This window comes from Homalodisca vitripennis, chromosome X (assembly GCF_021130785.1).
Source record: "Homalodisca vitripennis isolate AUS2020 chromosome X, UT_GWSS_2.1, whole genome shotgun sequence".
Taxonomy (NCBI): domain Eukaryota; kingdom Metazoa; phylum Arthropoda; class Insecta; order Hemiptera; family Cicadellidae; genus Homalodisca; species Homalodisca vitripennis.
This window is the reverse complement of record NC_060215.1, coordinates 29,732,727-29,876,905: the sequence shown is the minus strand read 5'-3', so window position 1 is coordinate 29,876,905 and position 144,179 is coordinate 29,732,727. Positions and strand designations below refer to the sequence as shown.

The following is a 144,179-nucleotide window of genomic DNA, read 5'->3' as shown; positions in this document are numbered from 1 at the left end:
TTCTTTGGACCTTTAATTGAGTGGGCTTTAATGAGCAGTGCTTGAAAAATGTTAAAACAGCATATTGGGCCTTTTTTCATAGATGTTTACCCTATGGGAAACAGCAAACCTATTGTATGTCTGGTGTTGTGTGTATGGGTGTTATTTACATTTTCCATTGTGTGAAATGTTATGTAAACAGATACTTCAAAAATGTAAAGGCTTCGCACTGTTGAAATTCCTATATTTGAAAAAAGATCTTTGAAATGTGTCTGAGGAGGCAATTAAAAGACACATCTGAGTACTTTCTTCTGATAGACAAACATATGGTTTCATTTTGATTCAGTTGCACCTCGTGATGCTAAAGAGTAGGAGATGTGCGACTCGAGCAAGCAGTGGTAGATCGATTTCATTAGGATCAAGGTTTTAGCCCTCTGAGGCTGTTTAAGACAAAAATTCTCTTACCTAGTCTTGACTCAATCTTACACAACTGCTCACTCAGTCTAAACACTCGTTCAACCTCACCCTCAGAAAGTCGATACTGTGAGTGACATCAAGCAGAGTTTCACTGATGTAAAGGGTTGGAGTTTTTGAAAATGTTCAAAGGCGCTTTTGATTGATTTGAATATAGACAATTTTTTTTCAGGATTTCATTTCAAGAAATTGATTGTGGAAAATTGAACCGTGTCATTTATTTATGTAAATGCATTAGCTTTAAGGGTATCAAAATCCTTATGGCTGGTGGTGATTGTGGTGTTATCAGCAAACATAAAGAAGTCGTTCTCCGGGATAACCTTAGCAATATCATTTATGTAATTGATAAAAAGTAGAGGCCCCAAAAGTTATCCTTGCGGGCACCATTTGTTATTTGCCTTTCATTTAATTTAATTAATTCTATTTTGAATTTTTAAACATGTTTGATCTCAGTCACACTTCATACAACGACTGAGAACAGAGTCACACATTTTTAGCAATAAAGGTTTATTGTTATTAACAAGTTCAAATGCATTTCTAATTAGGTTTCCGAGTTCGTCAAGATTTTGTGGTTTTGAAGCATACACAGTCTCCGTTATAATACCTCACAGTGAAAAATCAAATGGGGTCAGGTCTGGTAAGTGCACAGGCCAATCGGTTGTACCACAGGGACCAATCCATTCATTAAATGTGTTATTTAAATAATCTCAAACTTGGATACCAAAATGTGCTGGGGCACCATCTTGTTGCCAGATGAGCAAATGAATATTGAAAACAGGATTGTTTCTGAAGTATGGACCTACTACTTCTTGCAGCAACTGAAAGTAACTTTCTGAGTTAACTTCAAGAAAAAAATAAGGACCAATCAGTGTAGTACTTGAAATACCTCCCCATACCATAACACCAGGCACATTGAGTTCTGCTTGAATTACGTGATGAGGATTTACATCTGACCAGTACACGCAGTTATGCCGATTAACGTGTCCAATTAGTTTGAAACATGCCTCATCACACCACAAAATTGATCGTAAGAAATTTGGATCAACCTCTGAGCAGATAATTATTGTCCCACAGAATTCCAATCGCCTAACGGAATCATGACTGTGAAGCGCTTGTAGTAAAGACGGAAATTGTGGCATAAATTTTAATTGCTTTAACATTCTTTGCAAGCTTCTTGATATTTCTAGTTCAGCAGATGCCTTACGAGTCGATTTACCGGGACTGGCTAGAAAAGCTTGAGTAACTGTCTGCAGGTTTTCTTTGTTGCAAATTGATCGTGGACAACCACACTTCAGGGCATTCTAAACGCTTCCTGTGTTTTCAAATTTCTTATTTCACTTCTGCATATACTGTAGAGTGGGTATCACGACACCTGGATATTTACCACTAAATTCTTCAATTATAGCAGTATTTTTATTATGCTTCCACTACAACTGAAAGATGTAAACTCGTTGGGTTGTAAATATTTTTAAAACAAACACAAACAAATAAAAGATGCAAAGAGCTTCACTGTACACTAGCCACTGGAACAGACATCAATGAACTTACTCCGTGTTGCTGCCAACTTAACGTTGTTACCAACATATTGAAACAAAATATCCCAATTTATGGGAAACTGACATATGCGCCACCCTGTAGATTGTACTAATACTGTTCTGTTCACTTTCATCTGCTATTTACATGAATTTTCTAAAAACTGTTTTTTGAGCGAATTGAAGCAGGTTTAAAAAGCATCAATTCCAAAAAGAAAACATCAGCTTTTTTATAGTTTTTAAGAAAGCTTTCAACCTAGTTGATTTTTAAATTCTGATTGCAAATATGGAAAAATCAGGAATTACAGTCATTGCGTTTGTTCAGAAGTTATCTGAGTGAACGAGAACAAATTTTAAAATTCAAAGATTCTCGGGGTGATCCTAAAGTTATTGATAAAGGAGTCCCACAAAGATTGGTCTCCTATCAGCAGTTCTTTTTTAATTTTTAAAACGATTATTAAAAAAGAAATGTAGAGACAAGATAACAGCTTTCCTTGATGCTGTTGCTTTTAGTTATTCCGAAACCAATAAAGAAACAATCTATCATGATATGATTATTTTCAGACAGTGGTGCCATAATAAGATAATGGTGGTCAATGTCTCAAAAATAAAGTTTATACATTTTGTTTTTCACACTTTCAATTTCAATAATGCCAATTAAAATTTTTCATGAATATACTTGTAAACATTATATAGCTTATATATGTCAAAACATTACAAAAAAAGCAATAAACTTCTAATATTTATGAGTCTATATTGAAGAAAGCTTCACATAGAGAACATACAGATTTTGTTTACTGATCTTTCTACTATTTTAGAAACCTTTGTGATATTGATTTTTTGAGGTCATTATACAATGCATTATTACATTCACAAATTCAATACGGAATAAATTATTGGGGAGGAGTATTTTATTAGAATAATCGTATTTAATAAAAAGGAGACCATATCTTTCTTTATTTAGAAAACTAAAAATTCTGCCATTAAAATAACTTTTGTATTGAAAACTTTGATTAGATTTTCTACTAGTTTAAATTAAAGATGAGCATAGATTTTCACATAAAAACGGATCTAGAAACCTAAGTTCATTTAGAAGACCAAAAATCAGTAAAACAGTCTTTTGTTTTCTTCGGGCCAAAATCATTGTAAATAGTGAAGGGAAAGTCATGGACACATGCCACAGGAACTGCAAGCGATATCAATCTTAACTATCTGGCCAGATATGAATGTTTAGTGTTTTGCTTCTGCACTACTTGATAAGATGAGAATGTTTAGTGTTTTGCTTCTGCACTACTTGATAAGATTGCAAGAATTTCCAACAATCCTTTGTACACATAACTGTACACAATTGTGGAAATGAATATTCTTCATTCTTATCTTTATCGCTGTTCTTTATTGTCACTGTAATTAAAGATCTCATGTACGGTGTAGCAGTCTTGCAGACACTTTGAGCATCTTCTTCATGGTCAGAGGGTTTCAGTTCAAGTGGTAGGTTGCTAAGCATCTTTACTTTTATGTATAATGGTAGTCTTTTGAACATGGTGGTTATGTGGACTGGGAGTTAATATTTTCCTGTGTAACTGATTTTTTGTTCATGCGTGTCAGTTTGTTTTTAGGATCCCTAGTCACACTGTATAGGATGGTTTCCAAGATGAAGATTGAAGAAACTATTAGTGTGTCTGAGTTATAATGTGTCGATGCAGTTCTGTCTAGGCCTAAACCTGCCATAATTCTGTTAGCCTTTTTTGTATTCTCCAAACAAGGCACAGGTTGCCTTCTGGAGAGCCACCCCAGGCAAAAACACCATAGCAAATGTGACTTTTAGTGCTTGTTGTGTTACGCCCGGGGTACTTGTGAAGTTAATTCATTTTAAGGCTTTTTTGTGTGTCTTTTTCACATTCAGTCGTGCTTTCCTTTTAATTTTTTTCTTACGCCCGTTATTCTTTTCAGCTCGAGGTAACCTTGTAAATTTTCAGACTAACTTTTTATTAATTATTTCCACTCAAAGACTGTTTATTTTCACTTGAAGAATTCACCACTGTCTGAAATATATTAAAAACTTACTCAATTTAAAAAATACTATTATATATATTTTAAACTGTAATTGATAACTTACTAAACAATGTTCCTTGTTAAAATTAGGATCTGAAGTGTAACAAATAATAATTTGTTGGGCAAAACCGTTTCAATCAATGAAGTGAATAAAATGAAGCAATGCCTATGAAGCACTAGCCACGAGTTTAAGAATATTCTCAATTTGGTGTGAATAAACAAGTGCTTGACTCGTGAAGCAATTGCTCAATGAATGGAGAAGATTCTGGAAAATTCTTGAGCAATTGCTTTACATACGTATTGCTTGCTTCTCAATTTTGAAGCAATTGCTTCAATCCGACACCGATGGAACACCGATTCGGGACTTGTTGCAACCTGTCTTTCTCTCTCCCTCCCCCTCCCTTCTACTCCTCCACTTCAATTTTAGTCCAGCTCGTCTACTGTTCAGAGTTGCTTAATTTGTCACAGTTTCTGATTTGTTATCGTTTGTTTTTTAACATCTATATGATGTCTTCAAGTGAGGATGAAGTGGAAGAAGACCCTGTAGACAAGAAATTTGATAGGTCTCTTTTTGTAAGAATTTTGAAAGATTATTTTCTTCATTTTCGGGCAAGAACTCATGGGCTAAGAAGTCCACACTTTCAATCTCAAACCGGAGCAACTCCTTACAACGGGTAATTTCTCTTCGTTCACCATAAAATTTGCGAGCTCGCACGTGCATGAACTCGGCCATGTTGACAGTACCGCCTAAGTCGAGAAATGAAGCGTGCCCTATGGCTTACTTCATTTTTATCGAGCAATTGCTCCAAAATAATGACGCACCACCGTTTTATTCACTTCATTTTATGTGCAATCACTTCACTCCAGGAAAACTCGAGCAATTGCTCGGCTAAGAATTTGTTAGCTGTTTTATTCACTTTAAATGAAGCAATTGCTCAAATATACCCAAGTAGAAGCAATTACTTCACTTTATTCACATCACCGAATATTTAATTTTAGAATTTTAATGCAGGATAAGTACATTTTTGGAAATAGAATTAAAAGACAGGTGTAATTTTAGCTTACATTATGTATTTTTCTGCAAATCAGTTACTATATTGTGAAGATAATAAACTAAGTGTAAATATGTCCATAACAAAGCCAAAGTAAGTGATTTAAACAAGATACCAGTGATTGCTCTACTATTACACTAATCTTTTTATCCGGCATAATAAAACACAACAATAATGTAAGATATGCGGTCGTCATTGTACACTATATGGGTCGGGATAAATAATAAGATGTTACATTTTAGAGTACCATTGCTCTAAGACCGCTCATAAAGGAACGGACGGGACACAGAGGTTTACATGACAGTGTCTGGTGATGGACTCCTGGCTAGCTAGCTTGGACAGTTGGTTGTAGGGTAGTGGCGTGATGTGACGTCACAGGAGAGCAGCCTATGAGCATTCTTTATTCGTATCAGACTACATCGTATGATACATCGCCTGACAATACATACTGCCAACATAACTGGTGCAGACATTAAATATTGCTATGGGTACATTACCAACTTAGTATTTATCACACTAAATACACTACAATCCTCCCCCTTAAAAGACATAAGTCCCCTACAATTTTAGAAATTTATTAATTACAATTTTTAAAAAAATTCTCCAATTTTAAATCAATTACAATGAATAAGAAAATTGACATTATACTCTTTTATATTTGTAAGTATAGATTATAGAGAACAAAATACAAACTCAATATAATATTTAACACAAATCAAAACACTTCAATCAAAACCAATGAATCAGAATATAGCAATTAATAACACATTGAATGAACACAATTAACAAATCGATAATAATAATACCTAAACAATATTAATTATGTACAAGTCACAATCGGGTTGTATTTACAAGTTCATTTTGACTACAGGTTTACGGTCCCTTAGTGGGTATCGTCTAACAGGTGTCATTTGTTTGGGTGAAACGCTGGAACTGTTATTGTTTACATTTGTACGTGGGCTGGGGCTTTGCCCCTGAGCGTTTCTGTTATTGTTATGGTTTTGCGGAGAGGGGGGCAAGGTCGGTGCTAAAACTACTGGCAACCTTGCACTTCGCTCTGTCCCGTGACTGTATATCGACCGTTTCCTGCGTGTGCTCTGTTGCCACGCTTGCGTCTGGGGCTCTAGGCATTGTTGTCGAATCAGACATTTCCGGACTACACTGTAACCCTATCAACTGGTCGATATGTCGTTTCCACCTCATGCCCGTATTTAGTTCAACTAAATACGTGACTGGTCCTAATCGTGAAACTACCACACCTGGTATCCACTTATTTCTACCTCTGTAATCTCTGGCTATGATTGGTTGTCCAATAGCTAATTGTCTAGTTTTACTACCCCTATAATACAATTGTTGTTTTTCTTGATTATCTGACATTATTGATTTAACATTTGGACGAATTAAATCTAACCTAGATTTTAGCGATCTGCCCAACATTAATAGAGCTGGCGATAGATTGGTAGTAGAATGCACTGTATTTCTATAAGTGAACAGAAAATTACTCAAAGCTAATTCTAAATCCTTGGAATTATGAAGAGCTGTTTTCAGTTTATTTTTAATAGTTCTGACTGACCGTTCTGCCAAACCATTGGTTTCTGGGTGGTATGGCGGTGAAAATGTGTGTTTGATACCATTTGACATCACAAATTCTTTAAACTCCTGACTAGTAAAATGTGGTCCGTTGTCGGACACTATGTGGTCTACAATACCATACCTACTAAATAATTCCCTTAATTTCACAATCGTGTGAACAGCTGCCGTTGAAGCAACGGGCAACACCTCTGGCCACTTAGAGTACGCATCTTTGACCACTAAAAATAGCTCGGACTGAAAAGGTCCAAAAAAATCAATATGAATTCGAGACCAAACACGTTCCGGAACATTCCAATGATGCAGGAAAGCCTTGGGCGGTTTTGCTCGTTCCTCCAAACAGGCTGCACAGCTGTTAGCTAATTGTTCTATGTCCCGGTCGATATTAGGCCACCATACATATGCACGGGCTAATGCCTTCATGCGAACAATACCTATAATATAATATAATACACATAATTCACATATTATGTGAACTATGCAATTCGTTCAGAATGTTTATTCTGAACCTTTTAGGTATTAACACCCTGTAACCCCACATTAGGATTCCTTGCTCCAAGGTTAATTCCGACTGTCTAATTTCAAATGTTTTTAGATCTGGTTCAGTTACAATAGGCCAACCTAATTCTACATAGGATATTACCTTTTTGATTTCACTATCTACCATTGATTCCTTTTTTATGTCTACATAGCTTAATGGTATGTCATTTTCAGCTAAACACTGCAAATAGGTACCTATGACATTAATATTAAGGTCATCATCCGAGATTTCATCTTTAACCTCACTATTTACAGGTAATCTAGATAAACCATCGGCATTGCCATGATTTTGGGACTTAACATACACAATCTCATATTGGAAACCACTTAAAAACAAAGCGTATCACTGCAACCTACTGGCTGCGAAAGCCGGTAACCCTTTCTTTGGTCCAAAAATAGCCACTAAAGGCTTATGATCAGTCTTTAACAAAAACTGTGTACCTTATAAATACTGACTAAATTTCTTAACATCAAATACAATGCTTAATGCTTCCTTATCTATTTGCGAATAGTTTTTCTCAGCGCTATTTAACACTCTACTTGCGAATGATATAGGTCTTTCTGTACCGTCGTGTTGAATCTGACTCAAAACTGACGCAATGCCATATGGACTAGCATCACTGGCTACCACTTGACTAGTGGTGATGCAGGATCATAATGCGCTAACACTTCAGTAGAGATTGACTAGTGGTGATGCAGGATCATAATGCGCTAACACTTCAGTAGAGATTAACTTTTGCTTAATCTCTTGTAATGCCTTCTTACATGTTAAATCTATATATATAAAAATGAAACTGTTCGTGTGTAACAGCATCACTCACAAACGGCTGGACGGATTCGCCTAATTTTTTTTTTAATTTGTTCGTCTTGATCTGTAGAAGGTTATAGGATACTTTTTATCCCTTTCCCGATTCAGGATTCCGCCCCACTGGTTACAGAAATACCCGTAAGAAATGCATTGCAGCAAACATATGTTATTAAGTGAAAGAGTCTTTTCAAATTTTTAATCAGCTGTTCTTTGTAAACATATATAATGCGACAAAAAATTGTTGTTATTTTTGACAGTAACTAAGTAAACATAAATATTTTTGACGTTTCTATGTAAACAAACATTTTTTGACATTTACAACGTGTCACAAATGTCAAATTTTTGATAAACGTGATTTGATATCTTTTTTACAATTTCCAAGAACAGTGATATTTTCCATCAGTAAAAGGTTTAAAAAAATAGGCAAGTATTTTTGTTTTCTCATGTAAATATTCTTTGAAGAATGTTTTTCTCAACATTTTTTTTTACAGAATTCCTTTGAGCAGTTTTTTGACGAATTTTATTGGAAAATAACATAATGCCGCCAAGAAAAAAAAGTGCTTTATGCCGTCACATCAATTACTCTTGAAAGTAGGATCACCGATAATGATGTTGAGAAACTTACGACCACCAAAATTGTGCAACGGCACTCGACTAACCGTCAAAAATTTACATCCAAATATCATTGAAGCAACGATTTTGTCGGGAACATCTGCCGGGGAAGATGTCTTCATCCCTCGCATCCCCTTAATTCCATCCGACTTGCCATTTGAATTTAAGAGACTTCAGTTCCCCGTTCGACTTGCGTTCGCAATGACGATTAATAAGGCACAAGGACAATCACTTAACGTCGCAGGAATCCATCTGGAACCCTCATGTTTCTCGCACGGTCAATTATACGTCGCTTGCTCAAGAGTCGGAAACCCGAAGAACCTTTATATTTATGCTCCAAATAATACAACTAATAACGTTGTTTACCAAAACGCATTAAAATAAACAAAAAACTTTTATAATAGATTTTATGATATGCTACGATGTATTAGTAGAGCAATAAATTAATTGGAAAAACGTATAATAAAATTAGTATTTCTTTTCGATGCTTGATTGATGTAGCCCTCTCTACTGCCACGCGAGCGGAGCCGCGGGTTTAGGCTAGTTAAATACAAAATCGGTATCCTTTCTCAACAACTGATACATTGGAGTCAAAATAGTGGATATTCTAGGAATGAAACGTGAATAATAATTAACAAGACCAAGGAAGGCTTTAAGCTGTGTCACATTTTGAGGTTCAGGTGCCTTGACAATCGCTTCAACCTTACTAGGTGCGGTATGCAACCCTTGTTTGCTGATAAAAAAACCTAAATATTCTAAACTGTCACAGAAAAATTTACATTTGTTCTTGCTCACTGTGAACCCATTGTCTTCAAGTCTTTGACACAATAGTCTAAGTCTATGCATGTGTTCCTCATTTTTTTTACCCGTTACTACAATGTCATCTAAAAACACAGTTACCCCCGGGATACCTTGTAATGTTTGTTCTATTATTCTCTGGAAGATTCCCGGTGCTGAACTGATACCAAAACATAGGCGATTGTAAGCATACAATCCTTTGTGTGTGCTAATTGTACAATACATTGATTTTGACTAGCTGCATCTACTGTAGTTTAAGCTGCTGATAAGCTGAAGATAAATCTATTTTAGAGAATTTTGCTCCATTTTGTAGGCTGGCAAATATTTCTTCAATTTTTGGTAACGGGTGTTGGTCTACCTCCAAGAAAGGATTTACAGTTATTTTATAATCCCCACAAATTCTTATTTTCCCATTAGCCTTAATAATTGGTACAAATGGAAGTCCCCCATTCACTGGTATCTACTGGTGAAATAACATTCTCTTGTTCTAGTCTAGTCAGCTCGGCTTCTACTTTTTCTTTAAGTGTAAAAGGTAACGTTCTAGGTTTAAAGTATTTTGGTACTACATTTTCTTTTAACTTTAATTTAACTGGTGCACCCTTGTAACATCCCAACTTATCCGTAAATACATTTGGAAACTCATTGTACAGTAGTTCTACTTGTTTGTTGACAACAGACGGATTGACAGATGTTTGTTTATTTACCCCTACAGGTGTGTTGTGGCTTCCACTGACAGGCGCGCATGCGTCTGCCGCCTGCAGTTGGCACAACCCCCACCATGCTCGTGCGATCAGCTGACTGTACATTGTTTACATTACTGGGCACTCTCACTGTCAAATCTAATGCTTGCATCCAATCACGCCCTAACAAGGGATAGCTACGATGTATAAAGCTAATTGTTTCTCTTTACCTTTATGTTGTACATTGACCATAACTTTACCTAAAGGCCTGATCTTTTCATATGTATATGAACTTAATACTAAGCTAGTTGGATGCATGTTTACATTTCCTAACTTAGTCTTACAATCTTTTTCTGACATAACTGAAACACAAGCTCCACTATCGACTTCAAATACAATTTCCTTACTTTCCACTAATAATTTTACCGTTATTGGCTCAATTTTATTAATCTTAGTTTCTATTTCTTTAACCGCAACTAGATTGGAAATGTCATACACATCGTCATTGTCTTTATGTTTCCAGTGATTATCTGAACCTGACTCTGCTGATTCTTTACTTTCCTCTACATAGTGCTGCCTACCTTTATAAACATGTTGCTTTTTATTGCTGTAAAACTGTTTCCCTTTAGCTGAAGGCTCATTACACATATTTGTAAAAACATTTGGTTTGTTGTCATTGGGTTTGTTAACATAATTTTTCGATCTACAAACTCTTTCAAGGTGTCCCTTCTTTTTACAATGATTACACGTGTACTCAAGAAACCGACATTGCGATGCTGTGTGTGATCGCTTGCCGCAACAATAGCAGGTGATGTCTCCCAGCGCCTTCCCACCATCCGATGTCTGTCTCGCCCCGCTGCTTGCCACCTGTGTCCTTTTCGGTATTGACCCGCTGCTCTGCATCTGGTGAATACGTCCTCCTGTAGTTGTCATCTGGGCCGCCCCCTTTTCAGCAAATTCCATTGCAGTAGCTAGTTGCACGGCTTTTTCATAAGTGAGGTTTTCCTCCCCGAGAAGTCTTTTCTGTATCTGTTGGTCTCGCAGACCCGCGACTAATCTGTCCCTTAAGTAGTCTGGCAATTTATCACCAAATTCACAATACTTAGATAACTGTTTTAAATGCACAATATAATCGCTAACCGTTTCATGATCCAATTGATTCTGCCTACTAAATTTAAATCTTTCCGTGATAAAAGAAGGCTTGGGATGCAGATGATTAGCTATAGTGTCCACAATTTCCTTGTACGGCTTGTCAGATGGTTTGTCTGGTGTAATTAAGTCTTTCAGTAACGTTTAGGTCCTTACACCCATAACTCTCAACAACGTGCTTAGTTTCTTTGAATTGTCGATATCATTACAATCAATAAAAAGCTCAAATCTCTGTATATAAGACTGCCACGATTCTTCCGCACTATCAAAAGGACCCATAGACCCGATAGTTGCCATTTTGTCTTGTACACTTCGTAATAACTGTTTAAAGTGTCTCCGGTAAAAATAATCGTCTAACGGCATTAATTGTAACGATAAAAATCAACTTGTGCGCTACTTACGCCAAGAATAGTTTATATCAATCGGCGTACCTTACTACTCACGATGTTGCAATGTCCGGAATGTCCTTGCACATTCGCGGTTATTTGCACGTGTTCATTACGCTTGTTGCCCTTTCGCACTATATCACTGTAATTCACTGTTCAATTTCCCGAATGTCTTTGCACATTCGTTATTATTTGCACGTGTTCGTTACTCTTGTTGCCCTTTCGCACTATATCACTGTAATTCACTGTTCAATTTCCCGAATGTCTTTGCACATTCGTTATTATTTGCATGTGTTCATTACGCTTGTTGCCCTTTCGCACTATATCACTGTAATTCACTGTTCAATTTCCCAAATGTCTTTGCACATTCGTTATTATTTGCACGTGTTCGTTACGCTTGTTGCCCTTTCGCACTATATCACTGTAATTCACTGTTCAATTTCCCGAATGTCCTTGCACATTCGTTATTATTTGCACATGTTCATTACGCTTGTTGCCCTTTCGCACTATATCACTGTAATTCACTGTTTCAATGTCCTTGCACATTCGTTGTTATTTGCACGTGTTCATTACGCTTGTTGCCCTTTCGCACTATATCACTGTAATTCACTGTTCAATTTCCCGAATGTCCTTGCACATTCGTTGTTATTTGCACGTGTTCATTACGCTTGTTGCCCTTTCGCACTATATCACTGTAATTCACTGTTTCAATGTCCTTGCACATTCGTTGTTATTTGCACGTGTTCATTACGCTTGTTGCCCTTTCGCACTATATCACTGTAATTCACTGTTTCAATGTCCTTGCACATTCGTTGTTATTTGCACGTGTTCTTTACGCTTGTTGCCCTTTCGCACTATATCACTGTAATTCACTGTTTCAATGTCCTTGCACATTCGTTGTTATTTGCACGTGTTCTTTACGCTTGTTGCCCTTTCGCACTATATCACTGTAATTCACTGTTCAATTTCCCGAATGTCTTTGCACATTCGTTATTATTTGCACGTGTTCATTACGCTTGTTGCCCTTTCGCACTATATCACTATGTTCCACTGTTGCAATTAACTTGCAATAACGCACTACGCTGTCCATTAGTTGACCGTAGAGTCACACACCCGATGCACGTGGAAATTTAGCGGTTGAACGAAAATTTAATGATTTAGAAATATGGATTAATCAAATATTGTTGCCGATTGTTTTCCTCGTCGCCACTGTAAGGTATGCGGGTCGTCACTGTACACTATATGGGTCGGGATAAATAATAAGACGTTACATTTTAGAGTACCATTGCTCTAAGACCGCTCATAAAGGAACGGACAGGACACGGAGGTTTACATGACGGTGTCTGGTGGTGGACTCCTGGCTAGCTAGCTTGGACAGTTGGTTGTAGGGTAGTGGCGTGACGTGACGTCACAGGAGAGCAGCCTATGAGCATTCTTTATTCGTATCAGACTACATCGTATGATACATCGCCTGACAATACATACTGCCAACATAACTGGTGCAGACATTAAATATTGCTATGGGTACATTACCAACTTAGTATTTATCACACTAAATACACTACAGATAACACAAACGTATGCTCTGACTAAACGGTGTGGTTAACAGAAGCTAGCTGCATACTAAAGAGAAAGGTTCACACTAAATAGCAGTTGATTAATGGCGGTTGACACACGCCTCCTGGATCCTCAGCATCGTCAGTCTCATTATTTAATAGCCACACCTTGTGTAGCTTCATCAGATAACTTCATGCACTCTAAGATAACTTGCTGGTTAGCAGTCACATTCATCATAATTTCACAAAACTGCAAGTCGTACTCGTCTTCGTAGAATTCTTCAACCAAAGTTACCTTGTATGGTGACTTGAATCCAGCATTAAACCAAACATTACAGACAGATTCCTGAGACATCCCAAGAATTTCTCCAGCAGCTCTAAGTATTGTATGAGCATTTTCAGTAAAACTTTGTAGGACTTGTAACAAAGTTTTCTCAATTTTAACGGTTTTCAGTCTTGTTATCTGTTCTGTGTATATCCTCTACCCTTCTAAGAGCTAAGAACTCCCTTAATGTTAAACTTTATATTTGGAATATTTCTATTTGGAAAATTATTTTTAAATAAGTGCCATACTTCCTCATATAAACGTTGTTAAACTCCCATTTTTTTTTTTTTTTTCTTAGGACAAAAAGCTTATAAATTGCACTAATTCCCATACTGAACCTTAGTGCTTCTTCCGGAGTGACAAGATATTCAGGATGGGTAAGGTTTGGGGTAAGGACCGCTTCCTATCGAAATCCATGAGTAAGAATTAGGGCACTAATCTCAGTCATGTCCCCCCGGAAGAAGGAGAGGTCAGCTCTGAACCAGCCTCTCCAGTCAACGTTGAGACTAGCAAGAACCTCTGATACTTGCAGTCATCTCCCGCAGTAGACTAGACCTATTGAATTACCATTGAACTCCAGAATCTCGACATTTGCGATTAGTGATGTGCCGCTCCTGGACATCCATAACGTTGCCCAGATTTAAGTGACACATCGGTTTTTGCTGTGCCCAGTGGTAGGTTCAACTGGAAGGTATAAAGTCCTGCTTTATGGAAAGTGATCCCTGCTGGGTGATCTCCCCACCCACACATTATTAGGATTGTTAAGTTCATCCTCAGAAAGCGACATCACTGTGACTTACAGATATAAACTAAAATGTAAAATTAATTTTGTTTTAAATCTGTTGCAATCTAGTGACTAACAATACAAGACTAGTTGAGATAACAGACTGTTATCTATCGTTAGTGTTAAAGTCCACTAGCTGAGAAATCTTGGGAATTCACTACTACTACTACTGTAAAATTGAATTGTTTACTTGCGGTCATTGTCCTGCTGTGTTTTATTTCCATCTTTTAGTAGTTTACTTAAAACAAAATTGTAATGATCTTTCCACATTTCTTCGGTTAACAATTTAACAATACAAAATGAGACATTATAACACTGTAAAAAGCATAAGCAATGAACAATGTTAATTACGGGATTATAGTATTTGTTCTAATTAAGAAGTCAACATTTTCAATTTTAATCTGATGTGATTTTGGTGTGCGTCAACTTTTTGACAACAGATCTGTGGCATTAATGCGACCATGACTTGGCCACCGGAATCTTCAAAATTAATTAAAATATATTATGTTCTACTAATAAACACCTTTAATTTGATGTTTTTGAAAAATTTGTTCAGTCGCCATTTTATATATGGGGTAAAAAATGTATGGCTTCTGAATCAGAAAAAGATACACTTAAAAAAAATATATGCAACCCGTTTACAGATTGATATTGTATAATAATTATGTTGTATAATAATACATAAAAGGTCACTGACCAAATGATATAATTCGCCATATATTACTGATACGTGTCGTATGATGACACGAAGCACAGACCTGTTAAATCGTAGTTGTATTTATATGTAAGTGTATTAATATGTAATACACTTACAAGTTAATATGTAATACCTTTGGTTTCGAAAGGCCTTGTCCAACAAATAAATTCTATTGGAAATAACATTTACTACTAGTTTATTAATATAGTTATAACTTCTTGTAAATAAATAGTCTAACTAAAGGTTTTACAGAATTTTACTGAGGTATTCATAGGATAATCAGATATTTTACACCACACCTTGGTTGTCATGAATTTTAATTCTAACAGACTACATAAATAGAAATCATAATTGAAGGTTAGTTAGTGATATAAGTGTTTAGATTACGCTCATTACAGTTTAACTATCAGTCAATTACTTGATGAACAGGACAATGTTTGTGTAGGGTCTGCCAGAACTACTTTGGACTTTTCTATATATCCATGGTGTGCTGTACTAATATTAACCGTGCATTTTCATTTTATAACATTTATTTATTGTATATTTTCAGAGTTCCATAAAAGTTCAAAAGGCAGTGTGCAACATGGCATCTCCTGTTGATTATCAATGGTGAGTAAAAACATTGTATTTATTATGTTATTAGTTTAAATTATTTTTTATAATGACCACACACAGCACTGAGCACACAGCGGTGTGTGTGGTTTCACAAATTTGTGGTGGCAGTGTGTTTGGTTTGTAGGAATGAGTTTTTATTGAAGAGCAATGTTTTGATGGCTTTTTTGTATGAACTGTTATCAAACACTCTCGTTATTGATTAAATGTATATAACAAGCTATAAGTGTCTTTATTGCATCTTATTAAAATTACTTAGTGAATAGAAACCATACTGAATGGTTTAAATATTGCATAATTTCTATACACTTATGCATATTTGTTTAGTGCAATATTTTATCATGCTTTCCCAGATGTGATGTTCAGTACCACTAAAACAGTATTTTTATCTTTAAGTAAAATTTGTATAAAAATTAGCAGGATTATAATGTAAAACTGCGATATTAAGTGCCATTGGAAACAGAGTCACCAGAATTTGAGATGTGCAACTCTTTTATTAACTGAAGAAAGTTAAAAATAACATAGTATATTAAATGTACAGTACTGGAAAAGGTACAGTAAATCATACCAAAGCACTGTGACATGGGAAAGTCATGTAAGACATTCAAGTTTTGTATAAAGTTAACATAAACATTAATTTTAAATATGAACTAACTACAGTTAGTAAACAACTAAAAGACACTAAGGCATAAGTACCAACAGTACTTAGGCAGGTGGAACAATAGATGGCATCATGAAGGGAGTGGAAACATAAGTTCATTGTCCTCCTTGAATGAACTTCTTTAGGCAATTGATTTGTCTTTATATTCTGTTCAACGTATTAAGTTTTCTTGTTGGTTCTTTTCTATATTTTTTTGTAGAAATCCAATTCCTGATTTCAACTGATGGTTGAATCTGATAATTTTGTACTTGAAATTCAATTTGGTTTCATATCAAAGATTTAGGTTCCCAGTGAATGATATTGTCTTAATTGCTTCATGTGATTATTGTCAAACACAATATTAGACTCTACCTCTAACTTGCTCTTAGTAGTTGTGTTTTTGTACTTGTGGTTTAGGTACGGGCTTGCACCCAGACACAGTATAATCATTTTTGTATTATTATTATTATTATTCTTTATTGAACATATTCTTAGAGAACAGTACAATCGTCAGATTTTATTTTGTTACAGCAGGTTAGAAAGTTCTGTTTAAAAATTCATTTATTGTGTAAAATGGATGGTCTTGAAGCCAGAGTTTTAGTTTGTGTCCAAACTGCAGCCGGTCTCTCCTCTTCAGTTCTAGTGGGCGGGCGTTCCACAGCTTCGCTCCGACATATGTTGGCTTCTTCTCCGTGGACGCTAGGCGGTGAGCTGGAAGATGGTAGTTTGCAGCGTGCCGAGTGTTGTAGTCATGTTGCTGTGCTCCAGTCATCACTTCATCGGGTGATTTCAGGTGTACGTAGGTCACAGCTTCCAGGATGTATAGGTTAACCACAGTGAGAATCTTCAGTTCTTGAAAGGCTTGCCTGCATGATTCTCTTGTGCGTAGGCTTGCAAGGATCCGAATCGCTCTCTTTTGGTGTATTAGGACCCGTTGCAGGTTGCCTAGTGTGGTACCTCCCCAGACTGCTATACCGTATCGAAGATGTGATTCGTAGAGAGCATAGTATGCAGTTTTAGCTGTTCCTAGGTCGCTGATATGTTTCATCCTGCGGATCACGTACAGTCCTGCGCTAAGCCTTTTACAGAGGTTGTCAATGTGGTGTGTCCACGTCAGAGAGTCATCTATTGTCACTCCGAGATACTTTGAAGTGCTGATTTCCTCCAGTTCAGGCAGTCCTCCTACAGTATCTTTGTGTCTTCCAAAGAATAGCTGTTTTGTTTTTGTCTCGTTTACAACAAGGTCATTGCCATGGCAATATTGCACTGCCATATTAACAGCCGTGTAAGCAGCTGCCTCTAGCTCGTCTTGATTCGTTTTCCCGAGCAGAAGCACAGTATCATCAGCATACATCAGTGTACTGCTATGTACTCATTTGTAAGGAAATCCATGTCCCCTTAACGCACACTCTTAGTGAGAAACTTGTGTTGGAATGTTTCATATGTAGTTGGGTTAACATAAGCAGTAATATACTCGTAGTGCGTTAAATTAATTTTGTTTCTTTATGTAGCATGTATATTTTCACTAAGTCTTTTGTTCTGAATTGAAGTGAAATTAGTGCTGTTTGTGTAATCCGTCCAAACAGATATTTGAAAAATAAGAGACTACTTTTCCACTCTGCCACCTTCACTTAAATTTCAGCCTAATTAAAAATAAAAATGAGTCTTAATTTTTGAGAACTCAGAAGCCTAACAGTCCACGGTTGAGTACCAAGGCACAGGAAGTTCATTAGATTTTGCAATTTACATTTATGTACAAATTGGTGATTCTCAAGCCTCAACGTATAATTTAAAACATGAATATGTAATAATAAGTTTTAAACTTAATGTTTGTAGATTATCATTTAAAAACAATAAAACTAATAAGTTGCAACAAGCAATAATTTAAGATGATAGTTCAGTGGTCAGATATATGTGTACTTAAACTACTATCCTAGCGACAATATAGTAAAGTGAAATAACGTGTACAAATTATGCAAATAAAAAACAATAGATTAATCAGTATATTGTAGTTTAGTTTGGTTGAGTAAATCCTACGTGGACGGCTAAAAAATCTGCAAAATACATCAAGCTGTTTATACAGGTTTTTATGACACATTTTTATATATAACTTAGTGTGTAATAAGAGTACTTTGTACCAAATAGTTTATCTTGAGGGTTTTATGGCAATTATTTAGAGCCAAAGGCATGCTAATATTTAAAGCTGCAGTGTTGCCAATGCATAAAACAAATTTCCTTTAAACGATAATAATTAATTTCATGTTTTGGGAGTTTTTATTTATATTTGTATAAATTACCTTCATAAATACGGATTGAATAAGTTTTCATAAAACTTAATTGCCATCATTTTGCAGATATATCCGCAAACAGTCAGCTACCAAAGCACTTAATATAGATGCAGTTAGCAAAGGTTTTGAAGGATTAAAACTAGTTTTAATCTAGCTATATTAGAGATAAGATTAAAGAGCAGGGTATATAGGACTTTTACCCAACACAAAAGCCTAAGTTAAGCACTCAAAGTTCCACTAGTAGGATCTGCCTACCCCTGTACCTTTAATGAAATATAAGTGATTCTGCTCAATGCTGACGTCGAATTCATCAGCTGTCTTAGAGGTTCCAAATAGGGTTCTTCTCCTAACCTCAAGCTTCAAGTAATGACTTGTATAATGAATGAAATAATGAATAATGTACTTAGCAGCCGCCTCTAGTTGATTACATAGTCTATAACTAGGGTAAGGGAAATTGCCTTTAGAAGGCCATTGTTGAGCTTCATCAGGCAGTTCATGAACTGGATATTGGTGCCTCAAAGGAGCTTCTTGCTAAATTATTGCCCAAAGAAACTCTGCCACCAAAGTGCTTATCTCTGAACCATTTCCCCCAATAACTTGATTTCCATGGCAGTTGACTTGCTTATACAACAAGCCGGTTCAAGTCCAAGAAAGTGCTTCTTTGAGCCATTTCTCGCTAAATCGTCAGCGAGTTCATTGCCCCTAAAGCCAGCATGTCCAGGAACCCAGCTGAGATGTACTGAATTACGACTAGCTAGAACGGGTAAAGCCTTTAAGTATTCTCATACCAGCCTTTTAAGAAGTGAAATTTGTTGAGTGAAGGCCATATGTTATAAATTAATTAATTACAAACTCTGCAATCATGAGAAAGTTTAAATGACAATTTGTAATAAGTATTTTTCATTAAGAAAACAATAGATTGTGCAATTTTCTTTGCTATAAGCAAGATTTTAAGGGATCAAACTGAACACAGATAAATAATTTAAACAATAATAGACATCAGTAAAACAAATAGAACAATAGTATGTATATAATATTGATAGTTTTGGTAAAAACAGTCACAAGAAAACCATACAACAGTAGATGTATATAGATAGGTCTATTTTATCTTAAAAACCAATAATTTCATTTAGAGTTTAGAATTGGAGACAAGATTTAAGAACAAAACAAAAATAATTGTTAAGACATCTTCGATGTGATATATTTTGATGTTTTAAAAAAAATCAAGATGGGCTTGTCAATTTAAACCTGTTTTAAGTTTGTTAACTAAATTGAATTGATTATTTTTGAAGTTTGTTATTTGCTGCTATTTCTCATAATTTAATTGTACTTTATATTCAGTTGGTTACCAGTACTGTGAATGTGGTATACTATTGATGTTTTCCGACTTCCTTGTCAAATGCTTAGTTATAATTTGTTTACTCTATCTTGTTTGCGGAGGCAGCCAAGTAGTCACTACATGTCTCTTGCAGCAGTGAATAGTTAACCTAACACCTGATTAAGCCTTCAATTGTCAAAAATAAAACTTTTTGGGACTGTTCTTTTTGTAAAAATAAGCAAAGGATTATCAATAATATTGGGAAAATAACTACAAGATAGTATGCAAGGATTAGGATGTCATTTTGGATTATGTATATATTGTCACTAGCCTACGCACAGGCTGTGTGCTCATGTAGACTAATTTCTGACTATTTTTTTATTTAATTTAGAAACAAGGTTAATATAGTCAAAATTGATATTACTAAAATTTAAATTTATACATTTTTATAGAATATTAAGAAACCATTTTTTCATTTTTTGGAAGTACGATTTTTTCATTTCATAAAGTGATGACATCCTGTACTATTGCATAAAATATGTAATTTTTACCCTGTTACCTGTAATCCATAACTCAAAAATGATTTAAGGAACATTTTATATGTATTTTCTTTTTAAAGTTCATATTCAAATTTCATTGATCAAATCCTAACTTCATACTAGAAAAAATATATTTTTAACTGTAATATAAACTGGTGGCTGTAACATTATTATTGAGGGTATAATCAAATTTTCATCCAGATAATTGATCCATCTCTCTTATGGTTTGTGTTAGATTTCATAAAATTTGACTTTTTTGTTCGTACATCCATATTTAAACATAAAAACTTTAAAAATTGCTAATAATAACTTTGATGGACATTACAGTGGAGTCCCGCTAATCCGAACACGTGTAATCCGAACGTCGGTTAATCCGAACGTCGGTTAATCCGAACGTCGGTTAATCCGAACGTCGGTTAATCCGAACGTCGGTTAATCCGAACGTCGGTTAATCCGAACGTCGGTTAATCCGAACAGGTCCAGGAGGAATTATTTATAACGATAATGAACAGTTATAGGAACTAATTACTTAAAAATTGAAAATGGGTGCATCATTTCGTACATAAACAAAGAAAACTTTAATTAAATAGACATACAGTATTTTATTAAGACAAATTGTGTACGGTACAGTACATAAATAATGAAGTTAAATACAGTACCAAATTGAAACTTATAGGTTAAGTATGAGTTAAATTACTGTATTAAGAAGTGAAATCAAACAAAAATTGGACGTACAGTACTGATATTATTATTGAGTACAATATTAATTGTTAAAAGACATAAATTCAGTTATTGTCTTCTGTCGCATTGAAGAGAGTCTATTGGATGACGCGTAGTTTCGTGCAACTATTGAACGCGTGGACCCGTACAATATCCAGTACGCTCACATTGCTTAACAATAGAACTCTCACACTAAATACGGTAAATGTGCTTAGTATTCGCAAACACGTTTATTTGTCAAGAAATACAATGCAACAGTCAGAAAACATGTTTTAATAAACAATGTTGATAATTCTATAAAAAAATAGACCCATCTCAAGTTTAAAACCGTATTTTTTCTGTAATTCTGGCTAATCCGAACAATCACATAATCCGAATAGGGCTCGGTCCCAATTAGGTCGGATTAACGGGACTCTACTGTACAGACAAATTCATATAATTCTTGTTGGAGACAAATACTTAAAAAAACAGATAGCATGGTTAGCTAAAGCAATAAATAAAAAAGCTTCCATTTCTTTATAATAATTGTTTTGAAATAAATATATTTCTTTTTGTTCTTGTAATTTTTTAATTTGATAGCCTATTCTCCTCTTCACTTTGTGCAGCACCTGACTTAGACAACATTAACAATTATTAAAACCACCTCACCTGAGAAAAATTATGCTTCTCTCTAAACAAAATGCCGAAAATAATGTTAAATTGTTAGGGACCAAGGTTAAACTCTTAGTTAGGGTTTTCCAGTTTTGATTATGCTTGAAAAATGGATTGGAAAACTAAAATAAGAACGCATTTAAATTTTCAGAGTTTTTAATCCGTAGGGGTTGTTGCTATTTTGTAAAAGTACATTTCTGATAAAATTCAAATCGTATTAATATTTGTAAAATAAGTGAAATTTTATTTCCAGGGCATATTCCATCATGGACTCGTCAAGAGTATCCACATTTCTCATCTCCATTCTCCTCATAGTCTACGGAAGTTTCAGGTAAGAGATTTTCTGTAAAGCTTCATTATTTAGGTATTTGTTTAAGTGAAAGAAAATGTATCTGTATTAAATTGTTTATTGTATATGAAACACCTGAAAATGCTATTTCCTAAAGGAGTTTCCATGCAGACTGGGATTTAAATAAACGATAAACGTTAGATGAAAACTTACCTTCAGTCTAAGTTGATATTAAGCCATTGATTTACTTCTGTGGTTTATTGGATCATCATATAAAATTTAGTGTCATTGCAATATCACATTCTATGTTCTCTTATATAGCTGCTGTTTTAAAAAAGCTATTCAATTCCACCTTATTCTCATTTTAATTCAAAAAATTTCAAGCCAGCTATGAAAGTGTGATAATTTCTAAGCATTGCAGTTTACATTGAGTTAGGTTGCCTTAAGTCTATTTTGTTCTGTTAATTTCACAAGTATTACGAATGACTGGTTGTAATATAAACATATCCGTACACGTTTTCTCTGCACAATTCCACGTTTATAAAGATTGGGTCAGTCTTTTGTGATCTGGGTTTGTAGCAGTAAGATAACTTCATCAATTGGATTGCTTGCGTGTAAGCTTATTTATTATGTGAATTGTTCTAATCAGTAATGTATCAAAAGTAAAAGGATGAAGTTAATTATTTAATAAACCAGGACTTATGATTAATTAGAAGGAGTGCTAAATTTTTAATAGTAAAGGATTGGGCCTAGCGTGACCTGATAAACTGACATTGTGAGCCATTTTGCCATTGCTAATTTTTTGGTAGAATTATGGTTGCTGTGGTTTCAAAATGATCTTATCTTAATTATATGAGAACTGTCCATGAGCATATCCAATAATTTTTGACGTAAGAGGGTCCAATGGAACAGTTCATGGTATTATCCTATTGGTGTAAGTCAGAGTGATTAATTTTGTTGTGCCTCGCTGTGAATGTTATTTTTAGAGCCGTTACTCAAAGTATTGGCCTTTAGATTGAGTCTTGGTCAATTTTTTGACTTGAAGCTATGATCTTTTAATTGCCGAGTTGAGCTATGATCATGGGGTATCAGCACAGGTTAGGTATTTTTGGTCATTTATCTTCTGTGAACTGTGAAAATCAAGAATACCGAGGTATGTACAATTCCTACATTCACCTTGGAGTGCATTCATGCCCCAGATGTCTAGTATTTGGGGAATGGCAATACTTCATGTTCGGATGTAACCATCATAGTTTTCTGTTTGAACCCTGCATATTTCCTGCATTTATAGGTGATCATTAAAAGTCTGTGATTGAGGTACGGTAATGTAGCCTATTTGAGTTAAATGCACAACTGGTGTAACTTCTCCACTACTATCGTAAAATGACTTACTTAACCCTTCCCATGTGACAAATGGGTAATCCATCATGGTAGAACTGTGCCGAACGTGTTATGGATATAGTTCCGTTTATAAAATGTCTGAACGCAGGAAAAAATTCTTTTACACACTTCTATTGCCTTATATTCACGTCAACAGCTTCGTTTTTGCTGCTTGAGCGGAGGGGAAAACAATAGCTGGTGTGCTGTGAGTATGCTGAAGCTGCAGCCCTCTTCTACGCTGCAGAGGAATAGCCTCAATCATGCAGTGATTGCTCAGAACTGATGTTATACAAAGCATTAGCATATGATAGCATAACTTTAACTGTACGAAAAATACTTTTTATTTTTTTTAATAATCTAGCATTGTCTGTTTCTATAGTTTGTAGGATTTTATTTAGCATGCAAAGAGTAATAGCTTCTTTAACTTCTTTCACTTGACTCCGAGAATTTGTATGGTTTCAACTCGTTTCTCTACTGCTTACAAAGTAAAAAATGATTTTATAGAGTGTCCGTAGATGCTTAATTATCCTCTTGTACTGCTAGAGTTGACTCCACATGTCATCTTGCTGAATGGTAAGCTGTCTGTCCTGCAGAACTCGCTTATTCTTAATCTGGTTTGTAATATTCTCCTTCTACATCTTACTTGTTGTTTAATACATTCGAGTCTACGCTCGAGCCAGACTCGAGCGCCATTGTTTAAACCCCCGGCTGGCGCTCGAGCGTGACTCGAGCACAGCTTTGCCGATTGATATACGGAGTTGCTCGAGTGATATTCGAGTGCCGTCTGCTGCATTAGAAAGCCAGCTTTGATGGTTAGTTCAGAAAAATTCCGCTAGGCGCTACTACGTCATACCCGCTTGAGGCTTTTGTTTATCCACTGACGTGGCCTGGCGCGTCGTCAGTCTGTCTACGACAACAATAATTTTTTTAGCATTTGAAATTTTTTTGGCAATTAAAATTATTTGTAAATATGTATATAGTAAATGCCTTTAAAAATTACTTGTTTTATTTATTCAAAAGTTAGTTTTCAAGTAACACAAGACATGCGGGAGTTTTTATTTTTCTTCAAAAAAGATAAGTTTTGAAATTTGTTTAAAAATTAATTAGATTTTATAGGAATACAGTTTTGCATATCAATTTAAAGAGGAAAGATAGAACTTTCAAGAAAATATAATATCATATACATAATATTTAACAGTTTTCTAAAAATAAAAATCGGAAAAAACCAATTAATTTATGCAGACCAGGCTATAAAAACAGCAAATAGCAAGCCAGACTCCAATGTGTTAATAACTTCTTAACCAATTTATCAACATCTCTACTAATTTACATAAAACAATGAAATGATAATAATAATTTAAATTAATTACTGGTTACTGCTAAAAAAATTAATTTGTTATTAATGAAAAGTGAAGGAGTAGTATTTAGTGAAAGCTTTTGAAGACTTGCCTGTAAATGTTGTGGTAAAAAAATATTAAATGCCGAACCAGTTTTAAATGTGAATAGTTGGCTATTTCACTATTAATTGTTGGCTACAGAATATAAAATGTATTGGTGATCTCTTTTCAAGTTGCTTTACTTATAGTGAAGGTTTTTTTACTTAGTATTGACATTTTTCATAGATCTCTGAACATGGAGCAAGAAGCAAGAGAGAGAGAAAAAGAAAGAGAGAAAGAGAGAGCTAAAGGCCTGTTATCAGGCATAGCTACGTCTGCAAGTACAGGTTGTGATAATAGTAAGTTACTGTTAGATAACTAACTAGAATAAAAGTTAGTATATAAAATTTCCTTACTGTTATATTATTCTCTAATTAGCATTCACACACTTAATTGGTTATAGATTGTGGTAGCCTACACGTAACATTTGACTTTTTGAATAATTTCAACTCCTACATTGTTCTTCGTAACTGTTTTCAGATGTTCAAACACTAGACACAATGCAAGCTTTATGCCTACCGCTCGGAGCTTCCATATCCCTTCTGGTGATGTTTTTCTTCTTCGACTCAATGCAGATGCTGTTTGCAATATGTACAGCAAGTAAGTGACCTAACACTAATTGATACCAATTTTAATAGAATTATTTTCAATTTTCAGTTCTTTGAATGAGCGATTATTTCCTTAACCCTTTTGCGCTCGAAAGGCAAGCAACATTGGCCACACCAAGGTTACAGACAGCTCGCGTTAGTTTTGCCGTAGTTTATCCTCGCAACTCGTATGGCCAGTACAGATGGCCGCGCTACTTTTATTCATTAACAGCTCGGCAGCCATATTTGTTGTCTGCCTCCACAGATCGAAATTAATTTTCAATTTACACCGCGCTATTTGCATAGTGATTTAAAATGTTTAAAGAAGAAACTAAAAATAATTTTAAAAATAACTTTAAAATATAAAATGTATACAAAGATCAACATGAATTTGGGAAATTAAACTCTTATACATATATTGTTGAAAAAGATATGTAAATAAATGTTAAAAAGTAGGCCTTTACAGTTATTTTATACTCAGACATAAACTATTTTACATTTTTCTCAGTCTTTACATTTTTTACGGAATAAAACTTTTAAAAATACATACTTATGTGTAGTTAAGAATAGTTAGCACACAATTGTCTTCTAGTACAATTTTCTAAGTTTCTATCACTTTAGTGTGTAGGCTCACTATGCTTCATTCGTTAATGTTTAGAGAACAATAATAAGCTAATTTAAAATTTACGGCTTTACTTATGAGCTGAGATAATATTACGGCAAAAATTAATCCGTTCTTCCTACAAAATGGCAGCGGCCAGTAGAGCTGACCATATGAGCTCCTAGGACAAATTATAAATACTGCCTTATAGCATAGGGCCTAATTTACATAGGGTTAAATGATAGAAACTGCTAAAAATATTCTGGAGAATATTCAAAACTGACAGTAACGTAATATAGCAGAAAGCAGACCTTTGGTGAAACAGGTTACTTTGTGTATTTTTGGTGTTCTGATTAGAAAACTGCATCATTTAACTATACAACACTCACCCTAACGATTGAAATAATTTCTTTGTTCAAAGTTGGTTTTTGACATTGGAAGAATTGTGAAGTTAACAGAATTTTGCAATATAACATGAACTCATTTTGTTTCAGTTATTGCGACAGTTGCATTGGCATTCCTACTGTTGCCGATGTGCCAGTATATCATTCGTCCGTGTTCAGATGGTAACAAGTGAGTATCTTGTTTGAACTTTATGATGTTTTTACTCTCTCTAAATAAAAAATTTATTGTAAGGGTTATAGCTGCATTGTTTAAATTTATTTTCCTTCTTATTTCATCAAATCAGATTGGTACATTTAAATTTGCTTCATTTTTATATAACATGTTTGCAAAATTAACTAACCACTGTTGGCAGTAAAACGATTGCCATCATGTACAGGATACTTGTCAAGATTAAAAATCAATGTTTTGCTGCAAACAAGATGAATAAAATGTAAATAGAGTAAGACTGCCTTAATATTGTAAAGATAAAAAAATATAGTCTGTAAACATAACGCTTTGTAACTTTTGATAGTCTACCATGTTCTTATTAAACATTGTTTTACCAGTGTGTGCTGCATTCAGATGAAGGGGTACTCTTTAATCTCAATACACATTCTCTCCTTTGTAAAATAAAAACTAAAATTACTGTATTGGGCATTTTTTCAGACCACCCACCCGTCTCAATGTCTTAACGACCAAACAGCTAACTGCAGAGCTTTAGTTTCAACGGATTCACCACAAAATCGGCCCTAAAGAATTTGTTTAAAATAATTTATATAAACTCTGTAAAAATACAGAGTGTCCCAAAAACAGAGGGTCCAATGTTTGAACCTCAAATCCTTGAAATGCAATTACGTCATGTACATTTACACAATTATAAAGGTCTTTATTTTCATCCTAAACAATTTTGCCTAGAAAAAAATTATGTTATCTCCATTTGTTTCAAAATGACGGTCTAAGTATAAAACAAAACAGTTTTTTTAATTCCTACTACTGTAATATGAACCCGCATCAAAATGAATATTTTTAAAACATTTCATAACAAAATATGGTATCATTTCAAGCTTTCAAATAATACCATGCATGGCTGTATTTTTCAAAAATTTTTTTCCACTTTAAAATGTTCTGTTTTGAAAATATAGAGTTTTAAATAACTATAACCATAACTCAAAATTTTAAATAGTAAAGGTGGGGGCTTCCCCCTCCCAAGTTAAAAGCCATACAAAACTGTATAAGTTTCACATTAAAAGTATTTTTTTCTAACCATGACTATTCTGTGTGAAATAAACTGTATTTATTGGTATCAAGTAGAAGTTTACAATGTCTCTTTACAAGTAGTTAGGCATTTAAGAGGTCAAAAATAAAAAAAATCTTTATTCACTACATTAATTAATCATCATCATCATCATCTGACGTTTCCGTTATCACGGGTCGTCGTACACAGCCTCCTCCACTTTTGTCTGTCATTCCAGGTCTCCTCTTCCTCCACCTGCATTTTCTGTAGTCTCCTTCTCTCTATGTCTTTCCACACTTGGTCCTCCCATCTTCCTCTCGGTCTTCCTCTTGGTCTTCTTCCTCTTTCCTCCTTCTCCAGTGCTATTCTAGGCATTCTATTATCTCCCATCCTCTTCACATGCCCCATCCACTGTATTCTTCTTCTTTCCATTGTCTCTTGCAGTGAAACTACCTTCAATCTTTCTCTGGTTATTTCGTTCCTTATTCTATCTCTTCTTGTAGTCTTCTCTATCCCTCTTAAAAATCTCATTTCTGCAGCTTGCAATCTGCTTAAATCATTTTTAGTCCACGTCCACGTCTCTGCTCCATATAATAAAATTGGTTGGAAATAAGAGTTATACATCAATACTTTTGATTCTTTCCCAATGTTCCAACTCCACACAATCTTCTTCACCATATTGAAAAACTTTCCACTCTACCATATTCTGTTTCCTATCTCTTCTCTTATTGTGCCCCTATCTGTTATGATACATTAATTAATATCACATAATATTAAGTGGTCTGAAATATTCTGTATAAGCATTTGTTAACTGATGTGAATTTGTTTGATGTGCAGAATATCATTTGGCATCTGCGGACGTTTCACCGGTGCGGAGCTCTTCTCCTTCTCCTTGGCACTGTTCATCGTTTGTATCTGGGTCCTCACAGGCCACTGGCTACTCATGGATGGTGAGTGAGATCTTGTCATAGTGTTGTCTGTTTGCCCGTTGGAGTATTTCAAATCGCTTAGAGCACCTATCATTCGATCATTACCTACGAAATTGAGAACCATCCCTTTTCTAAGTTAACTTGAACATTTTGGAAATTATAAAAATTTTCTTTTATAAATTTGAAAGTGATATATTTATCACCGTATTATTTATCTTAAAAGTCGTTATAGAATTGATTTGAAAGTAAAACTTTGGTTCTGTTCAGAGTTTATGAAGCACAGAAAATAAATTATGAAAAATAATTTTGTGTGTATTAAACATTAAACATGAAGCCCAAGGCTTCTTTGACTTTAAGGATTTGAATCTAGTGTGAACAATAACACAACACTTGTATTGTAACTATGAAGTATGATATGTAATGTAGAGCTTACTAAATTAAACTATAAACAATGTAGATTACACAGGTTTATATTGTTATTCTGATTTTACAACGTAAAGTAATTTATTTACAAATAAAATAAATTGTATGGAACAGTATTCATTTATTATACTTCCAAGAGCAACACAAAAATATTTACATCAACAGATAAATACTTGAAATATCATAATACTACAGTACTACTACAGTCATAATACTTAAAACAAGTAATTACAATGGCTGGCTTAACAATACTTTCTACATCTAACATTATTTCTTGTCACATAATCGTTCCCAATGAAACAAAATCAATAACATTGAGTTCTAAATTATATCACATTGATTTTATGATTTGTATACTATAGCAAATGTCAACCAAGAACCTTTTACGTTAAGAAAATCAGCTATCACTTCTCCTGTAAAACCAGATGATAGCAACTTAAGAATTCTCCTCAAAACGTTCTTTAAGCTTGAATAATCTTTAAGGCCAAAAACAGATTCTAAAACACCATTTTGGCACTACACTTTTAAACAGCTTAGTTGCTTAATCTTTAGAACAGACACACTTGTTTGTATCTCATCATCTTTGTTAGGTGTAATGACTACCACTCTCGAAACCTGCATGAAATCAAGGTTTTGTAATTCATTAGACTACAATGACTACAAAAAATGTTATGAAAATTTAGTTAATATCATGTTTTACAGCTATGGGGATGGGGCTGTGCGTTGCCTTCATCGCGTTTGTGCGTCTGCCAAGCCTGAAAGTTTCGACTTTGCTGCTCACGGGACTCCTCATCTACGATGTCTTCTGGGTGTTTTTCTCATCGTACATCTTCAATACGAACGTTATGGTCAAGGTACGTTCATTATTTATTCCCGTGTACGTTCTGAAGTAATTAGTGCAACGTAAGATAGATAATTTGGTGTATTTTGATACATTTAGAATTGAAACAAAAATTGTATAAAAAATGTCAAATATGAAAAACCTTTTTGTGGCCATCATTTTTATTTATAAGAATAAAACCACTCCAATTTGTTTAAAATCAGTTGCCATATCCCAGTAAAAATAAAAACTGTCTTAACGTTAGACTTTGGTATGTTTCTTAACCCTCCAACTGGCTTTAAGCGATTATCGACGCATTAACTACAGTTTTAAAATGGCACTAAGCTATTTTCGACGCATTAACTATGTCTTAATATGATCTGTCACAGCAAGTCTATTTTTACTTTGTTTGAAGTAAAACATACGTAAATCTAAAGATAAAGATCCAAGGTTTCATATTATATCATAAAACATTCTATAGTTACGTTAAATTTTTCATTATAAAATTCTAAACTTGGATGTTCACATTTCCGATTGCTATTTGTTTGCATAATTTCCGAACACGCTAAAATTACTGTATGTTTGTAGAAATTTTCCTATCGTTAGTTTACGTTCTACACGATCGTAAGTGTCGTCATTGAAAACAGTGTATTCTTGGCTTTCAGAAACATCTTTTCAATAGCCAGTAGGAAAATAAATGTTTATAAAATAAGCGTTTGAAAAGCTCGTGTTTTGTAAAATCCGAAAATGCCTAATGCGTCGAAAATAGCTTCATTAAATTTTGTTATTTTTGTTACTTTATCGTTGTCTGGAAATATTAAATCATATCAAAACAAAAAAGAAGTATTGCTCTAAGCAACATTATCTTCAACGAAGACTATGAACTAGTATTTTATTTTTGTTCTGTTGCGCAATCACCGACTCAGCCAGTAGAGAAGAACAACGCATCACTTGGTTACCATGTTGATTTCTTTGTTGTTATTACGCCATTGCCGGTATTAGTGTATTGTTTGCTATTTATTTGGATATTTTGGACTTTTCCTTATTTACTGTGTATAAATAAAAGTTTATTTAGTGTTTTTTTTTTTTAATTAGGGAAGTGAAAAATGTAGAGGTTAGGTTAAGTTTTAGTGAATAGGTTGGATTTTGGTGAAACTGGAAATAATTCTATATTCACGTAGGTTCAGTGTTTTATTATTTTGTAGACAATAAATTTTGATTTAAATTTTTGCAAAGGTATTTTATTATAAAAGGATATTCATGTATTTTAGACAATAAAGTTTTTTTACTTTTTCTGAAGGTATTAGCTTTTTATTTCTATGACCATCGCTTGTTTTATTTTTTTAACAAAAAAATAATAGAGATAAAAATACATTATTGTACATTTTTGTAAACGTCAATAAACGTACTATCTTTATAAATAATTTTTGGATGAAAAGAGAATTGTTAGCTAAAAAAGTTAGGCATTTATTTCAAAATTTTGACTTTTGTAAAAAGTAAAAAAAAGTTTGTTGCTATATAACAATATCTTATACAATGTAAACTTCTATAAATATCATATTTTTCTCTTCTACATATATTTATCTCTTAGAAACAAATATATGTTCATCCAATAGATTCCAAATGTCACAATGGTATACATAATAGTACTATACAAACTTTTTTCAGATTTTGTAGTTTTTATAGATATATTATTCAAAAGTATCAATAAACTTCTTTTACCTACATTTTTTCTTGTAATTTGTAATTGAGGTATATAAGCAAACTTTTGTATATTTTAGAATTATTCTACAAAATTTCATATTACCTGAGAGGGTGCTATACATTTTGAGAAAAATTTATTCTTTACTAATATTTTTACTTTAATCTGTAAAAAAATAAAAATACATTAAATGATTCAATTTTTAATATTTTTTTTGGGAAACTACATTTATTTCTAAAGATATTGATGTTTTTAAAATGTTTTTATCTTAAAAAATAGATGAGCAGTGATTAAAATACAAAACCCTTACAAAATCACTAAAAAGTGCCTGCCATTTTGGGAAAAACTATGGCCAGTTCCAGGGTTAACCCATTGCGGATCGTATTGTTTTGGCGCGCGGGCACCAGCGGACACGAATTAATTTACGGTCAGCGGCCGAACGAACAGCAATGGTGCGCCACATCTTATCGCTCGCTATTGTATACTAGAAAATTCAGCTGTGAAGGTATTCGTTCAGATGGAACATGGGCCTGCTGAGGTATCCGTGATGTACGAACAATAACACGCGAGCAAGGTTCCAGGGTGGCAGGGATGATGTCTGAATCATAGTCTAAATAAAGCGGCTCGGGCGAAGCGATTACAACATCCAGTCATTGTCTAGACTAAACCCGCTGACATGTACTTCTGCGTTGTTTAGTTCTGTGTCACTAACCTCAAAAGTATTATAATAACAACTGAGGAAAACACCCAATCAGAAGCGCTAAAAAGCAGAGAGTAAACTCATATGAATGATTTTTCAACTTCGACATACGACTGCGATCTGTAGGATATTTATAAAAAATTTTGAAAACTCTAAACGTAGACCGTTGTTAAACATTCTTAGTTCACAAGTGAAGACGATCGCCCGATCTATCAGACATTAACAGAACTATTTGGAGGGAAATTTAAAAGCAGACCGCTTTTGCGACCTGAGCTTGTCATCGTGCCGTTAGGCCCGGCCGCTGCGTGACGAGCTGGGCTCGTCAGTGATCCGCAATGGGTTAAGTGAAATCAACACAACCATCTTCTTCAATCTTAGTTGTATGAAAATAAATAAAACTGTACTTGAATAAGTCCGCTAAGCTGTTTTGGTGTATATTATGAAATAATTTTATACTGTATTTTTTTTTTTCAAAACGTATTGACATGAGGCAACTCAGAATTTTGGAATACCGGCCCCCAAAAATAGTTGGTAGACCTTTCCATTGTTCTTTGTCTTTCTATATTCTTACTCCAGTTTTTTGCCACACACATTTACCTCTTTACATCACATTATTTTGACTCTTCCATTAATTTTCTACCTTATGGTAACTGTATACACAAACAAATTAATAAATGAATGATGATGAATGAATAATGTAAAATGATGATGATGATGTTGAAGGTGGCGACGAGACCAGCAGAGAACCCTGTTGGCCTAGTAGCTCGGAAGCTACACATCGGTGGGGTGGTTAAAGAAGCACCCAAACTCTCATTGCCGGGCAAACTGGTATTCCCGAGTTTGCACAACACAGGCCACTTCTCCATGCTGGGCCTAGGGGATATTGTAAGTTTCAACTTATCACACCTTAACTACATTTTGTATGTAACTGTTTCAACGATTCTCTTATGTTAGTTGAAAAGAAGGGATTTTGTTATTACTTTGTCGTTATAAGGTTGAGGTGGTAGGTAGATAATGAAAGGTTTACCAGTTTGGTCTGGACGCTGAACCTATGTCCTGAGTGCTTCGTGTTATGACTTCGCTTAGTAGCTGCTATCGCTGTAGGTATTGGTTTAAAAATTAACTATAACATCTTAAAAGCTGGTTCAGTTTTAGCTGTTTCCTTTTTAAACCATATGAGACATGTTTAGTAAGTAAGCATCGTTTTAATATATTAAAAAATCAAGTAAACTTTTTGTAACAGTTTTATTTTGATATGAAAGCCTACACTTTTATCTAATTCTCTACATAATTGTCATCAATATTAAGGCACTAATCATATCTGAAAGCAACCTTTTGTTACATAGAAGAGCTTTGGCTAGTGGCCCTTTTGCTGTAATAGAGCCTTGAAAAGTGAGTTTTCAACATTTTAATTCAGTTTCTTTAAACAGTAAAATATAGAAAGCTTGAAATAATGTTTTTACACTAAAACATCCATAAGTAAATAATTCATATAAAAACTTAAAATGTATATTTTTAATATTATATTATATACATAATATAAAGAAAAACAATGGCGTGTGTATACAGATTGAGACAACACAAAAAATAATCATATTAATTAAATAAGGGAAATACACAGGTTTTTTTGAATTTTTGTTAGTATGGAAGGCTAGGAAGCAGTCTGAAACACACAGTCAATTACATTTTCCCTTCACAGGTAAAGCCTTTTTTGATGATGCCTGAAAAGAACTTAAGAATTACTATGATATAAACGCTATAATGATTAATTAAGTTAGCATAAGTTAGAATTTTATCCAGTATAATAAAACAAAATGTTTGTGTGCAGGTGATGCCAGGATTGTTGCTGTGTTTCGTACTCCGTTACGATGCATATAAGAAATCTCAGTTGTTACACCTGGGGGAAACTGGTGTTCCTCCTCCAAAGCACTTAAATAAACTGAGGTCAGTTTTTGTAGTAGCTTATTTGACATGACTTAATTCTATAAGTGTACTTTTATGTGATTAGTGCTGCAGCCGTGATTTTAAATTTACTATATGAATTAATTATACAAGGGTCACTCTGAAAGTTTTGAGATACGGTATAAGAAGAGATTTTGTGCTAAATTTACCAAACATTATGCTTGATCAACGTCACCTATAGGGTCAACGCACTTTTGATGTCAGATTTTCCATTAATTGAAAGCACTCAACTACTCAATTTTTGGAATGAAGTCAAAAGATTTATGAATCTCATCATCAATTTTGGCTCCCGAAGGAAAGCAATGACTATGCAAAATGTTTCTTCAGATTGGAGAATAACCAGAAGTTGCTCATAGCAAAATTAAGTTAATAAGAGAAGTGGTCCATCACTTTGATTCCTTGTATGCTAAAAACATCAAACTTTTTTCCGCAGTGTGGTGAGAAGAGGCATTGTTGTGATGCAAAATTAAACCCTTAATGTTAAAGTCCTCAAGAACTTCTTGCAAGCGTTGTTCAGTGTACCAACTTGCTGTGACAGTCCTTTGTCCCTCCAGCTTAATAGTCTTCACTAGTTCTGTACTCCTGAAGAAAACAGCGTACATTACTTTCTTCTCTGATCATTGTTTCTTGACCATTGTGGAAAGTTGCTCATCTTCAAACACTCATACTCGACATTCTCTTTAAGGTGGAACGTCTTAAAATGGTATTTACGTCTCATCACCAGTAACAATTTTGAAAATAGTCTGATGACCACCATTATTAAGCAATTAGAGATTCTCACATGTTCATCTCATTGCTGACAAATTTTTTCTGACTTAAAAAGTCATGCAATATTATTCACACTGCTGTGGATGTCATCCCTGGGGAAGCTTCAATCGTTATATAAGAGCAGTGTCAGTGCTCTTGGATCATAGGTTACTCCTGATCAGCGTTTTCCATAAGCCAACAAGCTAAATGTGGCCTACCTGAATGTTTGTCATCTTGAAGCGAATTATGGTTCCTTTGAAGTTCTGAAAACAGTAACACAGGATGGTGCTTCAGAACCAAAGGTAATTGCTTCAGAAATTTCAACGTGCACTTTTAGAGCAAACCGACTTTAAAATCACAGCCCGAAAATGCTCTCTTGAAAACTCCATGGCTTCACAAAATTGATCTTTCTGAACGACATAAGTACACTGATATACCCAAGTTGTTGATAGGGGCTCGGACAATGAGATAAGACTGATACGATTAGTGTATATGCACTATCTACCGGTATCTCAGAACCTTCAGAGTGACTCTTATGTGTTTGTTTGTTAATTCATATTTGTTTAAGTACAGGCATAAATAAACTCAATAAATGTGAAGTATAAGAATCACATTCGTAACAAATACATTTTCTTTCAGTGTTTAAATTTTTTGAAGAAAACCCAATTTATGTTAACTTGTTAATTATGATAATAATGTTTGTTAAAATGATAAACAGTTACTTCCACTGTTCGCTGATCGGCTACTTCTTGGGATTACTGACAGCGACTGTTTCATCCGAAGTGTTCAAGGCCGCACAGCCAGCTCTGCTGTACTTGGTTCCATTCACCCTTCTACCTCTGCTCACCATGGCTTATCTCAAGGTGAGCAAACTGTAGGCCTATTGCCATCATAGTCTGGCTTATCTCAAGGTGAGTAAACTGTAGGCCTATTGCCATCATAGTCTGGCTTATCTCAAGGTGAGCAAACTGTAGGCCTATTGCCATCATAGTCTGGCTTATCTCAAGGTGAGCAAACTGTAGGCCTATTGCCAACATAGTCTGGCTTATCTCAAGGTGAGCAAACTGTAGGCCTATTGCCATCATAGTCTGGCTTATCTCAAGGTGAGCAAACTGTAGGCCTTATTGCCAACTTCCAACCATGGGCAAAATTTAAACTTAGTAAGTGCCACGCCCCTGGAAAAACCATGATGAACTCGGTAAGTACAGAGTGTCTCTCATTATTTTAATTTCTATCATCAAAATGTGCAGTGTGTCTTTCTAACAAACATTCGCTGATTGAAAAGTGGCCATTACTTGAACCTAGATATACTATGTTTATCGGAACATTGGCTTTCCTCTGAGGAACTCAATGAATATTCTAACATTGGTAACCTTTCATTAGCCTATGGTTACTGCCGCTCCTCAAGGATACACGGTGGAGTAGCCATATATTCTAGGTTCTCACCCACCACTCAATATAAAGGTAATTGAAAAAATAAATAGCCTATCCACTGAACTGGATTGCGAACTAGCCTGCATTGAACTTGTAGATCTAACTTAGTTTTAATTAATGTGTACAGAAGTCCAAATGGACCACTATGACAATTTTATGGATATAATGGAAAAAGTGTTAAGCCATATTAATCAAAAAAGTGGAAACGCAATTGTGTGCGGAGACTTCAACCTTCACTTTTCGCCTCAAGGCCAGGACAAGAATGCCGGAAAACTTTGTTAACCTTTGCTCCATGTATGGACTTAAAATCACAATAACTGACCCACTCGACATAACACTTGTTTAGGACAATGTTTTCACTTCCTTTGGGGATCAGTTAAATGTTAGCTTAAGAAACTTCCATGTTAGTGATCACTTAGGTCAACTTTTTGTTGTTAAAAAATGTAGAGTTAGTTTCAAATTTTAATAGCAAAACCCTTGTCTAGTCTATAAAAATGTGCCAAATATTAATGATAAAACCATCAATCCTTTTAAGTATCTGTTAGGTAAGGAAAGCTATGGTCTGATGTTTTTATTGACGAAAGTATTAATGAGAATTTTAACAACTTTGTAAATAGTTTTAAATATTATTATGACATAAGTTTTACTAAACATATTAGAATAAACCCTGGAAACACTAAGAAACCCAATAGGCCTACAGGAGGTACACATTGGTACACTGCTGGACTTGGAGAAATAAAGAATAGGCTGAGACTTTCTCTACTCACTAGCTAAAAATGGGACTGCGTGTGAAACAGCAAAATTGCAATCTCTTTAGAACTAGTTATAATAGGCTTAAAGCATGTTATAGGAACAAAATAAGAGAAGCCAAAAAAGGAGGCAAATATGTTAAAAATAAAGTGTTCAGAAAACCAAACTAAATCATTGTGGAATATTGTAAATAAGTCTAAGAAGGGTTCAAGTGGAACTCATAGGTTTGATAATAATGTTTTTACTCCAGATGAATTTAATAATTATTTTGTAAATGTTTCAAAAGAAATCAAACAGACCCTGACCTAGTCAAAATACAACTCATTGTGCTTTAGATTTTTTAGTTCGTAGAGATGTTCCTGAGACTGTAAACTTGTTTTAGTTTTAATGATGTCTCTGAAAATGATGTATTAAATGTAGTTAAACAGTTGTCCAATAAGTCAAGCAAAGATCATTTTGGTTTCTCAAACAGACTGGTAAAGATACCATCTGCTGTTACATCACTCCTCTTACTGCTCTAATTTAATAAGTGTCTGTCTCAAGGTGAATTCCTAACATTTTAAAGGTTACTAAGGTGATTCCTGTTTTTTAAAAAGGGTAAAAAAGATCAACTTAACAACTTTAGACCTATTGCAATTGTTCCTGCCTTATCTAAGGTAATAGAAATTATAATCAGCAAAACAGCTTATGCATTACATGGAGTTTAACAAGTTAATCTGTAGTTCACAATTTGGTTTTAGAAAAGGTCTTTCTACAGCCAATGCCTTAATAAAATTGGTGGAACAAATTCTAGGCTGCTTTGAAGAAAAGCTTGCTGCGGTCACCTTTTGTGACCTCAGCAAGGCCTTTGACTGTGTGTCTCACGATCTTTTAGTAAATAAACTTCAGCACTATAAAATTGAAGGCTCTGCCTTAAAAATTTTCCAAAGTTACCTGAAAAATCGCAAAACAATATGTAGTAAGCAACAACAAGGAATCAAGCAGCCTAGATGTAAATTGTGGTGTCCCGCAAGGGGTCAGTGCTTGGCCCCATACTTTTCATTATTATGATCAATGATTTGAGTGAATGTGTACCTGCGGATGTCGTCCTCTATGCTGATGACACTACAATCATAAATAAACAACCTAGTAGCAGTCTAGCATTGGCACATGCTAAATCAAATCAAACTCTCATTCAAAATTGGTTGACTGCTAATGAATTGGTATTAAATACAAATAAAACAGTGAACAACCTTTTTTGGCCTTAAAGAAAAAACCAGAACAACACACAGAAAAATCCAACTTTTTTGGGCTTAACCCTTGATCCAACATTATGTTGGCATCAACACATAATTGGTCTCAAAATTAAACTTAGCAGAAGCATTTATGCCTTAAAACGCTTATGTGGTGAATTGGACCAGAACGGGATCCGCACTGCCTATTTTGGTATTTTCCAATCACATATTACCTATGGTCTTGTTGTATGGGGTGGAGCCTCCCATGCCGAAGAGGTATTTATACTACAGAAAAAGGCTATCCGTATCATTGCTGGAGCTGGTAGGCTTGATCACTGTAGGGATATTTTTGTACAGCTCAGGATTCTCACTCTACCTTGTCTGTGTATAATGCAATGCTTGTTGTATCTTAGAAAAAATGAAGACAGAATTATGCTCAGAAATGAAATCCACTCGTACAATACAAGAAATAGCCATTTAATAAATTTACCTCCACATAGACTTAGCAAAAGTGAAAAAAACCCTCTGCACATTGCATCAAAATTCATGAATAAATTGCCTATGGAAATGAAAAAATTAAAAGACTGTTCTTTTAAATCCAAAATTATATAATTTCTTGTTAAATAATGCAATTTTATTCAATTAAGTGAGTTTTTATTGAGTCAATGGACTGACAATGACTTCTTTAACTAGTGAAGTACAATTATAAATTATACTGACCTGCCTATGTATTTGTGTGAAATATCTTGTGGCCAATAAATTATTCTATTCTATTCTATTCATAGTCTGGCTTATCTCAAGGTGAGCAAACTGTAGGCCTATTGCCATCATAGTCTGGCTTATCTTAAGGTGAGCAAACTGTAGGCCTATTGCCATCATAGTCTTCACTAGGAGAACTATGCTTTCGGCAAGAGTTTAATACATTTAGAATATGAAGTTGAAGTGAGCATAAAAAATTATGTATTGTCTGTAAGCACATGCACGCAATCAACAAAGTTAGATCCCAGATACATTTACAAGAGTGTACCTGTCAGAACAGCTGATGCTTTTCATCTGACGAAATGTTTTTTTTTTCTCCCTGCTTGTGCAAGCTTATCTTTAAAATGGTCTTCGCTTTTGTGTGACCGATTTTATTGAAAAAAGTACCATTGGAAATGTAATTACAATTTAAAAATAGTTGGTATCTTGTAAATGTTAGATAACAATACTGTTTTTTTACTCTCAACAGGTGCCATTTTGTTAATATTAAAGCAAATAACACAATTTGTTTTATTTCCTTATATTATGTGCAAAATTTGGTATCTATAGCTTTACTAGTTCTATAGACGAATTTTTTATAAAAAATACAAAATGGCAGCTAGTGGCTAAACGACACATTTTTCAATTTATGTTTATGAGCCATTTTTTTAAATGATGGATACTGTCAGCCACAGAAGTTTGTGACACCCTGTATACCCTCTGCTAAAAACGATAAGACCACAATTTCAAACGATTATCAAAATCATTAACCAGAAATGACAATTTTTGTGAAAAATGTTATTTGTCCTGATTACAAAATTAGACAAACATCAATAGTTTACATAGAAAATGTTCTAATCAAAGTTACTCTCAACATGGTAAAACTAAATGATGTGGAATTAATTACTCAGAAACATGTGAAAAACGTCAATAAATAGGTATTTAGTTTGAAAGGTCTTTTTTCATATTTTGTTTTGATTTACAATACATTAAATACAATTGAACATTGTCAGTATGGTATCCAAGTACGGTTGCTGTCTTCGTTTCTTGTGTATTGGGCAGTTTTTATGTTTATAGGTTTTTAATAATAAAATGTTTGTAATGAAAGTTATTTTTCCATCTGAAAAAATTAAGGCAACACTTGTTTGTTTTTGAATACATACTGTTTGCTGAAACAAGTGGACCACAAAAATGGTGTATAAATTTAATTGAGTGTTTGTATATTCTTCTTTTGTTGTAGGGTGATCTGAGACGTATGTGGAGCGAACCTTTCATAATTCATCCTCCATCTAAACACTTAGAAGTCTGACTAAAGTATTGGCCAGTTTTTTCAATGTAAGTCAATTATAATGTTGTTATAACTTTGATTTTGCTCTATAGAAATTATTTTTAGTTTGACATTATTTAGGTGCATAGTTAGTAACCGGTTATTTGTGTAGAAATATAATACGCCTGCAACTAACCTGTTGTTTGTGGTGCAAACAAGTAAAGTTTGAAATTTGGTTAAATTTATAATAACAGTATATTATCAATGAATAGCAAGATGTAAAGAGGCTGAAAATGTTGATTCAGGTTATTTCCAGTTCCTGTATTTTGTGGGCTGACATCGATATAACAATTAATTATTTACGTGTCTGATAATTTTGTTTAGAGGTTCAAACTACAAAATTTTGACTGTACCATAATAACCTTAGTCATTACAAAACCATCATGATTTAAGAAATTTGTACAATCCAATCATGTATACAATCCAAAAGTGAAATTAAACGTTTTACTGCCAAGGCATGTACACATTGCAATCTTTGCAGATTCTAAACGCCAGTGTGAAATATCACATATCTTTGTGCATGCTCTTCTTGCAAGTTTATGTTTCTGTGAAATTTCAGATTAACTATATTAGCCCTTTGAGTGCCACGGCGTCGCTAATTTTGACGGTACGAAAAGTGCATAAAGTGCCAGCGTCGCCAATTTTGACGTTTCGTATTTCGACAATATTTTATACAGTACAAGATTATTTTGGCTAAATAACCAGACAGCTGTATTCAATAGGTTCCAAACCATCAATAAATGCGAGTTTTATGTTGTTTCTCTACTATTTTATCTGTGAAACTTACATTGTTTGGATACTTATCAAGAAGCCACTATTTTTGGACGAGTTTTCCTTATCAGGGACAAAATAAATTACAGTAATTAAAACAACTTACTTTATTTAACCTATTTTTGAATTTACAAGTGATTACGATAATCATTGAAATCACAAAATGTAAGAATAACGCTTCATTATTTGAAAATGTCAGGTCATTCGTGTGTTTATTTGGAGATAGGAAGTGTAACTCATCGAGTATTTTTCGATTCATTATGGAAGAAGGAACGTATAATGAAGTTTATTTTGATCTCTGATAAGGAAAACTCGTCCAAAAATAGTGGGCTGTGATAATACCGAAGTACCTGTGCGATGATTCTGTCTTCCAGTCACGCGTACCGTGTTGCGTAACGACCTTTCTTGTTATTTATGTGCCGATAACCAAGCATTTGAGCAAATACAAAATAAAATAGTAACTTATACAGTATTTTACTGTATTTATTTACTAAAAGTAATGTAGTGATTTGAGTTGTGTCCAAGCGAAAAACTTGAATTTTCAGTGTAAATATTATTAGGGTTATTATTTAGTAAATGTAAACTTTTATGTAAATATGTTAGCAAGTATTTGTTTCTACATTTACTAATCATATTTATTTGTGTTATATTGATGTTTTATTAGATTTATTGGGGAAACTACATCATTACTAAGTAATTTCTAAACTCTGGACAAATGAAGTACAGTTTATAAAATGTCGGTACCAGGCAGCATTTTGTTAATTATATGTATGCCATCTTTTCTAAATTATAGCATAAGATATTACACATGGGTTTCATTTAGAATTATATGGCCTTTATCATGGTATAAAGAAAACATTTTTTTTAATACCGTATACACTCAAATTAGGTTGAAACTTAACTTTCTATACAAAAGTAAAAATGTTTTGTTATAAATACTGAAATTTTTATATTTTTATAAATCAAATTTTATTTGTAACAATATGTATCATATTCTGCATTTAATAAGAAAAATAACAACAGCAAAATTATGGAAATCTGTTTGGCAGTTATTTTACAACAGCTTTTTCCCCAAAAGCTTACAAATATGCGAAAAACAGCGTGGCACTTTATGCATATGCCTTCGGAAAATACCCGTGGCACTCAAAGGGTTAATTATCTGGTATATTGAAACCATAAATGCAGGGTGGTGCATATGTCAGTTTCCCCATAAATTGGGATTTTTTTAACAGCAAAATCTTGACGAACTCAGAAACCTAATTAAAAATGTATTTGAACTTGTTAATAACGATAAACCTTTATTGCTAAAAATTTGTGATTCTGTTCTCAGTCGTTGTATGAAGTGTATACAAAATCAAGGTGGACATTTCAAACAACTGCTATAACATTGTATGGTAATATGTAAGTAATTTCATATATTGTATTTGTTTTCTTCTTGTCTAAAAATGTGTTTATTCAATTAACCTATAACGCCTTTAAATTTCTCTTCTGGGGAAACTGACATATGAACCACCCTGTACTAATGGTACTATACCGACGGTATTTGGTTGGGTGATGTTAATACCTTACTTCACACAGAGTGGCTTTTATAATTCAGTAAAATATGTCTGAGAAGTTTCAACTTTGTAACTCGGCCTGTCATTATCTTAGATTTTAACATTTTGGTGGTAAATATTTGTGCTTGTTCTTTATTGAGTGACTATGTAAATTTTGTTTAGAAGTGTTTGATTTCTAAAACGATCCGAGAGTAACGGAATGTTTCTGTTGCAGGCTGACGTGAATCACTCATGACACTAGTCGAAGCACATATGGCTGCTCATTGTACTGCCACTTCAATACTCCACTTTGTTTTGTATACTCTTTTTATAATTATATATAATGGTTATAATATCGGCTGTGGCTCTTTAATGCATTTAAACTGTTATAAGTTGCTTAGTCTCTGAAACGGACAACAGACAAATGAACTCTAACGGGCACTCCCGGTTTTGTTGTACCTCTAACTGCTTTTTTTGGGAGTGCCAAAAAGCAAAACCACCATCAAGGATTTTTCTGTAAAACAGATCGTAACTACATCAAGTTTTTTTAATTATTTCTGCTGCTGTGCACTAAATTGCATGTTTTCCCTAGCGCAGGTTTTTGTGTGTATAAAATTTTTTATTAAATGTGTTTAAACTAGTGTAACAAAATACATCTGAATAATAGGCATATGTGTGATTGTGTGTGCTAGCCACAGATCTGCCAGGTCATGTATCCCACCCCCACCGTAATACGGTGGAGTCACTGGTATGAGGACAAACGTGGTGCGATCAAAGATTTAATCGAGGACAAATTGTTACTCGTTGCAAACGAGACTGCAAACTTTGTGTAAGTTATTAAGTGTTTGAGTGATTTTATACTTATTGTTATTATTTTGAGACCACAATGTATTATATACCGAGTTGTATTAAGTTAGACTCTGAATATTTGAAAAACGTGTATCGGAGTTTGCAGCCAAAGTGCGGACATTAACAAATGAACAAAACATGTTATACAAAAAATTCAGAGAAAAGAATTCATGACTATGTAAATGGAATTGTGAACAATTACATGTAAGTGGTTATATGATAATTTGTACAGAGTTGGTATTAAAAGGGATATGCACATGGGTATACAAGTAACTTAATCTTTTCAGTGCCTGTGTCCTATTTTACAGGCATTAGTAGTATAATGTTGAAAGAGAAGTCAAAGCACATTTTTCTAGATATTTAAAAGTTTCTGTCAAAAATAAAAATTAGAGTTAACTATCGCATAATTTTGATAAACATTCAGGAAATGAATATTAAATACTTAACTCATATTTACATTGATTAAATATATCAGGCATCACCTCATAAACAAAATAAACTACAAGATACATGGTTATGATTGGAGTCGTCATCAGCTGATTGTTCTTTTCTTCATCAGCAGATTTTTGTAACTAATACGTTTTTATTCTTTTACATTATTGTTTTTACTTAAATTCCAGATCATACATGTGCATATTGCTTTAGGAAATAACTAATAACTTTAGTGAAAAAATTAAATTTGATATCATCCACAAAACGTAATGTAAAAAGTTAATTTCAGTACTATGCACAAAAAACCAAATATATTTGTAAATAAAAGAGTTATATACTGAATAAAGATTTGTATGGGTTAAATTTAAACCAAGATTTATCATAATTTAATTTGTTCATATTATAATATATAGAGATCATGTTCAATTTTATTAACATTTAAGTTTGTAAAATATTTAAGAAAGTTTTTATATTTTTTCCGAACCGTCACGACATTCTTGGAGTGTGGGTTGCTCTTCATGCACGCACACAACAAATAATGTCTGGCATTGAAAGGGTTAAAAGGCACATTCAACTTTTATTTGGGCTGTCAAAGTATTTAAGAAACAATGTTGATTTTAAGTCGGAGTAATATCAATACAAAGATACTAAGGTATAGAATGGTGTCAGGAAGGAAACTACAAGAACACAATTCTAGGTTTCAAATCTTCTTTATAATGTTCTTAAAAAATCTTTTTTCTTATTTGTCGTACTAAACTTCTCTGTGATGATAATTGTCTGTGAAAAGGCATGAACCCAGAAACTATATTATCTTTGACTAGCATAAATATTAAGACGTCACAATTATTTGCGCGCCACCTGTTCAGGCAAAAGGTGGCACATTATACCGGTGCACTGGGCATAAAGTTAAGAGATTTCTACCTTTGTTGCAAATTGCATATGCTTTGTTGACTGATAAATATTGAAGTAGATTGTCACCCCAGATTATCTTTCAGGTACTTAGGATATTTTACTTTCCATTAAAAAGCGCAGTGTTTTGTTACACAATGCGATATTCTTAAGCACATGTCTAGATTTTCCCACTGAAATTGCGAGACAGAGTTATGTTTTTATATTGAATGTACAAGTGTAAAAAAACTACATTGTAATATTTTTAAAGTAAATTTTCCAATTGTTATGTGATTACTTATTCAGACTTATATCGCCACAAAGTATGGCCAAAGTTGTATGGTGGGTTCTCCTCACTAAAAAATGTTCTTCCATATTCTTCTACCATAAAACTACCTTAAGGTCTCTTCCAAGCTTTGCCAGGCTGTTCTTCACTCATTATAAAGGATAAAGGACCTGTCCCATCATTCTGTGTGGTATTATCGTCTTAACTTCCACTTTAACACAACACAGCCATCTTAGTCTTTTTTGTCTATTAAGTGGTTCTTTTCACACATTTATTCGTTTTTTATTATCTCTTGTTTTTCTTTGTGACTAGCCTGTGTATTTTTCTAAAGTATTGTTTTCCAGTTTTATTATTTTTTTTAAAGATTTTGCTGTTAAATTCTATATTTTATAGTCATAAAGCTTTACTGATTGTGATTAGATTTTTTTATATTATTAAATCTAGTTTTTGTTTTTTATATTTTTTTAATGCAGTAAGTTCTGTCTTCAGCTGTAATTCTGTTCTATATCTATGTATATTCTCCATTGTTGGTCAATATCAGAATCAGAATCATTTTATTGTCGTCCAACAATTACAAAATTGTATTGACAAAGTCAAATATGATATTAAAAATATCACTAAGTAGGCCTACAGAGCCTAAAATAAATACAATCTATATCTATGTTAAAAGTTTAAAATTGTTTAAAATTTTAAAATTGTAAGTCACTAAAATTAGCATAAAAAATCTCATCTACAGAATAAAATGTTTTTCTCTTGAGCCACTCTGCAACAACATTCTTAAACCTACCAACAGAAATTGATCTAGCACTTAATGGTAACTTATTGAATAGCCTAGCTCCGGTTATTGCATAGTTTCTGTTGAGTTTTACTTAACCTAGCATATTGCACATCAATTGTATTTTTAATTCTAGTGTTGTGTTCATGGTTAAAGCTTCTAAGATTGAAAGAGTCGAGATTTTCCTTAACAAAAACTAAACTGTGTAATATATATATATATATACATGGAAGCGTATGTATACCCAGTTCTTCAAAAAATGGCCTACAGGACTCATTGTCGCTAATTCCTACTATGCAGCGTATGGCTTTCTTTTGCCACTTAAACACAGTCTTGGCTCCACTAGAGTTGCCCCACAGTAAAACCCCATACAGAAGGTGTACATTAAAGAAAGCGTAATATGCGCTAATGACAAGATTAAGACTTGTATACAATTTTAGTTTTTTTAGTAGAAATATTACTCTTGCCAATCTAATACATAAATGGTTTGTATGGATTCCCCAGCTAAGCTTTGAGTCCAAATTGATACCAAGTAGTTTTACAGACTTCAATATCGTACATCAGAATTAAAAAGGGTTATTTATAAATATAGATTGGGTCTTAGAATGGGATTTTTAAATTGATTATCAATGTGTTAAAAATTGTTGCGGCTCAGAGAAAGATGCACCTTGCTGCGGATAATTATTGGGCCAAGAGTTAGTATACTACGTAATTGGTTATTCCAGTTCATTTGGGGGTACCAAAAAAATGGATTTCAGAAACCAATACATTACTAAATTATTAGTGTGTGTGTGTATATAACACCAAGACCTCAAGATACTGTATGACATTAGATTGAAAATTGTAAAATATTTGGATCAAAATAATAAAATAAACGTAGATAACACATTTTGAAGTCAGAATTAAAATTTGTTGAATAGGTCTAGTTACCAATAAAAGAACAATCTCAATCAAATACAGAGTCAAGACCAAAAATGTACATCGAAAATCGAAATTAGAGTTAATTTAATCGGCCCATTACTCCGTAATATCCTCAAATATCCAGATATTAAAGGTTATAAAATTGTAACACTTTGTTATTTGTGATAATTTTATAAGATTTACAATTCAATAATTTATTACAATATTTCTCTTTTGAGAGAGCTTTGAAATTCAAGTAAAAGATATCATTAAAAAATAATATATATGTGCGTGTGTTGTTTATGTAAATACATGTCCGACAGCATGATGACTCGTAAAAATAGTTGTATGAAGCATGAAATTCAGCATAAATGTTCTTATGTTGATTATTATGTTTAAGTTAAAATCCAGCAACACTGGTAAATTTGTTAAGGTGGCGGCAATTAAAAGTTATGCCATTTCCTAGTACAAATGTCCCTCTATAACCTTTTTTTGTAAGTCGCATTATTGTTATGAGATATAATACTGGAACATCAGCTCTTTACCAATGTTAAAGTAAGGACCCAGCTTATATTGAAATTTATGATTATTTGAATATTGAGCCAGATTTTTAATATAGATTCTTATCAGAAATAACTTTTGTGGGCATTGCTTGAAATAAAATTTTACATGTTGGTTTAACATTTATATTTTTTGGAAATATCCATTTTGGGGTACTCGTAACTCCAAAACAGTAGGTCTTGTATATAAGTATGTCTGTATGTATATGCATTCATTCGGCTAGAAACCAAAAAACCACAGATTAGACTGATATTTGGCATGTACTTAGTAAATACCCAAAGAGATTTTGTTCTGTACATTTACATGGTAAAAATTAGAGTATGTGTGGGGTAGAGACGCTGTCGTGACAATTTGCTGTAAGTGACTGGTTATAAAATTAAATTATTAATCAATCGGTGGCAGTCTTATATGAGTTGTTCATAGTTCTGTGATTTTTATTTAAACATAATACTCTGTTATTGTTAATTATGTGTATTGAAATGACAAGTAAAAATGTTTCTATGTACCGTTGATAAGAACTGGTCATTTTACGTTACTGTGTTTGTTTATATTATTGACGTTTGTGTAGAATTTGTTTAAGCTTTATAAAAATCCTAATAACATTTATATTCGTTAGTTACAGGGCTTTTTTATTTTTATATTAAATTATTATGACATCAGTTTCAATATACAATGTTTGTTAATGCTGTTTTCCCTGAATATGTGTTTTTTCTTATATTCTTGTATCACCTGATTATGTTTTATCACATGTTATCTCAACCTGCAACACTGTAAATCCTTTACTGTATTACACAGATAAACAACATTTAGGAATATTGTAAAATTTGTCATTTGACACTTAGAAAAATAAATGATGATACTGTTTTCCACGGGTTTACTTGTTTTCTGACAATAAAAGTTCCTGTTGTAGTTGATTTATGATTAAGTTTTTGATATATGTAATCCCCCTGGGCTTTGGTTCAATATTTGATTAGTTGTTCTTTCCACCGATTTACTGTGTACTTCATCTTACAGTTAATTGCAGAAAACTTAACTAATTAAGAAGTAATTGAGACTTGGTGAAATATAGCTTTTAATATTCTGACATTTGACTGTTAGTTTACAAGTACTACACACATACCTTCAAATATACACAGCACCTTTTTATTTTTATGTAAATAATACTCAAAAGTGTAACATTAACAATTTATGCTAACAGGCATTGATGCTACATTTTCATGTTGATCGTATGACTTTATTAAACGATCAAATACATGAAAGATATTTATTTTTCAATGTTATCAATCAGTTGATTTTATTAAATTTTATATTAACCCTTTGAGCGCCGCAGACATCTCTCAAACTCATATGGATAAAGTGCCAGACTATATTCTGAAAATTTGAAAATGTTTGGGAAAAAAGCTATGGTATAACTATTTAACAGTTTTTAATCATTATTTTTTTAAATTTCTTTAATAAAGTGAAAAATAAAACATACCCTATTGTTGTTCAAACTAAAATGTATACAAAATTAAACAATCCATTTAAAGAAGGATGCTTTATTTTTAATTTTTTTTTATATAAAAAACTATTTTGATGTTTATAACTTTTCATGATACCTAAATACGAAATACATCTTTTTTAAATTTTATTGAGATTTTGTACAATACAATACATGCCTTTTTAAAGTGAACAAACAAAAATATGTCACATACGTTTATTATATACATATTTATTTTTAGATTTTTATTGCTATAATATGTATTTTATTGTATTTATTTTTTATTTATCAGTCTGTACTGTCAACATTGTTGATCAGCGGCACTCAAAGGCTTAAGTATTGGATATTAAAAAAGAATATGATAATTACTCACATTTTTAGAATGTAAAGATTGATACTATTAAATTTGAATTTAAAGTTAATAAAAATCTAAATATTTATGGAAACTAATTATTCAAGAACTTAAAAAAATCAGTGTTACCAAAAAGATTACAATTCATACTTGCTAGTACTCTGACACTTACAGAATTACAGCAGGCTGTGTATGATTTCAAGATGAGTTTAAATTACAAGAATAAAATTTGCCTGGTCAAAGATTTTTAAATTGCCCAGGCATATCTAAGATTCAAGTTTTGTGTTTCGTTCTGGACATAGTTGTCTTGTTGTAGAATACAACTGTGAGAATTTTGTTGAATCAGCGGTTGTTATTTTTTCAGTTCATGAATTACACTTTTTCTACAGCATGTCTTCTCTATATACCAAATATATTCTTGGCAATTCTTATTTAACTATTAATACAATGTCCATTAAGAGACATTCATAGTTCATTTCGTCTCGCTTGATCATTCGGAAACCTCACACTCTCCATGATGTAAATTCCAGAAACGCCATATGAATAGTAGAATTTGAATAAAACGGCTGTTCAAAAATCAAATGTAATACTGTATTACAGTAAGTATTGTATATAAACAGATTTTTTTTATTTTTACTATGGGCTACAAACATCAGAGTGTTGCAATTTACTTAGAGCATCTCTGTCCCCCCTCCCCCCCCCCCCACACAAGTATTGTGAAGTCTCAAAATGATGAGTGAAAGAGTGAGTAAGCAAAAGAAAATCAAATGTGGATATGTATTTGTTCAACATCATACAAAGCCATACAACTACATCATATCAACTTGTGCAGATATGATTCTTTAAATGGGTGTATCTTCAAATTCATTGAACAATGTTAAATAATATATTTTTAATTTATTGATTATTATTCATTTGTATAATATCTTCATTTTTGTTGTGAATATTAAAATTATTGATTTAATATGATATATTATCTTAGTATATTATATGTGATTGGAATATGGTATATTATCTAGTTGACTTAGCTAACACAGCCTCATTTCAATAAATAAATTCGTCGATGAATTGAATTTTTCAAATTCAACCTGGATTCGTATTTTTTATCATATTATTTTAGATCTATTTTGAAGGACCAATGGAAAAGAACTTTGAACTTTCATGTGCGTGAAAAGCGCCCCAAATCCTTAGATATCACAATTTGTTGGGAGAAAAAAATGTATTTGAAGAACAAATAAGTTTATTTGTATTCTATTGTTTTTAAATGTTCTGTAAAATATTCTTGCTCTGTACATATTATAAAAACTATGCTTATGTTATAATTTGAGTATACCTGCATATATTTCCAAAAAATTCTTCATTTATTAACCTCGTATTATCGGAAATTTTGGTTATCCAAAACATGTTCAACCCCTATTATTTTTTATAATCAAGGTTTTACTGTACTTTTAATGATGTAATTTAAACTTTTAATCAGTACTGAAATTGAACAATGAAAACATTTACAGCTATAATTATCATTAGAAAACTTTTTATTTCATGTAGACTTGGAACCTTAATTCACCATGACCTCCATATACATATCGGAATTTGCCAATAACAACCCTCGAACATTGGTATTTAAAATTAGCGATATTGAATTCAAGTAAGGTTTGATATGTCAAGGGGTGACTGTTTTATTTAAGTAAACAAATTGGCTTTTGGGAGTTATTTTGAGTCTAGTAGAAAACACTGCAGTACTAGACTGGTTTAAAATGGGGAGACTCGCCTCTTTTAAAAATACGATTTTGGATTTATTAAGAAATTGGGATAGAAAAAGGTTATGAGGGAAAAGTGGGCTTAAGAACAAATCCAGTGGATAGTAAAATCAATTTATAGTTGTATCATAAGCTATTCGATGTCTTAATTGAATGATAAATATTCTTGATATAAAAGCTGCAATTTAAAAATGTCTTCTTAAGTATGAGAACTAACACATTTCTGGGTACATTTGTTCGGACACACGATCTGATCCTACCTGAAATTCTATCAGTAGTTTAATAATCGTATCAACAGAAACAGGAAGATGTATGTCTTGGATGGAGAAGCTATATTAAACTTTCATACCAATAAGGAATTACCGAAAAGTGTGGTTTTACAGCAAACTCTCAGCTGATTTATGTCACTTATAAGAGTATGCCAAGTTAGATCAAGTAACAATATTTTTAAGTCTGTAGTAATAATTTCGAAGATAGCGTGTTGAAGAAGATATGTACTCTGAAAGAATAATACTTAGTTATAAATTAGATGTTATACTGTTTTCATATTGAAAATATTTCTTTAGTCCTAATTGTAATTGATTCTATTGTTCACATGTGAATAATATTAGCAAAATTGTTTAATCACAGTTTTTATCATATATATTTGATCAATTTAGTGGCATTTATGTAATTTTTTGTTTATACTTATACAGCTTTATAATATAATCTGAGAGGAGAGAAAAATCTGTCATGTGATTATAAAAAAGAAATAAATTGTGTTGTAGCTTTGTATAGTTATTTCAGAAGTTCATCAATGTCTGAACCTTCTATTTGGATTATGTTTTACAGAAACTGTTACACGTCATTTGTTTCTTCCACTGTTTAAACTATAGACCTGTTATATTTTAACTTAAGGCTTGTTTTATTAAGATGTTAAAATTTTTAATTTGTTCTATAAATATAGTGTAAGTGGGTTTATAGCTTTTTATGTCTTAAAATGTGTTACAACAGCCCTGGTTATTTATCCAACTGAAGTTATGTCGGTACATTGAGATTGGACGTTTCTAAAGAAATCCAATGTTAATTGTTCGACCTAGTGAAAATAAGAATGAATTTCTGATCAACACATAGATCTGGCTTTAGTGTATGATTTTTTTTCTTTTTAGTTAAAGTGATTTTTATAAAGATGTATTTTAATGACACCTATAAACAATCTGTATATTGCTTGTGTTGAACGTTTTTTGGTGTTATCAGTATATTTTTTAAATAAAACTTGTTACTGATGAAGTAAATATGGCCAATTTTATTTCTAAGTGTACCAAACCACTTAAGCTTTAGAGTTTTAGCGTTGGATAACGATACTTTTAGGCAGGGGTTCGCACAATAGAAATCAAACAAATTTGTAGTTTAATCTGGATTAGTGATTCATTTTTCAAGCAGCGCATTGTTTCTTCAATGCATAAAAATTAATTTCAAAGCATCTTAAATGTAATTTTTGTAACACTAAAAAAATTGTTGTATGAATCTTAAAATATTTTATCATATAAGTTTTTAAAGTTGGGTTGTAATTAAATTATATTAAACACTTAATTCTTAATCAGTATTGACATGTCTTAAACATTAATTTCAGTTAATAATTAAAGTAAAGAGAGAAAAAACAGAACGCAAACAAAACCTGCTGACTGACCTGATGAAAACACTATTTTCATTTACTGTAGAGAAGGAGAAGGTTTTTAAAAGCCAGCTACACAAAATTGTATAGTGACTGCAAAATTGTATATTGAATTATATAGACTGATATTGCTTCAAAATATAGTGTGAATGTTTCCACATTGCACAGAATCAGAGATATGAAAAATGCAAGATTCCATGTAATATTGACTGAGAGATATCGAGAGTACAAGTGTATATCTTTGGCTTCGCACAGGCCTCAAAACACAATGCTTTTCATGCTCTATCGTACATAAATCACAAACTGCCAGCTGGTTGGACTTGTGGGGTTTCAAACAATTGATGCTTTCACACTATATGGCTGATTTCAGTATTTAGGGACAAAACATGCCACGTGCGCTTGCAACGACCCAAGACTCTGCATTTTGGTGTCTGTTGCCAGTTTTCGCGTCTCAACTCAGCTTGAATACAGTTGTCTTTTGTTTCAGTTCTGATGTTACGGGAGTCTAACTCCCGTAATCTTCCGTAATGTTAGCTTTATGCCATTTATCTCTCTAATCAAGCTAGGACTCTGAATTTTTTTCTGTTCATTCTTTGGACTTTTATTTGTATTTAGATACACACACACACACACAAGAATCAAAAGTTTTTTAAACCACTATGTCTATGACTAGCTTATATTTAAAAAGATATGTAGTCACTACTGTAGGATATTCCTGAGCTGAAGAAGTGGCATCAAAATATTTAAAACAAAAAGTTTTAGAAATCGCGAAAAGAAACAAAAGTAACTGTTTAGTAGTGTCCAGGACAATATTCAGAGTTGTCTGGACCCTCCTGTTTATAAAATAGATCCTCAAGCTTCCTTTTTCCAAAGTCCTGGCCTGTCTGATTTTATTTTCGAGACCATTAGCTGTTTTTTCAACTTTTTGCAGTTTAATTCGCTCCAGATTTTTGATTGAATTCGCCTTAAGTTTTCGTAAACTCAAACCTAAATGCTCCATAAATTTACTGTACTTATATAACCATCATTAAATGCAAAAACTGCAGTAAAAATACCATAATTCATAGTAGGTAATGTCACAAAGGCCTTTTTTAGGATCACAGACCATATAACATAATTCATCAACTCGTTTTACCCTTGTGACGCTTTTCCAAAAGCTGTTTGTCATGTCCTGAATAGCCTTAATTTCAGTCACGATCTCTTTTGATATGTTGAAATGATTTTTGGTCATACTAGGTTTGGTCTAATAAGGATTGGTTATATTTGCAACGGTTGCAATTGTCCAGAAAAAGAAAAAACTATTATATATTAACTTGTTTGTTAAACAGCTTGAGTGAACCCAAAATTTAATTGAATTAAAACAACTTGTGGATAGGAGAGAGGAAGGTATACATATGCAAAGCGGGTAAATATGGTGACAAAAGGAATGCCTGGGTCACAAGTTTTTTTCCATTTTTTACACACAATTCAGGAATTTTTCCTCCTCCCAATTGAACTGTTACAGGGTCAACACACTGTCTTTAGGCTCAAGATAGTTTAAATTTATAAGATGGAGTACAAACATTATTCACAACAATTAGAGTAGGGATGGATAAAATAACGTGAAACAGTTGTTTTGGAATGGTTACACTCAGAGGAAGGTTTCGGGTCGCAACCGTTGCCTGATATTGACAGTTGTAGTTGCAGTCTTGATGTTACTGCCGAAGTATAGAACTGCCATTATTGTGGTGCACATTGCACATCTGTTTAAACTGAAACTAAGCTCAAGACCGTTGTCAACAATCGTTACCTACACTAAAAACAAATCGCTGAGGTTGTTCAAGACTGATTCAATATTTTACCCAATATAGACCTGTAAGGATTACTTATTCTGAGAGTGTTACGTAAAACATCCCATATAATTACTACTCATTATCATTTTAGTTTCTTTCTACAAATATTCTTTCTTATATTAAGTAGCTTCATATATAACAAGAAGTACTTTAATAATAAATATTGTTAACAGTAATGGTTATTATTTAAACCACTTCAGCCTAAAAAAAAACAAAAATATTTTATATAGTAGGTTAAAATATTAGTGAAACTTTTTTAGTTCTATGAAAGATATATTACATTTATACACAACTACAATATAGTATTGACACATCCTGAAATACGGAAGTGAGCCTCATCGCTATAGTATTGACACATCCTGACATATGGAAGTGAGCCTCGTCGCTATAGAAATCAAGTGTGCCTTGAGGTATGTCAAGAAGCGCCTCACATGAGTTTCTCGAGCAACAAAATTAAATAGATAAATTTTTGGTACAACAGATAGTTTGTAAGGATGAAACCAGTTCTTAATGAATGATTTGGCTCACAGAATGAGTAGTTAATCCTAGAGCTGTTTAAGGGCAGAGCACTACGGAGATCTCAAAACAGATAGCCTTACCATGTAAATGTTTGATATTGCTGTCCGTGGAAGTCCTGGTCTTCTCTTCTTGACATTACCAGTTTCCCTAAAATTTTTTAACCATGAAACGATAGACTGACAGCCAGGAATATGACTACAGCAATATTAAAGCAGGTACGGAATGGACGTTTGTTGCGATGACTGAGCATCTGTTTGAAAAGTAGACTTCAACAGCGAACACGCGCTCCACCTCTGTCTGCTCCATGAAATAGGCTACACTGAGTGGATCTAAAACTTTGACTCTCCCTCTCCAATACTCCTACCCCCAACCTTTTCGGACAAGCAGTCGCTTCACTGCGCCCAATTCAAATAAGCAAGTTCCTCTCCCCCACCCTGTATGTTTAAAACGGACGCCAGCCGTGTGCACACTTAATTTTAGTAAAAACTACACCATAATGTGTAACAATAAAAGCAAGTGAAATTTAATAACTTGCTTTTATTGTTGCACATTATGGTGTAGTTTTTTAAGAAGTACAAGATTTGAAAATAGTAAATCAGCACTCATTATCAACAAAACTCAATAATTCATGAATAGCGTCAACAAGCATTTAGAGCGATGAAGATCATGTCAACTATCAAGTCAGCTGTTCAACGTTCATTGCCATTACTTGCTGTCTCTTTCGCTTGATCAGTGGCTAAATTGTAGGGTTGGACAGAGTCACGGCTGGAGGGGGGCCGTAAAAATATAGAAGATTGAGACATTGCGTGACAACCGTTTACGTATAGTTTTCTGTCTCCGCACGAGTCGAGGATCAAAAAGTATACCTGAATTTGAATTACGGGAGTAATATTGAAAGTTAGCTTGTTTATTTGTGCGTTTAGAATATGAAGTAAATTATACATTTCAACCAAACTGCAATTTTGAAAATTCATAACTCGGAAACTTGAGATCCGATCAAGACCAAATTTTTTTACAATGTAAGAACAGGCGTTAGTTACATGCAGTTACATAGAGTTTCAAATGTCATACACTTGTCTTCAAAGTCATAGCGAAAAAATTCTTGCTGGTAATTGTAAAATATCAACATGTTGATGTTTTTAGCAAATTTACAATAAAAGAGTAATTTTTAAAATAGTTTAGATTTAATTCTTTATGTTTCTGGAAATGTTTAACCTTTTTGTTTACTTAGGGCAAGAAGTTAGGGAAAGCTCTCATTGCACTTAGTCCAAAAAGGACCTTTACGCTTGCTTCCGAAATGATAGAATATTCAGGATGGGTACAGTTCCGAATAGGGGTCGCCTGCTGTCGTAAACCATGAGGATGGATAGCGGGGCGTGGTGTCTCAGTCATGTTACCTTGATATAAGGGGAGACCAGCTCTGCAACTGCCTTTCCAGTCAATACAGGCAGGGGTATCACATCCGTATGTTCCTTTAACACTAGGGCTTGGTGGACATTGTTGGAACTAATTGTTGGAAGCAAGTTTCCCGAGTCAATTTGCTCCTACAATTTTGTCGGACACCTACTTCTCCATACATCAGAATGGGCCACCAGACATGGAGGGTTGGTATTGAGACCATGTAAGCCACTAAAATATTATGTTTCACGAAACAAAAGGTCCGCCCATTCTCATAAAACGGCAAATTAACATAACCGTATATATAGTCCAGTGCATCGTATTGGTATATTTGGACAAACTTTTGGTAATGGTAGAGGTAAAGTTATTCTCATAAAAACGGCAAATTAACATAACTGTATATATAGTCCTGTGCATCGTATTGGTATATTTGGACAAACTTTTGGTAATGGTAGAGGTAAAGTTATTCTCATAAAACGGCAAATTAACATAACTGTATATATAGTCCTGTGCATCGTATTGGTATATTTGGACAAACTTTTGGTAATGGTAGAGGTAAAGTTATTCTCATAAAACGGCAAATTAACATAACTGTATATATAGTCCTGTGCATCGTATTGGTATATTTGGACAAACTTTTGGTAATGGTAGAGGTAAAGTTATTCTCATAAAACGGCAAATTAACATAACTGTATATATAGTCCTGTGCATCGTATTGGTATATTTGGACAAACTTTTGGTAATGGTAGAGGTAAAGTTATTCTCATAAAACGGCAAATTAACATAACTGTATATATAGTCCTGTGCATCGTATTGGTATATTTGGACAAACTTTTGGTAATGGTAGAGGTAAAGTTATTCTCATAAAACGGCAAATTAACATAACTGTATATATAGTCCTGTGCATCGTATTGGTATATTTGGACAAACTTTTGGTAATGGTAGAGGTAAAAGTTATTCTCATAAAACGGCAAATTAACATAACTGTATATATAGTCCTGTGCATCGTATTGGTATATTTGGACAAACTTTTGGTAATGGTAGAGGTAAAGTTATTCTCATAAAACGGCAAATTAACATAACTGTATATATAGTCCTGTGCATCGTATTGGTATATTTGGACAAACTTTTGGTAATGGTAGAGGTAAAGTTATTCTCATAAAACGGCAAATTAACATAACTGTATATATAGTCCTGTGCATCGTATTGGTATATTTGGACAAACTTTTGGTAATGGTAGAGGTAAAGTTATTCTCATAAAACGGCAAATTAACATAACTGTATATATAGTCCTGTGCATCGTATTGGTATATTTGGACAAACTTTTGGTAATGGTAGAGGTAAAGTTATTCTCATAAAACGGCAAATTAACATAACTGTATATATAGTCCTGTGCATCGTATTGGTATATTTGGACAAACTTTTGGTAATGGTAGAGGTAAAGTTATTCTCATAAAACGGCAAATTAACATAACTGTATATATAGTCCTGTGCATCGTATTGGTATATTTGGACAAACTTTTGGTAATGATAGAGGTAAAGCTAGCGATCTATGACAACACTAGAAAAGACCGTGTTAACCAGGGTGAAACATACCCAAAAGTTGGACAAACTGTGGTAATGATAGAGGTAAAGCTAGTGATCTATGACAACACTAGAAAAGACCATGTTAACCAGGGTGAAACATACCCAAAAGTTGGACAAACTGTGGTAATGATAGAGGTAAAGCTAGTGATCTATGACAACACTAGAAAAGACCATGTTAACCAGGGTGAAACATACCCAAAAGTTGGACAAACTGTGGTAATGATAGAGGTAAAGCTAGTGATCTATGACAACACTAGAAAAGACCATGTTAACCAGGGTGAAACATACCCAAAAGTTGGACAAACTGTGGTAATGGTAGAGGTAAAGCTAGTGATCTATGACAACACTAGAAAAGACCATGTTAACCAGGGTGAAACATACCCAAAAGTTGGACAAACTGTGGTAATGGTAGAGGTAAAGCTAGTGATCTGTGACAACACTAGAAAAGACCATGTTAACCAGGGTGAAACATACCCAAAAGTTGGACAAACTGTGGTAATGGTAGAGGTAAAGCTAGTGATCTATGACAACACTAGAAAAGACCATGTTAACCAGGGTGAAACATACCCAAAAGTTGGACAAACTGTGGTAATGGTAGAGGTAAAGCTAGTGATCTGTGACAACACTAGAAAAGACCATGTTAACCAGGGTGAAACATACCCAAAAGTTGGACAAACTGTGGTAATGGTAGAGGTAAAGCTAGTGATCTATGACAACACTAGAAAAGACCATGTTAACCAGGGTGAAACATACCCAAAAGTTGGTCAAACTGTGGTAATGGTAGAGGTAAAGCTAGTGATCTGTGACAACACTAGAAAAGACCATGTTAACCAGGGTGAAACATACCCAAAAGTTGGACAAACTGTGGTAATGATAGAGGTAAAGCTAGTGATCTATGACAACACTAGAAAAGACCATGTTAACCAGGGTGAAACATACCCAAAAGTTGGTCAAACTGTGGTAATGGTAGAGGTAAAGCTAGTGATCTATGACAACACTAGAAAAGACCATGTTAACCAGGGTGAAACATACCCAAAAGTTGGACAAACTGTGGTAATGGTAGAGGTAAAGCTAGTGATCTATGACAACACTAGAAAAGACCATGTTAACCAGGGTGAAACATACCCAAAAGTTGGTCAAACTGTGGTAATGGTAGAGGTAAAGCTAGTGATCTATGACAACACTAGAAAAGACCATGTTAACCAGGGTGAAACATACCCAAAAGTTGGACAAACTGTGGTAATGGTAGAGGTAAAGTTAGTGATCTGTGACAACACTAGAAAAGACCATGTTAACCAGGGTGAAACATACCCAAAAGTTGGACAAACTGTGGTAATGGTAGAGGTAAAGCTAGTGATCTGTGACAACACTAGAAAAGACCATGTTAACCAGGGTGAAACATACCCAAAAGTTGGACAAACTGTGGTAATGGTAGAGGTAAAGCTAGTGATCTATGACAACACTAGAAAAGACCATGTTAACCAGGGTGAAACATACCCAAAAGTTGGTCAAACTGTGGTAAGCGCTCTGCAACATTTAACTCTTCTTCATTTACTCTGAAGGTTCAACTGGCAACTAGTATTTTTTAATCTCTCTATTCAAAATGTGTCTTTGTCACAAAGTATTACACAATGGAAGAGCAAATGTCAAAATGACTCGTGATACTTGCTTCCAACGGTTTGATCCATTAACCCTTTGCACTCGAAGGCAGTATTTATAATTTGTCCTTGGAGCTCATAAGGCCAGCTCTACTGGCCGCCGCCATTTTGTCGGAAGCGTGAATTAATTTTTACCATAGTGTTATCACAGCTTGTATGTCTAACTAACCAAGATATAATACGTCCATAGCTGGTAAGGCCAGCACCACTGGCCACGAAACAGCAGTTATTATCTAATATTCTCTTTGTTTTATAATGAATGGTGAGTGCTGAAACATATCGAACAGCTATTTTTAAAGTAATGGTTAGGTAAAGCAGTATATTTTAAATTAGCCTACAATTATTTTCTAAACATTGACTGTGCAAGTAAGACGAATGACAAGTAGTGGGCCTATACACTGAAGTGATAGAAACCTAGAACATTTTACTAAAAGACGTGTGCTAACTATTCATGACTACACATAGGTGTGTATTTTTAAAAGTTTTATTCCATGTAAAGACTGAGAAACATTAAAAATAGTTCATGTCTGAGTATAATATAACTGAAAATGCCTATTTCATAATATTTTATTTACATATCTTTTTAACAATATATGTATAAGAGGTAAATTTCCCAATTTAATGTTTATCTTTTTATTAGAAAGCTTCATTAAAAATAAATTTTAAATTAGTTTTCATTTCTTCTTTTAACATTTTAAATTACTATGCAAATAATACGGAGGATATTGAAAAATAATTCTGATCAGTTGAGGCAAATAATGAGATCTGGCCGAGCTGCCAATGAAAGTAGTGTGGCCATCTGTACTGGCCATACGAGTTGCGAGGACAAACAACGGCCAAACTAACGCGAGCTGTCTGCAACCTTGGTGTGGTGAGTGCTGCTGGCCTTAAGAGCGCAAAGGGTTAATGTGCTTTCAGCCTAAGGGAGATCCATCTTCTTCTTACTCTTATAGTGCCATGCTAAGAGTTTTGTTTGGCTATGCCACTAATCTCAAATAAATGAAATCGATTTAAAGGGGTCAAAATTAGAGCAAAAACATTTGGCTGACAGTTATCTAGAAGATTTAAACAAGGATGAACTGGTCAAAGAAATAGGTTTTCCCACTGTTTAACCTCAACCAACTTTTACAATTATTATTAATGTGCAACACTTAGACGAAGGTTACCCAAACATAACTCCAAATTTCCTTAACCTCCCAACTTTATCGCTTCAGTTGAGAGCAAGCTAAAATTAATTAAAAATGATTAAGAAGCACTATGAAATAGATTAAAAAATTTAAGTACTACATAAGTTGAACATCAAAAAGCATATAAAAATCTCATTTGACTCAAAATACCATATCAATTAAACATCAAAGAGCATAAAAATTTCATTTGATATAATTAATATATTTGCAGCCAAAAATCTAGAAAAGTTAAAAAATAATATTCATTCTTTTTTATCATGTGGCAATTTATTATACAGTTTCCATGCAGAGTTTAGAGTGCTTTTTTTTATAAAAAAATCAGTCCGTTTTGTTTATAAACACAGCTTTTGGACTGCCGTAACTTGAAAGTCAAATGTTAGTGCTGTTTATTTATAGTTTGCATGCTTTAATACAGGTTTAAGACCCAATTACATTAAAGCAGTTAACAATTGTACACAATATAGTTCATTCATGGGTTTGCAAGGTCCATTTTCAGTACTTAAAATAATCACTGGATATCAAATAAGTATAAATGACAGCAACAGCACAATAATCATTAGAGAAACATAACAAAAATTTGTACTGTTGGTTGTTCCATTGTGAAAATAGTAAGTAATAATATTAATGTCCGAATATTTTTTTAATCATGGCTATATTAATATTTTGTAATTATTAAAATGTATGTAATTTAACGGCAGATATAAAAAAGTTACATATATAAAACGATTTGGTTTGTCATCATCTTTCTAATAAACAAGTTATAAACCAGTTTTATCATTGGTACAAAATACTGCGACTACAATAATAAATTACTTCTGGATTATTTACAAGCTAATTTAGAAGCTGTATAAAAGTAAATTTTTAAACTGACTGAGTTGATTGGGAAAGGGCGGCACTTTTAGGATTTGCCCCCTTTGGAAAAGTATGTAGCTGCGGCTCTGGGCTTGTGTACAGCTGTCTCATTGACACAACCGTAGCAACACAAGTAGTGTGGAGACAGGTTGTGCACAACTGCTTGGACAAAGACAACCTGACAACAGTCTATTTAACAATACTTATGGATGCTATGATTCCGTGTTGGGATTGTACATTATACATAACTGTTTAGCTGTATTAACCCTTTGACAGCTGTAAATGAGTGTACTCGCAAGCAGATCACTTGTCATCATCAGTGTTGAGTATTCTTGCACCGTGCTATCGGTGCTCTAGCAAAATCACATCTTGCCGCGCAAATCAGCTGTCTGATCTGTGTTCTAATTAGCTGGTAGGAGAGTTGGCGGGAAAAAAACATGACGTGAATCCAGCTACATGTGTGAGAGTTGCAACATCGCTTTATGTATTGTTCCATGTTTTTCAGAATACCGAGAACTAAAACACTTCTAGGATTGTCCTTTAGTAAAACAAATTGTGGAATAAACTGTCTTATTTATATCCTGATCAAAATAGGCCAATACCATTTCCAAAAGTTTTTCAGAAGTGAAATCTAAATACACTAGAAAACAAGTAACATCAACACAATTTTTATATACAACTTATATGGTTATCACAGGTGTAGGAAACGATAGCGGCGCTGCGCCGTCTAAGCAAGTTCGGCTAAGAAAAGCTCAACACTACTGGCCCAGCCGGCTGCACAATCTACATCAGTCAAGAGTTAAACTTTTGCTAGATACGTTGTTGTCAACTATGTAAGTCTTACAGATTTTGCATAAAAATAGAGATATTTGTTCAGCTGTATTTATTGTTTTTTATTTCTTTATTTTTATCAACTGCTTATAAACTCTTATCACTTTTTATCGAGAAACAAATTTGAATTGCATAAGAACGCATAAAATTTGAGTATGTACAAGAGTTTGAATTTAAACTAATGCAAATAAGTTACAGTAACAGATAGTTTCAAGTTTATTGCAAAAAAAGCTTATGATTAGATGAATCACAATGTTCTCTAACGTTTTGATTATGTGCATTTAGTTTCAAATCGTAGTGCTGTTCACAACGGAGAGCAGGCAGTGTTGAAAACATACAACTAAGCATGGGCTAAGCCATTCTTAAATTCTTTGAAGTTTGTTTTTGACGATGGAGGGATTGTGAAGGAAACAGGATTTTCCCGGACATTTGTCATCGTTTAGTGATACAAAAAAAATCAGTAACCGTAGCGTTACTGATTTTTTTGTATCACTGAACGATGACAAATATCTGGAAAAATTCTGTTTCATTCTTAAATCATTTAATACACCAAATAATGACCAACTAGCACCATAATTTTTGTTGCCACTAGTTTGGCCATTAACTACTCGACTACATGTTTTACAACCGTTGAGTAAAACTGTTGTCTAGTTTTGTATCCATCCGTACTGTTGTCAAACCCCACAGGTTGTAGATGGACCTGTCTTTTCACAAAAATGCAGGGGCGAGTTTTGTGTCTGCTGTTTTAGTTGCAACACCAAAACAAATAAATGTATCAGGAGGGATTCCAAAACCTCCCCCTGGATACACCAATGGTCACTACTAATACTCCCTACTACAACCAAATGTGGCACTGAAAGGATTATTGATGTTGCTTGCTCACTACTTAAATCGAAGAGTATAAACAATTGTAAAGCAAATTGAGAACTTTAACCCTCCGACTGATAATAAGAAACTTCCCAGAATGATACACTGGTTTTTGTCTTTGCGCAGTACATTTTGCGGATATTTTTTAAAAATATGTGCTAAACAATAAGTGTTGTATATAATTTTTTTAGAAATCAGAAAAATTTAAAATAGTACAAATATGCACCTATTAGAGTATTGTTTTTTATTTGTACAGTTTTTTAAGTTTCATATGACTTGAGATAGAACAAAATATACACAGTTTTGTAGTGAACAAAAATATTATAAAATAAAATGTAAAGTGTGTATAACTTTTTTAGGCATTACGCGTATCCATATTGGTGTATGATGAATTATTTGGGCAAGAGGAATATCAGACAATGATTGTTTTCACTGTCACTATCAATGTTCACAATCCAACTCACATTCCACCGGTTAATAATCATCCAGATTGCCTGACAACAAATTTGACAAGGAAATATCAAGATATATTATGCACTTTATTTGCCGATATGTCAGTTTCATCATCAGAACTAATATTTTCACTATCCAATAGTTCACGTATATAATTTAAACGAGGATCGCCCCTTTCACAAAATAACCATAAATTATAAACAACTAGCCTACATAATAAACCTAGCAACAGTAACAACAAAGATCGTCAAGGCCGTGCAGTGCGTCACCAGCTGCATAGTCGGTCAGCTGTATGCCGTGCGGCATTTGGATCGATATCAGCTGACGAGTAATATTACGAATGTAAACTATATAAAATGAACTGGTATTTATGACTAGAGGATTCAACTGGTGCAAGTTATGTCTTTATAACTCAAAACATTTTTCATGCAATAATAGCGGAAAGTTGACAGACTGTGCTTCCTTTATCAGTTCACAAGCGGTATCGATGAACATCTGTGCCGTCAGTCATCAGTTGGAGGGTCAAGTAAAGTAAAAATAATAACCAGCACAAAAATGCATTGGTTAAAAATATGAGTTGGTAAACAAATCACGGTATCAAAATATATTTATCATATATACTTGATCATAATTATGGAGCACTAATAAATTTGAGGTTTGAAAAACTTTGTAAAATAAAACTACCTTACACAAGCCCAGGGAATTCCCATTCTTGTGGCCAATTAGACACATGTACTTATAAAAATCGAAAGACAAGTATTTTCACAAAAAATAATAAATAAACGTAGTATGATTAACTTATTAAAGCAAGACAACTTTGTAAAACTACTTTCTAGCTTTTTTAACAAAATTTTTAAATAATGGCATTTTACCCCTTCCGTAATACTTTGTCACAGCACAAAAATACATTAAACTTTTGAAACTTTAAGAATACTAGATGCATTCAAGTGCTTGGTGTACTGAGAGAAACACTGACTTTATGATCAAGTCTTTTTTCACATAAAATTTTATTATTAACAAAAAGCTTCTTTTGGATTAATTAAGCCACAAAATTAATTTAATTAACACCAAATCACACTCATTGCGATTAACCAATGTCTGTAAAAATGAATGATACTTATTTACAAGGTTAATAAAGGAACAATAAAATAACGTTTCAAATATTTAATTCAATAAAATAACGTTTCAACAAAATACCGGAATGTGATGAACACTAAAGCTAAGCGCTTTGTATAAAAATTTAATTTTTAATGTACATATCTACATTTAAATATATTTCTGTGTACATATATACTTTATTAAGGTAACTTAGAGTATATCACATAGCTGCAACAGTATAACTACATAATATAACAATGTCTAACATTTATATATAATATACATAGGAAGGTAAACTTTAAATTTTATTTAAAAGTAAAAATATAAAAATTGACAAAGTCTACTCTCAATCGATCTGCTGCGGTTTGTGAATGTTTGTAAAATGGAGGAACATTAAGTTCAACTAAATTTTAATTATCCGTACAGTTTTAAAACGTTTTTTTTCAGTTTATAAGCCACGACGGTGTTGTAGTAAACATGGTTGATTCGCCCCTGGATAATGGGAGTGGATTTTACATTAAAATTAAGAGACCACTTGTGTAAAAATGATTAGCCATTCTGAGAGATATGCAAATAATTATATACATAATAAATAACTGCAAAAGTATCACAAAATATATGTTATGTTAATAAGTAAAGCAACAAGACGGCATTTAACATTCTGCATGATAAAGGAGGTGTTCCCACCAACACCAGTAACATATAGAAACAATAATACGTACTTAAACAACCTAAAATTTCATCTTCAAATCCAAATCAAATAGAGGAACTACAAAAAATGATCCCAACGGCTTAAAACTGAAATTTATAAAATTAATTAAGTTATTTGCATACCTCTACAACTAACAATTCACCTAGCCAATATTTTCCTCTGTATCAAAATATGTTTGAATTGGAATTTCTTTTCTTTCACACATTTGAAATGTTTAATTTTACTGAAGTTTTTCATCTTTGAAGTAATTTTTATGATAAAACTACCCACATTTACCAGGCAAGTGCAAATAAATCTACCATTCAGTCTTTTAAAACATTTTATAAGACTATGAAAATATTGTTAAAACACAAGCTTAAAATACTCAGTGGATATAATAAAAAGCATTGTTAAAAAGTAAAAATGGATACACTTAACTTTTAAATTTAACACAACTTAAATGCAAAACGAACAATATATTAGTATAACAATGAACAATAAAGAGAAGGAACTATGTTAAATAAATCAGCAGTAAACTCCTTATTTTACAATATAAATAAAGAATTGTGAACTGAGCAACAAGTGTCTTAAAAATTCATCACACAGTCACAAGTTTACAATTGTTTTACACTTAACAAGGCATTAATACATTAAAGGTAAGACTTAAGACTAAAGATCTTTGGAAAACAGCTTTTTCAGTCCATCTAGTCATCACTTGTGTTCTTAATTATACATATATAAAATACTGAACATACTAAACATACGCGAGCACGAATTAGAGAGTCTAGAACCTGAGAACTAGTTTGCATTGTATTAGAGCACACGCGTAGCTTTCTGTGAAATTGACAGAGAAATGATCGTAAGCCAAATCAGTTTTGATGAGTGTCAAAATGAGAGTGTCTCTTAATACCCTACCATTTTGACACCCACCAAAACTATCATGGTTGACGATGATTTTTTTTCTCAAAGGAAGTTTCTCTACTGATTACATAAACAACTGGGTTATGTGCTTAAACAGGGTGGCCACTCAAAATCTCTTTTCAAATGGCTAGTTTCTTTCGGTCGAAAATGTAATATTCTTTAATTCAAACTACATATGCGCTTGGTGATGTACCGCTCTTGGATATCCATGTGCCACTCCCAGACATCCATAGGGTTGCCCAGAGTTAAGTGACACCTCGGATTTTGCTGTGCCCAGTGTGGGCTCAACTGGGAGGTATAAACCACCCAGCGGCGAGCCCTCCTGGGGAACTGTTTTTTTTTTATTTTTTTTTTTGTTACTGTATGTTTATTAATAATTATTTCTTGATTACTTATGTTTTTAGAGACAGAAAAATTGTTTTGAGATTTTCCCAGTTCTGCGGGAAGATTCCTGGCTAAATTTCCCATATAATATTCCTAGTAGGTAAATTCCCAACTTAATCCCGGTCGGGTGGCCACCTCTCTATACAATGCAAAAGGTTCTCAGCTCCTATCATTATCAAGTTTTGTTCATAGCTGCACCGAACCTCAATTAAACTTTACTAGACTTAACAAGTACAGTTGAAAATTAAACACTGTACAAACGCAAATAAGTACTAAAACACACTATTTCAAAATACAAGAGCATCAAAAGAATGACAGAATCTTAAAACATTCAGCAAAGAATTCCCATTGAATGTTGTATACATAAAGAATGGAATACATAGAAATCAAATTAAAGAGATAAGATTACAAAATCTTTGGGTGAGAGCAAATTTTGATTATTACCAGTGTAGTCAACACTTGTGGTATGAAATTGATTTACTTCTGTCATTCGTAATGATTATCCTGTACTTGTACACAGCCCACAACATAGTGGAAATATAACTACACTAGGGATGTGTGAGCACAAAATATACATGGACTATACTAGATGTGGGGTTAATTGACTCCTATTGGACATCTTACGGAAATTAGAGAACCTACATTCAATCTTATTATTTTAACCTCTCTCACTTTTAACTGTTCCATACGTTTAAAAGAAATGTATGTTATCTTTTTTTGTGCCACATAAGGCTGCAAGCAAATCGTATCACGATTTGTTCATAGCTGTATTAAGCTGCAATTGAACTAAACTTGATTTTCAAGTACTCACACATCCTTAATAAACCAAATAAACAACAAAAGAATACATTTTTATATGGAAAACATCCTCAATAAACTAAATGAACAAAAGAAAATATGCGTGTAACTTAAAGATTGTTAAGTTCTACTAGCAAAGTGCAGCCCCCTTAATTCAGTGACAGCTTCTTTAGTTTCCGTTGTTGCCGTTGCTGGCCTGAAAAACACAAAAAATATTTTATTAGATAAATGATGATTGGTTACTCATTCAGTGATCTAAGCGTTCGGACATCCAGTAATCACAAACAGAAATTGAAAATATAGATGGACGAATAACTCTTGGCCAACATATCCAAACATTGCTCACTTTAGGATTTTCGGTACTTTGGGATTATACCGACCACACTAGTATGAAGAACACAAAAATAGAAATTTATAGAAACAAACATGATAGAACGAAAAAAAACAACTCTTCAATTACAAAATTACAAACTTACAAGCATTTCCAGGTATTGTGATCGGTATTGTTGTCGCTGTTATCTTATCTTTCTCGAGAATCCTGATTACGGCAGGCCGCGCGGCATCACGTGATTTGCACGGTACATAATTGCCTTTCCATTACAATTCAATTTATATTTCTGATTAGCCCCTCTAGAATTTGATATTTTACTGATAGGTACTATCTCGAGGGATGTTTTTCTTTCATCGACATCAGCGCGGGGCAGCACCGAAGGTGCTGCCAAGGCCCGCGCTGATGGCCGGAGGCACTCGCATTTTGGGTGGCGGAATGTGATCAAGAATAAAAACAAGTTTTTTAGTGTTTTTTTAATAAAGAGTTTAGTTTGGTAAATGATTGTTTTTGTTGAATTTTTGTGTTTGGAGAAATGTAGAGGTAAAACACGGAAGTACAACAAAGCGATGCACCAGCTGAACGGGCGGCGAGACTGCAATCACGTTATCTACTAGACGCTCGACTTTGACCTCTGTCTGAGGATGGGGAGGGGTTTGCGATAAGACAATTCCTGTTTTATATTGACGAAATATTGTTCTACGCTAATCTAGTAATCAGTAGAAACGAAATGTGAAATAACGATTCATGTCTGGGTGTGGTCGGTATAATCCCAAAGTACCGAATTTTCCGTTCACATTTTTACGATTTCCTCAAAATTTATTTTATTTTGATTTATTCACACCACGAATTATGAAACACTTAAAAAAGTCATACATAACACCTATTTACTATAAAAGAATTAAAAGATTTATTATTGAATTATTACCATTATGATTGCAGTATTTACTACAAGGAGGATAAGTGATCTACTCACATACCTCGTAGTTGAAAGAGAACAAATATTTGTTACGAACGATTTTATAAAAAAAGTCCAACATAAAAATTAATGTGTCAAGTTTAACAAACTATACAACAGTACAGAGATGGAAAATGTTGGGATTTTGAACAACAGCTACTGAAGTAACGAACAAAATAACTGATTTATTTGAACCATTCGGAAGTTGGCTCGAAGAAATCTTGTTGGCCGTGTTGGATGGAGTCAAATATTGTCCTTGACATGCGCTGAACAATTGCGAAATGGCATTCTGCCATTCGGACTGGCATGACAGCAAGACGTTAACAGTGCGACTGAAGGCATTAGTGTGCAGCGTCTCGTTCAGGAAACTTACACAAGTGGGATACAGAAAGAAGCTGATAGGACATTCACCAGGTCAGCCAACAAGATGAAGATCAAGTTTAAAAAATCCAGCATTCTTTCTCACAAGCCGTAAAAAGTCCTTTGCCTGACAAACTCTTAGACCAACCCAAGACAACCACCTACAATTTCGATCATAAAAGATTACGACTGCACACGTACAAATTACACATTAAACAAGATAAAATCGAACGAATCCCCTAAACGTATAGACGTACACACTTCATGAGTTTAATGTGAAATAAAATAAAATAAAATTATTACAATCCAAATTTTCACTCTCAGAAAAAGCAACATTCTATACAAGTTGTAATATTACAGTCAGGACTGCCAGATATGGGGTTCAAACAATGTTATACAAGAATATTTTGCCGAAAGTAAATGTATAGTGTAGGTTAATTTATATCTTTTTCACCGAGAGAACAATAAATCTTTAAAAGAAAGGACATATAAACTCCTTTTCTTTTCATTTACTTTAAAACAGTTTAATTACTTTAAAGTAATCAATTTGGATTTTTCACAACTGGTTTTTAGGTTTCTGTATTTAGGTCGGACTCTTAATCTCTCAAAATTTGACGTTATATTGAGGCACTAACTTACGATTCATTTTTTTGATTATAGTGATTTGACTTTAGAAAAGTGTTTAAGATTGTGATATGTTGTCTCAAAACTGTGATAAATCGTGAAAGTGATGGCTCAGGAGAGCAAAATCGATTGTTGGATGAAGATAAAGTTTCTGTTGTTTGTAGTTAATAAATACTTTGAAGCACACAAAAATAATTATATAATATAAATATTATAGATGTATTGTGTTTCATTGTTAGTATTTTAGTAAAAAAAATCATGAAGATCTGAACAAAGTTAGCTAAGATATTGAGTCTATACTAAAAGCTTTGTTAAAAAAATTCCCCTGCACATTATGGCAAATGATGTTTGTATGAAAAAACTTCCAAAAGCGCAATAATAATTTAACTGTTTATTTATGAGCATATTCTACAAAAATTTCCTAATACAATGAAATTATTCATAGGCCAATACAAACAAGTTTCTGAGCTGTAACACTAACTATTGTACATGATATACTAAATATGATAGTAAACATAATCATACTGTAATAAAAATTCAGCTTTCATTATTTTTTGAACAGTTTCAGACAGAAAAATGAAACTTAAGACTTTTTAGGCAAACAAAACTTACTTTTCGATTTAATTCGGATTTTGGTTTAGTTGACCCTCAAAACACAAAATTTTGAAATATTAAACCCTCTAATTTGTGATACATTCTAAATAACTACCTATTTTAAATACTCAAAAATGTAGATGCCATTGACGTAGAAATATGCTCTATTATTAAATTTGTACATACAAATGTTAAAAAAATTAGCAAGGATTGACTTTTATATTAAACCTTGTGTTGACTATTATATTACTACTTGTAGTGGTTACTTACCGAGGGTAAATTCCTTAGGAACTCTGAGTAAGCCTCATCCACTCCAGGTGACATCGATGGGCTGGAGCGCCTGTAACATCAAAAGAACTCATTGACAAACCACATACTATTATCCCTTAAGTAATAATGTCATAGAACAGCTTTATTTAAAAACAGACTTTAATTGAGCTTAAGATCGAATAAGTTACATGAATAAACTGTATCCATACATTAAAAGAATGTAGATGCTGTTTGTAAATTCTCAATAAATAACACGTCCTACTAAACTAAACCTGTTCAAGACCTAAACAAGTTGACTTTTGAGCCCAAACTACAACAATACAGAACTGAAATTTTGTCATTAACAGCTGGAGAAATAAACAAAAACTATAGAGAAAAAATCTATTATCATTTTCCAAACAGAACAAAGACTTATTCAAAACAAATTAAACAGAGAATTTTAAACATGTATCATTTTAGAGAATCTGTAGGTCTACATGACTTTAAACCTGTTAAAGGGGGGGGGGGAGGGGGGATCTATCTAGCAAACTACATCTGACTAAGAATAACTCCAAGATTGTTTCTACCACAAGATCCTACAAAACTTGCTCTGTCCATCTCTCAGTTGTAAATGTAAGTCACATTATTAACTGTCCTACCCAACACATCCTCTGATTCTGTTACACATATACCAACGGTTTACAGACAAATTCTTGACATATCACATCTTCACACAGCACTCTCTATAACAGAAACTTATGGGACCCGTGCAACATCATTACGAGACCGACAGGTCTGACATAAACAAACATGCCCATATACAAATTATCCTGTATTAAATGTGCAACAGTTAATACCAATACTTGTATTACTTTCTATACCCTCATTTACTCCAAGGAACCCAATAATGCTTAAATTTTAATCTTATTGCAACATGCAATTAAACTGAAAAGTTTAAAGATTTATATTTCAACAAGATAAATATCTCAAACTAATCACAACACTACCATATGATGAAGAATAATAACGAGATACGTAGTAAACGCACACTCGTGACAACCGAGAAAGCAGAAATACACGCCACGGATATGTTTGGTTATGGCTCTGTAGGAGACGCAGAACTGACAAGCAGGTGGTAGGAGTTAGACAAAGGGCGCTCACCTTCCCCTGTCGCAGAGTAAAGGTCGTTTATAAATACTTCCTTGGCAACCGTGATAAGCACAGAGAGTGCACCAGGCATTTCAAACGTCTTTTGTTAACTAAAAAACTCTCCAAGAGACATAATCTATAATATCGGATATACGAGTAACTGTATTTGGAGTTTTGGTCAAAGTCTACAATTTTAATTCATCCGTATACGGCGTGGGAAGGGTTAAGTTGAATAATTCTACTTATTGTTTTTTATTACAGAAGTAATATTACTACTGACAAAACTAATTCAACATACTCATATCAAATTATAATGCTAAATACCAATAATTTAAAAGAAGTGATATGATGGTGATATGATATATACAGGGTGTCACAAAATTCTGTGACTAATAATATTGATCATTCCTAACAAAACATGTTATATAAACATAGGACGAGAAATGTCTCATTTAGCCGCTAGTCACCATTTTGTATTTTGTAGAAAAACACTATTACATCTAAAACAAGTTAAGCTAAAGAAACCTATGTTTATAGGACATTTTTTATTTGGAATAATGAGTACTATCAACCACAAAAGTTAGTGACAACCTTTTATGAACACCCTGTATATATACACACATATACAAGCATGCACTACACATTCGAATATACTAATAGAAAATACTTACGGAGATGGAAACTCGTTATTTATGTTGTTCCGCAAAAACTGCTCTTCATCCGGTGCCATTACTGTGCCGTCTGGAGCATAAAGTACTGCAGCGCTCTCGATCATAGTGGGTACATAATTGGGATATGGCAGGAATTGTGGAGCTTGATTCACTGGGTTCACATGTACAAAACTGCCATCCAAAACGGGTTGACTAAATTGGTACGATACATCACAATGTCCTGGGTAATACAAGTTGGTGGGTAAGGGCAGGCCGGGCATCAAGTTCAAATTGTTCATTAGTGGGATAATTTGTTGTCCCTCTCCTTGGAATATCTGCTCTCCGCCCATAGGTAGGAATGGTTGGGTATCTCCAACTGGTTCAAAAGGCTGTTGACCAATTTGTGGATAATGCTCTTGAACCGGAGCTGGAGCCGGTAAACACTGAAGACCATTCGCATGGTAAAGCTGCTCTTGTGGTTGCAGGTACGATGGTCCTGCAAAAACCTGTAGGCAAACAAAAGTGTTCTGAGTATAACCTAGAAATACTTTTCTTCTTTCATTACAAATATACACACTGGAAACTATAATGCTGTCTTCATTTTTGGCCAAAATTAACTATAACTGTGTGACACACTTCATTACCGATACAGTAACCCGCTTATGACTAAGTGGTACTGTTTAGGGGTGCATAGTTCAGGACTATCACAGATATTTGTGCAAGAAAGGCTGAACAAGTGATATGTCGCCCACTCTACCAATAACAAACAAAGAGTAGGTCCTCCATCAGCTAGCCGCTTTTTTGCAAAACAAATTACCTGTTTAATTTTTATATTTGTATGTATGGGTAAAACTATTGCTTCCTGCCACACTTGGATTCCCTTCCATCTCTTCTTGCCCATATTTTCGTGAACATATCCCATAGCTTTAATTTAATAATATTTTATGAAATAAACAAATACGACTCGGATATTCAAGTTTAAAATTTCAAATGCACTTTGTCAACAATACTTCAAACCTATTTCTTTATTGATTTTCAGTGTATTCAAAATATACCCTAAAATTATTCATATTTTTTTATTTTAGAAAAAGATACTGGAATAAATAAACTGAATTTACACTTTTTTTTAATTACAAAAAAATATTCTACAAAAATATGATATTATTCATTACATTATCTTTATCACCAATAAATTTTTCATATTTGGAATATTCTCAATTAGTTCTTAATACACATACTATTCCATGAGAATAAAAGTGAAATTATTTTATTGTTATATTTTTATTTCAATTCCTTTTATAAATATTTCAAAAACAAAACTAAATTGGGGACTGTTATGTATCTGTTATAGTTTTACCTTCATTCAAGTGAAAAACAGTATAGCATTTTCCAATAATACTGCCTGTGACAGAGCGGCTTTTAAAATGCCAGGGGTTAAAGTACAAACATAGTTTCTAATGGAAAATAACATTTATTTCCCTTTTGAACATGCCTTGTACATACAAGATCTTACATTAGGTACTTACTTGCTGTTGATTGTTGTCTTCACTTGAAGTGGTAGTCTGTTCAGGATCCTCCGGGTTGGACCCCCAATTTGACAACCTCAAATCAATGAGATTCTGGAGCATAGTTAGTATGCTTTGATCCACTTCGTTATCTTCGTTCATTTTTGTCTTCATTAGTTCAATGAACATTGACAGTTTTTCTGGTGCGTCCTTGTCAAGGAAGGACCCAACAAGCTGAAATAGCAGCACCAACTCAGAAATATTATGATTAATAGCACTCCAATAAAGTATTACACACTACTAACACACTCCTCAAACCACAAATTGCTCCTTAAATGGCAGATTTAAATTTAATTCTCCAATAATTCAAAAGTTTATTAACTCCAAGGTTAAAGCTTAATCCATTGATTATTTATTTTTAGACGAACCAATGTTTACTATGGTATGTGCTGCAAATAGAGAAATATTAATTTAGTTACTTATTTGGGCGAGATATTGCAGCACTCTCCAGTCACAACTGAATAAGAATTGAATTTTATACCTGTGAAATACAGAGGTCCACTAAGTGTGGCCTGCCTAGCTGGGGGACAGACCTGATACAGAAACAGCCATAACCACAATCGTGGCCACGCAATACATCAATCGGAGAGCAACCATACAAATTTAATGCTGATCCCAAGGACTTAAGAAGTATATAAAAATAATCCTTTACTTTCCAAGATACCTATATTTAAAAGTCTTGCATCAACATTATTCAGACCACCAGAGGTATTGTGCTTTAAAGACAAATATGCCAAAAATAAAATGCCATTTTGGTTTTAAAATATGTACATTTTGTGGTTATTTCAAAATTGTATAATTTCTCATCAATTTGTACTCTGTAAATATTTTTAAAAGAGATCTGTTATAACTTGCTTTTGAAAAGACCATTTTATTCCACTAGTCTTTTATTGAACAATACAACCTGAATATATTTTAATTTTGTGTAGGCACAGTACATCTTTGTTTATCCTGATTAATTTTTGCACTTTTACATAAGAAAATGAGGATTTTTAGACAACACCTCACTACAATTGTAAAACAATGTATTTCGTGTGACATGTAAATTGATGATTTAGGTTCTGGTTAGTTGTGTTTTATAAAACTAAACCCAAGCCAAGAGCTTACCTATGGTATGTTGAGATGATTTAGCTACTTTGATTTTCACTATAAATAGAAAAAACAACATTCACCACTCAGTTTAACCTATGTAATTAAAACACTCAGCATACTTTAATGTTATAATTAACACAAATATGCTAATAAACTCTAACAAAAAATTATATGAATTAGCACTATATAACTTACTTTTAAAACTTTCATTGAGGTTCTAGCTCTCTCACTGAGAGGTATGTTTTCTGCACTGAAATATGTCTCCAATAGTTCAAGGATCGCCAATCCTATCACAGGCATCCGATCGGAACCGATGTTGAGCTGAATGTAAAGTTCAGCAGTGAATAGACACGGAGCCAAGAACTTCAAAGTAGATGCAGCACTTGTCTTTAGAGTTTCCATGATGGTCTTAAGTTTATCTCGAACGCTGTAAACATAATTTTATTGAGCCAGAGCAAAAGCTATCAATAAATTAAACTATGGAAACAGAAGGTACATATCAAGAACCAGTTGCTACTGTCTAGTGCTTGTACAATTTTTTGATTGCCTTCCATTAGTTGATTAAATCTTCCTTTATCATATGAGATTTCACATATTTCAGACACTGTCTGTATAAAGTTATCATAGGCCAAAGAAAACTGTATATTTTGGTACATTACTACATACTAAGTGTATTTAAATATTTTTATTAAATTTAAGAATAACTTATTGTCATGAAGCTTCAGTGACTGTTAATGCACAATAAACATGCTTAAATTAATATTTCTTGTTTTATACATATAAAACTATGTATTGTAGTACTGGACCAACATTAACTACAATGTTATTCTGACAGCGTACAAGTTATACATTACATTGATGTTTAAAATTAGATGCAAATAGGATTTGATTGCAATGCCATTATAACTGAATTTTGTGATTTCAAAAATAGTTTTGCAGTGATTTGAATGCTTTGAGATGCTAACTCAAGTGTCAGTTTTGTTACAATACGATTGTTTAATGTATTAATGGGTTCTTAATAATTCTGGCCCCATGGTCTGTTTTGCTCTACAACAAGAGTAAACATCGTGTTTATGACTGCATGTGGATGAGCATGTTTAAGTTGTTAAATGTTAAAAGTTTATATGATTCTAATTATTCATCATTACAATTACTGTTTTATACTGTCCAATTATGTTATTTGATTTAGAACATGTTATATAAATTATGGTTTATTTATATTCCAGATCATCGTATGTGTGTAACTTTTGGTAAAGTAGTTTGGCAAATTTAAAGAATAAAGTTATTATTGAATTAAATAAGCCATACCTTAAAGGAAGTTATTCAAACTTTACTTACAAGTTCAGCATAAGATCTCTGATTTTTGAAGTTTCAAATATGGCTCCTTCAAGTTGGACGAGGCCAACCAATATTCGCATTGCATGGTATGCGAAACCGGAATGGGTTACTGTCTGCATTTAAAACAAAATATCATTTTAAATATATAAATTGCTAATTTTTAAATTAACATAAAATAATTTCTTACAGAACTAAAACATCAATTCTTCAGATACAACCATTTGATACCAGCATGACACACCATCTCCTCCCATCAAATGTGTGTTCACATCCTTCAAGGCCTATCAACTGCATAAGTAACCGTTATATATATTGGCACACAATTGGCACATTAAAAAAAAAATAAAGTACAGTATAACTTTGTTTTCGATTAGTATGTGGATTTGATTTTTCAAAACGCAGCATACAAGACGTTATTTAACATCAATATAACTTACCTTATTGTACAATCGTTGCACAATAACTTCAATTACTGCTTCATGTGGCAAAAAAGCAATGAACTCCTCTCCTGTGAGCTCCATCACCTCATGAAACTTAGCTGGGTCTCTGATTATTTGATTACAACAAAAATTCAAGACCTCGATGGCGTCAATTTTCAGAGCCTGAAATCAAACCAATTTTATTTATGTGTACATGAATTTAACTCGTAACAAACAAATATATGAATTAGCAGTTCTACTTAATGTTATACTATCACATAAGTGGTACAAAGGCCTTAATGTGCTCATAATGTACAAGTATAAGTTTGAAACTGAACTGATAATAAGACATCAGGGATCTTTGATCTTAATACCACTAAAGCGCTGAAGAAAAGTAAGTTGATGTTAATTTTTTTATTAATTCACATAAAATAGTACAAACACACATAATTATTTATCGTTAAGTTTAAATTTGTAGTTTGAGATGTTGCGATTAATAAGACTGTTAAGTATATAGTTTTATTTCTTGTAAATGCACCACAATAGAACTTATAAATAAAATAAAAATCTGGCTGCTAAGTACTCAAAGACCATAGAAATTTTTTAGCTATGGTGTCATTGCACATCAAATCCTCATCAGAAAACTTTGGATTTGTCCAAAATAGATTTGTACCAAAAACGTGTTTTTAAAGCGACATAAAGATCTCTAGGTTTTATATTTTTTTCTGAATTCAGAAATTTACTTAATAATATTGTAAATTTTCCCTATATTTACACTATAAATGTAAAGATAAATATGGTATTTTCCCTCATCTACATGGAAGGATTAAAAATGTAAAGTTTCATCAAAATCTGAGATGGTGGGTGACATGGCCTGGATGATCTGATGTGGGATGACCCTATGACTTTATTGCTAAACAAATTGAGAGATATTAACACTTAACTTCTTTGAAATATGTTTTATTTACTTAGTAATTCTTACCTAATTAATATGGTACATGGTTTTTGCTCTGGATACAGAATGGGATATACTTAATTGCCTAAGAAACGAAAGTGTAAAAAAAAAGAAATAGGCCCTTATGGATTACTATTGCTATTCCACTAAAAATGACAATATTTATAAGTTTCCATTACATTTTTTAAATAGTTTTACAATGAATTAACACGTTCGCTGCAGGCGGTAACTCTGGTTACCGCTGATACGATCCACTAGGAGTGGGCGGTAACTCTGGTTACCACAGTCTTTGTTCCGAAATCAGGTCAGTGTGTGGCCAGCACTCGAGCTATCACAATGCTGTATTTCTCGCTCCTCCGGAGGTACTTTTCCTGCATTTTTATGCACTTCGTTTTCACATAAGACTTTTTCATTATTTTAATGATTTTTTCAAGTTATTTAGTAGTAAGTGATTGTGTAACATAATGGATCTTCCTCCGGGACCAAGTGGTGTACAATAACCAAGTTCTAGGCGCACAACAGAGCCCGTATTGAGTTTAGACGATGAGGATGACAACATGGACGATATGGAGTACCAGACAGACACGGAAGTTGAGGATCCTAATTACGAGACCAACCCACCCCCAATGGAGCGCTCACAACCGGATTGGAATGAAAGATATTCCCTTTACTAGACAGGAAAGATTTTTAGTTCCCCTTTGCCAGATGACAAATCTCCGATTAGTTTTTTCACATTGATTGTGGATATCTTTTTTTTTAGAGGGAATTGTTAAGGCAACCAACAAGTACGCACTTGAGTACACTTTTTCACATTTTTATAAACTTTTAACATTCGTTTTGGTTTATACATTTATGTATAAATATTGTTATGTTTGTTTAAAACGAATAAAATACAGTTTACTTAGCTACGAAGTATTCATTTGTAATATTAGCACTGCCATATAAGGGTGTTCCCCAGTGCGAGCAGTAACTAGAGTTACCAGCTGGCAAGGAAGACTCTCCTCAGGAGCTAGCGGTAACCACAATTACCACATTCCCAAAATGGTAGTGATAATTTTTGTGACTAATGAGTAATTTTCAAATATTTATATCATATTTCAACCAAAGGTAAAAATATATTTTTAAAATTTCAGCATATACGAAAACTGAATATAGGGATTTTTAGCAGCGAACGTGTTAAACATCTAGCTACCATAATTTCTCATGGTTTTCCATAACCATAATAAATACACATATAAAAATATTTTCATAGTAATGTTTTTAAAAGCTCAATCAAAACTTACATCAACACTCTGTTCAGCTCCCATCATGTTTAAAAACTTGTTTTTATTTGTCTTAAGCAACGATTGCGCTGAATCGTGTGGAGACTCGTGTGGAGCAACTCCATTGTCCATCTGTTGAGCATTGTCTTGAGCAGTAATTTTACTGTCATCACTTGGTTCTTCTTGGGGATAACAAGCATCAGCACTTTTGGGATGGCCTTTGGGATAGAATTCTTTAGCCTCAACTGATAATGAGGAAGTATCTGTGTCATGCCAAACATATATTAATTACAGTATTTAATGGAATATAAAATAAATAGCAATAAATAAAATAGTATCAACCCTACTAGTAGTAAAGACAACACCCTTCACTCATCTGGAACATGTAATGAACACAAAAATGACCACTGTGAGTAAAAAATAAAAAAAAAAAAACATTCAACCATTCAAAGTGTGTGTGTTTTAACAACATTAAAAATAGACATATGATTCTTTTTTTTAAGTTTGTTACTGACAATGAATGGTTTTAAAGGATAATAGGAACAGTTTGCTGGCAGGTGTATAATGTTTTGTTTTCTTGTTATTTTGTGTTCTTCAATTCTATGCAGTCATCTGATGAAGAGGGTGTATTTTAATCCTAGAAACATAGTGTTACCACTTTATGTAATATAACCAGGGTGTCTACTGCTACGGTATAATGAAAATATCAGTGCCTTTTGTTGACTGTAAACTGTTAGTGACCTTTAACGGCATTTTTAACTAATTAAACTGGGAAATATATGCATAGATTAAAGAAACATTTTTTACAATATCATAATTTAATGTGTGAGTAGTGTTAAATATTAAGCAATTTTAATAAACAGCAATACTTCTGAAAAAGAAATAAAGACAATTTTGTCAGGAAAAATTGAATACAAATACTAAGGTTGTATAGTTTAATTACAAAGCTCAACAAAAACATGTTTTAGCAATTGGTAATATGCGTAAAGCCGATCAGCTGTTGTCTGCGAATAGATGAAGCAGAATAGTGTTGACATAATTCGTAATATAGAATGTACTAACTGCAAGCAAAATATTATTAAAAAACTCAGATAATTTATTAAGAGAGTTAAATATTTAAAACTGTTCAAACATATAGTAAAAAAAATATATTTTAGTAATCGGTAAAATGTGTACTGCCGATCAGCTGCTGTCCGTGAATTTACACAATTGACTGGCAGCGATGCATGTACATAAACACAGAACTAAAAACAAAATATGGTTTAAAAATTATGGTAAAAAATTTGTTAATTAGATTTATTTATCTACAGGTTTTTATACACAAAACGCAACAAAATCATGTTTTCGCAGTCAGTAATTTGTGTAATGCCAATCAGCTTTCATCCGGAATTATACAGGGTGATTCGGTTAGTGTTACCGGCACTTTCTGAGCTGATTGTACTATAAAAAATAAAGAAAAAAGTTCATATAAACATGGGTCCGGAAATGCTTCCTTACTGGGTTATGGCCAATTGAAGATTTCACCCAAAAATTGTGTGCAGGAGGTCAAAATGATGATTTGCCGCGTGTTTATGAAGAGATATTTATAGGCTATCTTTTTCTAACGGATTTTTAGATGAGAAATTGAATAAAGTTCATCTCATAGCTGTATCTCATTTAGTTTTTTTGTTATACTACAAAAAAAACAGAAATAAAATAATTTTGAAAACCACTTTTTTTTAAGGTTTAACGGACAATTATTTTGTTAAATAGGCATTTGAAGACCCAACATTTTTATTTTTACAAAGAAACTTGCAGAAAATTTAATTCTGAATAAAATATATGTGCCACACCACACGGCTATTAACAGCGAAGTATTAGTTTCTGGAATTTAATTTTACAACAAACATTCTACCAAGCAAGAAATACGTATTTAGTAAATAAACACCGTAATGTAATGATATAAGGTACACAAATAATTGATTAGCATACAATTGTAAATACGATTTTAATAGATTAATGCTCAACTAAAAAAACAATAATACTATTACTTTTTAGGACTATCCAAATGGTTACATCATGTACCTACATATCTTTGTCACGTTAGTTTACAGAAGGTAAATTATGTTTTTATAAGTTGGTATCCACAAATCAGCTGTTCAACAATACACTGCAATTTATTGAGGAATCCAAATTATTTGTTACCAATTCTGTACTAGTTTAATGAGTGCAATTTAATACAATTAATTTACTACTCGTTTGTTAGTGAAGTGTATTTTAAAGTAACTTACTATCAGAATTGCAATGCCTTTGTTATTTACAACGGAAGAATATGCCGACATGGTATTTGTCTTAGGCGTTTGTGACGGAAATGCAACCGCTGCTACTGCAGAATACCGAAGACGATTTCCTAATCGCAGAGTTCCAAACCCAAAAACGATCAGTGGATCATTTCGTACCCTAAGAGTAACAGGTAAACTTCCTAGTATTAATAATTATCGGGATCGCCCTGCCCAGAATAATGTAGATATGGAAGAGGCTATAATCATGGCTACTGAACGCAGTCCTGGTGTCAGTACACGGCGTCTTTCTAGGCGATTCGCAGTGTCTCAGTCTGAAGTATGGAGAACTTTGCGCAAAAATAGCATGTTCCTTACCATAAACAACAAGTTCAAAGTATTCAACCAACAGATCCTCCTCTTCGATTGGAATTTTGCAAACTGGTTAATTAGGAAAACCGTCAACATCATAGAACCATTTTATTCACTGATGAAGCTCAATTTACCCGAGATGGCGTCAACAACCTTCACAATGAACACACTTGGGCAGAGGGAAATCCACATAGTACAATCGTGCGCAACTTTCAACACAGATTTAGTGTAAATGTATGGTGTGGACTCATTCATGATCGATTAATAGGACCATTCATTCTCCGAGGACATCTAAATTCCCCGCATGTACCTAGAATTCCTTACAGAACAACTACCACTATTATTAGAAGATGTTCCATTAGCAGCAAGGTGCAATATTATTTATCAACATGATGGTGCCCCTGCCCACTTTTCCCATAATGTAACAATGCCACTTAAACGAGCAGTTTCCCGGGCGATGGATTGGTCGCGGTGGACCACACACTTGGCCACCAAGATCACCAGATCTAACTCCATTAGATTTCTGTATATGGGGTTGGATGAAGAACCTGGTGTACCAGGAAAAAGTAAATACACGTGAAGAGTTAATAAATCGAATTGAAGATGCCGCCGCACAAATAAAAAAACAATCGTGCAGCGTTGCGGAGGATAACTCGATCAATCAGAAAGCGAGCTGCTAAGTGTATTGAAGTACAAGGACTGATTTTTGAACACCTGTTATGAAAGTGGTACGTAGTATTATAAGCTTTAGATGAAAAAACAATAATTTATTTAAAACTTAATTTAAATTGCATCCTAATAAATCTTATGTGTAGGCTACTCTATGTCATTAAAATGCGGTTTTCCTTTGCTTTGGAATTTCTTGCTTGGTAGAATGTTTGTTGTAAAATTAAATTCCAGAAACTAATACTTCGCTGTTAATAGCCGTGTGGCACATAATTTTATTCAGAATTAAATTTTCTGCAAGTTTCTTTGTAAAAATGTGGGTCTTCAATGCCTATTTAACAAAATAATTGTCCGTTAAAACCTTAAAAAAAGTGTTTTCAAAATTATTTTATTTCTGTTTTTTTGTAGTATAACAAAAAAACTAAATGAGATACAGCTATGAGATGAACTTTATTCAATTTCTCATCTAAAAATCCGTTAGAAAAAGATAGCCTATAAATATCTCTTCATAAACACGCGGCAAATCATCATTTGACCTCCTGCACACAATTTTTGGTGAAATCTTCAATTGGCCATAACCCAGTAAGGAAGCATTTCCGGACCCATGTTTATATGAACTTTTTTCTTTATTTTTTATAGTACAATCAGCTCAGAAAGTGCCGGTAACACTAAACCGAATCACCCTGTATATGCAGCAGAGTCATGGTGGTGCATGAATGTAAATATACAATGTATTTGCTTGCAAGCAAAATATTATTTTTTAAACTCAGATAAACTGTAAGATTACTCAATTATGATTTTTTAAACACAAATATGACAAAAACATTTTAGAGATCAATAATTTTTGTACTGCCAATCATCTGATAAATTAATAACACAACGAGTTTTTGCATATTCAAATTCCATCAATCGAGTCTAATATCCAAATCTTTGTTGAAGACTTCTGTGATCAGTAGACAATCTGATAATGGACATAACAATTACAAATGTTCGAAATCCTATTGGTCATATTATGTCACAAATTTACTATAGAAGAGTACAGACTATTTATGATCTTATTATAACACAGTTGTTCTCAAACTCAACAGCAAACCTCCAAGTTTAAGTAAGGTAGACTTTGTCACACAAATCGTAATTGTATAGTTTTTGATAATTACCACAAGATATTGCATTTGCAACTCAAGAAAAGGTTTGTATTTAAACTTTAATCTTATTACTGAAAGTTCAATGAAACTGTAAGTAAATGACGAAATAGGGCAGTGATCATGAATTAAACTTGCATACGTGTATTTGATAAGCATAAAAATGAAAACATCTCTGTATGAGAGAAGATACTAAAAAAAGTGTGCAGTTTGAGCCTTAACCCTTTAGGTGGCAAGCGCCGTCTGAGACGTATGATTCACGCCGCCGCGAAGTGGCAAGCGCCGTCACAGCCATCGTTTCACATTTACGGCTGTTGCTCCGCAACCGTCCATTATTTTTAGGCCTAGTTTGAACTATCGTATTCTCCATAAAATTTCCTATACATATCATATAGTATAGTGTGTATTCATGTTACTAATGTTTGCTGGCTTAAATGAATCCAACAGTTTTCGTTTGACCTGGCGGCAGACGAGAGAACAGCTGTCTACTTGTCTCGTAACTGTTTTGTTTGGTGACTTTGCGTACTGTTATTGTCAGTATATTATTGTTTATCGCGTTGTTTGTGTTACCGGTAAATATTTAGGTTATTCGTTCGTCATGGAAAATTTTGGTGTACTTGGGATTATACCGACCACACCAGTATGAGGAACACAAACATATAAATTTATAGAAAAAAAAAAACATTATAGAACGAAAAAGCAACTCTTTAATTACAAACTTACAATGATTATCAATTGTTAATGGGTTTCCTGTGACGCCCAGAATGCAGCAATATCAAGAATGAGTGAGTCTAGTGGATTTCCGCCTTCAGCCGCAACTGCCGACCGCCACGCATATTTTAGATGTAGGCAACTAGTCATGATCTTGTAAAAAACGAATGGCCCCCCTCTTCACTCCTGGGTAAATCCCAAATTCTCATAGTGTTACCATCACTAATCTATTATATACACAGTAAAACATGGAAGTACAACAAAGCGACGCACTCGACAGACACTTCGGTACGAAAGTACAAGAATGCAGCGCACCAGCTGAACGGGCGGCGAGATTCTGTAGTCACGATATCTACTAGACCGCTCGACTTTGAACTCTGTCTGAGGATGGGGAGGGGTTTGCGATAAGACAATTCCTGTTTTATATTTACGAAATATACTGTGCTATGACAAACTAAGCCACTATTATAGGCCCTACACTACTGGGAGGAACAGACAAGCCCCTTCTAGTGACTCGGAGTAAAAAAACCAGTTTATACATAGATTTAGTTTTTCCCATCTAACTTTTTTGTTCTTGTAAATAGAAAAAAAAAATGTATAGGAAGTAATTTGTTTAGAATAAAATCGTGTATATTCTGTGAATTTGACATTATTTTTTAGCTCCAGTAGTTTCAAAGTGACAGACAGACAGTAGAACTTAAAAATTATTTTTTCTAAAAAAATTTTTTTTACACATCTACTATGATATTAATCTGAAAATAATGGTAAGGAACTAAATATTATATTTTTTCTTATTCTATAGTTCATAAGGAAAACAAAAATATATAATGTTGCTAGGTTATCACTTAGACAATATTTTCTAAAAATAAGTTTAACGATCACGGCAATTTACACGAAAATGGCCTGCCACTGAGACCAAAAATGACCGCCACTTATAGGGTTAATATCCAAAAGGTATGAGTCTAAATGAATTGAAAAAAATTATTTGCAAAATATCAAGGAAATTAACAGTATAAAAAAAACACATTTCCTAACCTAACCTGTTTTTTTTTTTACAGAACAGCTTTAAATGAACTTTATGCACATATACGTTTACATATTACGTGCTCATTGTGTGAGTCCTACAGATATACACTAGTTTATTGTATGTTTTCATAACTAATCGTGAGAACTATTGGAAAATATCAATCACGTGAACTCAAGACTCGCGTAAATATTGGCTTTTGTGGTTTTAAATATGGATTGAAAACTGAAAACGTTTTCTTACAATGATGAATCCTAATTGTGCTCTATAATATCCATATTTAAAACCACAAGATTACTGGTATGGCTCAGTGAGAATTAGGGTACAAAAATGGTGACGTATTGTAACCACTATCACAGATTCTGGTGATGTTTAGGAACAGGTCGACACAATGCAAAGGTTCCTGCAATCCCACAGTTGGAACCACAACAATCCTTTGGTAATGGTTTATCAACATATTTAAAAGGTACGCAAGTAAATTTGAATGATATTGGAGATAGTGATGAAAACCGTAATCCAAGTTGATAAAAATAATATTACAGAATAGTTTGATTAAACTGCTTAAACTATTTCAATACTCCTTACCAACTTCAGTAGTTTAAGTAGTTAACAATTTAAACTTAAATAACAATTTACTCAATTCTTTTGGTGAAGTAGGTAGGTTTCTTTATCTGTAAATATTAACTCTAGATATTCACATCACAATACACTCTAATATTATAGAAAGAGAACCTGTTTCATATCTATCAGGTCGTTTTAGGATGAATAAAGTTACCTGGTGTGATTACTTGCACCGATTAGGCCTAGTAATTTTTACTGTCGGAAGACTCGGGCTATTCTTTGCCTGTGTAAATGCAGCTAATTAAATCGAGCTTCAGATGTGACCATAATATCTAAACCTAACATCACTCTCTTTGTTTTAACCTACGTAATATGACAACCAATCGTTCATAGACTAAACCGAGGCCTCGGGATACATTTGACAGTGGCCACAACAGAGACGTGAGCAGCAAAATGGTGGCGGTGCCACTAATCCGTTACCAACTCCATTAATTTATTCTGGGGAACTAAAAAACCCGGGTTGCATCTATTATCAAACCACCAAACAGATGATAATATTCACCTGATGAATTGTTACGTGTTTGAGGGCTTGCCATGACAGGGTTAGAACTAACCAAAATAAACTACTTACCTGGATTCAGACATCCAGTTTTTTTAGCTGGCACTTCTTCGTTCATACTTTTTTCTGTAAATTTCACATCTATTTCTTTAACTTCTGCGGTGTCTGTAGCCAATTTTACGGTGTCCTCTTCTGGTGAAGTGACTTCAAAAAACAAAATACTCTTATTTTTGGAATGTTCGAAATATTGTACTATTCCTATCAATTACTGTGTAAACAATATTCAATTACACCTATAATACAAAAATAACATGATTACCACATGCTCAAAAGCAGCTACATAGAATTGTATGTAGTGTACGCAATAGAGTTAGAACTAACCAAAATTAACTACTTACCTGGATTTATAGTTTTTGCATTTATATATTGTGATTTGTTATCTTGATTCAAATTGTCAGATAATTTTGATGCCTCATCTTTCTTTATTTTTTGTCCCGTTGACTTCAGAACTTGTTCTTCAACTGCTCCGGGTTTGGTAGCCAATTTTACAGAATAATTTTCTATAAAAAAAACAAAGTACTCTTATTTTTGGAATGTTCGAAATATTGTACTATTCCTATTAATTACTGTGTAAACGATATTCAATTACACCTATAATACAAAACTAACATTGCAAGATGGAAAATATTAACTTTTAATAAAACCTTCCATATTCTTGTTATGTTCACTAAAACAATGAGGCAGTGGTGTTTCTTTCAACTACATTAGCATTCCAGTAGTGTTGATTGATTGATACTACACTCTACTTAGAAAGTGATAGAAACATGCTCAAAAACAGCTAAAAAGAATTGTATGTAGTGTACATGAAACTGAGGCCTCGTAAATATAAGTGGTGGGAAAGTCAGACCTAGTACACATACATTAGCTTTTGTTGTGGTGCCGTACCATATAAGCATTGGACCTTATTTACTAGTACATGTGTCACACAGGACAGCGTGTCGTCCCGGACTGCAATGGACATCACAGTGGTGTTCAAGCAATGATGTCAAACCTTTCAGTGTTGTTATGGTTTAGGTTAATTTATAATATTGGTTTTAGAACAACGTTTTAAACAAATATTTGATAATATGAATTGTTATAGTGTGAGTCATTACATTTATAAATTGATATACAGTTTACCTTGTGGTGTACAATTCGTTGATTTCATTCAAAGTAACGTTGAGTTATTTGAAAATAAATCTCACGACCTAGAAGATGAAATTGAAAGTTGATGTAGTAAAAAGAGATGATACAGAAAGAGATCTAAATTTAGACTCTGTAAAAAACCTAGGAAAGTATTATACCTTTTGGCAGCACTGCTGTTGAATATAACAACATTGTCAGAGTAAATAATGTACATTAATACGTATTCATTTATTTTTCACATAGTAGTGTTTTTATAGTTATTTATTAAGGTTGCCAAAGTCCTGTGGATGGTACATATCAACGAAGAGCTCCCTTTTCTATTCAATAGCATAAATCACCACACTGCCAGCCCCAGGCATGATGGAAGTGAAGACACAGGTGAGAGTTGCACTGGTACTGATAAAGTAGGCTAGACCCAGACAAATCAATCTGCCGTCGGATTGCCATGGACCAGGTTGGAGGTTGGATGTGAAGTTAAAAACCTGATCTTTGAAAAAATCCCTTATTATAAAAACCAAAAAAGCCTCAGAACCTGATGGAATATTTGGAAAAAGACCAAAGCTTTAAAACAAGAATTTGAGACTTGGTGCAAGGAACATAAGAAACCTTGCGGGGGGAAAATAGAAATTATATCTGAAGAGATTATGGTTTATTAAGTTCAGATGTGCTGGCAATACAAGAATCAAGATGGCCTTTTTGTAGCAAATTGTATTCAAAAGGTTAGGAAATATTTAATAGCTGTGGAAATAGCAAACAGAACGCTGGTGATTGATTTACGTATAAAAACCTTTTAGAGACTGAGATGGAATTTAAGCATTTATTTAGTGAGAAAATATGTTAACGAAATGAAAGTTCAGCTTCTATGCACCAACGGGCAGTGAGGTGAAAGATCTTTTTCGGATGGAGAATATAAATATGACACGATATGACATCCAAATACTTCTGGGAGCTGCAAACACCAAAGTTAGTAAGGTAAATATTTGGAAAATTGTGATGAGGAAGGAAATTCTGCACAAAGTTTCAAATGATAATTTGTAACCTTACATTTCGGATGACCTTCGTAATAAAAGAGAGGAGGGATTGGAGACTTGAGAAGTATAAGAAGAAAGACCAGAGGGAATGAGACCAAGGGGAAAACCAAGAATGAGATGGGAAGATCAGACAAAGTGGACAATCAGATCTGAGGAATATATGTAACGATTTTGGGATAAGCCAAAACAAAAAGGACGAAGGCGCATTGCTGGAGCATATGTGTGTAAAGAACATAATAATACAAGTTTCTTCTGCGATATGTACAAATTAAGCAGATTTGCCACATCTTTACTCCCAATGAAAAAATATATGCAAATATATTGTATGAATATATTTTTGGTTTATTATGTTACATCAAAGTAAAAAGAAATACATTCTTAACACTGGTTTTTTTAGAACTTCACATTGTGAATATAAATGTTTTTAGTGACAATTAGTATGAAAAAAGTAAATGAAATTAAGTTGAAATTCTTGTCTTAAGCAAAAAGGTACCTTAGCTTTTTGAGTGCCACAGCGTCGCTAATTTTGACAGTACGAAAAGTGCATAAAGTGCCAGCGTCGCCAATTTTGACGTTTCGTATTTCCATAATATTTTATATGGTACAAGATTATTTTGGCCAAATAATCAGACGGCTGTATTCAATAGGTTCCAAACGATCAATAAATACGAGTTTTATGTTGTTTCTCTACTATTTTATCTGTAAAACTTATGTTGTTTGGGTACTTATCAAGAAGCCACTATTTTTGGACGAGTTTTCCTTATCGGGGACAAAATAAATTACAGTATTAAAAACAACTAACTTTATGTAACCTATTTTGGAATTTACAAGTTATTACGACAATCAATTAAATAAAAAACTATAAGAACAATGTTTCATTATTCGAAAATGTCAGGTCATTCGTGTGTCTATTTGGAGATAGGAAGTACGACTCATCGAGTATTTTTCGATTCATTATGGAATTATTTTGATCTCTGATAAGGAAAACTCGTCCAAAAATAGTGGGCTGTGATAAGTACCTGTTCGATGATTCTGTCTTCCTTCCAGTCACGCAACGTAGCGGACGAGTACCGTACCGTGTTGCGTAACGGCCTTTCTTGTTGTTTATGTGCCGATAACCAAGCATTTGAGTAAATACAAAATAAAATAGTAACTTATACAGTATTTTACTGTCTTTCTTTACAAAAGTAATGTATAATTTGAGTTGTGTTCAAGCGAAAAACGTGAATTTTCAGTGTAAATATTATTAGGGTTATTGTTTAGTAAATGTAAACATTTATGTAAATATGGTTGCAAGTATTTGTTTCTAAATGTACTAATCATATTTATTTGTGTTGTATTAAATGTTTTATTAGATTTATTGGGAAAACTACATCATTACTAAGTAATTTCTAAACTCTGACAAATGAAGTACAGTTTATAAAATGTCGGTTCCGGGCAGCATTTTGTTAATACATACAATGCCATGTTTTTAAAATTCTAGAATAAGATATTACACATGGGTTTTATTTAGAATCATATGGCCTTATCACGGTATAAAGAAAAAAAAAATCTTTAAAATACCATATACACACAAATTAGGTTGAAACTTAACTTTTTATACAAAAGTAAAAAACTTTTTTTATAAATACTAAAATTTTTATACAGGGTTGCTACAGGAGTCCAATAATGAAATTCCCTGATTTCCAGACCAAATTTTTCATTTTTCCCTGACTTTTTTCGACGCAATCCCCAGGGTTTTTGCTTCATGCACCGCGTCGTTTGCAGGCTTGGACTCGGCGTGGCGGCAGTAAGTTTATTTGTGTAAAGGGATTTTATATTTTCCCCTGACCAACGTCGAAATTCCCTGACTTGAGACCAAATTCCCTGACTTGAGACCGGATTCCCTGACTTTTCCCTGATTTCCAGTCCTGGTTTTTTTCCCTGACCTGTAGCATCCCTGTTATATTTTTGTAAATCAAATTTTATTTTTAACGATATGTATCATATTCTGCATATAATAAGAAAAAAAACAACAAAATGATGGAAATCTGTTTGGTAGTTATTTTACAACAGCCTTTTTCCCAAAAGCTTACAATATGCGAAAAACAGCGTGGCATTTTATGCATATGCCTTCGGAAAATACCCGTGGCACTCAAAGGGTTAAGTACCAAGTTTAGCCATTATTTGTGCATGCTAAAAAAAATGTATTAGTCTTAACACATTTTCAATATATTAACATCTTCAAATTGGACTCTGTATGCAATTCTTTCTACAGTTTACACATATTGCGTTCTACACATATTTAGTAATTTTATTACAAAGAGTTAGTGGTGTGTAAACAAAATTTGTAAAAAAATAAATTATTTTTTCAATGGTTGAAAACCATTTAAACAAGAGTCAAAACTTAAGTAATTCAAATCACTAAGTTCTATTATGATGAAGAAAGTTACCTGATTTATTGTTTCTGTTTACATAACCTTGATTGACATTCTGATTTCCAATTGCTTCATCAATACATTTTTTAATAATACCTCTTCCTCTTCCAATGGTACTTGATTTCATTTTCATATTATTTTTACCATCATATATTCGTCCAGCTGCTGGAAATGAAACAAGTATGTTATTTTTAGAGTTTTCAAAATATTGTACTATTCCTAAAATACAGTGTAAATAAAACTTGATTACACCTACACATCTAAGTTAACCCTTTGCACTCCGACGTCCGAAATATCGGCCGTTGTTTTGGCCAAAACCTCGGACGTCCGACATTTCGGACATTTGCTGTTTAGGCCAAAACCTAGGACGTCCGAAATGTCGAACGTTGGTAAATCCTTAACCCTTTGAGTGCCAAGACCATATATTTGAGTTATGGAACTTTTTGCAACATATGTTATATTCAGGGGTATGTCCTAAAAATGCCAGACCCGGAAATCCCAGTTGTGTAGCAACTTAGTAAAACATTTTTTAACAGGATTATTTCCATAGAAACTTATCATGCTGTAGATCAAAATGCTTGGTTTTAATTGGGCTATACTTTTATTAGTAAATTTTCTTACAGTTTATTTCTTATATATATTATATTTTTTAACACAAAACAAAAAAAGTTTTTCTTTTTTAACATTTTTTTAAAGTTTTATTGCAGTTTTTACAAATAAAAAAAAAAACATTTTTTAGTATGGAAAACACTTTCTTTTCTAAGGGAATATTACTAATAAAAAATGTGCAAAATTTCATAGTGTTATGTTCAAAACCGGGACAAAAAAAATTTTTTTTTTTAGACCAAAACAGTTTTTGGAAAAAATACACACATAGCCTCATCATATACATTTGTGTGTGGTCTAAAAGAAAACTTATAAAATTTACTCACCACATACAGTATTTCTTATGCTCAAGAATGAAAGAATGAAATTTCAGTTCAAAATCTTCACTAAATGTTTATATACAATTATTTATATACACTATTCACAACAGTTTGTCTTCACTTCACTTGCATTTGTGCTTTGGGAAAGCAGGTGCCATGACAGCCTTCCCCACAGTTTGTGCAAACTGTTCTAGACCTCTTTCCTTTCCTGTTTTGAAATCAGGCCCCCTCATTGTACATACAAAACAAGTCTTTTCTTTTTTTCCGGCAATTTTTCTAATCCAATTTTTCTTTTGTCACCCTCTACGTTTACAGTTTTACCTTGCTGTGCTACCCATTCATCAGAAATACTTTCAATGATTTGCACAGTATACTGGTATCTAGAAAGAGGTTTCCTGTTGTTTTGGACACAATTTTCCCTATATATAATGTAGGAATTTATTACCATTCTTGCAAAAAGATTAAAAACAACCTTTTTCCAATACTTAACTGTTTCGTCTTTCGTCAAGGTAAGAATAGAGCATCATGTCGAATGTGTCTATCCCACCCATGTGCTTATTGTAATCTAGTATGATGGATGGTTTGTTTTCAACTGTTTACCCTGCCATGCCTCCTTTTGGTATGTACAATATCTTTTATCTCAGCTTTTGAGGACAGCAAAACAACTGGTTTTTTTTTGTGATGCTTGTTGTCTATAGGCCAGTGTCACTATGTTTCCTTGATGGTAGTACTTCTTCTGGCCAACTTGAAACTTTTTCTTTGATTCCATCAGGCAAGCCTTTTTTATTCTTCCTTACTGTGCCAGTAAAAAAGGTTTTTTCCTCATACAATTTTTTGACCAGCGGAATACTAGAAAAAAAAATTGTCTGTAAAAAACATGAAACCCTTTTCTGTAAATAATTACAAGCACGAAGAAGAGAAGTGACAACCGAATAGCCAAGACCATATTTTTTTACCTCATCAGATGGAGATGTGTTCTTCTTACCCTGATAGCAAAATAAGCTCATGCAGTAATTAGATACAGAGTCACACAACACCCATAACTTTATTCCCCACCTATGGTGGTGCTTATTGGGGAGGTATTGTGTGATTCCGGTTTGACTTTTCGTCCCAATTAGAGATTCGTCGACTGACAAACTGTTCATGGGCTGTATAAAAGAATAGCCTATTACAGTGCTCAATTAAGGGTTTGAACTTTTGAGTGGGGTCGTAACCTGGTTGGTTGGCTTTAGGTAGTTTTTCATTGTCAACAATGTGAAAGAAACTAAGCAAAATTTGAAATCTATTTCGTGTGAACATCTTACTAAAGCATGGAGTTGCTTGTGAGTCACTAGTTGACCAATAAGAGGGATAGTTGGTTTCCTAATCAGGCCCATATTTAAAACAGCAGCAATAAAAGCCTTCATTTCCAAAATGTTCACGGGGATCCAGCTGTGCCTAACGACTACCAGGTGAGTCATTGTCTGCAAAAGACGAAATTGTCTGGTTAGCATACCTGTTGGTTTCAACCACAAACATAGTCAAAAGTGTTTCTGTAAAAAACAGTGTAAAATAGTCAATGGGCTTAGAGTCAACAGGTGGGCAATGTCTAGGGTCCTGGAGATTCAACATAAGAAAAATCATGAGTGAAGTTACTGCGGCTCTCTTCGTTTATACTAAGCCAAATATCATTGTCTGTAGGCCCGTCGGCATCATCACCCGATTCAGAGGAACTGGATAACACACTCCTATCAATGATTCTACTTACGTTAGGTCTAGGCCTAACCTGTGTTCCTGACCGTACAAGGCCTAGGTCTAGAAACATCAAAGTCACTTCTCTGAGGATTGACCTCTATGTACATTTTTTTGTGGCTCATACAATGGATCAGCATCACTATCATCACTAAATAAATCACTAAGATCGTCTTCTGAGGTTAGTAAAATTACCATCAGATACATCACCATCAAGTTCTCTGTCCACCTCACTTGATCTAAGGTTCTCAGGATCCATTATTCAGCCATTTGAAAACTACTTAAGTGTTTTACACACTAATAATAAACACTACACGCACAATTCAAACGATTGTAGCACAAAACGTAATAATTACGCTATTAGAATTCAAGCAACAATGTTTCAAAAGAAACAACACACTAGCACGCGGTTCTGCATTCGTCGTCTGCCACGCTACTCAGCTAGTCAGCTGTCGGCAGCGCTGTGATGGCCATTGTTTTTTTTTTTAGATTCTCTTCTGGATTGGATTTTTTTTTCCAAACACCCACAGAAAATTAAAGGCATAGCCCTATTATTGGAAATACAATTTATTACGTCGAAACATAAAAATACCGAAAAATATAAACAAAGGATCTTAAAATAATTGGTGGCGAAGATTCGTCACCATGGCATTTCTCGCATATACAACTGGTGGCGAAAGTCGTCACCTGTGGCATTTCTCGCATTTATCATTGCTGACAAAAATTTCGTCACCGTGGCACTCAAAGGGTTAATACTGGCTTTCTAAATTATCCAAATGCGGTAAATTTATGATATACGCAATCTGGATAGTTGTTGGATGTAAATACGTAGTAAACCTTTATACTCTATAGCGGTGATTTTGCAGTTTTACAATGAGTTGTAGAGGTTTGTCAACTTCACCATTTTCGTCAGCTGATTTGATCCCAACTTCAACAGCTGATCTCTTCATTGTTTTGTTTAGTCTGATAAGTTATTTCAGTCAATAAGGTTATGTTGACGATCTGAGTGATATTTTTGTCAGTAACATATCAGATTCGGAATCATCTGACGATGCCAAAAGTGAAAGTGAGGGAGGTATTACAGTACTTTGGGATTATACCGACCACACTTAGACATGAATCGTTATTTGACATTTTGCTTCTACTGATTACTAGATTAGCGTAGAACAATATTTCTTCAATATAAAACAGGAATTGTCTTATCGCAAACCCCTTCCCAACCTCAGACAGAGGTCAAAGTCGAGCGGTCTAGTAGATAACGTGATTGCAGAGTCCCGCTGCGCGGCCTGCCGTAATCAGGATTCTCGAGAAAGATAAGATAACAGCGACAAAAATACCGATCACAATACCTGGAAATGCTTGTTGATTGATGGTATGTTAGTTCTGTTACTCAACTATATCGTTTTATAACGTTCTAAGTTCATTGAAATAGGTTTAAGCGTTGGGGGCATATAACGGAATCTGACCCCATTGATAATCGTTGTAAGTTTGTAATTAAAGAGTTGTTTTTTCGTTCTGTTTCTATAAATATCAGGTCTGTTTCTATAAATTTGTATTTTTGTGTTCTTCATACTGATGCGGTCGGTATAATCCCAAAGTATCGGTATTACGGGCATAAAAAGGTATAAAAAAGTAAATATTCAATCATTTGACAAATAACTCACTATTTGGGGAAATTATCAGAAATTACAAAACTGCCTACAACATTTTTGTTTATAGAGGTAAGTTTATGAAATTTTATGTGAATGTTTACAATTAAGATGTAAGGAACCTAGAAATAATAGTAGTTTATATAATGTCAATGCAATTTTTTTTCAGTTATAACAGCTAAAAGTTAACTTTAGTAAAAAATTTTGCAAAAGAATTTTTTTTTATAAGTGAAAAAAGGTATTAAAAATAATGTTATTACAAATATATATTTTTTTTACAACATAGAATTTTATGACAAATAAAACAAAACCAAAATTATAACTCTAACTGCTAAAATAAAAAAGTTACAACTTTTTAACAAAACCCTTACAAAATTGATAAAAAGGGCTCTGAGGTTTTCGCCAGTACTTGTTCAATAGAGGCCCGAGTTTTTGGTAGTGACCAAAAATTTTACTCTCGAGTGCAAAGGGTTAATATTGCAAGATTGATATATATATTAACTTAGAATAAAACAAAAAAACTTTTTAAAAGTCATTTTATGTTCATTACAACAAACACCTTATTAAAACTTAATTTTACCGACATTTCTAGTCACTGGCTGAATTTTACTGCCAGCTTCATTACCTATATGTAAACAATTTATGAAATAAAATGACCCTTGATCTAATTTTAACAAATATGTCTGGGAGAATTATAAACCTATTAAACAGTGAGACGAAATGTACCCTAAATTTAATTCCATGACCTACTACACTTAATGTTTCCATCGCTAACATAATAAAAATCCTTTATTATAAAAATTTGGAAGCTGGATTCTTAGGATTTTTAAAAAACTATCACTGTTCAAATTGAGGTTTATTCCACAGTGTGACAATGTTTTTACCCAGAATTCCAATGTGAAAGAAATCCCCTGACTGATATACTAACCATTGCCATGACTAAGGAACCCCATACTCACAACTGTTATAAATTCAGTTGAGGTTAAAACGTGGGTGTTAAATCAACACGTAACCTTACTCGATCGATTTAATCTCACAACCAATTAGAATGTTCTTGAGGAGCAATCGTTCACAGGCAGGGTTGCTACAGGACTCCAATAATGAAATTCCCTGACTGTTCCCTGATTTCCAGACCAAATTTTTCATTTTTCCCTGACTTTTTTGACGCAATCCCCAGGGTTTTTGGCAATTAATGGGTGGAAAAAAGCGGTGTTGAGGCTAACAGGGTGCCAAATATAAAAAAGCAAAAAATAAAGTGAACACAGTTTAATACGTACAAAAAGATTGACTTAAATGATCTTTTACAACACAGAAGTAAAATACTTTATAGTCACGGCCACCAAATACGGCGGGGTGGGTGGATTTGCGCTGCTGCCACGTATATGGGACCGGTGAAGCGGAGGAAGGTCGAGAATCGGTCGCTCTCAGGCACAAATTGGCAACGCTGTGTGCACAGTGTTTGCCTAGTCCAAGCGTCGGGGCGCCGCCGGTTGCAGCTTTCACTTTCACTCGCCACCCCGCCAGTGCCAGTGCCAGTCGTATTTATACTGTCTGACTAGTTAGTGAGTGTAGTTACATACTGAAAATGGAGAAAGCTGGTAGTTCATGAGAAAATGAAAAAACACCTGTGAAAAAGGAGACGATTAGAGGGTATTAAAAAAAGTGATTTAAATAGTCAAACTAAATGTGTTGTAGTTAACGTTCTGAATTTTCTGAAAGGTTTAGCTGATCCTGGTGTTCTTGGAAACAATTAACTTCAAGAAAAGTCAAGAACTTACATCAAAAGTGTGTGGATTAAGTCTCGTTCTGTTCAACGATGTGTCCAGGAACAAAAATTGTCACCAACATGTGATTTCTCGTCCCCAAGAAAACGATATTCACGAGAGAAACAACTGACTGTTTTAAGTGACTTTGATTGTGATCTGGTTCGAAGAACAATTTTGGAGTTTTATGACCATGGTAAGTTTCCAACAGCTGAAAAAGTGAGAATAAAACTTCAGGAAAAAAATTGAATACAAGGGAAGTGTACGATCAACTAGGAGGCTATTGCACACTGTTGGGTTTTAAGTTGTAAGAAAGCAAACGTATGGGTCGTAAATTTTTGATGGAAAGACAGGACATTGTGGTTGCACGTGCACAATTTTTAAGGAAAATGAAATCTGTACGGGATGAAAACGTTGATCGCGTGTATCTAGACGAAACATGGGTAAACCAAAGTCACACAAAACATTTTATTTGGCAGCATTCTGATAAAAGTGGTGGTTTGAAAGTGCCAACAGGGAAAGGTGGTAGATTAATAGTGTGTCATGCAGGAAATTCAAAAGGATTTATTCCACAGTGCAAATGGGGTTTTAGATCTAAAACAACCGGTACAGACTATCATGCTGAAATGAATCATATATCATTTAAGAGGTGGTTTTGTGAAGATCTTCTACCAAGTTTGGAAGAACCTACAGTCATCGTTATAGACAATGCACCCTACCACTCCGCACAAATTGACAAAGTTCCCTCATCTAATTGGAAGAAAAAAAGATATACAAGACTGGTTAAATAGAAAAAATATTGATTTTCTTGACAAGGAAACTAAAGCGGAATTACTTGTAAAAGTTATACCTTTTAAACAACACAAAAAAATACGAGCTTGACGAACTAGCGTTGTCATGGGGCCATGAAGTGGTGAGGTTGCCTCCTTACCACTGCCAGTACAACCCGATTGAACTTATCTGGGCACAAGTCAAGCGAGAAGTTGCTACAAGAAATAGTACTTTCAAATTAGCAGATGTTGAAAAACTCACTTCAGAAGCTATAGATAAACGTTACCGCTGTCGATTGGGAAAATTGTGTGAGACACAGTTGAGAATTTGCAGTCTGACGATTGGGCTAAAGAAATTGTTAGAGATGACATAATGGAACCATTTATTATAAACCTTAGAGACGACTCATCAGACAGTGAAAACAGCGACAGTGACTGTGGCATTGACAAAGATTAAAAGCAAGTAACTCGGAACCACCAAGTGATCAAATCAACCACGGACTGACATATAATTTCACTGTGATTATTTAACCGTAAGTACTAACAATGTCACTTGTTTAATATAATTACTTAAAAAATGTTTCTTTATTATTTCTATTATTACACGTGTTTAAAATGTTTATATTTAAAATAATTTTGCTAAGGAAGGCAAAACAGATTGTTTTAAGCATGGTTACTTTTACTAAACTTAAAATATTTATTTAATTTTCGCTATGGTTACAATACATAGTACTATAGTTGAGTAATGATAAAAATAATAGAAAGTAAAGTATTGCTATTAAAAAAAAGTTGAGTAGAAATTGTGTGTATACGCACGGCGCACGCATTGCTCTGCGTGTTTGATTTTAAATAATTTAGGTTTTGCACGCATTTCCCAGCGAATTTAGTAAACTGAGAAAAATTTGTTTGGAACAAAAAATAAAGTTTATACCTTTGTCTAAAACTTTGCCACAAGAAAAAATGTTCCTAACCAAAAAATAAAAAACTTCCTCGCTTACTGAAATGTTTAATACACCATGTTAATGAATTAAAATTGGTTTGTAGGTATTTAGTATTTCAAAATTACATTTTTGTATTTACATTCTAAAATTAATATACTGTTATCATCAGCGGTCTCTCCTGAAGCCAATAATGCGATTTTCATCTTTGTAACTTGTAAGATGTCATCAGAATCTCAGGAGAAAGCAAACAACATCATGCTCTAAAATGGATACAATTCAGGGATTATTCTATTTCACGATGTTTGCACAATCTGGCAACGGCGCAATTCCACCCACCCGCCTAATTTGGTGGCCCGACTGTAGTACACTGCACCATAAGTAATTAGTAGCACATAGAAATTACAGAGCTAAAGAAGGTACATAACTTAAACATCAACTTTTAAAGTCACAAAATTGTCAGGTAATTAAATGCATGTATTTGCTTTACTGCAGGAACTTTTTATTAACTTAACATACTAAAAGCACTTTTCACAGTTGCATAATTGTTAGTACGATTTTAAAACTAGGCGATTTTAGGTAGGCGAGTCTGTCGCACCGGCCGGGCCGGGCCAGCCGAGCCGCCTCGGCTGCCTGCTTCATGCACCGCGTCGTCTGCAGGCTTGGACTTGGCGCGGCGGCAGTAAGTTTATTTGTGTAAAGGGATTTTTATATTTTTCCCTGACCAACGTCGAAATTCCCTGACTTGAGACCGTATTCCCTGATTTTCCCCTGATTTCCAGTCCTGTTTTTTTTTCCCCTGACTTTTCCCTGACTTCCCTGACCTGTAGCATCCCTGACAGGGTGAATCCCGGATTTTTCTTGTTGTGTTAATTCCTAGCTTATTCTAGTTAGTGGTCACTCTGTCATCTCAGTATTACTCCGGTACATTCAGATTTGGACGTCTTCTTTGTCCTCAGGTACAATTCCATGTTTTTTTGTTTTTTATCGCAAGAGTGAGGCCTTGTTAACCCATCTAGTCCTACACTCTCATTACGACTCGATCAAGCAAACAACACGCACTGAGCGATGTGATCAAACGGTGAGTCCGGTATGGTATACCCTATTGCAGGAGACACTGGAGTCCCTGTGGCAATATCGTTGGTGTATACACACTCGATCAAGCAAACAACACGCACTGAGCGATGTGATCAAACGGTGAGTCCGGTATGGTATACCCTATTGCAGGAGACACTGGAGTCCCTGTGGCAATATCGTTGGTGTATACACACTCGATCAAGCAAACAACACGCACTGAGCGAAGCTATCAAACGGTGAGTTCGGTATGGTATACCCTAATGCGGGAGATACTGGAGTCCCTGTAGCAATATTGTTGGTTTATACACAAGCTTCCTTCAGACAGGAAATTCCATCATATGCAATTCCCACGGGTCTAAACGAATCAAGTTCTGGGATTATATAAAGATTTCTCCAGGACCCCATTAATGAATAAACACTAAGTTAAAGGCCTTGAAGTTAACGGGTTTATCCTATTTGTATGGGCAAGATGAAATTAACCATTTGAATGCCAACGTCCGATTTTACCGGACGACAAAAGTTGGCTGAAAAGTGCCGACCTTTAATATTTTTAAATAATATCATATTGAGATGTTTGTGAAGAATCGTTCTATTCAAAATAAATTGTTATAGTACACTTCCGATCAAACTTTAAATTATGAAACTCACATATAAACATTTTTGGTTGCCATAGCTACCAGAAACAATGTGACAATAGTTTCTTAGAAGTTGTATAACTCACTCATTATTTAAGATAATAATATACATTTTTCAAGATTTACAGACAATTGCATACACATTCCAATGATATGGACTAAGAAAAGGATATGAATTTTTTTGGTCATAATAAATTAGTTGAAAAATGAAATTAAAAAATATTTTTTAATTTTTTTTAGGTAAGTCCATTTTTGGTATTCCTAAATTTAGTGTTTTTCAGAGAAAAATAAAAAAAAGAATCATGTTGATAGCTTATTAAATAATTGAACTGTAAATTTGTTACTAAAACCTTGGAAAATGCCTGAAAAAGGGCTGGCACTTTTAGGTACACCCACTAGAAAAATACCTGGCACTTTTCAGTATACCCACTCAAAAAATACTTGGCACTCAAAGGGTTAAAGCATACAAGCGAAATGTCTTAATTAGAAATTTACCTTCAGCAAGTGTTGGTATTAGAAGAGGTGTTGCGCTTACAGCAGGTGTTGCGCTTACAGCAGGTGTTGCGCTTACAGCAGGTGTTGCGCTTACAGGAGTTGGTTTTATAGCAGGTGTAGGTCTAACAACGGGTGTTGGTCTCATGCTACGTTGCCAAGGTCCTGTACCAGTGATACCTCGTCCTCTTCCACGGCCGATTGGTCGCTTTTGCTCCTTTTCTGTTTCAGCCATCTGAAAATGAAAAGTATTGTAGTAAAAGTCTAACTTAACTAATCAAATATAATTTAAGTTACATGAAATCAAAGTGATCAGCCTCTTTTCAACTGCGATTAAAGTATCCAATTAACTTCCTACTTAATTAAATACAAACACAGTTTTTAAACATAGATTACATTACTTAAATTGATGTATTCATAATTCTGTGCATTTTAACTTATAAAATGAGAGCCTTAACATAACAAGAATGTAATTATTTGTAAAAGTATCACTTTTTAATAGACCAATGTTTACAAGTATATGAAAATTAACATAAGTACTGTAAATAAATACGGTATGCTTTTAGTGTGGGTGAGAGTGTGTGCAAAGATACTAGTTAAGCTTAAGAAATTAATATTTATTTATATTAGTATAATTATGGCGGGCAGCTCTCCTAGATCAAAGTAAGAAGGATATAAGACTGATATTAGGGATGTTGGTAGGACATGGCCCCATAAGGAAACATCTTATGAGGGTGGGCCTTAGCCAGACTGACGAATGTAGGCTCTGTGGAAAAAAGGAGGAATCAGCAAAGCATATTTGGTTTAATCTGCCATTTCAAAAATTCGGAAAAGATTCCTGGGAGCATATCTCCTCAGCCCCAAGAATATCAGAGAACAGGAGCCCTCAAATTTGATAGGCTTCTGTAAAATCCTCTGATTTTGAGGAAACAAATCGAAGTAAGGGAGGTGAAAAAGGTCCTTTTTAGGACTAAGAGCGGGGACAAACTCCTTTTCCCTCAGGACAAAAATATATACATATACATGACCTATTAATATTTATTTAGTGACCTGTGTCCATGTGACATGCCCTATATGAAGTAATGGTTCGCAAAAAGTAGGCAGTCCACTATCCCTTAACAAAACCAGTTCCTGTGCCATATTTGCCTGACGTGCTCAATACACGGCCATGATAGGTAGCAAGACTGACAGGTCGCGTGTTGTTTTTAAACCGGGAGACGTTGCGATAGGAAAATTAGAAAAAGTACGTTAGTAAAAAAAGTTTTAAATGTTGCAATTTTAAAAATTATACTTTTTTGTTGCTGCTGCTCAGCTATATCCGCCATCAAACTAATGGTAAGTGTTCTCTGTTAATATCCATCTATATATTTATGTTTTTCATGATTTATTAACTTTTTTCACTTTACATAATTGCCTTTGTATTACATTTCAATTTATATCTCTGATCAGCCCCTCTAGAATTTGATATTTTACTTATATGTACTATCTCGAGGGATGTTTTTCTTTCATTCCACATCAGCGCGGCGCGAAGGTGCTGCCGAAGCCCGCGCTGATGGCCGGAGGCACTCGTCTCATTTCGATAACAAGTAATCAATTTGTAGCTCGAAATTAAGAAAAACATTGTTAATTTGGATCAAAATATTGTTCATTTACGTTTGCAAAGATGGCAGCGCATCCGATGACGTTATCACGAGGTTGAATCATGGTCACAAAAGGTCACATGATGCTCGACGTGGATGTAGAACATGGAAATATTACTCCGCGTGTGAATAGTTGTTTAATTTTTTATGTTCTAGAACTTCCTTATTTCTCATTTCCACCCCATCAAACCTTATACTTTTTTTTGTTCTATAGAACGATTCCAATAATATGATAAAGCAAAACTCGTATTTTTTCCGCTCCGGCCGTTAATATAATAATTACCCAGTAGCCTACTCTCACAGATAGTTTGATTTACACAAAATGACAATATTGTCAACTAAATATAGCCTATGCAATACACTAAACAAACTATACATAATAAAATAAAGGAAAACAATCTCCGTTGATTTGATATCCAGAGAAAATTCATTAGGTTACACATTAATGAATTCTCCTTCGCCACTGAAGAAGGGTTAAATGACATCATACGTGAGTGTTATCTTGCCAATTGATAAATAAGAGTAATTTGTATAGAAATGTTATGTATATATAATTATAAATATTTCAGAACACTAAGATTAATATTAGATATGAAAGAATAGAGATACAAACTAGTAGCCTACAAACTGAAAGCTAACTTACACAAAATGACAGTATTGGCAAATAAATATATGTAATGCATTAAATTAAACCCACATATAAATAATAAAATAAGAGAAAACAATCTCTATTAATTGATACTCAAAAGCTAAACCCTCTTAGACTCTGCTTGACAGCCCAGCCATAAGATGAAAGTTATCAAGGATTTACTAGTAATTTTAAAAAATATATTAATTAGCACATTCCTACATTTAAGATTATTGCAATGAAGTCGACAAAAGTTAACTTTACTCACCTTCACGCCTAAAATCTTCTGAAGGAACTAAACCGCACTACTATACGCGAAAAGTGTTACACGAACAACCATAAAAATAACTCTGTAGTGAGTGAGTGAAGAGGAGAGGAAACGAAGTGGTGGCCAGCAGGGCGCGGGCGGAACTTAAAAAGTGTTGCCATAACACCCACATAAAATTATACCACACCACAAACATCATAAACTACCGTTATGTTTTTGTTATTTTTTACCTGTGTTAATCATTGTGCAGGCGTATATACTATATGTAATATTTAATTGCATTTATTTTCAACGGCAAAGGCTCTTTAATAATATAGTATATTAATAACTTGTCACAATTGATAAGATTAAATACATTGTAGTTGCGAAAACAGCATAATATAATATAAAAAGGGTATATCAAAATATGAAAAAAATCACTCATATACTATGCACTACAAATGTTCATATGAATACTCTAAATTGGATATATTACGTAGTCAAAAAGCATGCAAATTTATTTATTCATTCCATTGGTAACCTATTTACAAAATAAGCTTAAAATACAAAATTTATATGATTCAACTATAGTATAGACATTAGTATTGGCACTAGATATAACTGAATAACGCAATATAGTCCAGATGTAAGTAAGACAAACAAACTAAGATGCAGTTAAGCTACATTGTAATAACTGTAAAGCTAAATAAATAAAGAAACATAAAAAACAATTGTGTGAATAAAAATATATAGTAAGGGAAAAACAAACAACGATAATTAATTGTGTACAACAATTCAATAAAATGAAATATAATGATCTAAATATCAATTTAGATCTCTCTCTAAACGGGAAGAAGGTCAATGTCGAAACCTAGTCTTGCCCTACTCTTACCGCCTACCTGTATGAGGGAACCAGGGGCGGCTTCAGTGCGGGGGCATCAACAATCCCTACTCAATTTCAAATCTGGGAAAGGGATAGCCACATTTTCTTCCAGTCCAGAAAATCTTGGCCATCTCTCAAGAACACAGTCGATTGTATTTTGAAGAGCAGTGGACAGGAAATGTCCAGCTTTTGTAGAATGTACAGAAGAACCTCATGGTTGACCTTGTCAAAGGCTTTTGCAAAGTCAAAGAATACAACAACCACCTGACGGCCCTTAATAAACGTAGCCATAATATACTCCTGAAATACAGTTAGGTTAGTCATAGTATATCAACCCTTGCACAACCCATGCTGCTGCTGTACAATCACATTTTTTGACTGAGGCTTGAGCCTGTCTAGAATTAGGCTTTCAAATACTTTAGCTACGCTAGATAGTATAGCGATTGGACGATAGTTACGTGCATCCCGAAGGTCTCCCGATTTAAAAATGGGTACAACAAAACTAAATTTAAGAATGCTAGAAAAGACTCCAGATGTCATTGATCCGTAAATCATTGCTAGGATATAAGGAGATAGAAGATCACCGCATCCCCTAAGCACAGCAGGTTGAATCCCATCAGGTCCATCTCTTTTACCTGTGTACAAGGTACCCAATTTCAGTGATAGGGAAGGAGCATGTAGACAAATTAACAAGGGTCCTCAGAAAGATTTATGTTGGCCGAAGGTACCGCATCAAAATCTGAGGGGAAGTGCTTGGCCCATATGCTACACATGGCACAAGGACCCTCCACTACGACCTCATTGCTGGTCAGACATATCGGAAACTCGGTATCTTTGGACTGCTTCACATGACTCCAGAAGAAACGTATATTGTCGGAGATAGACGTCTGAACTCTTAGTAGATAGGCATCGTAGTAGCTTTTATATTACACATAAAATATATGCACTAATACTATCTATAACCTATAGTCGAGAGTTGGGTAAAATTAACATTTTCACTTGTTTAAATTCAGAAATAGGACATAATATATTGGTTTTATTTCAAATATATTAGTTCAAATATTTTATGATGGAGCTTGCTAATATTAATATTATTTTTAATTGCTTAATTTTCTTAATAAAGGTGATACATAAATAGTCTGAAAATTTAGCAATCGTTTGAATAATTTAACTTTAATTTCAAATGTAGCCTCCAAAATTTTAGCCATCTTAATGACAGCAGATTCATTACAATGATATAAATAGGATATGAAACGAAGAGATTGTTTTAGTGAATAGTCTTTTATTGTTTTCGTACTTGTTCCAGCTACCCTGGTCCATCAGATACATGCTTGACTTTTTATTCATACAATTTTTTTGTTGCTAATAATGATTTTGTCGAGTTCATCGCCACATATTAATTGGTTTTTAATGTACTTTGTATGTTCAACCTTGTGACAAGCATTTTTTGACTCCCGCAGTAAAGGATAGATTCAAATCTTTAAAATATAGTGTTATAATCTTGAAACATTAACGATGGAAAATATCCGAAAACCTGTTTATATATTAAATGACCAACCGTAAATAATAAACTTTAACCAAAGCAATATTTATGGGTAAAACTTGGTTACATGCAGTCCATAAAAACGTACTGTATTACAATCTCATGTAATGAATATTTCTCTGCTAACAAGACTCATGTAAAATAATGCGTTATTTCTCCTCTCATCAAATCATGTGAATTCACATTCCCTATTTTAAAGGAAAGACATATTCGTTTGCTCAGCCGACAGAGATGATAGAGGCTTCATACAGTTGAGGTTTGTCAGCTTCCTCCTCTCCTTGACCAAAGCTCGTCACTCTGTAATGTTGGCTCCTTGTTTCTGGCTCATATCCGGCTGATGACGTAACAAGTAGGTGACTAGAAGACGAAGATGACAAGATGGCGTCTCCCTTGGCGTCTGCACGTGTTTAAATATTTATCCATTTATTCCTCATCCTCTGGTGACGTTTTCTTCCAATTTTTAACAGAATAAAACTTGAAAAATCTTTTTACATCTTTTTAAATACCGTTATATTTCACAGTTAACAGTGTCCATATGATTTCGACGTCAGGAAATCAATAAAATAATCAATAGAGTAAGATCGTCACAAAGTTGCGTCATCCCACCGCTGCCACCAAATATGTAGTGCGTCCGAAAGGGAATATAATGAATTTCGTACATTGATGTTAATTAATCATCGATATTACTTGATCTACTACTTAGGCGAGGGCGTTACAGCATAATGCATTAACTAAATATTTCCTTAACTTTCAGTAGGTTATGCCATTTGATGCTTATGTATCTGTGCTGGGTAAGATTTACCTGACTGCTAAAATTCTTTTTTGTACATATTTAGTTGATAATCTGAAGAGTGTGCATTTTTAATGGAAATTAATTTTCACTGTATTTTAAGACTATGCAAAAGCCTCTATGGATCAGCCTCCCAGGTACTATTACATCGGTTATCCTATCCAAATGAGACCAAATTATTCATGGCATAATATGCTATATTGTAGGATAAAAATAAACTATCCAACAAAATATAATGGATGCATAGTTTGTTGAGTGTCTAACCAACAAACTTTATCAAATAGGCCTCCTAGTGGTAAATCTTAAGATCAGCGACTACCGCTCCAATCGCCGTAATTTTTTGCATACTAACACAGGTTAACGTAATTTCACCGAAAAAATAGTCCCGATTATCGCTAACAAATAAAAACCAGTTTTTCGACAGTACAATGTTGGCAATACAAAACATAAATGACAAGATTTTCGACTATCAAACTAAAAACAATGACCGACCATGGTCGTTTTGATGAGTTGACAGTAGTCACGTGACAAACAGGAAAGTTTCTACTACTTACTAAACAAAACATTCTTACTACATATGATTACTAAGTCTTACAATTTTACTGTTAATTTGAATGAAGTCCTATTTAAACAGCATTTTAGATTAGACCCAGAATAAGTTAACTGTTTAATACATTAAATGTAAAAATGTATTTTTTAAGGGATAACTTAAAATGTTGAACTTGACATTTTAAAACATTTTGTAATAGAAACAAACATAATGTTTATATTAAACTTACCATGATGATTGTTCATATTTTAGTTACATATGTCCTAAATAAACCATAACAATTTGATAGTGGTGACTCAGTTTTTTTTTTATTTATATGACGGAAATAGTATCCCAAAACACAAGTTTATAAAAATCACTATTCAAGATTTCTACTCAAAAAATAATATTTTGTATTCCTCTTTTTAGTCTGAAAGTTTGGATGAAATTAGATGTAATTTAAATTTAGTTGCAATCATTCAAGGTGCCATTCCTGTAGGTAAAAATATAACAAAATCTTTTTTTAGTAATTTCACAAAGAATTGTAGGCATTTGAAGTTCTCATTTTGAGACAAGTTTACTTATAATCAGGCTCAATGGAAAACGGATGAAGACAACAATGTAAAAGTTTTACAGTGTAGGTAAGTAAAAGATGATGGGAGGGAAGACATTTTTTATTACGAAAAGAACATGAGGTAATTTTTCCGCTATACATGAAATGTTATGGAATAAATATTACCAGATTTTATTATTTAAAATATCACAATCTCTCTGGGAGAATAATATATAAGTTTTGGTGTTTTTTAAACTGTAACACACATTCATATATGGTTGGTGTTGATTTTTATAGACAACTCACACCCACTGAGTGCCCTTCTCCCACCACTGGCAGACCCCTTGCCTGCCCTTACCACTTGTTGCGAGTGCTGTACAGCCTACCTGGAAAGGGTGACATGTTTGACAGCCCAGACTGACTAGACTAACCGACTACCAGGCGATCGCAATGAGCCCTACCCAAGAGTCATTATTTTAGTTTTCATACTATTTAATTTAAATGTTTTTATTCGCTCTTCAATGATTAAAATCAAAGAAAGAAATACATTTATTTCTCACAGAAAATCACACTGAAATTTATTCTACATTTATTAAGTCCAGTAAGTGTTTATTGAGTGTTACAGTGTCCGGGTAAGATGGATATTAAAAGTAATTATTATAGGTATAAATATTAGTGTATACTAGTTTTTCTTTGTATATGATTTAATTTCAATATTATTAGTGATTATGAATTAGGTAAAGTAGAGTTAAATTTAATTGAGATTAAAATGTACTCTCAGAAATTCGGACTAATGTGGTTGAAGGCTGATCCGGAGTTAAAAAAATCTAGATTTACTGAAGGTTGGTATGACTCGTTATTTCCGTTGTTATCACAGAGAAACATGACAATGAGCGACGGAAAATAATGGCATAAAATGTTCGTGGTAATGTGTAAAGACAACAACTACCTTGTTTGAATATTACACGTTTAATAAACATAAGATTATGTACATACAGAATACAGTACACTGTTAACTAAACACATTACAAGTTTAGTTGTCAAAATCCTACATTACATGTAGGAATTTGACAACTAAATTCAGTAAAAATACAGGAGATAAACAATATGTAGTTGAGATTAAATATTCACTGGTCTAACGTTAAAATAAAGGAATGGAACTTATTTCTTGTACAAGTCAGTAATGGATTGTTTTGGCTCGTCTTCTTGGTGCAGTCTCTCAACTTTCTCAAACCCATAATGTTGGCTGTGGATATTCCTTCTAGTTGAGTGATATATTCTAGTGCCTTGCCCATAATGTTGGCTGTGGATAATCCTTCTAGTTGAGTGATATATTCTAGTGCCTTGCCCATAATGTTGGCTGTGGATATTCCTTCTAGTTGAGTGATATATTCTAGTGCCTTGTGTAGCATCTTAAACCCTTTGGAATGTGGGACAGAATTTTCCTGACTCTCAGGCAATTTAATCTTCCACAATTTCGTTATTTGACGCAATTTCAACAATACCATTGTCTGCTATTTCGTCTTCATCATCAGACGAGGCTATGTTTTTAAAAGCTCTAGGTGTTTTGAATTTCCAAAGAATGTGAGTCTAAGCTTATGACTGTCAGTTCCATTGCTATAGGCTAACACCGTAACCCGTTCCATGCCTTTTTGTAGCCTGGGGCTAAACCTTTTTTTTTCAAAGGAAGCGTTTTCGTGTGCAGCATTTTGTAGTTCAAGCCAGTCTCATCACAGCTGTATAACAGGTTACTGGAAATTCCTTCTTCATCAATGAGTTTAATAAGAACTGTTTTAAATTCTGGAACAGCGTCTTTGTTGGCCGATAAGGCCTCTCCACTTATTGAAAGTTGGCGAATACCATATCGCTTTTCCATCGGTCAAGCCAACCGTCACTAGCTGTACATTCACCACCTTTTCCTTCAATTTCCAGTTAAAATTTTAAAGCTTTTGCTTGAAGCATGGAACCATTAACAGGAACACTCTTGATCCTTAAATGTTGAGGCTATACGTCATGTGCTTACCTTTGCAGATTCCCCGCATCAATGCGCTTTGTGGCACGGAACTTTTCTTACACAGATACAAACACCTTCTTACGTTTTTCACTCCTCATTTCAATGCAACACACAAATAACGTAACACGCCGGTGCACCGAACAGACATCAACTGAACTGACACTACTTCAGGCCGCCGCGCACTACAGCCAAAGTTCGATGCACTCCTTCCTCCACAATCTCATGGAAATTTCCACCATCATGTACACTAATGGAACCATTGTACTTAACAGCAAGCACCCGAAAATATGAATTGCGTTACATTTGTGCTATGCGGACTATTTACATTAAAACATATTTTCAAAAATAATTTTTTATTTCATAATCGGTCCGGACTATAGAGAGTTTGGATTAGAGTGATCCAAATTTATGTGAGTGTACTGTAATTACGTTTATTTGTTACACAGGTAATTAGTAAGGAATTTGCGGCTGGGTCCTTTTGAATCATTTTCCAAATTCTTAACGTTAGCCATTCATAATTTGTACTATACCTTTGGAATGTCCACAAATAATATTCAGTATCAGTTTGTTTCTTTTCAACACTTAATTCAAATGTATTATTTTCACAGTGTTTTAATGAACCTGACGGCCCCAGTTGCTTTAAATTGATGGGCGGCTGCAGCAGATATGGTTGTAACTGATTAATTAAAGTAGCAGACTTGTACATCTCAAGTACCCAACCCAGAATTGATTTACCACCTTAAGTAATTTATTTAACTAATAAAGTTCTACGTGATGATGGCTGAAACTTCTTTCCCTGTCCCATAGGTATGCGGCTGCAGTCGTATCGATATATATGTATTATTCACACTTATTACAGATGTTCATATTTTTGAAAATGTTTCTGCAATTCCTCAAGGTCCTATTTACAAATTATGGACATTACTAGATGCCTGAGATGATACCTGAGTTGTACACGCATCAGACCAGCCCTCAACTTCCAAAAGAATAATTTATTAAAGAAATAACCAATAATTACAAACAGTGAATGGAAATAAGGGAAATCCGGATGAATAATAACAAGACATAAATCCAAAACAGATTTATTAAATACAATCTGTAATCTGTACAATAACAAGCAACAGTGATTTCTGAAATGATATTTATGCTTATAATATTTTCAAATAACATATTTGTCATTTATAAACACCACACATTCATTCCAGGATTACAGGTTAATAATAAACCAGTTTTGTTACTTAATTTCCTTTTACCAATAAGAAGGAGGCTCTTCAACATGGGACTGACCCAGGCAAAGACTGCAGAACCAGCCTACTCATCTATAGGCCCAGATGCAGTCTCCACCTTCTCTCACGTTCAGTGTGAACTCACCTTGAGACTGGATTCACAGCTAGAGATTCCACAAAATGGTTGACCAACTCTCTGCATGGTCTCACCCTTACAATTCCACCAATTTATTTTAGAGACATTCACAAACCATTCATGCTCCGCTGGTGGAAGGGGTTTCTTTCCCTCAACTAACTAAGACTCACCCCATTACACCAGTTTACTACCGTGTTCAGAGCTGTATTCGTTAGTTCCATGACTGTGATAACAAACTTGCCTCAAGAATTACAATATAATCTGCATACCCCTGAGCAGACACTGATATTGTTCGATGACAAACAGGTCATCCTCAACTAGATTCCACTGTAATAAGAACCCCACCATGGGGATAACCCCTCTTAGTCCTTGCACTGATACTTCCTCTCATAAGAGTGGTCCTTTGTTTGAAGGTTATTTTTAACGATGGAAGGATTGTGAAGGAAACAGGATTTTTCCGGACATTTGCCATCGTTCAGTGAAACAATAAATCAGTAACACTACGTTTCGAGATCTGCAATCTGATCTCTTCTTCAGGTAAAGAACTAACCTAATACATAATATTACAAACTGGTTAAAATAAACAAATCTTACCAAAGCGTTGTGGCACGCCTAAGTCAGGAATCACAACCTACATGTTGTTTGTCAACTTCACTAACTCTATAAACATGCACTTAATAAAAAACTATACAAAACACCAATCATTAAAACAGAACTACGGAATACAGGTCACAATACGTCTTCATTCGTCTACTAACCACCTACGACTGACTTTTATTGTTTCACTGAACGATGGCAAATGTCCGGAAAAATCCTGTTTCCTTCATAAGAGTGGTAATAACCACTCTAACTTTGAGCAGGGCCTTTATAAAGTAAAAAACCTGACCATCAATGGCACGACTAAATTGACAATTGTTTGATTGCCTGTGTTGTCACAAGCCCCTTTGATGTCTAGAAAACACCTATGGCTACTTCTGCTACCCTCGCCTTCTCAATCCTGCACAACCATTGGTGCAGGCCTGAGTTGCATGATTTCCCTGGAGGTGATTTCCTGAACAAAACTAGCAATCATCTTCTCTATGGTATGGAACAAAGGACAGATATATTGGTCTGAAGTACTTAGGCCGATTGTGATTAGACTCTCTCTACTTTGGAATAAACACCACCCTGGACACTCTCCAGGATAGAAGAATATAACTGAGAAACACAGAAGACGGAATAGCCTGCACCAGTAGGGAAGAAAATCAAACTCCTATTGCGAGCAGACCGGTCTGACCCTGTCCTTTCCAGGAGGTTTATAAGGGCTAAACGAGTTAATTGCCCACTCTATCCTTATGAAGGTTTTACTACATGATATGCAAAACTCACCTTCTTCTTATTGCAAACCGTGTTCTGGGCTGAAATTGTCTGCTTCACTTCAAGTTCTTGAGTGATGTTGAATGCTAAAATTCTATGTATTGTTTTGATTCCAGTGCAATGTACGCCACCCATCTTTCATTGTCTGGAAACAATTTGGCTTAAATAATTATCACCTTCGGCAACATAAGGCTCAAGAAAATCAAGGTGGTGTGCCTAACATTAATTTTCATGCACCTCAGTCAACATCGTTAGTACCCATTGTGAGCACAATTTTCAATAGTTTAATAATCGGTCACATAGAACACTTCTTGAAACTTGAGGAACTCTTCTGGTGGCAGAGAAATCATAAAGCATTTGTTCATTTACACTTTCTGCACCAAATCTTCGCCAGTGATCACTGAGTGTCACCCATTACATTCCTCATCATGAACATTTGTTCGGCCATCTTGAAAGCTCTTACCCGTCTGTGTATCATTCCATCACTCATAATATTTTATCTGTATACACTAAAAATCTGATGGTGAATTTCAATTTCATGCTTTTAGCGCAAAGAAAACGAATACCAGCGCACATTTCACAGACGGTGCGATTCTCAACATACGCAGATCACCGACCGCAGCACTGGAAATTTAAAAATTATATTTATTAAAAACAAAAATTTTATAAAAGGGTGCCCGATTGGGTTGGCAGTTATAACAAGTCTATCAGCCCGAGTCGCTCTCCAAGTATTAGTTGTAAAGTTCTATAGCAGTACTTCTTGATGACTAATTGAATTCAGAGCTTTCGGAACAAGTTCACCAACATCGGACACAGCTGCAGTGACTGCTGGTTCAGATTAGTGCACCAAATACATGCCAGAGTAAACAAAGACGACCTTGTACAGCAGCCCAAGGACAAGGATTCACAATGCTTTATAGCACCATTTCAGAATTTTTTGAAAGGAATACTGCAGTAAATGATTTTGGATTCGCATAACCACGCGTTCACCAAACACTCGGTGTACACAATTTGGTATTCATCAATTGCTATCAACTAAGGCAATTATTTACGTTATTGAGGTGAAGATCAATCTCATCTTCATAAATGGGACAACTATAATGGCAAGCAGCAATATTGTCAAGTGGAAAAGCAACAGCACCTTTATTGTTGAAGTGACGGAGTTATCTCAATCAACAGCATTATAAACGGCTCTGTCCCTTCATAGTAAGCAGTAAAGATGACATGGTTCCTAACAATAACGTACAAATAATTACAGTATTGCCTCCATCACGGCAATAAAATTCAGTGACTGATGAAAAGGCGTCTTTGACCTACCCGTGGTTATGCAAAATCTTGGCTCAATTATTAATGGCCAGTTCTCTTCCTAATACAGTAGTATCTGAAGTTGATGAATGGGTTCTAAAAGCATTAACCCATTAGCCACTGAATATTCCTACACATAACCTCCTTGTACAAATCCAATTAAATATTCAAAAAATGCAAGGGTTTAGCAAAACTCTAAAAAAAATGCAATTTTATTGCTATTTGGTTGTCTGAGCTAATGAAACAAGCTACAACATAATGTAATTTATAAACATGTTAAGTGTATAAAAATGTTTTTTTATTTCCATAATAATGTTTTTTAATTAGAAATTTTTGTAAGTTTTGAAAGTATGAAAATTTTTTAGTACAAAACAGTTATAATCCATAATATTTGATGTAGCTTTATAGAGAATTTATTTTTTTATGTAGAAAACTTCATCTAATTCAATTATCTTTATTTATTATTTTAATTTTACGTAGATTTTTGTAAAACGTGACATTTGTTTACACAAATCTAAGCAAAAAGCACAAGGGTTTGGTCAAACAAATAAATAAATTTTATTGTTGACTGAGCAACTGTTTTTACCTAATGAAAACATAGAATATCTCATTTTTAAGGAGACACGATCAAACTCATTAGAAGGCTCTGTCATGTTCGCAAAATTAAAACTTCACCATTGTAATAACAATAAAACAGAAAGGACGTCAACTAATACGTTGTTTGTTTACTCAAACCATTGATTATACTGCAGAAACATGTGTCACGTCCAAAAATAAAAAACAAAGTTTAAAAAAAATAAGACACCAATTTATCGTTTTACCGAAATACAACATTACCATCTATTCAATTACACAACTGGTTAGAAAAAGTCCAAAAATATGGTATTATACTTTGATTCACATTATTTTTTTGGGTTAATGCTTATTTTTATGTACTGTACACGTTCTTTTAATTTTAATACATAAATATTATTATTTGAGCACATAATAATGTTTAAAAAATATATTTAATTACGTGTGTCTGCACCACGGTACTGTTTCGTAATACGTGTTTTTGGTACTGTATTGGCTATTACGAGATGGTACCATGATAAGTGGTTAATGGGTTGAATCCTATTAGATGCATGGTAACACGGTACACTTAGACGTTTATTGGACCTGTAAAAACACCCAAACCGATTTGATGCCAAGAAAACCTAGAAAATAATCGACTTACTGACACTTGCAGAGAGCCTGCGCCTGATGAACCTTTAAAAACAACTTTTAGGTGCAGTTACTTTTCTACTCAATATTATTACTTTCCATACCACTGTCATATCAAGAAATCATCAATATTTCTTTCAAACATGTAATGATATTTTAACTTGATACTTTTAACAAAATTAATGAGCTGCAATTCAATTAAATCGATGATCTTAATAACTAATTACTTAAAATTACAACTAAAATACAATTAATCTTTAACACTAAAAATTATTACATCCATCAAAATCATTCTTAAATACGATAAATACAGTATTGATTATTAACATTTAAAACATGTGTAACAAAAATAAACATAAACTGATATCATACACCATGCATTAAAATTAGTAATAGGAAAGTTAAACATAAATAAATAATAACAGCATGCATTATTAGTCTTCAATACTATTACTACGATTCATTGTATATGTAACAAGCGATATTGCAATAGAGTATTTTATATAGTTATTTTCCTAACCCGTCATTTACATTACCATATTTGGAAGTCTTATCATTAACAACTAATTGTGAGTATTTCAATATATACATAGAATAAAAATGATAAAGTCTATAGATTGCTTTTGGTTACAACACCAGACTTGACAATATACACAAGGCTCGGTTCACCATACTGAGGGTTACTACTAAAGAGAAATAGGAGGAAACTCCAGATTTTTTATCAAAAATTATATCCCTCATTATATCTGTACATACTGCAGAGGATTGAGAGAAACTCACCTGAAACCTGTGTCTGTGTCAAACACGAGTTGATAAAAGTAGGAAATTAAAGTAGTATACAGATTTTAAAATATGTACTGCGATAGAATTTGACACAAACTATAATTTGCTGTTAATACTGTGCGAATTAATTCTACAAGGAATTTTTGCAATCAGTCTTAAGTACTCAAGAAAATCATCAATAGGGTCAAAACTCTTAACACTTTCACTGCCAACGTCTTTTGACGACGCCGACTTTTACAGTGATTTAAACGTATTTTGGCTTCGGTACTGATAATCATTCGCTATTTCCATATGTTTTTATTTCTTACTCTATTGATTGTGATCTATGAAATGTTGTTGGCAGTCATCTGGAATATCGGAAAAAAGTGGTTTGTTTACGAACTCGTCACGTCCCGTCGGCCGTTTGCTGTCGTTCTGCTAATTCGCCGTTTGCATTGTTATTGTTTTGCTTGCTATCACTTTAGTTTACAACGATTGTTTTGTGAGTAAATACAATGGATCGTGACTATTGTGATTATTGAAGACAATTAAGTGCTAGAAAGTGACGATTTATTCCAAGATGACACGGATAATGATCCTGATTTTACTACCGATAGACTTGTGGACATTGTTTTTTTTCACTCAAATAACAAATGTAACCAAAATAGTAATAAAAACTTGTATTCTTGTTTTATAAATAATTGGCTTATTACAGAATTTTACAATTTATTGTTTATTTTCAGTTTCTGATGAAGATTTTGATGATGGTTAGGCCTCCACACTAAAAAACTTTTTTTTTAATGTTTGAAACATAAGTGGATTTTAATTGTACATATGTGTAGTTATAGTGACAGTAATGACATTGCTGAACGCAGAAAACAATGAGAAATATATTTATGTCATAGAATAGGTAGCCTACATGGTGATGTTTTTTGCTCAACTTTTTATTTTTTTTTACAAAAAACATTATATTTTTAAGTTAAAAAATAAGACTTTCTGTTTGATAATATTTATGCATGAGCATTTTTGTGGAAAGAGGAAGAACTCAGCTTTAAAGTCCAGTGGTCTTCTTATAATTGATTAAAACATATTTATTTAAAAATCATTAAAACGGACGGCAGTGCAAGAAAGTTGTCACAATTATGAGACGGCAGTGAAAGTGTTAAAATTAAGTAAGATTCAAAGACATCTGAGATTCTGTATATATCAGGGCAATACAAGATTTGGGTTGCGGTTTCAGGTGATCATCATTTGTGAAGCAAAATATCTTAATTTTAGCCTGAAATTTAGATATGTTCTAATTCTGAACATGATTTTAAATAGAGATCCAGAGCTTATACACAAGCAATGAACAAATTCGTAATGTCCAACAATTCACTTAAGTTTGTTCATTTCTGATTTGAAATTCCAATTGTTTTTTCCCATTATTTCTCAATGAAAGTCTCCTTGTCGGCACAAAACCTGACGTTGCAGAGGCAGATGATAGCTAGGAGTGATACATCCTCAGAAGACATTTTGTCACAACATTCATGAATCGTTCCCATGCCAACTTTACTTCTGCTTCCCTGGAACAGAATCAATTTTCAATTTCATATTTTGCCTGGATTGTGTATCAATAATTTCAGTTAAAGTAGGGATGAGCAGATCAAATAATTCTATTCCCATTCCGACATCGATACCAAAGTTGTGGTCTTGATTCCTGTTATATGCAAATAAAAATATAATACGTTAAATAATTTTGTTTGATTGCGATTAAAACAAATCTGGCCAGTAGAGAGACACAGCTAGTCAAAAACTTCGAACCACTCTTGGCCGTGGTAAACGATTTAAAGCCATAAATGACATATATTCTTGTAGAAGACATTTATGCAACTGCTCCGATTACAAGATAAACCAAAATTAGTGAACATCTGATTGCTTATCGCCTAACAGACGACGGTCACGTAGATACGCTGCGATGTACGGTCATGGATAGACATAGGAAACAGGAACTGCATGCTACTAATCATTTACGACATTATGATATTTTTAAAATTTAGCTATCTATCTATGTGTTTTCATACCCAATATAAGACAAAAACGTGTTTTGGTAATCTGTAATTTGCATACTGCTGATCAGTAGATGTTGTGAATAGATGCATCAGACTCACGGCGATGTGTGAAAATAAATATGGAAAACAAAATGTGAAAAAATATTATTATTAAACTTTATAATTATTTGATCCATCTATCTTCTTTCATACACAAAGTACGACAAATCATTACCATCGATTTAGCGATTGATATTGCCAATCAGCTTTCATCCGCAAGTTCAATCCAGCTTATTTGAAGATTCGAAGAATTCAAGATTCAGCTTCGACATATCATTAGTCGTGATATTGTGAGATCGTGACTTTCTAAGCATATTTCAAGCACTTCTATTAACTTTAGTTATTTTCAATAAAATATATACATCGGAATCCAGTGAGAGCCATGGTATCGAGAATCATCGATGCCTCAATACAGTAGTTACTTTTCAGATACGTTTTGTAACAGGAGGGCAGATTTTAGTACTTCAAAAACTATTTCATAGACAGTAAACCGCTGCCTGGTCCTAAAAAGGTTAAAGTTATACACATACTTGGAATAAAATATCAAACCTTAAAATGTCCATTTCCAGAGCACACTGGTAGTAAGCAGTGAGGAAGTTCCGCAGATCTGTCTGCGACCATGAAACCTGACGCCAAGGCTCAACACATCTCTCCAGTAAGTCTATGAACAAACCCCTGGAACAACAATCACATCACAAACACATTGAATGTTGACTGTTGATACTCGTACTTCATACACATAATCTTAAAATCTGTTTAACCCAAACGAGTCAAATATTACAAATGACTAATAAAATTGTCATATGACTTACTAGCCATATGATTTTAAATCTTGATTTCAGTAACGATATCCATTAACCCTAGAACTGGCACGTCATTTTTCTCTAACCGACAGGCTGTTTTTGGGTGACTTGCTTAGTGTTCTTTTATCAGAATTATTTGTTAACCCACTTATATATGGTATATTTTGTTCATAATGGACTAGAGAACACTGATATATAGTAGTTAACAAAATATATAAATTTTACGGTAAGTCAAAATTGAAAATTCTTGTAAACAAAATATAAGGGATGGAGAAAAGATAGTCTGAAAATCCCTCACAGTTAAGAAGATGGGAACTAGCATACCAATGGGTAACAAAATCAAGAAATCCTCCAAACCTTAAACCTGATAAGTCCCTCCCTCATTTCCCTTCAGCAGAATAACAGTTTTCATGGATATTTAATACAGTACTCAATACAGTGTCAACAGTTATAAAGTGATAACAGTGTCTATAAAAAGTGAATTTGCAACAATGCTTCCCACATTGACTCTGCAACCCCAAGGTGAATTAAAAACTAGAATATTCTCTACTAGTTGTGAAAGATTGAAATGAAATAAAAAATTTCTAATTATGTGTAAAATATGTGTACCTGTTTTTTATTCAATCAGTGGATCCTAAGATATAGTTTTCAAGTTAAGCCTGCTGATTTTCAAAGGAAAGAAATTCACAAAGGTGTAAAATATATTATTGACAATGGATAATTTTAAAAGATATCAGGTTTTCAGAAATCCTTAATATTGCAAAAAGTAAAAACACTACATTTCTAGGGTTGGAATCCTCTTCGTTGGATGTCAAATAAAACCTTAAGGCTTAACCATACAGGTTAGGTTAACCATGTGTAAGGTTAACCGTACACAAAAAATTATAAACAGTCAACATGTGGCAATAAACTTCCACTATCACAACAGCTGATGATAGCGAACCTGCTGGTAGTTTCTTTAATTATGCTGTGTTTATTTGTCAGATTTTGAAATGTCACATATAGAGTGTTGTGCAAATATCTACAGTTTTCGTTTTGCATGCAAAATCTCCATCTAAGACCATCTTCAGTTACTGAAGAAAGCAAACAGTGAAGATTCAATGTAAAAACCGCAGTATTCGAGTGAGAAGTATTTTCATCATGGTTCACACAAACATCGAATAGGGTGCCCCTCCACTTCCACCACAGATGTGAAAGTTGATCATGTTCAAGATATTGTGCTCACTGACAAATGATCAACGATCAGTGCTATTGCCTATGAACGGAATTTCACAAACGTGTGTTCTCACCATTATTCACAAGGTTTTGAACACTCATTGTATTGACTTGTGTATTTCCACAAAAATGTTATCACCTGAATGAAAAATAATGAGATTGAATACGTCGAAAGACTTAACTGACATCATTAATGAAGAAAATTGAAGAAACTGAACCAAAGAAGGAATACTCCACTTGGACAAAAACTGGTGAAAGTGATGTTAGAGGCGTTTTTATTTCTTTAATGTAAAAAGGCAAGCAGCCTATGGTAGTGTTATTGCAAGTTAATTATAAGAAATATTACAGTATTTTCAACACAGTACTTGTGTTGTTTCAAGACAACCTTCCAGTCTCAAGAGAAGTTTGTAACTGGTAAATAAATGACTAAGTGTGAAAACTAAGAGTACTTAAAGTCAGCTTTAAAAACAGAAATAATTACAGGGTATAAGTAAACTTTTTTTATTTGTAAGATCTGTGATAAGATCTACAAATATAGTTTAATTGTAATGATTTTTTAAATGGCTGCACCGATGTTTACGTCAAGGATGTAGTGGTCAGCCTGTCATAGAATTACATTACAATAGTTCCCACACTGTACTTGTGTTGTACATAATCCTCTCGGTCTCAAAAGAGAACTGAGATATCTATGAGTGATGTGGTCCTAATTTAACATGCACAAATAAGAAATTTCTAATTTCATTTCATAATTTTTAAAAAGGTTTTTAAGAAACAAACTGGCATATATTTTGTGTGAATGGCGACCACAGTACCTCAGTTCCCGAGATCTGTGAAGGTTGCACGCAAGGCCAATGAGAGCTCGGGAGTAAGATCGGAAGTTTCCTTCAAGTTCCTGATACGAACGCTCCAGCAGCTGAGGTTTCAGCCGGATGCACACCAAACTGTCAAAAGATTTAGACTATTGTTATTATTGCCTAAATATGTAGTACGTTTATCCCAAATAATTGGTTAGGGCGATAAACAACTAAAAAAGGAACACTCACCATCTCCTTAACTCTAAAAGCGGTAACAATAAGTTTCACGGTTGGAAATTCAAGGCAAACTTTTATGAACACTGTTTGCCCAAGCTCAACTGTACCTTGTTTAAAAAGTGTGTCATATGATGAACATTCACAGACAGATACTCAGTCAGTTTTGCCACATTCCACTGGAATTGATTACCACCAAAATTATGTGGAACCTATATTCCTCATCAAGCCGGAAGGTGATATATTCTCTTGATCACTGCCATTATAACAGTCCACTATCACAATCTGACCACTGGTTCTCTGAACCAAATTCTTTGACTAGAGTGACATCCGGAATGGAATCAGCAAATCTCAGTTGTTTCCAGGATAATGAACCCAAATCTGACAGACATCTACAATAGTAGCTGTCCCCAGGTGTCTGTTTGAGGCATTCCCCACTCATTGGCTCCAGCATTGAAATGACCAGTGATGACAAATGCCCCAGACATTACTCAATACATTGTGACGGTATCATCTGGGAACTAATAGCATCTCACAAGGGTAATAGTAAATCCTTCACTGTCTTTTAGAGCACTGTCGAATAAGTTAACCTTTCTGGTATCCTGTTTGGATCTCCTCTATCCCTGTACTGCTCGCTTACGAAGACCGCAGAAGCGTGTTCTCAGGCAAAAGCTGGTCCAGGAGGCAATCGGCAGTCCTACTAGTCAAAGATTCTCTTGAAGAAATCTCACAGTGGGACTTACCCTTGAGAAATTAGGTCTGGTATTAACCTTTTTAACACTGACGTCCGTATTAATACAGACGTCGTAAAAATGGCGTCAACTCCTGACATCCGTATAGTGCAGACGTACACGTTTTATTATTTTACTGGTCACATATTTTACCAAATGCTTTGAAATTCCACACACTTGTGCACAAAGATGTGTTGCATCGAAATATATTAGTTTGTAAAGCTTTGACTTCATTTTTTGTCAATCTGCGACTGAGCAATTCAGCTCGACTAACTGCTCACACTTGTTGCAGACAGCTGTATTTCACGAGGTTGTGAATATTCCGTTTTGTTCACAGTTAAACAATGTAATGTAGAGCAGTTAAAGTTTAGTTTATTTGTTTGATTTGAAAATGAGTAAAAGAAATCAATCCAAGTCTCACGTAATGTTTATTTTAAGTACTGTGAATTTCAAAGCTCATATTACATTGACTTAGCCAGAAATGGCAAAAAAATGACAGGTCTTTACACAAATGGAAGTTCCTCCACTTTTAAATAAGGTAGGTCTATAATTTTTGTTTCCTTAGATCAAGGATTAAATTTAACATAAAATAAATTGGTATTTTTGTGTCAAATATTTTTTGGCTATATGTTTTCCATCCTCAAACTTAAATTTTTTATTAATATATATATATATGTATTTAAAAAATACGAGGGCTATTCGGAAAGTAGATTACGTTTTGGAATTAAAAATTAACAAAGTATAGGACAAAATTTTTATTATATACATTTGAAAGCCACACTTAAATACTACTTTTAAATATAGTCGCCATTGAAATTTAGGCACTTATCATATCGATGGATGAGCTTGACAATGCCTTCCTCATAAAATTCTGCCGCCTGTGTCTTCAAGCAGTTTGTCACTTCTTGCTGCAGCTCTGCATCGTCGTCAAAGCGCTGCGTTGCCAGCCACTTCTTCATTGTTGGGAACAAGTGGTAGTCACTTGGTGCAAGATCCGGGCTGTATGGTGGATGGAGATATGGAGGAAACAACTCCCACTGGAATGATTCGAGAACTTCACATGTGCGATTTGCCGTGTGAGGTCGAGCGTTATCGTGAATCAACAGAATTTTCGAGCTCAACTTCCCCCTACGCTTGTTTTGGATCGCTCTTCTGAGGTTGTTTAACGTTTGGCAATACCTTTCTGAGTTGATTGTAGTGCCTTGTTCCAGGAGATCAACAAGAATTACACCTTTCTTGTCCCAAAAAACGGTCGCCATAACCTTTCTTGCCGACATCGTTTGCAAACATTTTCTTGGTTTGTGAGGGGAACTTGTGTGTCCCCACTCCATTGACTGCAATTTGGTCTCGCAGTTAACATGTTTCACCCATGTTTCATCGCCAGTAACGATGCGATCGAGTAGTGATTCACCCTCTTTGTTGTAAGCATCCAAAATTGTTAACGCTGCAGCCATGCGCTGGTTTTTGTGGATGTCGGTCAGGATTTTCGGTACCCATCTTGCACAAAACTTGTGGAAGCCAAGCTTATCATTGACGATTTTGTATAACAAAGTTCGTGAAATTTGAGGGAAACTAAGTGAGAGTTTCGTTATGGTTAGCCGTCGATTTTCTCGGACCTTTGTGTCCACTTTCTCAACAAGTTCGTCAGTCACTATGCTGGGTCTTCCACTTCGCTCTTCGTCATGAACATTTGTTCGGCCATTTTTAAACTTAATGACCCATTGTCGCACTCCACCTTCAATGATAATGTTGTTCCCATAAACTTCACACAACTGCCGATAGATTTCTATAGGCTTACAGTTTTTGGCAGTCAAAAACCTAATTACTGCGCGCATCTCACAGTTGGCGGGATTTTCAATTGCGGCAGACATTTCAAACAGACACTGTGACTAGATGCGTTACAACACGAACTTCCCGCTAGCACGGCTGGATAGCCACTGAGCGGTGGGACGTCCTGAAACCAAGATGGCCGCGCTAGTCCCGCCCCTAGCGGCCACAGCGCAAAACGTAATCAACTTTCCGAATAGCCCTCGTATAATTTTCAAAATATTTCTTGTATTTGTATATTTCTGTAAACTACATTTATTAAGTAAAAAAAAAAGAGTTAGCTTGCTATCTTAAAAAATAGCTGAGTTATGAATTTTTACAAAACCCTTACATTTTGTCTAATAATGGCTTGGGATTTCTGGCACATCACTTGATATAATGGCTGGGGTTAAAAGGGTTAATGTAAACAGACTGAAATATATCGTTCTGTTCTTGCAACTTAGATCAGTTTGGCCAACTGCTTAGTTGAACTAATCTAGCCTTAAAGTTTATTTCAAATATCATTTTACATATGCAAGCCTGAATGAGACTACTCCCATGATTCCACGACCAAAAATAAGGGCATAAGTAATTTGAGGTTTAACATTGTTCTTATGGGCTAAAATTAAGAAGGCCTTCACTATAGCAGAAGCAATCAATTTAACCCTTCAACGCGTTATTTTTTTTCATGGTCATACTCCCTCCTGTGTTGATTTTTCTGGCGGTTTTTTAGAGATTTTGTGTTTTATAAATAATATAAGCAAATTACCCAAGTTTATAATTATTTTATTATACTTCTATGTTGTTAGTGTTTAAAATTAGCCAAATTAACCTACTTTAGGTTAATTTCCCTAAAAGCTAGCTAACCTACAAACCATCCCCAACTCATGTTTATAAAACACAACAAATTGTTCCTGTCAAAACGGGATTTCCTTCTTCAAAACAATATAGTTAGCTTGTAAAACTAATAATAATAACTAAACAAAGGAACGTAAAACACACAAAAATATGTCAGTTGAACATAACCATCACACTAACAATGACTGTAAACAACAACAAAGGAACAAACGTAAGCTGACAAACGATCGGCTGCACGGCAATGACGTCGTCTTGAATGCAGCTGATTTCTCAGATATTTTTTCTAAAGATCGATTTTTTCGAGATATCGATTCAATTAATCGAAAGTTTGAATCTTCTCCTTTCGATTGGTATACATTTTTCATTGAAAACATTCGATAGTCGTCTGTTACAGCTACAAAAATAACCGACTACTCCATGACGTACTCAGTACGGCAAAACGCGATCTCAAGTAAAAGTGTCATGACGTACCTAGTACGGCAAAACGCGTTGAAGGGTTAAAGAAGGCTTCTTATGCTACTGCTACATGTTTCGATTTCCTAACCTTTGTAATAGCTGAAAGAAAAGACAATCTCAATCAACATTCTCAATTCACTATCTTTAAATTTATTACTAAGAAGAATTAGCTGCTTGTTGATCAATCGTAAGAATTTTTGGTACCATTTTTGCACACACTTTTCGCATATTCAAATTGTCATGTAAAATTTGCCGTACACATTCTTTATCAATGCCTACAGATTCAGCAACTGCACGAATGCTTAATCGTCGGTCAGACCGAATCAAATTAGCAACTTTTTCGACATTGTCTTCCGTTTTTGATGTTGAAGGACGACCTGGCCGCGAATCATCTTCCACGTCTTGTCGACCATCTTGAAAACGCTTAAACCATTCAAAAACACGAGTCCGCGATAAAAATTCACTGACATACACTTCTTTTAGTAAATTATAGGTTTCGGTAGCGGTTTTTCCAAGTTTAACGTGAAATTTAATAACAATTCGTTGCTCTATTATTACGCTAACCATTTTTCCGGCAAAACAAAATAACAACACTTACATAAATGAAGGTTATGACACAATGATGTTGTTTACAGAAACGAGACTAACTGCATTCTGAAGAGGAAGTCTCAAACTACACAGCTGTTGGTCATTGTTGGTTGGCGCATGCGCACTCGTTCCACTGCAGCGTCAGTCCCGTTATTTAATAGCCATACCTCGTATGCATTTTCAACATTTTCTGAGATTTAACATTTAATTTTAGATTTAATTAAGTCTCTACAAGTCTGAAAACTTTTAAATATAAAGTTTTAGAGCTAAGTGAAAAAGAGTGTAACAGAAAAAGAGCACTTTCTCAAAATGACTCACTTCTGGGGACACAGTTTGAAAAGAAAAACAGGAGTTTTAAAATTAAAACTAGGCTACTCTGTGTTGAAAATATCACCTACTGTTTGTGCTCCTTTTCCTTATCAAGGAGAACTCTGAGTTCTCTGAGGTCCAGCAGGAACTCACGGTCCAGATCCGTGTCATCGAAGTCGGGGCTGCTCTCTGCGTATGTCCAGTGTGTCATTATGGCCAGTGCGCAGTAGTAGAAATCAGGGAATGACAGATACTGTAATTTCCGCTTACCAGTTTCAAAGCGCATGCAAGCAATGAACACGACTGCACCGTATCGCCTGAAATTATAAATGTGTAGAATATTACCAACATTATTCTAACCTTATATGTTGTTGGTGAAATTATTTGGTGAGTTATTCAAAATATATTGTTAAAAATGAAAAAGAACAATGATTACAATTTCTTAATGAATTTTAGCCATTAAAGTGTTGAAATTGGTCAAACAATAACTACCACACAAAACTTAAAAAAAGTTAAGGCATATTAATTTTAAAGATTCATAAATAAACTAAGTTTTCAATGTGGTCTAAGTGGATAAAAGTATTATTGTAGAATTTTTTTGGGAAAACATTATTTTATAAATATTATGAGTAAAGATTGACTTTTGAAGATTTGTATAAGGAAGAGTAATAAAAAATATAAATCAAAATGAGTAAAGCAATTAATTTTCGGTTAATTATCTTGGTAGTAAATTTGCCACTTGTAAAATGTTGGATCTTTCCAAGAAAGAAATTAAATCGAATACAGTATACAATAATAATTACAATTTAAATATAATGCAAAACTAATGTCAATACAGAACACTTTAAAATGCCCTTTCTTATGTTTTTTGTAAAGAAATAAGTGGTATTAAATTTGGTAGTGATAACATTTTAAATACTGATTTAAAGCAGTTTGTAATAAAAGAAATACATGTAACATCAAATATGATTTTTTTTAATTTTTGTTCCTATTTTTTAGATAAGTATTTGCAACAATGATTTAATATATAAAATACAATATAAGTTACAGAAACTTTACTCATGGTAATTTATACCACTAAACTAAAACAATAATAATTAAATTCCTTTATTAAAAGTGTCAGTTAGAGGATTTACTTTAAACATTTTCAATTTGGATTTTTTGGAATTTTTGATTGAAATCACTTGTAAAACAATACTGGACATTAGCATAGTATACTGAAATAGTAAACTAAATAGTTCAATTCAAAAAGCGAAAAACTACCCAATTTGTACCTACAGTATGAATTTGTCAAAACTACGCTATACTAAAAGAGACCTTTCAAATACTCAGTATTGATATATTTTAATATATTATTGTGTTTCTTTCAAAGTCTTTAGTTGTTAAAAGGCCAAAACAATTTAAACTGAAAATCTTTTTAACATTCTGTTGTTATCGACAGCTTGAGCGTGAAGCGTTTTTAGTCTGTATTCTTTGCATTAATTTTAATACAACCATTACCACACTTAACTCACAAATATTAAGCCCATGAATGGAAGTAATTTAAATGAAATATAAAAATATGTGCACAAGTAAAAACTTAAAAGTAATCTCTTTAACCATTTTAAATTTTTATATCCTTGCAATCTGAGGGCACATGCTTTTTAATAGTGTGAAATTCCATTTTATAACTGTAAAATATTCATACCTCTCACTCGAGTCCTTGTTTGTCTACAATTTTGGCATACCAACAAAGAGACAAAATTTACTGTTTTGATCCAATGATACCTAAAAAAAGTATAACATGGATAGATAAAAAAAGACAAATTAGTAAATGTTAATAAAATAAAAAATAATGAATGAACAAAATATAAATAACGAACAAAATATAATTAATGTATAAATAAAATACAAATAAAGAAGTTTATAAATAAAATATAAATAGAGAATAGTTTATAAATAAAGAATAGTTCATAAATAAAAAATTATGAACACTACAACAAGGTGTTCATAGAACTTCTAAATAGAACAAAATGTTGTGAAAATAATTCTATAGGGATACAAATTTAACTAAAACACATAATTTTTCAAAATGCATTAAACTTTATGACTATGCAGCTTAAATTGTCTCTATTGAGGATCACTACATGGACTGGTTAATTAAGATCAGATTTGATCAGATGAATCATAGCTGAGAATGGATAGACAGTTGCTGAATACTGGGATGGTTCCTTTCCAAATTGTTCAAAAAAATCATGATCAATTTATGTTTTCAGCAACATGAAAACGAAATCCGACCAATTGTATTGGTGGAGGAAACCATAATAGAAGAAGAAGAATCCACCAAGTTTCTTGGAATGCACCTTGATCGAGGGCTGACATGGAATGATCACATTGATAGTGTCTGTAGGTTGCTTCAGGCATTTATGTCTTATACAATTTGGAAAAATTCTGTTCATTGGACATTCTGAAGACATTTAGCTTATGGTCTGAGATTGTGGGGTGGCTGTTCTAGATACAAATTTAATAGTGTTTCAAATGCAAAAGAAAGCTGTCAGAATCATTTACAAATTAAATCAAAGAGAGTCGTGTAAAGTGGCCTTTGTGGAGCTTGGATTACTGACTTTGCCTAGCCTCTATATTCTGGACGTCGTGCTATACTGCCGATTCAAGTGTGTCTCACCTCAGAGTAGCGACATACACCAATACGGAACTAGAGGCCGGGACAACTTTCGTATGGCACAGCATAGAACTACTATTTTTGAATACTTGCCATCTCAAGTTGGTGTAAGATTAATCAATAGACTCCCTGAAGATATCAAACGCGTCAATAACCACAAACAATTTAAATCTCGATTAAAACACTTCCTGTCTCTAGGGCATTTTACTCTGTTGACCAGTTTGCGATGGGCCGCTGGGATAGTCTTCAGTAACATTTAAAAAATCATTTTTCTAATTCCCCTTGTGATATCCAAGAAAATTCGGCCACAATCGAGGAACCGGCGACAGGTGTCATGTACCCAAAGTGTATAATTTTATATTTATCTATTATTTTTCCTTATAATTGAAATTGTGTTAGTTATTAGATTAGGACTTGTATTTTTATATGACAATTGCAATACAATTATTGTTAATTACTTCCTGCAATAAAGAACATTATTATTATTGTACAAAGAACTGTAAAAACAACAAAAACAATATGTCAGTAAAGCAGTAGCGGCAAGAAGTTGGAAGGAATTTTGATAAAAAACGGCTAAATCAATGTCAATGATGAGATCGACAAAACGTTTCACATAGCTTATTACTCCTAGATAGCAGCACTAGACATAAAATTATGCAAATTGATACCTAGTTCATTAAGAGTTAAATTATGTTACATTCAAGAATCAGGTTCAAACTGTCCCTTGACAACCATCTCACATGGAAATCCACAAAATTCACAACATTTTATGGACACTGTTCACGAGTGTTACTGATTTCTTGTATCACTGAAAGATGGCAAATATTCAGAAAAATCCTGTTTCCTCTACAATCCTTCCATCATCAAAAGCAAACTCTAAACTAAGAATCTCAAAATGTAACAATGACATTAAATAGGTTCCAAGGATTACCTATATATTTATTTCCTATTTAATATTACAGTATTAAATCTTAGAAAAACAATACCATCTTTGATAGAAAACAGTAAGTTCCAATTTCTATTGTACGGTATCAAATGACTATTGTCACCCATGAAGATATTCTAAAGGAAGTTTTAACATATACATTGTTTAGTAACTAAAAATTATTTTGATTGATATATTTTGCATTTTCTTGTACAGTAATACAAGCAGAATAGAAACAAGCTGAGTTACTTAAATTATTTAACTACAAAAAGCAACTAAAAATATTTCATATATGTGTGTGTATAATTACAAATATGTGTTTGCTAATCTGCAGATACAAATTTATGTAAATATTTGATTTGAATTAATAAATTAATATGGAACTGTTCTATAAAATATGGTCAGTTATTGAAATGTTTCTGAAATCCAGCTTTATGGCTTTGGAGATTTTCTTGAAATTTGTCTTCCTCAATGATAACTGCCAAGAAACCAAGAGAGGATGAAACTGTTGTACATAGCTTTTAAGAAATGAAGCCTTACACTACTAATGAGTTCACTATGACAAGAAAATGTTGGCTTATTTCAATTCAAACACATTTAGACTCTTTTTGTATTGAAGGACTCAGTGCCCCCTCTAGACTTGAGGCATTGGCAATAACAGTGCTTTAGATATGCTATTAGGTTTCCATACTATTAAGCATTACCTTGCAAGTTCATCAGGTAAGAGAAAGAGGTTTTTAATGTTGGTGACAACAGAGCCCTGCAACTCTTCCACAGTCTTAAATACTCTCTTCACATTGTCAAACTGTCTCCTGCAAACAAATTACTGCTTTAAAATATTTAAATAGGTGTGTTTTACATTTTTAAAGTGCCTTATACTACATAATTAGATAAGATAATAATTATAGAATACGACTATCTACAAACCTCTCATGCTCTGTTGATCTTCAGGTCAGAAACACTTGCCACTTCCAACGCTATTTACTCTAGTCAACTAGTCAAGTGTTTCTTGTAAGATCACTTCACCTTCCTGAAGCTTACAATAAGCTTTATGGGGATGTGTTGTAATAAGGATAAAACAAATTTTTTTCTTGATTTCCTATCATGACAATCTGTTGATGAGGAAACTAAATTTAGTGTATCAATGAATCAGTTGAAGCAGCTGTATAGGTCTTGCTATAGGCCCTCTCCTAACTGTCCACCACAGTCAAATGAATATCAGAATAAAATCGTTTCAAATATGTTTACATTCTCAGACTCAAAAGGTCATCACCATCCTGGAAGGGAAGTGACAAATTTTTAAGACTAAATATAGTCATGAACACAAATATATCCTCAGATACCAAATTTTTTAATGCTTCAATAATCAGTTCATGGTCTTACTGACCGTAGCCAGCAAGAGGGTCCAAGGGGTCCGGACAACCCCCAAAATTTTCAATTTTTTCTCAATTACTTTTTTAGTAAATGATTATTATTTTTTAAATAATTCAGTATTACTGACATGTACTGCTGAAAGATTGTTCTCAACAAAGAAACGGGTCAACAACTTTTTAAGGAACAAAATGGGGCCTTACTCTCTGTCCACTAAGGAAAAATATCAGTTGTCTGGAGCTCCCCAAATTTATTTCCTCGCTATGTTAGTATTAATTCAATTTTAAACAATAATATTAGTATTACATTATTAAATATTAAATCCTACATTAAATGTATGCAGTTAGGGACGTTATTGCGCTTTGCGTGTTATTTTCGCTTTAGCTTTGTTTATATGATGCAACAATTTGTAGTTAGGTTTTCACAATTGATAAGCAAACAAATAAATAAAATTGAATTTATGTTTTCTCCTCCTGTTTTCTTGAGTACTGAGTAACAGTACAATACTTCTGGACTAATAGTGTAAATACCAAAACCAACCAGGAAGTGAGATAGAGAGAGAAACTTAAGTAACTTTCACAGTATTATAATTTGAAATGCAATTACCTGCAAGATTTAAGCGAAACACCAGTTTTTTCGCTGACTTCATCAAGATCCTTTCTATGTCTCGATGTTAGCTTTTTCCCCAACAACTCTCGTATAACTGTGTTGTCAAATTCATAGTACCTGTGAGCACCACACAGCTTTATAAGTGAAATATACTCTAAAACATCATTAGTTTTCAAATATATAAATAATTATTAAGAAACGAAAATCAAACCTATGGTGAGTAATGATCTACAGCAGATATGATCACTTACGGTAAGTTGATGTTTTTACGGAATATCCAAGGAATAATAGTGAAAAGCTCAAAGAAACTGACAACACACAAACTGTTATGTTTGATTCACTGAAGAAGTAATTTCTTTATTGAGGAAAGTCTAGAGCTTTAAAAAAAATAAATAAAAGCTCAAACCAAGGACATAACTGCCACTCATGTGAAAAATATCAAGTTTTTACCAAGTTACAAAGTAACAAAACTGCAATAAGTGTGGCAAAACATTTAATCAAATATTAAACCCATCACCTAATCTTAATGAGTGAGTTATTTACAATATATACACAATAACCTAGATAATATTTTTAATTTAAATATGCGTTTCTTTAATATTTGTACACCTTATGGCTAAAATATTCCGTTATAATTTTATTTAGTGCTCTTTACATTTGAACCTTTTGTGTGAAAATGGTTGTGCTGTACAATAGTGATTTAGTTGCCGTATCATCTAATCTTGGTGTTAGGTTACCGCCGTTACCGGGTGATAAGTTGGACACAAACCTCTCCCACTGGACATTGGTTTCCAGCACAACTTATCTTGAATTATAACTTTTCCATATATTTAACTTTATTATAAGTTTATGGAACGTGAAGAAAAGAACAAATCCCAGATTCTATAAATCATGTCTATTTATGTTGTTAAAATAAACAGTGTAAAATCTCTATAAACTTACTCTGCATAAATATCTTGGTAATAGTTTATAGATGTATTATGTGTAGTCTATACAATGTGAGTTAAAATTATGGATACACTCTGTTAGTTTTTGATGATAAAGATGGAGGTATGGAACTCGGGACACTTTTCTAGGAAATAGAAAAAAGCTTTCTAGTCACTATTACAAGTTTGCCCATTTCCCCTAAATGAGAATGGGGGGGGGAGGTTAACAAATTTTAAATGTAAAGACCCATTAAGTGACACCTCATTTGAAAGGTTTTGGTAAAAGAAAAACAGTGGAAACTAGAGCTTTCTATCTCAGCCCAGTACAAAATGGCAGCTTATTGAAATTAATTAAGTTAAAAACTTGGATGGATCCTGCTCAACCTTCAATGGACACAGATAGAAAAATGAAATTCTGGATACCCCTCTATTCCTAGAGTTTCCCAAGTTTGATTACCGTTAGACTCAAATGTGGTTTACTGTGAGTTTCTTACAGACGTGAGAGTGTAAGGGTTACGTAAAAATGTATCACTAGCTGTAACAGACTCCATATTCTGTCTAAATGTTAAACTTAGAGGTGTGTTTGGAATCTGTCTACTTCCAGCCAGAGAAGTATAATAAAACAATACATTTTTATTTAAGTACTTTGGTACTTAACTATTGACAGATTATTTTAATTTCATCAAAAGGTAAAATCGAATCTGAGCTTCAATTTTGTATAGTGACATTTTATTGTAAAAATGTGAAGGAAAAAATTGTGTTAGGTTATCTATTAGCATACTAGATAGATATGCTCAAGTTTAACAAATTCAGTCTGTGTTCCAACACTACACTACATTAAATCCACCCGTGTTACATAATAATTGAATTTTACAAGAGAAACCACAACTTGCCTTAAGATGTTTTGGCAACAAAACAATACTGTATAAACATAGCTTTATTTATGAAGATAGTAAACTTAAGCCCTTTCACGACGACAACAATTTTTGTAATTTTTTCTGGTACATACTTTTACAGTGACTACTTTATTCTGAAGGGTTTATTGAAGAAGGTGATGAAAATAGGGAAAATCCAAACATTTAGTAAATTTATTATAAGTAAAGTATTATAAAATATATACATTTAATTTTTGTTTATTCTATTATTCATAATATAAAATTGTCTACAATATAAGATTATTAAATAATAATTTGTTGGACAAAAGAAAATTGTACTTTGCTTTCTTTGTTTGAATACTTTTTGGTTCACCGTTAGTTTACTATGAGAAAAAAAATAATTTCGCAATGGAAAGTACCATATTTTAGTTTCTTATTTTATTTTAAATAACAGTACAAAATTTGATGTCAATTGGCTGAAAAATAAGGACAAAAACACAAAACAATCGCTTGTATGATGACACAGCTGGAGTGATATGATGCAACAGCTGTTACGTGACGTGTAAAATATGTAGATGACTTATGTTGCCAACATGACTGCATAAAATATTTGAAGAAATGTAATAGGAGATACCTTAGCTAGCATAGAGAATAATGATTCTACAGTGTTTTGTGACTCATTAACAAAAATACAAAAAATGGGCCACAGATAGCCTGCTGTCCTTTTTTGCAAGGCTACTGCGGAATACACATAGTCTTCTTGGACAACGTACTTTGCCGGCTATAAATAGTTTGCTTCTCCTAAAAGAGTTCAAGTTAGGCTGTATTTTACTATGATTCAATTAGAACAAACTTCTCAATTAAAAGCTGTCTGGTCTGAGGTTCAATCTGGAAAGCGAGCTGCTCTGCGAGTTTTGGAGGGTTGTGAAGCAGTCTCTCCAACAAGCTGTAGGTTCTGTAGTGATCCAGCACGTCTGACGCTATCAACTCTACTGCCGTAGTCGACTTCTCTCTCACACTCTGTTGCTGCAGAGCGGTTACAGCCTCCAGTGCTGAAATATAAATCAGTTAACTGTCAGTGACCTTGAAAACTTGTAGTTCGATCAATATTTTCACAATTATATCTATGAATCCCTAAAAGGATTCAACTTTCTTAAATCTCCTTACTATCGAGTAGGAAACAAGTGTAACTAAAAACTCAAAACTTTAACGTTTTTTCTTGAAATTTCAAATTTAAAAGATACAGTAGTAGATCTAAAAGCCACCATGTACACTGTTTTAAGTTTCATATTTTACTAAAGACAACAACGGTTATCTACAAATTAATTTTTGACTAATATATAGGGTATCCCATACAAACAACATAACACTACAAGTTATACACTTCATTTTCCCATTGTTCCGGTTATGTAATACCTAGGTTGGGTGCTTCTGTCACTCCCTGGACAAAGGCATGCATGTTATTGCTCCGGTCAAGACAAAACACATTTCACCATATGAACATTAGTCTCCAATGCTTAACAATCACATTGCATTGCATTGTTCCTGAACTGGAAAAGAGAAGAGCAATACTCTCAATAAAAACTAACCATATAATATTTGACGCCATTGCATTTCTTCATCATTTGTAAACAAAGAATTTGTCTATTGTCTATTGTTCATTGCTTAGTTTCCCATCTGTCGGTCTGTGTTTTTTATACAAAAATATGATAAAAACTAATAAATTAAATTATACCAAATTTTGCTTGAATGTTAATGATAACAAGGCCAATTACTGAAAAAATATATGAAATTATCGTTAGTATTTTCAAAATGGCGGCTATTAAAACTTTTAAACTTTGAATATCTTAAAAACCAGCAATCTTCCTCAATAATTACAAGACAAACAGTTTTTAGAGGATTTTATCACAAATCTAATGACACCAAAATTATTTAAATTGATTAACAAATAACTGATTTAGAGCAGATTTACTGTGACAAGACATGACCCACATTGAGAGCTGCCGTTTATTCAGTTTTAGTATTGTTGGCTATTCGCTGAGAACTTCAATGTGTGCTGTCTTTAGGCACTTAAGAGATGCCATCAGGAGGAAACACCCTAAAAACGAGCAGAAAACAATTGGTCTTTGCTTCATGACAATGTTCCTGCACACCTGTCTTTGATAGTACGTAATTATATAGCCAGGAACAATGTTACCATGCTAGAACATCCACCCTACTCGCCTCAACAGACACCAGCTGATTTCTTCCTGTTCTCGTGGTTGTAAATATCGTTGGAGGGAAACAATTTGCTAATGCTGAGGCTTATTTACACCACTCAGTTCATATATATACAGTACAACATTGATAAGATAGAGATTTTAAAACATGTGATATGGTTTGTTTATCAACCAATTTATCATTTATGAAACAGTAGAGCCAAGGAGATAGCACTGATGCACAATACATCAGTACTATACATTTCATGTATTTTCAGTTTTCAAAACTCAAAATACTAACAAAACTATCAATGAAGTGATGAATCTGCAATAGCTACTTCCACGTAACTCTAAGACCAGAACGAACATGACTAATATACTTCTAAACGGTTTAGTAGCAAGCTTGCCATGACACGCAGACTCATTTGTAAAACTGTGATACTTGGAAGTTATATCCAAATTGTATTTACATTCACACATTCAGTAGTTCAGTGAGAACCCTCTTTCTTTTTATTGTCATAATCTTAGTATAAATATAACAAAAGCTGGAAAATACGATTAGATTGTTATTTAAATCTGGCACCACGCGTTGCCTGCTTGCTTAATATACCTTGCATGTGTCAAATTTACATCGCAACGGAAACCTGATCTGAGGTATTCCTAAAAAAGACTACCACTCACATCAAGTGAAAAGTAAATATAATTAAGCTTATGTCACACCCAGCAGGGATCACTTCTGGCTGGTTTATACCTACCAGTTGAACCTAAAACACCAAAAACCGATGTGCCACTTCAATCTGGGCAACCTTATGGATGTCCAGTAGCGGCACATTACTAACCGCAAATGTTGAGATTCTGGGGTTCATGGGCAATTCGACAGGTCTAGTCTACTGTGGAAGATGACTGTTGGAGTTGGTGGGGTTTGTTCCCTTACCTCAGAGGTTCTTGTTAACCTCAACAAGGGTATGCCACCCCCTGCCTACTTTGACTGGAGAGGCTGGTTCAGAGCTGGCCTCCCCTTCTTCCGGGATGACTTTGAGATGTAGTGCCCTAATTCTTCCTCATGGATCTCGATAGGAGGTGGCCCCTACTCCCTAACCTTACCCATCCTGAATATCCTATCACTCCAGAAGCAGCGCAAAGGTTCTTAAAAAAAAAAGCTTATGTCACTGTATTCGTGGTAACAAGTTAGTGCAGATGGGAACATACTTTATTGTGCGTTGCTAAGTAAACGGCAATGAAGACATATCATCATACAATAATTTTGTTTATTGATTAAATCTACTTAAACATTTTTTGAACATTTGATTGTTCCATATTTAACTTTAATATAAATTATTCAGAATATACTAGATTAATTTACTTCCACCTATAACAGTACATAAAATGTGTTGGGCTATCAACCAAAGAATGCCATGGACTGGCAGTCTTGACTTGGGTTGAAATATGAGTGATGGGGGACGTTAAGTAACTCTCTACAGAGTATACAGAGCACTTTGGTTGCTTATTAGTGCCACGATTAGCCTCTCGCTGCAGTTGCATGAAATATTGTGTCTATACAATAACATATTGTGTTTGTATATAGTTGCAGCCATTTTTTTTCCCTTGGGGCGGCCTACTGCCATGCACTTAAGCCTCAAGGGCTTTTTGCAAACCCTGGAAACACACCATGAGGCCTACCAGTTCTACAAACAGCCGAAAGCAACCTATCAGGTCCTCCTGGGGAAATTCACCACCCTTGTCCAAACTACCAAAGATGGCATACCGCTCCCTTGCTATTGAAGGGCAGTCAAAGAGCAGGTGCTCAGCAGTTTCAATCTGCTCATCAGACATTCTACCTGAAGGATGCCGATTCTGTAAAGATGCTTCCTCAGGTGACCATGCCCCGTGATAAGACCAATAACCCAAGAAGACATTGATCTATTTAATGAGAGAAGAAGGGTCCGACGCCACTCTGGAGGAACGCCACTGTAATACCATTCTGGCCATTTTCAATCCCGGATGCAACCTTCACCTTCTCTCATGCTCTGCACGAACGTATTTCGAGACAGCCCTAAAGGATTCACACCTTGGAACACCGCAAAACGGTTGAGGGCCCGTCATAATTGATGCTGAGCCCCGGTTGGCCAGGGCATCAGCTCTTTCGTTCCCAGGGATCCCCCCAGCCACAGTTGCAGCCATACAGCCCAAAATACAAAAATAAAATAATTGTAATTATAAAAATTGAAAAACTAGTAAAAAAGAGATACAGCTATCATACCTATTTTTCTGTAATCATAACCAATCGCTCTCTCGTGCTATTTGTGTCAAGACCATGTATTGTATACTTAGTAGTTTGTTTGTATGTAAAATAGTGACATACATACAGTAAAGAACTATTAAATAAAAGTGTATGTATATTTGCTGTCGCAAAGAGAGAATTGTCTAAATGGAGTACTCTATATTCTACCCATTTCAAAGAAGCTGATACTGACTGGACCTTGGTGTTTTTTATCCTTATTTTCCAACAAATCAACATCAAACTTTGTACTCTTATAGAAAATAAGGTAAGAAACTGAAAAATATTGTTTCTGAAAGTAGAATTATTTTTGTTCATATAGTAAACTAATGGTAAACAACAACAAAAATCAAACCAAGAAAGTAAAGTGAATTTTGTAGCCAATCAAAATTGATTAAATAATGTTATATTCAAGACAATTGTATTGAGAACGTTATGATAAAAACATTATATGTATACATATTTAAATCGTACTTATAATGTATTTACAATACGTTTGTATTTTCCCAATTTTTACCTTCATGTTCTTCAGTATACCCTTCAAAAAAATTAATACTTCAAAAGTCAAACAAAAAACTACAAAAATGTTTGTTGTTCTGAAGGGTTAAAAACATCCAATTCAAGTAAAAATTCCACATGATGAAAAACTGGAGGCATTTGCCATAACACTCCTCATTTTTACCTATAGGGCATATATTTTTGTTAAAACAAATTTTTAAATGGAGTTACCACCATTTGGAATATATCCAGGTGTATCAGGACATTATATACACCCTTTAGATGTAAGGGGTTGTTTGCCCATACATTTTGCTAGGATCGTCATAGAGATGTTTTGTTTATGTCATTGTGTTTCTTTTTAATTTACCTTTCAAATTACACGTCACAAGATAGGGGTTGCAATTTAAAAATTTAGAGTGACTCCCCTATACCCCTATTTGAAAAAGGGGGAGGGAAATATATTTACTCTCCAAAAAAGTTTAAAAAAGTATTTCAATAGGTATAGTGAAGATTTACATAGATTTTAATTCATTTGGAATATATCCAGGCGTATCAGGACTTCATTTACACCCTATATATACCTTTCTACTTATATACATAAAAAATCCTGAATAAATGCTGTATCAATTCTATTCAAATAACCCCCTATCTCTATCTTAAGTACCATCTAAAACACAATAAATCTAAATATGATTGGTGAATCTTTGAAGAGTCTGCTTGGAATCAATGTAAAATCTGCTTAGGATCAATGTAAAATCCATTGGAACTGTTAGCAAATCTTCGAATCAATGATTCATTAATACGAATATTGTTTTCTTGAATATTTTTTTGTGAAACACTTTAATTTTTTACCAGCAATTATTTTTATTAAAAACTGAAAAAATCTTTGGAAATGTTGTCAAATCAGCTTCTAAGCAATGTAAAATCTATTGCAATTATTGGGAAATCTGCTTTGAATCAACGACAAATCTATTGGAACTGTCAAATGTTCTTCAGGAGACTTCAAATCAATGTTGAATGAGTTGGAAAATTAGTCAAATATGATTCAAATTAATGTTAAATATATTGGAAACATCAAATCTGCTTTGAATCAATGTAAAATATATTGGGGTAATTCTAAGCAATATATGGGTCAACCTCGATTTTTCTCATATTACAATATAATGTTCCAATAGTCAATTAGAAAAGGAAATGACTAGAATTTCTTGCCGGAAAGCGGTTATAGGGAGCAGGCAACCGCCAGACGGTCATATATTGCTTAGAGTTACCTATTAGTGATCAGGGGCACTGACGTGATCTGGGCTTCAAATTTGGAACTACTCGAGTTAATTATTTTTCTAAAAGAGCAAGCAGCGCGAAGCGCTGCGCAGCGGGCAGGCATCGTGCGTGATCCTTTTTTTATTAAAAAATTTCTGATAAATTGTTATTACATATTACAATATAATGTAGGTAATGCATGTAAAACAATTTTAAACACATAATTACATGCTGGAAAGCAAAGTAAACCAATATAATCCGCCCAATACAAAATCTCCGTAAAAATCTGGTAAAGGAATCTGTGTCATTCCTTTGGCCTGAATCAATTCAGTATATACGAAGATCACGCACGATGCTTGCCCGCTGCGCAGCGCTTCGCGCTGCTTGCTCTTTTAGAAAAAAATTAACTCGAGTAGTTCCAAATTTGAAGCCCAGATCACGTCAGTGCCCCTGATCACTAATAGGTAATTCTCGCGGTTGCCTGCTCCCTATAACTGCTTTCCAGCAAGAAATTCTAGTCATTTACTTTTCTAATTGACTATTGGAACATTATATTGTAATATGAGTTGTCTGCTCCCTATAACTGCTTTCCGGCAAGAAATTCTAGTCATTTCCTTTTCTAATTGACTATTGGAACATTATATTGTAATATGAGAAAAATCGAGGTTGACCCATATATTGCTTAGAATTACCTATATTGGAAAAGTTGTCAAATCTGCCTCTAAATGATGTAAATTCTATTGGAAATAATTTTTTTCATTAAATTCCTCATTTTCCTGGTTTTTAACATTTCCACCTTTATGGTATCAACCTAACAGTTTTTTATTTATACATTTTTTACAAGGTCAAGACTGTCAATTTATTATAAAAAAAATGGACAACATAAACGTAAGGTTTGACAACAGAAACGTAAAACGTGACAACAAAACACACACAAATGATGTTTTTTCCGACAGCAGTTGAAAATGTTTATAACATAAAATAATAAAAACAACAGGAAGTAACCAAGGTGCGAAAAGCCCTACAGATATTTTAAAAAATTCTTGAAAAAGAAATAAACCAGTGGTCGACTGCCATTTTTCAACCCTCACAGTGTCGTTGATTTTCTAAGGTTTAATTCTTTAACAATACAGTAATACTAGCCATGAAACATGTGGAATGACAGACAGACAACAGAAAAATAGAAAATAAAATCTTTGTTTCCACAGTATAAATCAATCTATCAGTACCTTCCTTAAAAAGAATTAAATATTTTGTTAGGATACATTTATTTACCTGTTAGTTTTTACTTGCATGTGATAAGAATATTTTGAAAAGCTTTTAGATATAGGTATAGCTATTCTAGGTTAAACCTTAAATATCGCACAAAATCTTGAGTGAAGTGGTAGTCTAAGTTAGATTCTACATTTAGAACCTTAAAATTATATTTGGGCATAGCACAAGCCTATCGGTTTGTATATTTAGATGTTACAGCAGCATTTCAAATCAATCTTTTATTGGATATTAAAACTGTAATATTTCATTATTACTGACAAATCTATCACCTAGGGTCCTTTAACCCTTTGAGTGCCAGGGATCTAGCAACGAGACGATGAGTAGTGGAGCGTTTTTTGGGTTAATAATTGTGTGTTTTTATTAATTTAAAATGTTTCTGATTTATATTAGATATTAAAATTAATAAAAAAAAGCGATGGCAGTCATTTCCGAGTGTCCATGAAGACAGTGTTGAAGAGTTTGTTTGAAAATTACCTGAATAAGGTTAGGCTATGTTTATATTTTGGGTTTCGTTTTAGTACTGTTATATTACACATGGTTTTGCATTGTTTTAAATGGATTTTGTCATTAAAGTATTGAAGTTTAAAAAAGAATTAAAAAATGTATGGTGAAAAATAAACTTTAATTGAATATTTTCCAAAAACCCTGTAATTATTAACAAAACAAACCTCTAGCGCTTGAATAATTTTCATAATTATGTTTATTGTACAATATTAGGTTATTACATACACATGGTTTTAGGGTGTTTTTAAATGCTCTTTATCATACAAATATTAAAATTAAAAAATAAATATTTCTTATATTAGTTATTTTACCTTAAACTGAATTTTAATTTTGTTTCTATAGAAAAGTCACTGTCTAAATTTTTAATTTTACATTTTTTTTTTTTCAAATTATATGATGGACAATTCATTTACCTTTCAAACGAATTAAAAAGGAGCTTTTAATGATGAAAAATAAATGTTAAGTGAATTCTTTTCTGAAATCTTGCGTTTTATTAAAAATAATCTCTAGCAATTAAACTATTTATAAAAATTGTATGGTACAATATAAGGTTAGGTTACACATGATTTTGGGTTGTTCTTAAATTCTATTGATCATGAAAGTACTGAAATTTCAAAATTATTTTTTTTTATTATAGTTATTTCGCCTCAAACTTGATTTTTGTTTTGTTTCCATGGAAATGTTGCTGTTTAAAGTGATTCATTTAGGCTACCTTTAAAAAGAAGTAAAAAGGAGCTTTTTATGATAAAAAAATGTTATGTAATTTTTTCCAAAAACTTGCGTTTTCGTCCAAAACCCTCTGGCACTTTTTGCATAGTCACACAAAAAATAACTTGGCACTTTTCAACATGGATTTGATTTTATTTCTTTCACTAAAAGGGTTAGTTAACTCGTGATGTCTATACTGATGAATTATACTCACATGAACATCCATCCACCCATAACTGGTAAACTTCTGGATCTACAAGAGTATAATTACTTATAAAAACGTCCACTTCAGCAATCATTTCAACAGTATATGAGCTAAATTTAAAATACTGCACTAAACTGACGCTACAAAGCGTTTAGATGAATTCAAATACTTGAAAACTTTTATGTTCCTTTCACCTAACCTAGCCATTCACAACACAGCTCAAAAACAAACCCCAACAAGGCGGTACATCAATCAGTATTGTAATGCAATCGCACAGGATCAAAAGAAACTCAAAAAACAGCTTAGCTTTAGTTTACTCATACAAAGAGGGATTTGATGATGTCATAAAGCTCCGAGGTTCATTGCATGTAATTGCTTTAATAGATGTGAGCTTAAAGTTACTCGCAATTTCCAACAACAAACCAAAATAAACACAGATTTCCATACTAAGCTATAAACAACGACAAAATACAAACATGTCACTGCTATGCGTTTGTTGTATAACTACAAACGCATAGTACTATATAAACAAAAAAAAACGTTATATGGTGGTTAATTTTGAATTTCATTCAGAAAATAGTTGTACTGTATGGTGCTTTAGACACAAAGTAGGTCTAAGTCATACGAGGGCTGAAAAGATTTTTAAGTAACAGATAAAGCTACTATGTATTTAGTTCCACATTGTCATTCCCTTTCTATACTTCTTCACCAGTATTGTACACATGGTAAAGTAAATTATATGTCTCTGTAGTGTTATATTATTTATTTTTCTTGTTTCTCTAATGGGCAATTCCTATGATTTGTTATTGTTGGAACATTGTTATTATCATCATCAACATTTGTATTACTGTGATACTTTTATTAATATTATTATTACTTGCTATATCTTTAAATTATTATAATTGTTAGTCACTTACTGTTATTTTTGTTAGTTAAAGATGCACACAAGTAGCATAGATTACATATTTGGTTCTATATAAAACTGTTGACATCGTTGGGAGAATAAATAAATAAATAGGTTGCCGTGGCAAAAGTGGTTATTGGTTACAATGAGTAAATCGATATAGAATTATCTTTAATCGCCTGATGTATTGAACATCGCACTTTTATTCTCAACGGTAGGCCTATAACTTAATTTAGTTAAGTTTGTAAACACAGTGGTATTACTACTTAATCTCCGTCAGAGTAGTTGGGGAGTACACATAATTGGACTACAATATTTCTTTACCCTCACTGTTGGTATGACGTCCGGCAGCAGCTGCGCAGTTAAGTCACAGTAAACCCGCAGGAATGTGCTGAATATGCTGGGACAGAGGCTGGGACACGCTATTCTGAGGGGAATGCTCCCAGAGCGAGAGATTTATTTATTTATTTATTTATTTATTTATTTATTTTATTTATTTATACACGGTTGTCACCATTTTTACAAGTAATATAATAATAGATCATGTTCCACAAGATGGCAATATATACAATCAAAACAAAAACAAAACTTCATCTTAAGTGAAACATACTCATGCAACAGGAGAGAAGCCAAGAAAATTATGTAGGCTACATGCAAACAATTACAATATGCCAAATACAATATGCTAAACACAATAAGCTTACTAGGCATAAATAAACAACTGACAGACATGCAATACATTTGGATTCATTATGACTAGTTCATACACGAGCAGTCTGTATAGATTCATTTACCATAAAACAAATTAATACAAACAACCAACAACATGCAACCAGTACATGCCATTAATATCTAAAATATACAGTTTATATACAAAATAAATATATTAAGTAATAAATAACAATAATATCTACATAGAAAAAACACATTTTGAAAATAACTGCAATATCGGCAAGGTGCAATAACTATTTACGAAAGTATAGTAGGGCAATAATCAACAAATACAGTAACTAGTACAATTCAACAATAAAAATTACACTAAAGAGCTATAAAAACGAACTGGTATAACAATGCTACTAACTA

General features: G+C 33.6%; 3 protein-coding genes across 5 annotated transcripts in view; 1 reads left to right on the top strand and 2 right to left on the bottom strand.

Moving 5' to 3' along the window:
- The window catches only part of LOC124368867 (signal peptide peptidase-like 3), a 48,373-nt gene extending 4,515 nt beyond the window's left edge, over positions 1 to 43,858 (top strand). Inside the window, exons 2-13 of the mRNA XM_046826331.1 lie at positions 15,565 to 15,623; positions 22,036 to 22,113; positions 25,074 to 25,186; positions 25,368 to 25,487; positions 26,570 to 26,648; positions 28,531 to 28,643; positions 29,748 to 29,899; positions 32,991 to 33,152; positions 34,096 to 34,211; positions 35,695 to 35,839; positions 40,353 to 40,447; positions 42,981 to 43,858. Coding sequence (XP_046682287.1) covers positions 15,598 to 15,623; positions 22,036 to 22,113; positions 25,074 to 25,186; positions 25,368 to 25,487; positions 26,570 to 26,648; positions 28,531 to 28,643; positions 29,748 to 29,899; positions 32,991 to 33,152; positions 34,096 to 34,211; positions 35,695 to 35,839; positions 40,353 to 40,421 — 1,173 coding nt within the window. The 5' untranslated portion in view covers positions 15,565 to 15,597 and the 3' untranslated portion in view covers positions 40,422 to 40,447; positions 42,981 to 43,858. The remainder of the gene's footprint in view (positions 1 to 15,564; positions 15,624 to 22,035; positions 22,114 to 25,073; positions 25,187 to 25,367; positions 25,488 to 26,569; positions 26,649 to 28,530; positions 28,644 to 29,747; positions 29,900 to 32,990; positions 33,153 to 34,095; positions 34,212 to 35,694; positions 35,840 to 40,352; positions 40,448 to 42,980) is intronic.
- A 21,154-nt stretch (positions 43,859 to 65,012) lies between these two features.
- LOC124368866 lies at positions 65,013 to 103,879 on the bottom strand. Of its 3 annotated transcripts, none has more exons than XM_046826328.1 (13): positions 103,742 to 103,879; positions 101,209 to 101,440; positions 91,240 to 91,389; positions 86,990 to 87,151; positions 86,664 to 86,795; positions 79,320 to 79,561; positions 77,100 to 77,264; positions 76,663 to 76,775; positions 75,520 to 75,751; positions 74,194 to 74,406; positions 72,689 to 73,173; positions 70,890 to 70,959; positions 65,013 to 67,951 (listed from the first exon to the last, which is right to left on the bottom strand). In XM_046826328.1, the coding sequence occupies exons 2-13, from the start codon at positions 101,438 to 101,440 to the stop codon at positions 67,925 to 67,927; spliced, it is 2,223 nt and encodes a 740-aa protein (XP_046682284.1). In that variant the 5' UTR covers positions 103,742 to 103,879; the 3' UTR covers positions 65,013 to 67,924. The 3 variants fall into 3 exon arrangements, with proteins under 3 accessions (XP_046682284.1, XP_046682285.1, XP_046682286.1); XM_046826329.1 differs by having other exon boundaries at positions 91,240 to 91,386; XM_046826330.1 differs by lacking the exon at positions 91,240 to 91,389.
- Positions 103,880 to 115,389: 11,510 nt separating this feature from the next.
- On the bottom strand, positions 115,390 to 142,479 carry LOC124368865 (acidic fibroblast growth factor intracellular-binding protein). The gene is made up of 8 exons (XM_046826327.1): positions 142,202 to 142,479; positions 134,123 to 134,321; positions 131,466 to 131,585; positions 130,193 to 130,300; positions 125,994 to 126,221; positions 120,941 to 121,069; positions 118,660 to 118,785; positions 115,390 to 117,585 (listed from the first exon to the last, which is right to left on the bottom strand). The coding sequence occupies exons 1-8, from the start codon at positions 142,284 to 142,286 to the stop codon at positions 117,507 to 117,509; spliced, it is 1,074 nt and encodes a 357-aa protein (XP_046682283.1). The 5' UTR covers positions 142,287 to 142,479; the 3' UTR covers positions 115,390 to 117,506.
- Positions 142,480 to 144,179: the final 1,700 nt, after the last annotated feature.

Bases quoted from the DNA above. Each gene is read 5' to 3' on its own strand.
- LOC124368866 (XM_046826328.1), bottom strand. From the start codon at position 101,440: ATGGCTGAAACAGAAAAGGAGCAAAAGCGACCAATCGGCCGTGGAAGA. The intron at 91,390-101,208 runs GTAAATTTCTAA...TTTCATTTCCAG, and splicing joins AATACCAACACTTGCTGAAG to CAGCTGGACGAATATATGAT. The intron at 76,776-77,099 runs GTAAGTTATATT...TTTTAAATGCAG, and splicing joins TGCAACGATTGTACAATAAG to ACAGTAACCCATTCCGGTTT.
- LOC124368865 (XM_046826327.1), bottom strand. From the start codon at position 142,286: ATGATTGCTGAAGTGGACGTTTTTATAAGTAATTATACTCTTGTAGAT. The intron at 134,322-142,201 runs GTGAGTATAATT...TTTATATTTCAG, and splicing joins ATGGGTGGATGGATGTTCAT to CACTGGAGGCTGTAACCGCT. The intron at 130,301-131,465 runs GTAATTGCATTT...ATTTGTTTGCAG, and splicing joins GTTTCGCTTAAATCTTGCAG to GAGACAGTTTGACAATGTGA.